The 131,798-nt window shown below is 42.7% G+C and overlaps 4 protein-coding genes and 1 long non-coding RNA gene across 7 annotated transcripts; 3 read left to right on the forward strand and 2 right to left on the reverse strand.

Annotated features, from left to right (window-relative positions):
- Positions 1 to 17,615: 17,615 nt before the first annotated feature.
- TACC3 (transforming acidic coiled-coil containing protein 3) lies at positions 17,616 to 38,978 on the reverse strand. Of its 2 annotated transcripts, XM_086746359.1 has the most exons (16): positions 38,899 to 38,977; positions 35,217 to 35,397; positions 34,933 to 35,078; positions 31,433 to 32,527; positions 30,175 to 30,253; positions 29,547 to 29,739; positions 28,505 to 28,557; positions 27,520 to 27,653; positions 27,318 to 27,429; positions 26,438 to 26,593; positions 23,164 to 23,240; positions 23,029 to 23,072; positions 20,748 to 20,908; positions 19,422 to 19,528; positions 19,093 to 19,213; positions 17,616 to 17,801 (listed from the first exon to the last, which is right to left on the reverse strand). In XM_086746359.1, the coding sequence occupies exons 2-16, from the start codon at positions 35,394 to 35,396 to the stop codon at positions 17,736 to 17,738; spliced, it is 2,724 nt and encodes a 907-aa protein (XP_086602485.1). In that variant the 5' UTR covers position 35,397; positions 38,899 to 38,977; the 3' UTR covers positions 17,616 to 17,735. The 2 variants fall into 2 exon arrangements, with proteins under 2 accessions (XP_086602485.1, XP_086602486.1); XM_086746360.1 differs by lacking the exons at positions 27,318 to 27,429; positions 27,520 to 27,653 and having other exon boundaries at positions 38,899 to 38,978.
- A 1,615-nt stretch (positions 38,979 to 40,593) lies between these two features.
- On the reverse strand, positions 40,594 to 41,498 carry LOC147601032 (uncharacterized). The gene is made up of 2 exons (XR_015258582.1): positions 41,373 to 41,498; positions 40,594 to 40,973 (listed from the first exon to the last, which is right to left on the reverse strand). It is a non-coding gene; the product is annotated as an uncharacterized LOC147601032 (long non-coding RNA).
- Positions 41,499 to 41,608: 110 nt separating this feature from the next.
- Positions 41,609 to 67,167, forward strand: TMEM129 (transmembrane protein 129, E3 ubiquitin ligase). The gene is made up of 5 exons (XM_086747891.1): positions 41,609 to 41,891; positions 42,753 to 43,227; positions 45,618 to 45,777; positions 59,970 to 60,229; positions 67,067 to 67,167. The coding sequence occupies exons 1-4, from the start codon at positions 41,687 to 41,689 to the stop codon at positions 60,216 to 60,218; spliced, it is 1,089 nt and encodes a 362-aa protein (XP_086604017.1). The 5' UTR covers positions 41,609 to 41,686; the 3' UTR covers positions 60,219 to 60,229; positions 67,067 to 67,167.
- Positions 65,289 to 77,391, forward strand: LOC104475345 (histone RNA hairpin-binding protein). 2 transcript variants are annotated; one of them, XM_086747889.1, is made up of 11 exons: positions 65,289 to 65,392; positions 67,067 to 67,183; positions 69,049 to 69,153; positions 69,867 to 69,998; positions 72,409 to 72,558; positions 73,378 to 73,515; positions 74,180 to 74,296; positions 75,363 to 75,470; positions 75,899 to 76,012; positions 76,313 to 76,426; positions 77,208 to 77,391. In XM_086747889.1, exons 1-10 carry the CDS (start codon positions 65,331 to 65,333, stop codon positions 76,416 to 76,418), a joined length of 1,149 nt encoding a protein of 382 aa, XP_086604015.1. In that variant the 5' UTR covers positions 65,289 to 65,330; the 3' UTR covers positions 76,419 to 76,426; positions 77,208 to 77,391. The 2 variants fall into 2 exon arrangements, with proteins under 2 accessions (XP_086604015.1, XP_086604016.1); XM_086747890.1 differs by having other exon boundaries at positions 73,381 to 73,515.
- Positions 77,392 to 84,792: 7,401 nt separating this feature from the next.
- Positions 84,793 to 93,159, forward strand: LOC104476604 (stem-loop histone mRNA binding protein). The gene is made up of 8 exons (XM_086746621.1): positions 84,793 to 85,038; positions 85,655 to 85,786; positions 88,248 to 88,352; positions 88,891 to 88,950; positions 89,216 to 89,347; positions 89,931 to 90,080; positions 91,407 to 91,491; positions 92,202 to 93,159. Exons 1-8 carry the CDS (start codon positions 84,995 to 84,997, stop codon positions 92,316 to 92,318), a joined length of 825 nt encoding a protein of 274 aa, XP_086602747.1. The 5' UTR covers positions 84,793 to 84,994; the 3' UTR covers positions 92,319 to 93,159.
- The last annotated feature ends 38,639 nt before the right edge of the window (positions 93,160 to 131,798 follow it).

Raw genomic sequence — 131,798 nt, forward strand, 5'->3', positions numbered from 1 at the left:
CCACTGCAAAAGGCTGAAGCACGTGTCACTCTTTCCAGCCAAGCATCAAGGAAATCACAAATTCTCAGCCTTTCAGTAACCTTTAAATGGTGTACAACTTATCTAAGTCGGGACAGATCCTGTCATTTTGCACCACTGCAAATCCATCTTAAAGCTGCCCAGATGGAACTGATGAGGAGCTGTCCCGTGCAGGCAGTTATTTGCTATATTTGTTTGTTATTTGAGTTATTGATCAGTTATAGAGCTGATTATTGCCGACTCCTGCAGAAGCATAAAGATATATATTTGTGGCATTAAGTTCAGAGTTTTTCACTCAAAAAAACTCTTGTCCCAGTTTGCCTGAGACACAGAGAGTGAGTGAAGACACCAGAGAGTCCAAGGATGCTTCTCAAAGTATGTGATTCCTCAGGACTGTAGGAATCAGGATTTCCAGTTGCAAAGTCCCCTCACAAGCTCTAGGAAAAAATGTCCAAAAGCACTTACAGGGACAACAGCAGCCTGAGCAACCCTGCCAGCTGACCCCAGCTTTAGGTACCTGCTGGTACCCAGTCGTGCAGAGAAGGGTACCATGTAAACTGACAGATCAGGTAAAAATCACTCTTGTGATCTGCTCCCTAACTATCTTCTTTCAACAGAATTCTACCTCTCACTTTTTTTACTCTCCCTGACTAATTTGTTATCTATACAGTTATCTCCTACTTCTGCTCCTAGACATTACCATAGCTTCTCTTCCAACACCCTTAAGTACTCTCTGTGATGCTCCATGCTAAAGGAATTCTTTCCCTGGAGTCCTAAATGACACTAGAAAAAATATTTCCTCATATTGTTTTTTGGGATTGCCCCACGATGTGCTGGCTGCACCATTGTAGGCAGGTTCAGCCTGAAAGGAGGAACATCTCATTTGCAGAAGTAGCACTGGGAAGCAAGAGCAGAAGAGATGGGGGAGGAATGGGGAGAAATGCTGCCCAATGGTTCAAGGTGGCACCAACACCTTGCAGCAGCAACTTCCACAGGTCAATGGCAGCATTCATAACAAGACTCCACTTCCCATCTATTTTTCACCTCTAAGATCAGGTATCACAGAATCACAGAATGGTTTGGGTTGGAAGGGACCTTTAAAGGCCATCCAGTCCAATCCTCCCTGCAAGGAGCAGGGACATCTCCAACCAGATCAGGTTGCTCAAAGCCCCGTCCAACCTGGCCTGGAATGTTTCCAGGGATGGGGCATCCACCACCTCTCTGGGCAACCTGTTCCAGTGTTCTACCACCCTCAGTGTAAAATTTTTTTTCTTATATTTAGCCTGAATCTACCTCCCTCTATTTTGATACCATTACCCCTTGTCCTATCGCAACAGGCCCTGCTGAAGAGTTTCTCCCCGTTGCTGGGAGATCCCCGTATGTTGGAGATAGCCACAGTGTTACCACTAAACAGAAGAGAACATTCTCCAATAACTGTAAAAGCAGAGCCCTTTGACTCAAATATCTTTTTATCTGTCATGTCTTTGCTCTCTCTGCAGCTTCAAAAATGAAAAAAAAATAAACTCCCAGTGCAGGCACAGAAGCACCAGAACTAATTTTCCGGCAGATGCAAGAGACCGTCAACTAATGTAGGAAATTAAATGTTTAAGGAAATTATAGAACGAAAATATAAACTCTTGAATGGGAGCCAAAAAATACAAATTCCATCATTTATCAAAAAAACTCCAAAATGAGCCTGAAACAGTGTGAGGATGGCTGAATGAAAGGCTATATTCAGGCAGCAGCACTGTTTAGCTTACTTTTTGGACCTTTTCCCTTTATTGATGCTGTTGGGAGGCCCTCATTCCAAAACCTCTAATGCCGTCGTGTTCTAGGATGAGTTACTAAAAGCAATCGTTCTTCTGCATATGAAAACATTCAATTATTTGCATGTTCGATGTCTTTAATGCCTCTTTTGTGCCTCTGGTTTTGGGGGGAGAGGCAGATGAGGGATCTTGAATTTCAGCAGTATTCTGATATAAGCTCTCTCTGAGAGAGGGAAGGCAAAGAAGAAAAAGTCTTCGCAAGGCTGAAACAGAGTAGAAGAGGACTGGCTTTCTTGATTTACTTGAAGAGACTGATGGAAGTGTTTATTCAGGATATGTGGAGTCCTCCTAGTCCTTCAATAAAGACTCAGCTTTGACGTTTCAGCATTACCTAGAGTTCCTTGAGCAATGTGACAAAAAAAAAGTGCCCAATCTGAACCATCCCAAATTGTTGCTGTAGTGGCATGAATACCAGTGTTGTGCACAGGACAGATGAAGGGCTCAGAAAGCTGCTCCATAAGCATCTCCACACAGAAAAGGGTGAAGATGTGCAGTGCTAGGCAAGTGTTTAGGGGCAGAAAACCTCCTGGCAGGTCACAACAGTCAAGTCCAAGTCTCCATGTGGTCATCTTGGCTCTCTCTTGCATGGTCTAGAAGGTTACAGGAAAGCTGAAGGCACCTGGCCAGGTGCAGAGACATTACCAGCATCAGGAAATACTTTAAATACTGTCCAACTGACCTGTGAAACTCCCTGCTGCAAGGCATCACTGAGACTCTGGGTGTAAGCAGATCATGGCTGGTTCCCTGGTGCACTGGAGGATGTTGAAGCAGTATCTGCTGCTGGAGGAGAGCCTACCCTTCTGGAAATGCAGGTTAAAGCTCAGTTAAAACTGCTGCTGAGCTCCACTGTGCAACTGGAAAGGGCTAAGAGCTCGCAAATGGCCAGTGGTCACAGCTCAGAGTAGAAGCCGTAATTCATTATGTCATGATAATTCAATTGCTTGTGTTTTTCTTCCCATAACCAATAAATCTAGCAGGAATCCGAAAGAGAATTGTTTGCATTTATGGCTAACAAGATTAGCTGGTCATAAGAGCCAACATTAAGCAAACAAAAAATAAGCGGTTTCAGAGAAAAAAAAATCCTCAGGGTTTAAACCAGTGAATGGGGATTAGGAAGAAATTTCTCTGAGGTTCAGTTATTCCTAATCTCTTGCAGCTCTCATGCCAGAGCCTCTAGCCTTTGCCCGAGAAGTACCGGCCTAGATAAAGCACCATCCTGCCAGCATGGCTCTGCAGAGGACAGCCGAAGGAGAATGTCTTGTCCCTATCCATCCCATGGTGGTCCTCCATCACTCAACACCATCTCTCTGCATCCCATTTTCGGTGCACCAGGGGTCGGAATTGACCCATCAAGCTGCTCCCACACCTCTGAGTTTCCCTGGTTTTCTCAGTCCCTCTGACTTGCTCGTAAAGCTGCTTTTACCGGAGCTTTTATCATCTGCGAATTGAGCCCAGCTGTGCTTTCCTGGGCCAGCAGCACCATCTACAGCCCGCTCCGACACGTGCGGTCTGCTCCCTCCTGCAGGAACGTACCTTTTCCCATTGGGACCTGGGGATTGGGGGGGGCGGAGAAAGAGAAAAATTATTTACACGTTTTAGGGTGGAAAAGAGAAGGTGGCAGACTGAAGAGCACCTCTGGGGCTAGAAAAGCTAATGCACAGTCATATGCTGCTGGTGTAGGGTACTAAAAGAAGGGAGGTAGGCTTTGTACAGTGAGATGTGAAAAGGATGCGATTTGTAGCTAAACATGTTGTCGGCTGTTATCTCATCCTCAAGTAGCACTGTAGGTATTGGGAGAAGAAAGATCTTCAGCCAGGGGGAATATGAGCCTTGCATATTGCTTCCCTGGTGTAAAACGGAGGAAACAGCTTGGCCAGAGTTATAAAAAAAAGCAGCTGGTGACAGAGCCAGGACCACAGCCTGTGGCTGCTGCTTACAATTTCCCAGCCATAGCAGGGTCGTTGCTACTTTTACAAAAGCAGCAGAAGAGGGTCACTGCCTTCAGTGTCCTAAAAACATCCATCCAGTTTAGAACAAGGGTCTATCACACAGTGTTTCCATGCATCTTGACTTGTGCTGGTGCTGTGCAGTGCTTCCAAGGGACATTCAAGGGGCAAACTTACAACCTACAGCAGAAAATCCTGTGAAATCAACAGTGAAATTACCGTGCCACTGGAAGAGAGCAGGAGAAACCCAGGGCATAGCCTCTTGCTGCTCTCTGCAACAGGAAGGATAAAGATAAGATAAAGAGGTCTGAGATAACACTGGCAAGCAGAGCATGTCCCATGCTCATGGAGGAGAGTAAAAGTGAAAAAACCCTACTTCCCTCTGTCTTCTGGTCTATAGAAAAACCCTTCCTCATGCCCCATCACTTTAAACGCACTAGGCTGGCCTTCCCCAAAACTATCTGGAAAAGTCATATCTTGAAAAATGAGTTAGCCAAAGCACTGAGGTTTGCACAGGAAAGGACGGTCCTGCACAGCCCCGGTGCTACACACCACCACTGAGGACATTACAGCAGCTGTGTACATCTGCAGCACGATGCACTCAGAAAGGCAGGAGAAAGAGCTGGATGCACAAAAAAAAAAAAAAAAGGAACAAAATGTCCTAATTCATCCCGTCTGGTTTTGCAACAGACCCATGTTTTGCTTTGCTGTTACAGAAGCCATGGACCAGCGAACCTGAGGGAACAGATAGATTTCTCCCTCGTCTCCTCTTCCTTCCTCTCCTCTGCAGAAGGCTGAATCTGCTGTACTGCCAATAGCTGGGCTAGGCCCGCCGGCACGCAGCAAAAGCTCTCTGGAGCACAGATTGTACCTCGTGGCTGCAGCCATACTAGTAACCTCGGTGGTTACTAGTGGGTGTCCGTGGCCTCCCACGTGATGCTCGGGCACAAGAAGGCAGCATGAGCCAGGAACTGCTTTCCCAGAGGATTAAACCCTCTTCCACTCCTGAGGAACTGCTTTGAACACTTTGGGGAAAGCTGCTGTATGCAGCGGGACACTGCAGTTTCGGGTACCCAGGAGTAGCAACAGCCAGGTCCCAGAGCCACAACTGCAAAGCAAAAGTTCTGGAAGGAGGGAGCAGCAATGTCCCAGGAGATGCTGAAGTGCCTGGACCAGGTGTCTTTGATCTCCTTCACTCTGTTTCTCTGTCTGAGTAACAAGGGACTGTATGGGAATAAATCAGCATAGTAACAGAGATGCTAATTGCTGCTGAATCTGGGCTGGACTTCTAGAGGAAAAAAAAAAAAACAAAAACAAAACAAAACACTTTCAGACCAGTGTGGAAGAAGTGTGGTGTATATAACGAGCTGATGATTGGATAAAGTGGAGGAAGCAAAAATGCAACCAGTTCAAAAGCATACTAATCAAGTGGGGCATTGGAGAATGATGTCCAAAGGAATGCAAAGGCTGAGGAGTCATTTGATGAGCAACTGGGACTCCAGCAACTGGAAGAATGAAAAGAAATATTATTGTTTGGGTTTGGGGGTTTGTTGGGGTTGTTTTTTTTTCACTTGAAACCAAGGAACAGAGGACAGAGTAGAGGCTTCTGCTCCATAGCTAAGAATTTTGGCATCTGCACACAAAGCAGGAAGCACAAATGCTTCCTGGCTCGAGAGTGAGCTCTTCACAGGACCCAAAATTTTCAGGAGGAATTACTGAGGGCAGCAGAGCTAAACCTCCAAACAAGGCCAGCAGAAATGTCCAGGGAGAGGATGCGATCGGCAACCACTCGAGCTGAGCAAGTACACAGCTTCAAGCAAAGAGAGGCTGGGAATCAGGACAGAGAGATGAATGGGGAAATCATTTATCACAGGGCAGTGCAGTGATGTACAACAGAAAAAAAGTTCTTAGATTTTGGACAACAGCACAAGGGGAAAGGGGATTACTTTGTGTCCCTAGCTAGTCCTCCCTTGGCAGAAGTCAGGCAAGAAAAAAGCAGCTTTGGTGTCTGAGGCTTTGGGGCTCTCCAGCCAGGTATCTGAGTAGGTCTCAAGGCTGGGTGGAATTAGATAGGATTCGAGGATTTTCCCCTCCAGTCCTCTCCCCTCCACACAAAGATATTTTTACTCCAGGACAAGAATAAGTCAAGGGAGAGGCAATCCTGAACTGCAGTCCTTAGCTGTGCTGCCTCCCTCATGAGAGAGAACAGAGCAGGATAGACTGACCCTGGTGCCTTGATGTCCCATCCCCAGCATCCTGTGCACTAAGGGAAGAGCCTCACCCTAAAGAAAATGTAAATGTGAAGAGTCTGAAGGCTGACAGCTGTCTCAACATATACTTACAGGTAACTCCCGAAGAGGCGTCACAGAAGCAGTCAGGAACCAGCAAAGAATGTCCTAAGCAAAAGCCCAGCCCTAAACTACTGCAACGGTGCAGAGCAACCAAGGACCAGAGTTGGGAAGAGGCATAAGGACAGCTCAGTGCACAGCCAGCAGCCCCCAGGGCCTCAGGCAAGGCTGGAGGACATCCCCATGGATGAATCCCTTGCTTTGCCTTCACGAATGTGGACCCATGTTAACTCCCCACCATGCCAAACATGAGATGTAAGCCTGGCTGACACAAATAGCCAAATGTCCCAGGTGCTGCTCCTCAGATACCCGCAGATAACCACCTAAGCAGCTGGTGCTGGTTCCCAGAGCTCAGGTAGCTGCCTCCTCTCCTTCTCAGACATACCTGCTCCAGAAGACCTCCCAAATCCCTGCATTCCATAGCTCACAGGGCCAAAATAGCAGGTGCCAATTTCCCTAGCATCCCATGCTAAATAGCATCACATGTCAGAGGAGCAGTAGCATTGCTGTGGTCATTCTAAAACAAGTGTGCGACCGAGCCCTTCACCCGTTTCCTCCTCATGGTACATCGGCTGTGGCACATCAGACCCGGGATGTCAGTCCCCAGCATTGCTCAGCCACTTGCTGGCAAATCTCAGGTAGCCCCATCCTTGAGTGGCAGGGAGCATTTTAAAGCATATTCAGCTTTGTCATTTGACAGCAGCTTGCTATGCACATTACGGTATAAAGGTTTTTATTTGTTCCTGTTGTTGCAATGTTTATTCCCCAAACTCTTTTTTTTTAATGGTGGGCTTTTGACAAAGTGTTTCCCCAGCAGTGGGAACTACACATACAGCACAAAGCAAATACATGCAAGATAAACATCCCTCACATCCCGTGCTGGTCCTAACCCCTCGGAGCTCGACATTACCTCCCTTGGAGCAATTCAGCACAACTTAATCAAAGTTAAAAATGATACTGTGTGATTTTATTTTTTGTACTTGCTCAGCAAGCTTTTATTGGCAGCTGCTGCCAGCATCTGGGACTCTGCCAAATTCCCTGGTTATATTGCTCCAGTGTGGACAAACAAAGCAAGCCTATTTAAAGTTTCTTGGACGCAAATAAGGTAAAAACATAACAAAATAAGTAACAATGTGTAATTATTTGTTTCCTTTATGAAGGGTCTCCTTTGGAGTCCTTTGAAATCCGTTCTGGTTTCCACCTACGGAAGTCACCCAAGTGTATTATTTAATATTAATAGACATTCCTGAACCAGAATGTTACCAGAGGCACAAAATCCAAGGGAAAAAGGCTGTCTACCATTGCTTTTCATACTACACCTCCTGAGCCAAAATAACCACTTTAGCTCCTTGCCTTTCTCACATCTGTTGCTTCAAACCATGACTCAAAACAATTTTGTGTTTAAACTATTTAAGCACAATTATATGAATGAAGGATTTTTATATTAATGAAGGATTTTTATATTAATTAAAGATTAAGACTCCCATCAGGCATGCCTGCCTTTAGGTGCACGCGTTGATCTCCTGACCCTTGCTGTTTCCTCATGAGGATGCCATTTTGCAGGCACTGAGGCCCTTGTCACCTTGTTGAGGTCGCCGCCATAGGCCTGGGCCCTTCAGCGTTGAAACATCAGAAATACAAATGGCATCCCTGAGTGCACAGTCTGAAATTCATCCCTTTGCACAGAGCAGCCCCTCGCCCCATCTCCCAGATGAGAGGACAGGAGAGAAGGAGAGGGAGAAATGGAGAGAGGGACATAGAGAAGGATAAGGGACAGGGAGAGGAAAATCTCTCCCTGTTGGACAAGGCTATTTGGCAGTATTTTGGAGCCAAAGTGCCTCCTGTCAACAACACACACGATGTGCTTTTGGAAAAGCAGAAGCATACATGCAGTTCCTTGGCGATTGGAAACAACAGTCGATATACAGACAAGTAGGTTTTGGGGCATATGTTTTTTGAACTCCCAAGAAACTGCAGCTTATCTCTTTTTTTTCAGGTCGCCTCCGATTTATTATGTAGAGTCAGTCACTTGCTGGTGTGCACAGTCCCGAGTCACAATAAGCATCAGAAAAAATCCCTACCGTCTCTCCCAGCAGAAAAGTCTGACAGCAAAAAAGGGCTAAAAAAAAAAAAAAAAGCTTCTTGTTTCCTCAACAGTGGCTGCAAAAAGGAGATTAGGGACGAAATAAAATTTCTGTTTTGCTTCTCCCTCTCACTCAGCAAGTTTTAGTCTGAAAGAGCCTCTTAGCCTTTAAGAAGCTTGAAAATTCCAAGTCTAAGTAGAATTCAGGTCATTTGTAAGGATTTATTGAGCTCGGGAAATGTCTGAATTCCCAGTTTTAAGAGAAAGTAGGAGCTGAGACGTCTGCCTTCCTTGCTAGGCCACCTTCCCCACCTGCACTGCACCCTGGCTCAGCAAGTCCAGCTGCATCGGGACTTGTGTCCCTGTCACCTGTGGAGAGCAGACACAGCCAGCCTGCCTGGGCTGGGAGTCCCCTGCCAAAACTGCCTTTGCCCGTGGATAGGCCATGTGGTTTGGGCAGCCACGGGCACACGGGCTGGAGACCACCACCTTAGTGCTGCAATTTGGCTTCCTCCGCTCTTGGAGAAAAAGATATCGTGGCATCTGCGGTGCCTCAGCAAGGGACATGTCCCAGGACACACAACCATCTTGTGGCCATAAAGAGGTCGTTATCTTATTCTAACAAGGTGGGTTTCTTACCTCCATTTATTTCTGTGCAAGGAAGTGTTGGCTCTTCATTGCTTTCATCAGGATGGATGTGACTTGGAATAGGATGGAGGGAGAGAATTGAGACTTCACCCCATGGAGCTCATCTGTCAGACGCTCAGTCAGGTAAGGCCATTTGGAATGGAAAAGTCCTGGGTGTGTTCCACAGACCTTTAACATGGACCCAGTCTGCCAGTCTTTGAAAGTCACAGTCCTTAAAACCTACCTATTCCTTCCTGCAATTTGTTCTCCGCTCCCGCTGTGACCCCTCAGCAGCTCTAATCCAGGAGGATTTTTTGTGTCGCCTCCTTGGTTCTCTTTGTAAAAGAGAGATCATCTCTCCACTGGCCTAAAAGGAAAGCTGAGAGTTGGACGTGGTCTATTGATCCATCTGCAGAGCTGTGAAGAGGGAGATGAAAAGGAAAGGCAATTTGCTGTGACACCAACCTCCCGCCATGGAGAAATGCTTTTTGTGCTGGGGGAGTTATCATTATTACGGAGATGATGCTGGTTTTCATTGATGCTAACCCAGTCCTACAAATTTTGTAGTGGGAACGAAGCAAGTTGAGAGAATACAGTTTTACAGTTAAGGCAAAAACCTCACTCATCCCCACACCTTGCTGCAGATGGTGTGGATATGCTGCCTTGCAGTTTGGTCTGTCTTGTCTTGATTGTTCCAAGTGAGGAGGAAGAGGCAATCTTGGTTTCACCTTTTCTTATTTGCAGGCCTCCACCAGCACACCAAAGCAGGCATGAACTGGTAACTGGAGAATCCAAAACATCTCACCTCTCACGGAGCCCCAGCCTTTTGCAAACCACAGGCTGGAAATCACGCTGCCTCCTTCTGCCCTGTGTCCAACAGACAGGATGCTGCCAATGGCCTTCCCTGAGCTCTGGGGTCTGCCACCATCATCTCCCATGAATTCACAGCTCAGATCCCTCTCAGCACGCTCATATAGACCTGGAGCCGAGCCATATCAGAAGACCTGGAACTCGAATCGGCCCATCCAGTTAATTTCTCCTACGGTCTCTGGCTTACTGTCCTTTCCTTTATATTTTACTAATTGTTAATCAAACTAAAACTCCAGCTGCCATTCATTTTACTTGCAAGAATGTAAATGTAAATCCCTTTTATCCATTTCTTTAACATCCTCTGGATTCCACCGCCACAAATCACAGCACAATCCAACTGAAAGCTGCAGTCTGAAGTAACTACTTTCTTGGTTGCCAGGAGGATAAATTTCCTGTAAATAATATTCCTTACAATGCTGTGAAACTGAACATCACTGTGAGCAAAGCAGGTAATTAAGTGCACAGCAGTTTCACACCTGCACGGGCAGCACAGGCAGCCTAATTCCTTGTCTACAGCGAAAAGGCTGTTCTGCTCCCTGTGCACCCATGCAAATCAGCTGAAAACCTGATGTTTTTCATGCAAAGTGCTTTCTTATCGGTGGATCGGGACTCTTGTTTACCTATGGCGGGACCTCTCCAAGCTGGTAAGTCCCAGGGGGGCTGAGAGGGGCACCCCACATCCCCAGTGCTGAAGGCACTGGTAGCTGAGACCAGGTTGCACGGCAGGACCACTCCTGTTTTGCAATGGGACCTCTGAGATAAACTTATCATCGCCTGCTCATGAACTACTCTCCTTTTCTCCATGGCATGCAGCTCAAGGCTGATGGCTTTTAGCACACAAATATTTTGGGATATCACCTCCAGGTTCAAGAAGCTTGGCCACCTGTATAAGCTCACAAGATAGTTGGACCCTGACTCTAATTACAAAGCAATAAAAGTTGCATGCCTATTTCTCACATATGACTTCGAAGATCTCTCTTTCATGTGAGTTAATCTTCTTGTGCAAGGGGAATAGTTAATTCTTTGCAGCCAGCCTCATCCTCAGAGATCTCCCAACAAGGACGCATGGGACCACCAGCTCCAGCTCTGCATAACACTTGCCACAACAAGCAGCAGCTTGCCCAGGTAGTGCTGGGGTAAGAACTAATAGATGGATATTAAAAACAACCCTTAGCTGTGCTTCCCAACAGACATATGCACACATCTTCTGCTGTTGATGTCCTAGGAAGCTTTGATCAGAAAGCAAGGAGTGAAACTTATAGAGATGTGGGTATACCTACAGACTCACGTATACCTATATATGTATACACAAACAGGTAAAGACAAACATGCTGCCAACATCCCCAAATGCAGTTCTTTTCCTGCTCAGGTTAGCATGGATGCTCAACTCACTGTTGGAGCAAGTCCAGAGGAGGTCACGAAGACAATCAGAGGGCTGGAGCACCTCTCTTATGAGGACAGGCTGAGACACTTGGGGCTGTTCAGCCTGGAGAAGAGAAGGCTCCAGGGAGACCTTATAGCGGCCTTCCAGTACCTAAAGGGGGGCCTACAGGAAAGCTGAAGAAGAATTTTTGACAAGGGCATGTACTGATAGGACAATGGCTTTAAACTGGAAGAGGGTAGATTTAGATTAGATATTAGGAAGAAACTATTTACTGTGATGGTGGTGAGGCACAGGAACAGGTTCCCCAGAGGAGCTGTGGATTCCCCATCCCTGGAAGTGTTCAAGGCCAGGTTGGATGGGGCTTTGAGCGACCTTGTCTAGTGGAAGGTAACCCTGCCCAGGGCAGGGAGTTGGAACTAGGTGATCTTTAAAGTCCCTTCCAACCCAAACCACTCTATGATTCTATGATTAGATCTAATCCTGGATATTAAGATTAGGTACCCCTAACTCCAAAGGGCGCTGGGAGACTCATTTCCTTCCAGAAGGGACTCTTTCCCTTTCAGGAGCCAGTCAAACACAACCAATGTTTACTTTAAAGTATACACAGATATTTTCTAACGTTTTTTTCCCATGTAGTCTGAAGGGACATAATATTCTCAGTCCATAGCAAGGACATTTCATGGTACGTTCACACCTAGTCCAGCTATTGATCAGTCACACACATTTCTCAGTTACCTTGTGCAACATCACCACCTGATGTCACCACCAGCATCCTCCTTCAGCCTCTGCTCTCTGCTATTACCTAAGCCAAATGCACAAGCACTTTCCCAGGGCTCCTCAGATGGGATTTATGGTAAAAGACGAAAGCAGCACTCAGAGGAATGAATCACAGATCCCCAGCAGACAAACTGACTCCAGGCTCCACCTTGCATAATTGTCACTGGAAGGACCTCGGGTACCAGAAAGAGGTTAATAACACTCAGTGCTTGTGTTGAGTCACTCAAGTATCGAAATGTCATGGGTTTGAGCAATGGATTTGTCCATGCCAGCCAAATAAACGGCATTCAATAAGGCACCAGCTGCTGCGGGCTCTGCAACCGCCAGTCCTTCGGGATGCCCGTGAGGTGCTTCTGCCTCATTCCTGGCTCTTACCACCCAGGGTCATAACAGCAGCCACCACTCACAGACTCCTTAAAAGCCCTCGTTTTACAGAAAACATGGGGCTGTTTCCATTTTTAGTTCAGAGCAGTGCATTTTCCTCATGATACAGGGGTGATGTTTGCTGCGCTGTCATTGCGCTATGGAGAGAGACAGCTCCTACATCGCTTGTTACAGCTTAGGCAAAAAGCACCACATCAGTTTAAACTGGGTTTCTATTTGGAAGGGAGAGTTCTTGTACATCATCTACATTAAAAGGTTAAACCTGCAGCAAATCCTCCAGCCCAAAAATCCCAGATTCCAGTGGGACTAGATCTTATCTGGAGACTTCAGATTTGGGACCCAGATATAAGTTCTATTGTCTGGAAACAACTGCTGATCAAAATACTGTTTTGGAAAGGATTTTATTTATTTACAGAAATCTCCATAGAAACTACAGCAGAGATTTTTCAACCAGATGTGATGCTTCACTGTTAATTAGTTCATTTATTGGAACAACAGCTTTTCTATCATGAGATCTGGGCAGCTAAAATTTGAAGTGCTAGCTCCGGGCTGCCCATCAGATGGAAGATATTAGTAACATACTTGGCTTTTGGAACTGAAAATCTCCAAATGCATTGTGTAAAAGCAGCAGACATTGTTAATCTCTAGCCACCACCATGGAAACAGAGGCACAGAGGACAAACGTGTTTTCGCCGAGAGCACATGACTACTTCAGCACTCAGATCCCAGTGCTCAAATTCAGCTCCCGTCACCTGGACCATTGTACCCTGCAATGGACTAAATCTCATCACTACTGCAAGATCCATTAAAGAACATTATTGCTTAATATTATGCATTAAATACAATGACATCTGCATCTAGGCTCTGGGAATCATAGTGAGCAGCAGCAATAAAGTCAGGGTAGCAGCAGATAATGCCATGATTGGGAAAACAAAGCAGCCGTCGCATCTCTATCTCCCCGGCTTTGCAGAGCACAGTTTAGGAGCTAGGCTGAGGATCTATTTTTAAGCTAGCATTTACCTCTCTTCCAACCCAAACATAGTTCTCCCTTGTGATACCAACGATGCTTTCAAACAGAATGCCGAATTGTGGCGCCACGATTATATATAAAATTATCAGCTGTCGGGCACGGGCTTCTGCACAACTCCTCAGTGCATGCCAGGGTAATGTCTGTCCCTTGCCTCCCAAAAACAGTTCTGTTGGATTTGCTAATGGAAAGAAAGGCAGAGGATGTTGCTTCAGGTGCCAAAAGACAGACAAGTGGTGGAACTTCTTGCATGACAGAACATTGCATAACTAATTTAAAAAAAAAAAAATGTTCTTTTTCCTCAGTCTGTCATCCAATGATTTTATTTTTTTTCCTTAATGGTACCTGTCCACTTAAACAGGGGACAAACCCCAGACAAGAAATTTGTGGAAAACATTTGGATTCCCTCACCACTTGGACCTCACTGGTACCCTCTGGGATGCACAGCCCATTCACACTGATTAATATGCTGCTTGGTTCCCAAAATCAGCATCATATTTCTGTTAGCTTTGTTCTCTTTTTGCTGGTGCATTCCCCAGGGGGAACAATAGAGAACTGCCTTGAAGAACTTGTACAAAATAAAACGGGTTGCCTGAATTTGAGAAGCACAACATTTACTTGTGTTGGCAGAATGTGATACTGGCTCTTGATTTGGCAAAAATAAAAATTAAAAAAAAAAAATGATATGGCACTGCAAGGAAACTACTTCTCTGAAGATCAAGTTAAATCAGACAATAGAAAGCAATCTTATTTTTAAGACATTACAAGAAATGAAAAAGCAAAAAGTAAAGCAGTTAACTGGGCTCCAGCATGCTATATTGCTCAGCAAGCTTGGAAGACAAGAGGAAAAAAGATTAAATGATTCATTAGACAGTTCCATCCTACTTCACTTCCTCCAGAAGAGTTTGAAGTCAACCCTGGCATTGTACGACAGGGCTAGACACCAGGCTTGGGACTAAGGCAATCCAGAGGTGAGCACTGGAAGGGTTTGAAGATCTTCCCCTCAAGTCTTGCACTTGACACCAATGTTGTTAGAACACGCAAGCAGGTTCAGTACCTTTGATCCACCTCCATCAGCTCTGAAACAAAATACATCCTCCCATATACTTGAACTGGGAACAGGCTGTCTGCAGCAAGAACTGTCATCCGCTGTACAGCACCCAGCAATTGTTCATATAAATAACAAATAAAACCAAGCCAGCAGAGGCATCAGGCAGTGTCAGTTTTCCCTCCTATTACCTGTTTGCTAAGTGGCCAATTCACATCAGATGAGGCTCAGTAAGTAAACTGTAACAAACCAGCCAGCTTGATTCTTGTCTCAGTACATGTAAACTAACTAATCCCACAGAAAGACAGGTATTTTGCATACAGCAGCTTACACAAGTTCATTAATGTGCATCTGGTCACCTATATTGTATTCTATAAAGGTGAATTCACCTGAACGGGGCTGTGCGGCATTAGAAGTATAGTAAGAAGAATGATTCTTTAAAATAAGGAAGGTAACATTTAAGCAATACTTTTCAGCTAGGAATTACAAAATACTGAATTCTTACAGATGGAGGTTCAGTTGGAGGTGCTGCACCTGTAGAGAAAAATAAATTGCCCCTTCCAAGAAGTTAAAAAATGCAGAGGCCTCTGACCTTTGGCAAACAAAGTACAGTTATCCAAGCTGAAAGCTAGGTAATGCTTTGAAGCTGAGCTTTGGGGAGGGACTCAAATGTTCAAAACCCGCTCACTCATCCTCTTCAGCACCCAGGCATTTACAGCAATCGCGATTCAAGCCGTGGTTTTCACATACTGGCAGCGGTAAGCACTGACACAACCAGCGAACAGGAGAGCCTCAGGCAGGTCTCACAGGCAGCGGTCACAGATGACAGGAGGAGTGTGGTGTGCTGCCCTTCCGCATTACACTGAAGGGCAATTCGCATTATCTAATATCAACAGTAACTAACAGGCCATAACAAGGTGTGTTTGGCACTACTCTTGATACCATTTATGATATCAGACCCAATAAGAATTGTCAGGCACCAGCATTATCATAGCACCTGTATTTGGTATGCTGGTCTCTACTGGACTTCTGTATCCACGTCCATCAGCAAACTGGGGACAGCGGTGTCTAAGGCTGCTATACTCAAGCAACAGAACAAAATATGTTGAAAGTCTCCCCTCCCTTCTCCACCTAGCAGCTCTCCTCCTTCCACCCAGCAAACTACTGGACCAGAGATATTCTGCATAAATAGCAGAAAGCCACTTTATCCTGAAGGAATAAAGGAAGGCAAGGAAGATCCCAGTGCTCCCTTACGCAGCAGGTGCCTAAAGGGACACGCAGTGGTAGAATACATCTGGCATCTGCAGCGCAAAAACTCCAGGGAGCATTGTCACTACATGGATGTAGTCTGTTGGCATATATCACTTTGCAGCGCTTTAGTCCAGTCTAGCACAGCAAATATTTCAAAGAGCAGCAGCTACACTTTGTGGTAAGATTTAGCATTGCAGGCTTGTCCCTGGTAACGAGTATAAATAACATTAATAAGGCAAGTTCAGCTTTGCATTAACCTAGCCAGGAATTCTGCTGAAATGCTCTGCCCTTTTCTACCTCTCTTTTTGCATAAGACGTACAAAGTGAACCTGCACAGCACACCGACCCACTGCAAAACAGCAGTTTCTTCCAGTCAACACCCTTTCCCCTCGGCCAGTTTGTCTGGCTCATCACACCACTGAGATGATCCAACACCAGGGAGTAAAGAGCTGGTCTAACCTTTGTGGCTGTGTGCTGAACCTTATCTAATCGTAGGCGAACATCAGCCTGTAACCTCAGTACTTTTTGAGGTTTTTAATAGAAATCAGCTTCCATAATTAAACACACATGGGCAAGACAGTTCACCAATTAGACCAAGTACAAGATTCCTCATTTGTATAGTCAAGTCTGTTACAAAGGAACATCCCAAGACACAGCCTGAAGTAATCGCTCTCTCTGAAGTTAAGGCAGGGAGTAAACTTTGGTTTTGCACACTCTGCTTTATAACAGATTTTTCCTCTGCTACCATCTGGCACTTTTCTAAGCAGTAAGTTAAGAGAAAATATACAGTCTAGCTTCTGGAGAAGCTAGACACTCAATATTGTTGCTACTTATACTGACACTGTCAGGTTAGGACAGAAATCACAAAGAAATCCCCACATACCGTGAATGTAAGTGTGTTAATGAAGGGAAGAGCTGCTCTGGAGGGTGCTCCTGCTACACACAGTTCCCAGCACAGGTAACAATACTGATCAGTAACTACCTAACCAAGGAGCAGACCCCAGACTCCTAAGCACTGCTATTCATTTCCACACTTGTCCTAGCAGATCACCCTTACATATAACAGAAGGGCTTCATGCACAGCTGAGTTGCTGTACCCAGCAGCAACAGCCCTTCTGAGAGGAAAATGCAGCTACTAGGCAGGCAAGTGAGGAAATGACCACCCAATAATATTAGAAATAAAAAGTTGTAGCTTGCAATGAGACAATCCTGTTAATGTCTGTTAGATAATAACAGCTTATCTGAGATGTCTGCTGTTGCCCTAATTAAAGCTGACTTCATCATAACCTGTGACCTGCAGGCTACAGCTCTCAGGGCTTTCCATACAACTTGCTGACCGGAAAGTGAATAGCATCAGATAAACTGTGACATGAAAAAATAACGGAGATAGAGTAGCAAGCAAGCTGTCCTGCTATTCAGTACGCTTAGGTTGTCTGGAGAGAGGAAAAAAAAAAAAAAAAAAAGGCAAAAAAAAAAGCAAAACACTGAAGTTCCACATTTTTTTAATAGCTAATTTTAAGACTCACCATGTCATCCCTTCTTCCACCTACTGTTTGAAAATAAACAAACTATGTAATATGTTTTTATTATACACTTTCAAGTTTAGTAATTGGTTTAGTTTACAGCAGATATTTAGTAAGTCCTCTACAGGTTCACAGCAACAGCAAGGAGGCACGTCAGGTGGCTGGTGACAGGACATGTACTTAAGCTTTCAGTTTTTACTTTATAGCATTTGTGACAGGTCAAGTTTTATTACAGTCTTGGAACTCTGGAGTGTTTTGATTTAAGTGAGAGAGCAGGAAGTACAAAATAGAGAGACATCACCCATGCCAACCCAGGTCATGAGTACAGAGGCTAGGTGTTCATACACAGAGAAAAGGAGTAAGATGACTCAAAGTTTTTCCTCTCAGTGACATGTGAAAATGTTGTGCAAGACATTGCTACCTACAGGAAGCAGCAACTGAATTAAGTATTCATGAACTAGTCAGTTTATTGACATTTCCTACAAAAGATACAGCCAACAGTATGCAAGACAACAGCAAATCAAGACTTTTATTTTTTCCTCACATACATAATTAAAAGAGTGAGTGAACACACAAGACAGGAAACCAGAAAGACTAAACATATTTACAAGACAGATAAGCTATCAAATTTTTTCCATCTTCAAGATCAAGTCGTCACAGATTTTTGTTAGTTCATCGTTTTCTTTAGTCTGTTGGAGACAGAAAAATAAAGCAGTAAGTTTCAGGTATGCCTAAACTACACTGCATCCATGTAGTGAGCCAAGTTGCAACAAGTCATGTTTGCCAACACGTGGAATAGAACATCCATTTTACACACTAGTGACTCATGCAAATTTACTCTAAAGCCGAGTCTATTTTGTAGAAGGTCACAAGGCACCCTTTAAGGGCCTCAGGAAACGAGCCAGAATCCACTATATTGTCTCTGCTTCCACAGACTTTCCCATAATATGTTGAGACCAACTGATGTCAGAAAGTAAGACTTTTCAGATTTAGCCTTTTTGTAAGATACACTGAAATTTAAGATGCTAGTGACAGTTTATAGATTTTAATCTCCACAAGACAGACAACTCTGTAGCACAATGCTTTGATGCTTTTACTGACATGTGGCAATAGTTTCTGGTTTGTGTAATTCCTTGTATGGTTAAACCATTTCAGTAAAAGTTCTTAACATAAAATGTTACTGTATTTATAACAGAAACAGAACTAGTTCTGTGTTAAATGCCTTGTCTCATCTCTCTAGTTACAGGACTACTGTTTCCTCAGCTATACAAATCTTAGCCTGAATGCTAAACACAAACATGGGACTCTTCCCTAACAACAGGAATGTGTCAGCATTTTTTTTAGTCTTCAGTGCTGGCAAAGATACAGCCATGATGCAGTAAAACTAATAGCACGCGTTTCCAGCAATATAACTTAACTCTCAAAGTTTTTTTCCTTTGAAGGATTCTAACAAAGGAAACCGATGTTGTTTTGAGACATTCTAAAACTTTATCTAAACAATATGAAATGCAGCAATCAAATACATGGATTAATGGCCTGAACAATACTAAGAGTTCAGTTAATACAAGAGAGTCTGTATTAGTGCTAATAGTTTACAAATATGTTTACGAACAAGCTGAAACAGACAGTCACTCAAGATTCATTCCCAGAATCTGCTCCAGGAGATGTTTAAGTTTTAGACTGCCATCTCCTTCGGTAGTTCAGATCACCTCCTGAACAGTAGCCTGGATTGATCACATTCATGACCCATCCACCTATGGGAACAAACCTTTTTCTCAAAAAAAATCTAAACATACAGATGAGCCTTGACATAACAGAGTTGTGCCTTAAGTTTCAATGTCTATTTCCCAAAGTCTGCCAGGACAGCAGCCATCAACACCAGCACAGTTAGCACAGCTATTTCTAACACTGGTAAAAGGCAGTTCTTGACCTAGTCTAAGGCAATAGCTTGAAGAGGCTCCTTGTGGCATTTGGACTAACCTTTTGTTCAAGGCTCCTCTCTAAAGACTGGATCCTCATTTGTTCTTTGCGGAGACTGGCTTGTAGTGCTGCAGTCTCTGATTTGGCTTTGCTTCGTACCTGGGCAATTTCCTCGTTTGCTCTAAAATGAAAGGAAAACAGTATTTACACCCCTTCAGACATCACAGCAAAACCATTCATAAAGTCACATGAAGTTCTTGTACTCTGGATTAATCACCAAACTGAAGAAGTTTTAAGTCAGGTTTTAGCATTAATGAACGCCATTTTGCAGCAACTGTGAGAACTATATATTTCACTCCTAGTACTTGGCTTCTTGACATGGTACTTACTGATGCAGTTTTTCTTCAGCGTGTGCCTTTAATGCCTGATATCTCTGCTCCTCTTTTTTAATTCTAGCCAGGTATTCTTCAGCACATTTTTTCAGAGCTTCTTCGTTCTGTCCCAAGAATGAGAAACTTTGTTAGTTTTTTACGTTCTAGCAGATGGAAGTGTCTCCACGTCACAAGTGGGCTATTTGACTACACCAAAGTGCCACTATTTGCTCATCAAAATAACTGGAACAACTGAAGTCCCACAGACCTACATAGGGACTAAGGTTCCTCCTAACTACAAGGGAAAGGTCACTGAAACTAAGGTCATAATAAGTCTTGTGCATTTTGTTTTTTAACATCAGCTTTGTCGTAGCTTGCAGTTGTCCTAAGAACAGCTAGAAATCCACAAAAGGATTCAGGCTTTGGACTCTGATGTAAGGGAATCCAATATTAACAGCAACAAAGTTACTTTGTTAGGCACCGACAGTATGACATCTCATTTTATTAACTATTATAGCAAGCTGGAATAAGTGCTAAGACTCCCTACTAATTCCAGCTCTTGAATTTAGCAACTCTGTTTCCAAACGATGCTTTACCTTTGTGCCAAGGAAAGGGCTTCTGAATTTAGGGTGGAGAGATGGGACACAAGATGAAGGAAGCCTGATGTGTTAGTAAAGCAGAAACTTAAGCTGTTACACAGACATTATGAATCTAGACTACCATGAACCTTGTAACAGGCTAGTTCTAAGGTTGAGTAAACTGAGGACACTGAAGAGATAACTGAGGGAAAAAATCTGAAGGCTCTTTTTTTAAACACCAGCTGAATCAATTTTTACGCATTTCATGCTGTAAGAAACCAGAGCTTATGCTCTTCATTAGTTTCATTCCTCCAGTTGCTGAAAATGCTACAGAAGTGAGGCCTGATTTTACCAAGTTGGGCTTTTTTTAAGCTGAAAAACCACTTAAACTATTGTAATAGCAAACCCTCTTCAGCATCCATTCAACATGACCTAGAGGAAACAAGCTGTCCTTACGCAGCAGTTGCTACATAAGAATCTGTCTCTGATTAACAGAAAAATGATACACACGCAGCAGGAAAGTTCCTTTTTCTGTTTGAAGAAACTTTGGCTTCTAATAGAGAAATTATTATGATACTTTAAGCCAGCCACTAAATACAATAAATCAGTAGTTTTAAAAATCTTTAAATAAACAACTTAACACCTGGTTTTACAGGTAGTGCCTATGCCAGCTAATTAATGGCTGCTCTAGAAATTAATCATTTCCTCTCCACTAATATCCTTCCATTTATCGTGGAAGGATACTATTTGCATTATAGCATCTTACTTTGCGGTAACCCTCTAGCACTTCTTTCTGTTTTTCAAATCGTTTGAAGAGTTCAGAGAAAGATTTCTCCATAGAGTTCAGATCTGAAATAACTTGTTGCTTCTCTTCCACCATCCTCTGCATTTCTTTCTTCGCAAATTCCTTCTGCTTCTGAGCATCCTCTAAAGAAAGCACAGTAACAGGGTTATGCTCATGATTGTTATTGCATCAACATAAAACTAGTTCCATAGTATGGACAGATAACTCCCACACCTTCAATTCTTCCTTCTAAGCAAAAAAGGGTTTAATGATGTAGCTTCTCCTCTGACAGGATACCATACTCTCTTCATCTGCTATACCAACCCTAAGGTCACTGAAGGCTGATAAGGTGCTTGCACAAAGCACTGTTTCTCCTGCAGTGTAGCCAAAATACTACAACCAGCTACACCCAAACTTACCATAACAGAAGCCTCAAGTGTTGTGATAGAAGCAATGAAACAAAAAATATTCGTTTCCATTAAATACATACAATAGCTGGAAGATCTGGAGGAGACTGGGATAACAAGCCAAACTAGCATTGCAAAGTCTTTCAGAACAAGTTTTTGTTAGCACATCTAAGCTATGTTCCCCACAGGCTTAAAGAAGCACAACACAGCTGATGTAATATTCAGTCTTCTTAAAGAACTAAATTTAGGCAAGGCACAGATTTGGCAATTCAGCTTTGAACTAGGAAAGTGTACCTACATAATAAGAGTTTCATTCAATGTCTTCCTAGCTTTGAAGCCATAAACTTGATTAAAGAAAAGACTTGATCTGTCCAGCAAGAATTCCTACTGATATCTTATCATTTAAATGAGGTCAGATAATAAACAGTTAAACACAAGGTGCCAACAACTGGATCTGCCAGTTTTAGTAAACCAACAGCTCACACTCCACTGGAGAATAAGTTAAATGTGTTCACACCTTATACAGGAAGTCATCACTACCTACCAAGTGATATGACATTTGTATGAATACACATAAAAAAGTTTAACTACCTTGTCTGAAACCTTATACTTGAAACTAATGCCATCAGAAATGAAGAGTACCAATTTCAGTTAGTAACCTCAGCCTAACCATGTGTTGTGGTTTTATTTAGTGAAGGGGGGCCTAAGGTGGCAGCTTCTGTATGAAACTGCTAGAAGTTGCTCCCCTTTGTTCAGTGGACTTGTCAGGGCCTAGGGCAGACCCACTGCTGGCCAAGGCTGATTCATAGCAGAAAGTTCTGTGATAATGCCTCTACAATAACATATTTAAGAAGGGGAAAACAGGAAAAAAAAAAGAGAAGATGTGAAGCAGCTGAGCGGGGCAAAGGCGCAGAGGGGAAGGCGCAGGCCTTGTAGGCCTCACCCTCTGGCCTCTCGCCAGGCAGCCGACTGGGCCCGACTCAGCCCAGCCCGGCTCCAAGAAGTGGAGAGGAGAGGAGATGGGTGATGTGAAGAGATCCTGAGAGGCATCTGCCTGCCTGTTGTGAACAGCTTTTCTTGTGAGAGAAACAGCTGCAGACGCCAAGGTCAGTGAAGAAGGAGGGGGAAAGGAGTAAAGTTTCTCCTGGCCAAGATTCCCCTGCAGCCTATGGTGATGACCATGGTGGAGCAGGTTGTCCCCCTGCAGCCCATGGAGGTCCACAGAGGGGCAGAGATGCACGTGGAGCCCATGAAGGACCCCACACTGGCGGAGGTGGATGCCTGAAGGAGGCTGTGGCCAATGGAGGGCCCGCTGGAGCAGCTGTTCTGGAAGGACTGCACCCCGTGGAAGAGATGACCCACACCGGAGCAGTTTCACAAAGGACTGTGGCGTATGGGTGGGACCCCACAATGGAGCAGGGGAGGAATGTGAGGAGTTCTTCCCCTGACTATGAAGCAGTGGCGTAAAACAACACATGATGAACTGACCGCAACCCCCATTCCCTCTTCCCTCCTGTGCCACTCCTGGGGGGAGCAGGGGGGGGAAGGTGATAGAGAATGTTAAGCTCGGGAAGAGGGAGGGGTGGGGGGAGGTTATTTTGTTTTCTCTGTCTCATTATCCTGCTAGTTTTAGTAATAAATGAATAGTTTTCCCCAAGTCGAGTCTGTTTTGCCCATAACGGTAACTTCAAGGATTTCTCCCTGCCCTTATCTCAAACCTCAAGCCATTTTCTTAGATCATCTCCCCCTATTCTCTTGGGAGGCGGGAGAGACTGTGTAGTCTGGTCCCGATCCGTGCTGAACTACGACACCATGTCAACCCCCCAAGCCATTCAAAGTGTAAATACAGAACTTACCCATCATTTGTGTTATTGTACTTTCAAACTCAGCAACTATTTTTCTAAAAAACATGAAAAAAAAAACATTGAATGTAAGTTAGAAAAAGCAGCTGGAGTAAATATGTAGATACAGAAATCAAGACAGATTCATACCCCATTTCCTTGTATTCCATATGAAGCTTATCATACTTCTTTTTCCATTCCTGAGTCTCCAACTGTTTCTCTTGAACCTTTGAGAGAAAAAGTAAGCCTTTATTCTTGCATAGGAAGACATACAAGAGTCAACACTCAGAACAGTCTGAAGGGCAGCTTAGGTAGACTTACAACTTGACATAGAGATAAGTTGTAACTCCTTAACACTCAAAATGAAATGTTTCATTACAAATTTGAGTCAAATAAGATGTAGATTGATATGTAGATTTCACATAACTGGTAACATTGAGTTGGAATCATGTATCTCCCAGATGGCAATATCAGAGCCAACTCAGCTAATCTCCTGGCTGCTCTAATTCATCCTATATGTAGATCATTGTTCCTCGGCCAGTCATATTCTCTCAAGTGATATGTATGGCCCTTTTATTTACAAGGCAGAAAAAAAATAAGCCACACAAGTCTGCTAATCTTAATACAGGAAAGAGCAAATACCAGAATCAAATTGCTGTTTGGAGTCATTTGTATTCAATACTCAATGCTCCCCCTACCACGTTTCCAAGTGTAAACACACCTCAGTTCATTTAAGAAAACCATACATATTTCACATCCACAGAGCTCACAGTAACAATATTAAGTATAAGCACTCTTTGTTAAATGATTTCTGCAAACTCCATGAACTTAATTTTGTCATTGAGTTTCTACTAAGAACTAGAAAACTGGTAGTTGACTGCACTGTGGGAGATCTTCAGTGACAACAGAGGCCCAAAATATATAAAACCACCTGGAATTTTAAACATGAAAAACGGATAGCACATGATTACTGCTGATTTCCCCTCGAAGTTGCAGTACACTGTAGTACATTTTTTATTTATTTTAGAGTAAACTCATTTTAAATGTAATATTTCAGATGACAGGAAGTGAAAAAATAATGTATCAAGAGAGAATTAACAATAGTTAGGCTAGAAATAAGTGTTACAAAAGCAAAAATGGAGATGTAAATTAAAATGGAATCCAGTTTAAAAAAAAATTCATTTGCAAAGTCAACAGAAATGCTTTGGTAGACCTAAAAAAGCATGCTTTCATGAAATCCTGTATCTGTCCAGAAGGAACACAGGTTTGGTTTTTTCCTCTCCTCTCACTCTTCAGTTGTTTCACCAAAAAAAGTAATCTTAAGATTTAGTGTGTCTTCCTTTCAGGTTAATACAGTAATTCCAAGCATTTTTATTTACATGATACACAGCTAGAGTCATCCAGTCACACCTGTCTTGCTGCAGCTATGTCTACATGTTTAAAATAGTTGTTTGAAACAAGCGATTAGAGCACCAATTTTAAGATATTACAAGCTTTACCCCCTGTTATTATATAAATTCTTCGTTTTAGATCAATGCACTGTCAAAGTACATTTAGATCAGTGCACTGTCAAAGTCGCACTTGTTTACCTGGACTAGACAATACGCTGGGTAAGAGAGTCCTCCTAAATGACAGAAAGCAAGACTTACTCCTAGAAAAGCTAGTATCTTTGTACTCCAGAGGAAAAGAGTAACTTCAGCAGCAAATAATCACAGGTCATCTTCATTTGGTGTCCTTAGTGTAACTCACTGCCTGCAGTATAGCCAGTCAGGAATTCTGAATGCTCCATTTTCTTGTTAAGTTAATTTTGAAGTGACATAATTAGCTTCAGGGACATTTATGCTTAAGTACTCCTCTTAATATTATTTAGTATTTGTAAGCTTACATAGCCCAGAAGCCATAATTGAATCAAGTACTCAGATTTTTGAGGTGGGTGGATACATAACTCTTCTTGCATCAGTAAGAAGATTGGGGTTCAAAAGCAATTTCTGTAGTGACATAATTACAGAATATGCTTGAAGTCCCACCAACTATTTCCTTTCTCCTCCAGAGTGAGCCTCCATATCTCACTTTTTTTTTTTCAGTTGAACATACTGTTGTGCCTCCTGTGTTAGCTTTATTTAGTGAGTGGGGGGGCTACAGTTGCAGCTTCTGTAAGAAGCTGATAGAAGTTGTTTCCTTTTTGTCCAGTGGAGACTTCTAGGCTGTAAGAAATGGAGAGATGTGAAGAGAATCTGAAAAGCATCTGCCTGAGCTGATTGTAAAGTTTTTTTTTTTGTAAGAGAAACAGCTTCAGACGCCAAGGTCAGTGAAGAAGGAGGGGGAGGAGTAATGCTGCTCCTGGCCAAGATTCCCCTGCAGCCTGTGGTGATGACCATGGTGAGGCAGGCTGTCCCCCTGCAGCCCATGGAGGCCCACAGAGGAGCAGAGATCCACCTGCAGCCTGTGGAGGACCCCACATCTCAGCAGGCAGATGCCTGAGGGAGGCTGTGGCCCATGGAGGGCCTATGCTGGGGCAGCCATTCCTGAGGGACTGCACCCCACAGAAAAGATGACCCACGCTGGAGCAGTTCACACACAATGGATCCCACACTGGAGCAGGGGAGGAATACGAGGAGTTCTTCCCCCAGCAAGGAAGGAGCGGCTGCAATGTGCAGTGTATTGACCTTAACTCCCATTCCCTCCTCCCCCATGCCGCTCAGAGGGGAAGAAGGTAGAGATAATGTTAAGCCTGGGAAGGGGAGGGGTGGGGGGAGGGGGGAAGTTATTTGTTCTCTCTCATTATCCTGCTTTGGTTTTAATAATAAACAAATACTTTTCCCCAAGTTGAACCTGTTTTGCCCATAATGGTAACTAAGAATCTCTCCCTATCCTTATCTCAAACCTCAAGCCTTTTTCTTATATTATCTCTCCCTATTCTCTCAGAAGGTGAGAGGAGTGAGAGACTGTGTAGCTAGATCCTGAGTGGGGCTAAACTACAACAGCCTCTTCATCCCTCAAAAAAAAAAAAAAAAGAGATCACTGCATTGAATTGCCATTACTGTTGTATCTTGTTCTAAGGAAATTGTATTAGAAGTCACCAGTCCATCCCATTGGCAAGAACACGTATTTCCTGCCTAGTTTAATAAAGAATAGTCAGGTCACTGATATTAAGCCTAACCATTCTACCTGATAACAGATGCTTTTTATTACTGACCAGTTCTAAGGCAGAACCTGACTAACAGTGAAGTTTACCATATTTCCTTAGATATTAGCTCTGACAAGTTCTATACCTACCACTCTTATCAAGTCCATGGAAAGTTTTTCAGGATGAGATGCTTACATTAAGTATGATGAAAAGAATTACCAAGTACAATACCAGACAATCTAAACAAAATAGATTCTCAAGGCTATGCAAAGCATGGCTTTGGAAGGGTCACCATACCTCTCTCTTAACCAGTTCAACAGCTGCATCCATGTCTTTTTGGCTATATTTTAGCACATCTATAATAGCATCCACTTCAGTGTTTGCAGAAGCAGCCAAAGGGAGTGGAGGAACATCACCACCACTCATGGAGTCTGGAATTAGGGGAGCTGTGTCCTGTGAGAAGAAAAAGGGTAGAGTTTCAACAGATTCCTAATTTTCATGCCACTGATTAGATGCATGCAGATTATTCAATGCTAAGTCAACATATTTCACTTAAGCATCCAGAATATCTCCATAACTGTTACTGTAACTTTCTTACTTCATGATATCTTTCATAACTATGTAGTTATCTTTAAGGTATAACAGAAACTGCTATCCACCAATTACAGCTATCAGAAACACAGATGACACCACGCTATCCCCACCAGTAAAAACAGCACCATTTCAGGACAAACTGTTGTGTGCACATCTCTTCATAAAAGGCTGTTCAAGCTATAACCCTTAGACTATAGAGCATCAAGTTTAATCAAATAAGTGCTTTTCACCCTAGCAGTGCAATTAAAATAGAAGCTTGTCTTATTTTTGTGGCTTCAGTTGCATGAAAGAGATTGCTTTAATCAAGCACTCTTAATGCCAGCTCAAATTCTCCTAGGCCGTGTGCAATGCCACCAGTTTCCACCAAAAAGACCTTTAATACTTAAGAAAATGAAGTCCATCTAAAAGTTTAACTTTCATATCAGTGAGCATCCAATCTGTTGGTTTTTTTTTAAGATGTTTAAATAAGCATTAAGTACTCTGCAATCCTCAGAATATCTGCATAAGTCTTAAGTCCAGAACCTAGCCAATCCCCTTCCCAAAGTATCAACATGAAACCCGATACCATTCCAGACACCCTTACAGGAGTTGTAAATGTTCCCAGAAGATCTAGTCCTTTTGGTTTTTCTTCTTTTTGAAGACTCAGTGCAGGCTTTTCAGCTTCCTCAAGCAATTTACTTAACTCAGCAACAGGACTAAAAATGAACAAATACACACTATCATATTCAAGCTCTGCCTATCTTGGTAAAGCTACATACTACAGTCTAGACTAAGTCAATACCTACCCAGGCTGAAGCGGAGCTGTCATGATATTCATATTTGTTCCAATAGTACCAGAAACTGGTTTTCTTGGACTGTCCCTCAACAGAGGGTCAAACTTCAAATACAGCGACTGTTTCCTCAAGGCAGACTCTTTGAACTGAGGGGAAGAGGCATAAATTGGCAGATATGCTGCTTCATGGCTTAACACACACATCCCACACATGTACATAAATAATTCTCTAGAGAGAGGGTGAGCCTATTCCTCAGTGGCCAGAGCACTGTTCTCAGGAGAAAAATTACATAAGAGAACTCAGTGCCCACATGCTTAAGTCCTTATGTAATAACAAGTTAACTCAATCTGTTCAGACAGAACCAAAAGGGCAAATTTATGAACTATTCAAAACCAGCAGAAGACACTGGAAGGGGAGGATAGTACTGTTAGTTGAACGAGCAGTGCATGTCCTTCTCTGTCTTTGCTTATACAACAAAGGACAAACACAGCATCATCAAAAAACAACTTCAAGAGTTGCTACTACTCTGGACCAAAGTAGGAGAAAGAATAACTAAGCTGAACTGATTAAAACATGACATGCCCAATTTAGAGACAGATTTCCTGGAACTGCCCATAAAACAAAAGAGCTTAGAAAAAAAAATACTCTCAACACAATGAGCCTGCAGTTCTAAAGCATTATGTTCTTGCAGTTTTGGCAAGCAGAGGTGAAACGTCACCCATCTCTGCTTCACCACTATTAAAGAAAAATAGCACCTTTGCTAACTGAAAGCATAAGACCACTGATCTTTAGCAGAATTGCTTATAATTACATTTCCTTCCACCACCAACCCCTGCCCAGCCTTGTAGACACATTCCTTTGGAATACAACCTATATTTCTGTAGGCAAGTTCAAATGTAAGCTATTTCATGAAAACATTTAAGGCTTGACAGTTTCATTTTCCTTTCCTCTCCCCTCTACCAGGGTGGCAAACAAAACATTTCAGTGTTATACTTACTGATGAAGTCCCAAATTGTTCCAGATAGTCTATTTCTATGCCCATTCCTAAAACTGGAAAAGAAGGAAATGATACAGTGAAGATGCAATATTGTCATATTGTCTTACAGTGCAGCACCCACAGACAGAAACAAATAAGTATGTGGATAAAGCAAACAAATCCCTGCTCCCATCTCATGAGCTCTAGTTTTTCATCTGCTCAAAATATTGTATTTCTACCTGGACCAGAAAAAATAAAATTTTTAAATCACACAGATTTCTAAGCTAAATGAACTTACAGCTTCCATTTGTCCCCACATACCTATAAGAATATGTAGAATTTGACACAGTTAAAGTGTCAAGCACACTCACGATATTCTATTTTATACAATGCCCCACAAAACAAAGATTGGCAATCTCACCATTAAAATTAGCACACAGCTCAGATTTAACAATGAAATTATTGCCATTTCTCAATACCTTAATACTTGAGTGGAACTGATGTAAGTGACAGACTGCACTGCAGTCAAGACATTTGATCATCCTTCCACAGTGCCCCTGCAAGGAATAACCCTTCCAGGTGGTTAAGTCAGTTATTTATATGGTAGGTTTTCAGGACAGGCATGCAAGTGCAGAAAGACTATCCACACCACAATATGAAATCAGCATTCAAGTAGTGCTAAGGCCTGCAATAATCTACAGTTGCATAGCTCTACTGCTTTCAATTTAGGAAGTCCTTCATACTGGAAGTTATTTTAAGTGAGCATTTTTTCAGCACAGAAAGCTGCCACTGAAAGTCTAAAAAGATTGTTTCTGTACCAGTCTAAATGTCATCCTTCCAGGCAGTTGAATGCTAATAGTCAGCTTTTTTGAATTTAGCTTAATCCAGAGAAAGCTAGAAATATGCTTAGTTACTGCTAGTCATTGTAGGTTTTACAGTCCTTTCAGAAGGGCAAAGTGAGAGAAAGAAAAACTAGAATCAACTTCAAAACTGAAGTAGAGATATATACACAGAGGTTATTGTAGCAATATCTTTTCAGTCTGTTCTAAAGAAATATCATTACCTTCTGATGACGGTCTGAAGAGCTCTTCAGGTTCAGTGGTAGCTGCCTCCTCATCTGCTGTTATGTCAGTTCTGTGGGAACCAGATTTAATTTCTTCTGCAGACATTGACTTTTTTCCACTGTCAGCGGAAAACAACTTATCTTGAGAAGTGACATTAGCTGGAGACACTTTAGATGGGCTCATTTGCTTCTCCTGATGAAAAAAAACACACTCCTTTTTACTGTTAAAATAATTATTTAAATGCAATGAAAATCACAATAACGATCAAATTGTTTTATCATAGACTAGCTGGGCAGACAGCATAATAAATGAAGAGTTCACAGGCATAGAAACTAAACTACCAACACCAAGTACAGCTCATATTATACAGGAGTCACTTTAAAGTCCACACCCTTATGTTTGTCCTTATATGTGACTCGATCAAAAAAGATACTAAATACCAAGGTTCCAATTTGAAGGTAACATTAGAGGCAGCCAAAAGACAAGCCTGCATCTAGAGTTGCTGAAGATGCACAAAAATACTAGCTCTCAGACAAAATATCACAGATGGGTTTGACAAGGTTAAATCAAAGAACTCTGTTTCACGGAACAACTTGGTAAGAACTGGCTATCTTTCCTATACCTTACCATGGCTATCTCTCCTGGAAGTTTAGCTTCTGCTCCAACTCCTGGCTTGTCTTCTACCATACTCTGTTTGCTGTCTTCCCTAAAGGAAAAAAAAAAAAGAAAAAAGAAAAATTGTGTCATAAAGACAGTTCTGAATTCTGTATTATCACATATAATGAAGTACTGGACAAAGTAAGCCTCTGAAGAGTTTCTACTGCCACAGTACAGGAAACTTCAAGGACGGTAGGGACGTAAAAGCCACTGTCTTGCCTGGTGACAACTTTAACAACAGAAAGCTCTCCCTCCATCAGAAGTAGTGTTATCTGGGAAGCAGAAAGTCACAGCAGCATCACTTATTACTATTTACTTAACACTGTTCTCTTCTTTCCATTTTAGCTCATTATTATTTTAAAGATACACTTATTGTTTAATTAATTCTTAAACAGAATTAGAGGCAGCCTGCTACTCTTTCCAAAGTAATGCAGTGATTATTGGTGTAAAGCACAGAACTTCGTTAGAGAAGTCCAATACTTTCAATACTGCTGACAGCACAAATTTAACATTTCACCTCAGTAAACAGTAGCTGATCACATTACACACAGAGCAGGAGAACAAACTGTCAAATGAACATCTTGTGCCAGTCTAGTTCTGGCAAGCATCTGGCTATCTATAGTAACACTGACACTTTAATAGCTACTTTTTTGGAAGGACAACACAACATTTCTTATTCTCAAATATGAAGTTTTACATGGTGGAAAAAAAATGCCACTTTAGTGACAGGCATTTTCATTGTAGATAGCATTCAGATACCAAGAATATGCAAGGAAGAAACAGCACCTCAGAGCTCAGCCAGGACATTAAGCATAGAACAGAATTGCCTAGTGCCTTCACACGCTGCATGTGCAACACTGCTGCCTACTTACCTGTTTCCTGAAAGACAGCAGCAGTCACTCGATTCTCCGCATCCTACTTTAATCTTGGAGGAGTGGGGAAAGAGCCTCTTGATCAAGCTACTCTTCCCATATAAATCTGTTGCCTCCCATTCCTCTAGATTTAAGCATACCTTTTGCCCAGAGCTAGCCATCTCAGGATGGTTTCCCCAAGGAGATCTTTTCTATTGCAACATATTGTGTTAAAGGTTACAACGTGCAACAGACTTGGCCAACTTTGGAGGGAGGCAGTCAAGGAGGCAGGAATCAGCTCCTTAGAGATACCATTTAACTATCTTTTCCTCACATGAATTCAAGGTGCTTCTACATTCAGCTACATATTTACTTACCAACTTTTGGGTTCTCTTTTCTCAAGGGTTTCACAGGTACTTGGTCTGTTACCCTGCTCCACTAGGAGAGGCTCCCTTCTTGAGGGCATGCTATCCTGTTTCTCTTGCAGGTGAACTTTCTGAGGGCTGGGTTCAGAACACTTGGGTGAGCTGGAAACTTTAGAGCCTCCTCCAAACGGATTAAAGTTTGGATCATCAAGTTTGTCCCAGTCAAACTTATAAGATGCTTTGGGAACAGGGATTTCATCTTCCACATTACTTTTATTTTGTACTTCAGAATTCTCTGTTTTCATTTTGGTAATAGGATTTTTTTTTGAAGGTGGCTTAATTCCAGTTCTTTTACCTAGTTTCTTAGGAGGTGGCTTTCTAGCAGTGGTATTATTGAAGTCAAATTCCAGTTTTACTGGTCCAGCCTTGGTGACATCAGGCTTTTCTGTAGGTTCCCCTTTGGAGACAGACAGCTCTTCCACAGGCTTTGACTCTTCTACAGAGGCTTTTGCTGCTACTGAAATATTCTGAAGCTTTGATTCTCCAGTTTCAGAAGAACTACTTACATCAGAACCCCCGAGACCTAAGTCACCAGATAACTGTACAGGAGGTGTAAGTACTTCTGCTGATCCCACTGAGTTACCAATTTGGCTCACATCTGTGGAAGCAGACTTCACATCCTGCACAGAGTCACTGATGGCTTGCTTAGGGGGCAGCTTGGATTTATTAGACTCCAGCTCTCTCAATATAGATTCTTTTCCAGAGAAAAGAGTCTTCTCCTCTTCACTCGTGTACTCTATACTTGCTGTGGTTGAAGCAAAAGAAGCTGCATCATCCCGAAGAGAATCATTACTTTTTTCAGACGTTTTCTCAGGGCTGCTAGATGCTCTTACTGGAGACTTGTGCAGATTTCCAGGAGAATGCTGCAACTGCGCTGAACTTTGAAAGGGATTGATGTCATTTAAGTTATCAAAATCAAGATTGTAGGAACCTCGACTCTTCACTGGCATCTCATCATCTGGGTAAGGAGCCGCACTGACCTTCTCTGGCATTTGTGTATTTATCACTGTATTATCTGCTTCAGGTTCAGTCTTTTGTTGACATGTGCTGCATTAAAAAAAAAAAGTCAGGTCACACACACTATAGCTATTTTTTAAGAGATTATTTTAAATCATCTTTAGAAAGACATTTGCACAAGTGGCTTTATATGCTCAGAGTAATCTGATTTTTTCTGACACAGGTGGCTGGCAGTAAAATAATATCACAACAGCAAGAATTCAATTGCCATCTAGAGTCAGAAGTTATGAGCTCTGGTATACATAAACTACAGGGAGATCAATCCTTTAGACTAGTCAGTATTCTTAGGTCATCCGTTCTACACAGCTATGTTGCCTTATAACAGTCATCACTGGAGACTACCCTACTCACTGGAGCATACAGACATTTTCATGTCACTACACAGTGAAAGATACATTGCTTAGGAGGAGTTATTCACAATAAGCAGCTCAAACACAGGCACAACTAGTAGTACATCTACATCTTCATGTAGATTCATCTACAAGTCATGACAGACTCACAACTCTAGAACCAAACTGATTCAGGTTGTCCCATTCCAGTAGTTACTTTGTCTGGTCAATTCAGCCAATATTTTTCCCCCAGAAGTATGCACATCATTTCATCTATGAGGGCTAGCACATCAAAACAGAACCTGGACTTCAGGCACTCTAAACTCCAGCAACAGCAAATCTGAAGAGCAAAGCGGTAGACAAGAAAATACTCCTCCAGTAAGAGAAATATAAGATTCTCTAGAAGAAGAAACAGGTTAAAGAGTTTGTGTACTCAGTACTGCTGGGTGTTCTACAAGTTATTGCTACCCACTTTTTTTCCCCAAACTCTACTCAACTTTTGAGGCTTAGCCTCAGACTACAGAGAGTTAAGCCATTACTTCCTGGAACAGGATTTCCTCCCATTGTTTTGTCCCTTCATAAAGTTATTATTTCTATGTGCCATCCATATCTGCTATAGAACAGAACACGATTAAAAGACACTCACTGAAAACACCACTTTGATAAACCCGAAAGCAAAGGCGGGAGATAAGAGTTCAGGAAGTCCTTCTCACCCGGTTTGAGTGCCTCTTCCCCGCAACAGTTCAGCCCCAGGCTTGTTCAACTACTCAGGCCCCTCCCATTCTCCTTCAGTGCTTAACCTAATAAATGCCAGTCAAGAGCGAGACACCGTCTTGAAACTTGAATTACTTGGGTGTGACTTTTGACTAGTCTCTTCAGCAACACCCAGTCCTTTAGCTTATTTGCTATAAACAGGTGCTTAGATTTTAAAAGTAGAAAGGACATATATAGAAAAAGTAATGTTTTAGTTAGGGCATAATTGCATATCAAGACCAATTTGGTGCTAGCCCTTTTAATTCACTTGAGCCTTATATGTACCAAATCTCTACTTAATCAGGCAAGCAATAAGTTTGGGACATAACTGCAGTTAAGTAGTTTAAAAATTGTGGTAGCTAGCTCAGAAGTGCTTTTCTAAACAACAGCATACATGCAAGTTAACAAGTGAAGCAAATCTACACATTTAAAGAACATGTAGTTATTCCCACCTTTCTCCCTTCTCTCCTTCCCAAAAAGAAGGATAGGGGTTAAATAAAGTACTGGGTAGTTAAAAACAAGCAAAACAGTGTATTTCCTTGCAGAAGACAAAAGCTAAGATCTGAGATTCTTATCACTGGGAATTACAGATGTGAGATGTTTATACAAGTTTAAAAAGGGGCTGAAATAGTCAGTAACACAAATATACATTGAGGCTTATTAAATAACACTGTTATACCATCATAACAATATTTCTAGTAAAGGAGAGTTGTAAACCCCCAAACTGGAACACCGCAAACTCTGTGCTCTTCTGTAGGCAGCTACCATAAGCCACTTTGAGACCCAGGCTGCTAGACTATAAAGGCACACAAACTTGTTTGTACTTGGGATTGATGATATATTCACTTTGGGTTGCCACATTTTCTTTACTCTTAATACTCATTGACTCACGGTGTCAATTCAAGCTAACCCTTCAGAAGATTTTTCTCAAGGAGAAAATCTAAAACTGTATTTAACATATAAGAGAAGAAATTTCAAGGCTTAGCCGTAAGGATTAGCTTCAGAATAGCTGTAGTCTCACATGAAAACCTTACTACAGGAAGCAGTTCTGTATTCTGTGCCTAGTGTGACTCTTCTTCTAAAAAATTTATCCATATCAAATCATTTATATTACAGTATTCAATCAGTATTCAATACTACAACCAAAATAAAATTTTCTTAAAAGTAATGACATTATCTTTGAAAGAGTTCATGCAAAGTCAGCATTAATTTTGGTCCTTTTGTGCAGTTTACATCCTGTTATAAAAGACAAAGTTACATTTTCACTATGCAGGTTTATAATTGGGGAAAAAAAAAAATCAACTTGAGTCTGTCCCACATTGTAATACTACTAGTAGTGAATACATTACTTACTCAGCATGGACAAGTGTAGATAAAAAATCATCTGCCAAGACTTCGCTGCAATCATCAAGTGTGAAAGTAGTCTCAAGTTTGTCAGTCATAGTAGGACTTAAGATTTTTCGAGTCTGAGGATCTCTTAGAGGAGTTTGAAAGGTTACCTTTAAGAAGGGCAGGGAGGGAGGAAAAAGGAAGAACATGAACACCACAATATTTTCTAACCCCAAACAGCATATGCATTCAGTAGCAGAGATCATAAAAGGCAAAAGAATGTAATCAATACAAAAATAAAAGTTTACCTTCATAGCTTTTGACAGACTTTTTGGTGGCAAGTTTTCTTTCTGGGACAGGCGTAGAATAGAAGGTCTCCCTGTAGGTTCTGGTGGTGCGAAGAAAAAGCTACAGTCTTCCACTGTCAGATCATCACTGACGTTTCCTCCGTTTTCTCCATTTTCTGCATTTAAAATCTGCAGACTCATTCTACAACATCAACACATACAACATCGCAGCATGAATGAGAGGGCGTGGTCAGCCAGATGCGCTTTCAGATAATCAAATAAGTTGGAAGTCTGGCACTGGCTAGCAAATACTAACAGCTTCAGAAGTTTTAAAAGTATTGAAAATCTTCATATGAAAACTTAGATTTCAGAAGACTAAAAGCACTGCACAGCCCCTCCGCTTTTGTTAGGGGTCTAGGAGGTTAACTGTTGATATTACACTTTCCACATTTAACATTATAACCTTACTAATTAAACTGCCTATTCTCCAAAGGGAGCTCTGTCATTTGCAAGTTTCTTCATTCCCAACCCCTTAAAGTCAGCAGTGACTTACAGTCATGTCTCTTGTAATAGGGCATTTAGCTAAGCAAAATTACAGCTTTTGCAAGGGGCTGATGACAATTTCATTTATTCACATGGTTTCATTACTACATTGTACAGCAGCAAACAGCAAAACCAAATTCAGTTAGTTGGGGTGTGTTTAGGATCAGAGTCCTGAAAAACATTATTCAGCTTCTCCCTGCACTGTCTGAGCACATGCTGCTCTTGTAAGACATGTAGTACTTAAGAATCCTCCACAGCATAGATGTTATTGGTATACAAATGTGAAAAAATGTAATTAAAAAGGTATTTCTTAAATATTGCAGACCATATAGGCTGATCTTACCAGTATTTCAACTGTGAAGGACTTGAAACTAAAGCTTGCATCACATCTAAGATTAAGTATGAAAATACATCTGAAATGGAGAAAGGACACATTTCAAGTATCCCAGGCAAGCCAGTACATTATGGGTACTTGAACTCTGCCTACCTTTTATTCCCATTGAAGCCTCCACTGTTCTTAAAGGTTTAACATTAATACTTAGTGATGCTACTGCTGTTTCTCTAAAACAGAAACAGACAAAAAAAAAAAAGGACCAGAACAAAGAAGGTATGTTAAGCAAGATCTAGGCATAACCACTGTCCATGAAGGCTGAACCCTGAGAAGAGCAGTTAATCGGTATCATCAAGTGGAGATGTTGGCTTTCTGCAATGGATAACCATTCCAAATGATCTTGACCAAACAGCTAATCCTTCTCTTATTCCTCCATTCTCCATCATGCAGTCAAGATTAATCCTGAAAATCAGCTGAGGAAGACTCTAAATGATTGTCTCCATTGTCACAGAGGTAACAAGAGCACTCCTACTGAAAATTTAAAATTATGTTTTCAACTTTATTTCCCTTATGCATTTAAATTTATGTATTTAAGTCCCTACACACATTTCATACTCTCCGCTGAACTCAGCTGCTTTGTCTGCAAGCCCAACAATAGCACTTTTAATCAGCAATGGAATGCAAACAATGGCTACAGAAGCCACGGCAAGCAAAGCATGCCTGTGTTAGCCATCTTCATTCCTTCTTTATTCTTCATTATATTCATACTTTAGCTCAAGTTATTTTACACATAAAGTATTTTTACATTAACAACTTGTAGAACTTGAAGTAAACGTCATTGCTTTCCTTCATTCCAAACTGAAAGTGAGACAACAGATCAAGTGGATCTTTACAGACTGTAGCCATTTACTGTAATTACTTTAAAAACGAAGCCTAGGACATAAACAAGTTGGCAACACCTTCTAAAAGAAGCCTCATAAGCAAGGGAGGTTTGTTTGAAGACTTCCCCAGGTTTGTCATGGAGCTACTCATGCACCATGGCTAAACCACATTCAGATCATCAAAATACCCAATAAATTGACACTACATACGCCACATTTGATCAGTATTTTAGACATTAAATCTAAAAATCAAACTCTTTTCTAGGATTAAATCATTAAAAGCAATTCAGCATCTATTTAAAATATTTGCAACCAAGATTTGATCTAAATTATATTTCACAAGTTCATTAGCTAGTAGCTGTGATAAGGTGAAAGGGAGGCTTTATTAAACACATCTTTTTGTTTAAGTTGGTCAGTGTCCAATGCACGCAAGCAGGTAGGGTGAAAGGCACCAAGTTTTCCCCACTATGGACAGAGTTTACAAAAATGAAACTAATCCACATTTTAGAAGAATATTTATCCAGGCACAAGCAGTAATCTGACATTCTGTATTTGAGAATGAACATAAGATCAGCTATATCAGATAATTAAACCTCTGGTACCTATCACTTGTAAATTAAGGGCTTCACGGCAACGACCTGTTGTTTAATGATCACCAGCGCACAGCATCCAAAACACCAATGTGGTCTCAAACGCTGAAAAAAGCCACTGAACATGCAGGGCAAAGATGGAATGTTTCTACTTAATTATCCTTCTGAACTCCTCCAGCAGCTAAGCTTGCTCACAGACAGAGTAACTTACTATGTGCTCTGAATATTCCCATACAAACTGACACAGAGCTAACTGCTATATGTATTTTTAGTGCGAATATCTCCATTCAGAACAAATAAACACTTTTCAGCTTAATCGACTCCTTCATAATCACGACCTTCCCCTGACTACAGAAGTCACCCAGCTCTCAGCAGACCATTGGAGGAAGGCAAATTCTTCGCAGTAGTTTCAGCCAAAAAAAACCAAACAAACAAAAACCCCAAAACCAAGCTTGGGAGGGGGCAGATGCCGAGGCAGGGCCCTTCCACTCCCGGAGCAGCCGCCGGGGCGGGAACCGGTGGTGGGGGCTGTGCTGGGCTGGGGAGAAGAGGACCAGCAAGGCCGGGAAGAAAAAAAAAAAAATAATAAAAAAAAAAAACAAACGCCAACCTTCCCACCTCTCAACCCGCACCCCGCCCCCCCAATTCACGCGGGTGGGCCCCCTCACTCCTGAGTCACCCTAGGCCACACGAGCGCCACATCACCCACCTCAAAGGCAGCGGGGGGCCCTCCACTGGCCCCACGTATATTCTGTGTGTGTGTGTGTGTGTGTCCCGAGAGGCGACCCCGTGTCCCTGCCAGCCCCATATCGCCCTCAAAACGCATAGAGATGCTCCCAACGTCCTCTCGAGTCCCGTCTCATCCCCGAACTCATGAAAGTGGGGGGGTGGGGGGGGCTGAGCTCCAGCCTCATCACCCCCGAGCCTACCCCCCGCTACCCCGAAGTTCGCAGCTCCGCTTCGTCCCCAAACTCACAGAAGCTCCCGCCGAGTTGTTCAGTCCTAAACTCACAAAAGTGCCCCGAAACCCCTCGAGAGGGCCTCCCCCCAGCCCCACACCACCCCCAAGCCTGTCCCCTCAAGCTCCCAGAGAGGAACCCCGAGCTTGTTCGCCCTCCCCCCCCAACCCCACACCACCCCCAAGCTCACACAGGGGTCCCCAAGCCTGCTCTCCCCCCCAGCCCCACACCATCCCAAGCTCACATGGGGGTCCCCGACTTTGTTCGCTTCGCTCCCCCCCACTCCCCGCACCCCACCCCAAGCTCACAAGGGGGTCCCCAAACCCCTCCTCAGCCCTCCCCCACCCACCCTCAGCGGGGCAGCCCGCAGACGATCCCCAGCACCCCCATGCCCCTCACCTGCCGACGGGGCCCAGGTGCGAGCCCGCAGGGCGCTCGGATGAGGCGGTGTGCGGGACCCGACAGGCACAAGCTCCCCCGCAGCTACAACCACCACCCGGCAGCGCCGTCGTCGTTGCCGCCGCCACAGGATTTCAAATTCCAACGGCAGCCCCGGCCTGCGAATGAGGAAGCGGCATTCGGAAGGCGTCCACCAATCAGAAAGGCGCCCTACGGGGGGGCGGGGACAGCCACCGCCCGTGGCCGATGAGCCCCCGCGGGAGCGCGCTGCCGCGCGAGGCGTGCTGGGAAGTGTAGTGCGCGCGATGGGGGGGGGTGTTACGTCATGGCGCCGCGCAGGGGCGGGCAGGAGTTGAACGGCTGAGGCCAGGCCCCTCAGGATTTGGTTGCCTTTAGGGGCACGGACTTGGGTCTGCAAATCCCGAGGTAAATAACTCCACCCTTGTGGCATGAAACTTTAGAAAAGCAGCTTCTCATTACCCAAAGCTCTTTTGCAGTGGAAGGAGCGAAGTAAGAGTGCAGGGACAAAGTGCTGAAGACCTCTGCGGATTTTTGCAGACCCCCGTGTACCTCCTGGGTGAAGACTAACTCTGAAACTTCGCTAACGTTAATTTAGTCAGGATGTTCTTTGTATATGGGAAGCTGACATATAGAGGACAATCATCTCTAATTCAAAGAACAAACATTCAGTATCCTTTACCCAAGGACGTCGGAGCAATTAAACCTTGAGGAGGACATTTAATCAGGACGGTTTAAGAACGCTTTGTGCACGTTGCCAAACTATTGAAGAAACGAGGGGAAAGGTAATTCCGGCGGGGGCCACCACGACCACCGGCTCACCCAAATCGTATCACTGACTCAACAGAAGTAGGCGCAGTACCAGGACTGAGCATGTGTACTAATTCACGTGCTAGGTGAGGAGACTCTGACCAATCATTTAATGGAATAACAATGCGTATCTATTAGAAAGTTGAATATGTTAATATTTTATGTATAAATGTACTGCAGAGAGTCCCGCTTGGGGTGCTTTATTTGTGGGAAACCAGCGAACACCCAGGCTTGTGCAAACCTGAAGTAAATGAGCAGTGTTTCTCCTGAGTGTGTGATCATTGACTCGTTGCACACCAGGCAATGAATCCATTTTTTTTCGGACAACACCTCCATCACATTGCTTCGTGGCCGGGGGAAAGCCAGGCTGGCACTTGCTCATTCGCGCTGTGTGCTGCACGCACGCAGATTTCCACGCAAAGCAAAACTGGGCCAGAATTTGAGATGTAGCCTCCAATGTTCTCCTTGTAGGTGCCTGCTCTGGAGGAATAAGTATAAGTAAACCTGGAGCATCCCCTAAGACTCAGTCGTGGGGTGGGTTCATGACACACTCTTGATAGCATTAGGACTCTGTGAAGGAAATGAAGGTCGCTGATACAGAAATAAATGCAGGATCAGCTCAGAAGCTGGAAAACTTTTGGAAGAAGGTCCACATTTAAATTTTGGTTCCATTCAGAGACCCATTATGATAAATAAATCCATATGAACTTCCATAATCCTCAGGACTTTTGCACAACTGTCCCGTATAGCTGTTAGAGCACATTACCTCTCTTCCTGCCTTGCAACATAAACCCCCATAGCGCTGAGCACATCCACAACATCGCAGTTATTCTGCTTCAACAATCTTCTGAATAAAACCACAGAGAGGAAACTTGCTGCTTCACAGCCCGATTTTTATTATTGAGCCCCATAGTCCATTCCGCAAGTTAAAACAGTCCTTACTGTTGAGTCATTAGATGCTAACAGTGAAACTATTTTTAAAACAATTAACTTGCTAACAGTGATGTCTTTTAGAATGAAATAAGCATAATTTTACTGACGCAACTGCCTTATCCAAGAGTCGCTAAAGCACCGTGAATTCCCGATCTCCATCACCAGCAGAAACACACCCGCCATCTGCCAGCGTAAGATTTCACATTCCGCGGATGGTTTTTCCTATTGACTCAGTTCCCCAGCAGCAGCAGCAGCGTGTAACGTCGCCTGTTGCTCTCTCTGCTGTGCTTCTCCAATTACGCAATTTCCCATTTCTCGAAAAGAGACACAACACGTTAGTTTATGGTTATTACAGGTGCAAGCAGGGGTTTTGTTGCATTCTGAGAGATGTGGCGGTTCTTGTGGCTATTAGTTATTATTTGTGCTTCAACAGTAACCAGAGATCCCAGTCAGGCCTCTCCCTTTACTGTACTCAAAGGTATGTTACAGTCCATCTCTCTTTAAGGCCTTTTAAGGTCTTACGTCCCTGTTTTGATCATTCTGAAGAAAATACTATATAAAATACATCAGGAAAAAAACAAAGCCTTTTCAGACCCTTAGGTAAAACAGGCCATTTGCCTGCTTCAGAGGGATGCTGCCCTCATCCAACAGAGCTCTTTTAAGTTTTAAACCGGAATTCGTTTCTTTTGCCAGGACCGTGAAGCAAACCTTACAAGTTTGTAACGCGTCGGTTACCGGGAGACCGGGCTCCCGGCCCGCTGCGGGGAGCCGGGGGCTGAGCGAGATGGCCGGTGCCCTGCACGGGGGAGGCCGGGCTGGAGGGGCCCGCCCGCGGCCCGCCCCCGCCCCACAGCGCCGTTCCCGGAGCCCCGCGTCCACGGCTCCGCCCCCGCGCAACCGGCAGCGCCCGCGCCGCGCCGTCCATCCGGGGCCGCGGCGGGAACTACCGCTCCCAGGGAGCCGCGGGGCCGGGCAGGGCCGGGCCGGGCGGCGGGAGCGGGCTGTGCCGTGCCCGGCGGGGCGCACCATGGAGAGCCCGGCGGTCACCTTCACGCTGGCTTACCTGGTGTTCGTCGTCTGCTTCGTCTTCCCGCCCGACGAGGTGCGCTCGGCGGGGCTGACGGTGCAGAGCCTGCTGGCCGCCTGGCTGGGCAGCGAGGACGCGGCCTTCGTGCAGTACCACCTGCGGCGGAGCACCGGCACGCTGCTGGCCCACTCCCTCCTGCCCCTCGGTGAGCCCCGGCCGGCGGCAGGGAGGGCCCGGGGTGGTGGTATTGGGGGGGGTCCCCACGGGCAAGGGGTGAGGGGGTTGAGCCTGCGCTCGGGAACCCCACCAGTGTCCGTGTGGCGGGTGCACGCAGGTGTGGGTGATGTAGATCACAGCATTCATCGTGGAAATAGTGTTGTAGGAGCGCTCAAGCCTCTCTGTAGCGCGCACCTTCAGCTCTTTGTAAGTAGTTAGCTGCGTCGGAGTACACGCAGTTACAAAGGAACAGCGTTTTGTTTAAGCGAATTTCAATCGGCTTCTTTTAGCCATATAATTCTGCTAAAACTAAGAGTCACCTTACAAGTCATTTTATTTAACCTGCAAATTTAATAGCTTTAAACTGGAAGAAGGTCGGTTTAGATTAGACATAAGGAATAAATTCTTCATTGTTATAGTGGTGAGGCACTGGAACAGGTTGCCCAGAGAAGCTGTGGATGCCCCATCCCTGGAGATGTTCAAAGCCAGGCTGGATGGGGCTTTGAGCAACTTGGTCTGGTGGAAGGTGTCCCTGCTCAGGGCAGGGGGGTTGGAACAAGATGATCTTGTGATCTTTAGGGTCACTTCCAACCCAAACCATTCTATGCTTCATATGATTCTATTAAATTTAAATCAGCTTCATTTAGCTACATATTTCTGGTAAAAATCAGTGACAGGTAAGAATTTACCTCAAAGTGCTTAGGACAAGAGGCTTGAATTTGAGTTGTCATCCAGAAGTACAATACCTCTCCTGGAGGTGAGATCACTGGTTAGATAACTATATGTGTCAGGGGTATGTGTTTATGCCTGTACTTAATCATTTTCTGAAATTAAATCTTTTTCCTTGCAGGTTATTACCTTGGTATGTGCTTTGCTGCACCTGAAAAACATCTTTGCTTTTTCTACTTGGCTTCGAAAGGATGGAAAACTTTCTTCTTCTTCGCTGTTCTCTTTCCAGCAGTCGCCGGTGCCCTGGCGTATTACTGGTCACGGAAAGGTTGGAATAATCATCCGTTAGCCCGAACACTTGCTGTTTATGCTCTCCCGCAGTCGGGTTGGAGGGCAGTAGCTTCTTCCATCAATACAGAATTTAGGAGAATCGACAAATTTGCTACTGGAGCCCCAGGAGCAAGGGTGATTGTTACGGACACATGGGTGATTAAAGTGACCACCTACTGTTTACACGTTGCCCAGCAGCAGGACATTCATTTGACGGTGACAGACTCCAGACAGCATGAACTCACCCCAGACTCAAATATACCTGTGCAGTTCCTCACCATCCGTGTTGCCAGTGTTAATCCTTATGTGAAGGCATTTGATATCCGGTAAAACAACTACCCTGTTATATCTGTGCTATTTGATAGTTCTTATGGAGTGCCTCTGTGTCACATCTGAAGACTCCCTCGGTCTCTTCCTTTCCTTTCTGCTCCCTGCCTGGTGTTCGGAGATGCTGTACGCACAGTTCTGCCACACAGTGCAGGGAGAAAGGTTTAGAAAGATTTGTACACCTGCAGTATTGAATGCGCAGTGATTAAACAGAGGGAATGCCCTGTTTGATCCATTTCTAGGAAGAGGATTGCACTGGATGCAGAAAGAAGTAACTGGAAAAAACTTAGGTGGAAGAGAACAGGAAGAAAAGGGAGAATCTTTGGTCTTCCAAATTTTGGGGAAGAATAAGCAGTCATTTGTCTAAAACTGGCTGTTGTTCACTTTTTTTTTTTTTCCTCCTCCTTCTGCTTAAGGCTCATAATTTTGTTACTGCTCAGAAGTGTTCTCGCTGAGCTACTGCAAGCTAACTGCCCTTGAGGCAAGGAAGTAATTTTGGTACATTTCTGATTTATGTGTTGTTGTAGCAGTAAATCATAGCAAACGTGCTGTGAACTGTTAGGGCTTGTTTTCCAAGGGCCCACGCTGTTTTTCTCAGCAATCTCTGTGTATCCAGGCAAAAGTACAAATTCTGCAGAAACCTGTGACACTGACTAGAATGGTGCTAAAGTCTTTGTTGTCGTTGTGTCATTAGAAGTACACAAAGCCATGCTGGTGCTTCTGCAGCTGTGTATTTGAAAAGGCATTTGGGTGTCTGTTTGCTGTAAATTCCTACGTCAGCAGCTTTTATTTACTAGGTAATTAAAAGCAGGCAGATCGCAGGACTTGTAGGTGAGCAGAAGGGTCTTGGCAAGCATCAGGAAGGGAAAGAGGTGATTGTGTTAGATATCCAGGTGGACAGAGCTCAGAATGAGAGGTTAGTTAAGGTAAGTATGACAATCTTCAGAAAAGAGGAGGCTTTTATAGACCTGTGAGAGTGGTGACCAAATAAGTATTAAACAACTAATGATTTTCTTTTGTAAGTGCTTCAGTGCCAGCGTGATAAAACTACATCCCCAGCTGAGAAAATCATCATGGTTTCTTTGGCAATTCCTTTTAGGGAAAAAAAAATCCAAACCCCAAGATTTTATTTTGTAGCTAAACAGAACAGCACTGAGAAGAGCATTTAAAAAGTTCTTGTAATAAGATATGTCAGAAATAGAAAATCTCTGCTACAATGCAGTCATATAGGATTTAAGAATAGTGCCACAGAACAAAATTCCCCTATTAAGGATATAGGATCATTGTGTATATATGCAGAATCAGAAGATAGAGTGGGATATTTCTGGAAGAAAAATGCTTTTGTGTAGGCAGACCACATTGCCCTGGGTGTTCAAGGTGAATTTTTCCTCTTGATACAAAGGTCTCTGTTATTTGCACAGATAGTATCTGTTAACAGACAACGTTATCCTGTAATAGTTAAAACAATGGAGACCACTGACAACTAAAGCTAAGCCAGCGTTGCATTGTACTGGGCTCTGGGAACTCAGCGAACGGTAGGAAAAATGAGGAATTTCAGGGCAATGTTCGCAGGGCTTCTCCATGAAAGCTGTTTAATGAGCAGAAACATCCAGCTGGGGAGTTCTGAATCTGTTACATTAAAAAGGGGTAACAACAGTAATGTGTCACTACAGGATCTGCACGAGGTCTCATGTGCCACTTGCAATCTGTGAGCCTGACTTAGAGAGACTCACTTTAGCAGAAGCAACGTAGTGTGAAACGCAGCTTGTTACAGCCTTAAATCAAAATGTAAGTCACGTTCAAAGGTTTGTAACCGTTGTGAAATTTCAGGTTTTATCTGAAATTGTTACATGAAATCACAGAAACTGATACTGATTGACATTCTTCCGATACTTACGTGTACTATATCACCATTGTGATACGTGCCACGTGATATAACTCTGATTTCTGTCCTCAGGAGTTTATAAACTAGAATTTAGATATGGTAGAAGTAAATAGGCATTTAAAAAGTGGACGGAAATTGTTCATGCAGTACTTTACAGTTAATGCATGACTTACGTACCCTTACTGGTTTTGTTCATGCTGATTACTTCAGAAGCCTTCCTTTATTTATGTATTATGTTTTAGCTACTCTGTGGCATATCCTGTTGGGTATTGGACACAGATATGAAGGAAGACAGCACGTTCTGTTGTCTAAGTTGTTTTCTTTTGCTGTTTAGTTGTTGTTTTTGACACAAAATGCTCACTGTCTGTTTATTCTGACTAGAATGTACCAACTTAACTAGCTTTTCTGTGGATTCACTTTTCTTATGTTAACCTCTGCAATGTACTATTGAGGTATTTGAATGGATAAGCAAGGTAACATTTTGTTCCATCTTTTCTTCTTCAGGTTGAATTCCACAGAGTACGGGGAGCTCCGAGAAAAGCTCCATGCTCCCATAAGCAATGCAGCTAATGTTGTGATCCATCAAAGCCTTAGTGATTTATTTCTAGAAACCTTTACATCTCTGGTGGAAATTAACCAGACATACACTGTTCCACGCACTCAGGTGAGACTTTCTGTTTACTGTAATGATTATACTTTTCAATAGAGGTAAGCCTGTGTTCACCATGTAATTGATAACCATCTACTTACGGCTGTCACCGGCAAATTATTAAGAGAAGTCATCACTGTGGGGTTAACCAAAAGGTTTTATTAAATACTGATTAAACAATGATTGAATGATGATTAAATGATAATTATTAAATGATAATTAATCCGTAATCAAATGGTAATTAAACAATAATTGAACGGCAGTCAAACACTCTACTACTTAATGCCCTTCTAATAATTAAGCCAGCTTGTACACAGTATGCTTTAGATCTAATATAAAATGTCGCTTACCTCTCTGTAGATAACAGATGCCGAGTAAGGGATCTCTCAGCCTCGAGGAGTAACCTTGAGAGGCATCCTGCCCAAGGGGAGATCACCGCCATGTAGCCCGCTGCCGTGCAGGAGAGCTCAATGGGCTCGGGGGGCTACAGATATTTACAGCGTAAAGTGACTGACTCGTAGCCAAACTTCTCTTTGTGAGGGTGTGCAGCTGTAGCAATTTTAGTTTTGTTTAGTTCCAGCTCAGGCTGCCACCATTAGCTCCTGAGAAGCCATGCCCCAGCTTCCTTAGTTCCTGAGAAGATACGGCCCAGTGCAATTTCTCAAGGTTTGCAAAGCAGGGCTGACTTCAGGCAAGCCTCCTGGTCGGTGATGCCTGAACCAAAGTGCTGTTCACACAGTCAGGGTGGGTGCACCCGTCACACTCCACCCCGTGACTACAGTCAATTCACTTTGCTTCACAGAGCGGTGGTACGGTCACCTCTTGCCTCTGTGCTATAAATATGAGGCGGTAATAGCATCATGTTGTCTACTGGAGGATTAACTGATAAATACAAAATTAATTAATGTTAATTATAAGATAGTTCCATACAATCAGTAGCAAGATGTTCTGTATGTTTTACAATGAGATATACTGATCAGGCCAAAAATCAGACTAAAATATATAAAAGACAGTAATACCAATACAAACTACTAGAAGGGCAAACATTACTACTACAGGATATAACATGGTGTTCAGTACACCCATTGCCGTTGGAGACCATCCCAGTAGTTTTCCACCAGTGGTGTTCCCCATCCTTCTTCACTCTTCCTAGCATACGGTGTATTTCTTCTTCTTTGTGATGTCCAGTTATTAATGTGGTTTTGCTTTGTTGCTGTATTTCTTGTAATAATGCCTGTAAGTCTCTGTTTCAATAGCTTGTGAAACAGCATCAAGTTCATTCAGCTGGGGGAAGGTACAAAGGTTTGAAATAACGTGTAGTTTTTCTTTAACAGTGCCTATGAGGTCCCTGGGGCTGTGTAAAGTCACATCCAGTAATGTTTACAAAGTTACAAACACCTACATTTGATTGATTTGACAAATTATGGGTAAAATTTTTATCAACAACTAAGTCTTCACAAAGTGTTCTTATACACTTAAACACATTAGTACATATGGACAGTTCTGCCCTTTTCAGGGACCACAGTGGGTTAAATAGGACTTGTTGCTGTGCTATACGTTTAATAGCATAGGGTCCAATTGCAGAAGTTCGTAGATTTGTAGCTTGGTCAGTTGTGGGAGTAATAGCAAAGGGAGTAGGTTGATAGGTAGTAGGGGTAGTTGTTGGTGTAGTGTGAGGTCTGGGAGTAGACGTTAGCATGACCTTTAAGGACAGTTCATTTTCACAATTTCTCCCTTTATCTGTCTGCAGGCACACTGCTTCTATAGTTGTGTCATTAGAGAGGAAACTAATTATACAATTAGGGCATGAGGGACAGCCTACTCTCCTTGATTAAGTTTGATTTATCTTCCTGACGATCATGTAGGTGTTTGCCTTTGAATAATTTGCCACATTACATTCAGTAGAGATTCTGTCACCTGGTGTAACAGAAATAAGGTGACTCTTACTTGCTTTTACAATTGTGTGATTACTAGTGATTGGAGTTGTTAGCTTTTTGTTGGTTCTCCCAATATTCCTGTACTTCTATCAATTTTAAACATGCATGATGCAGAATGTACTAGTTACTATATTGATTAGCACAAATAAAAGAAGTGAGGGCCTCCGCCCCATATGATGGGCTTGTGGAGGGATCTGGACCATATTGATGCCGATTAGTCCTGTGAGAAGGATCGGTATTCCTCCGATGATCAATCTGATCCCGAAGGGAGGCATTCCAGTATCATTCCCGGTACCGTACCTGGAAAGAGAAAATAACACAAGTCTCGGCGGGGTCACTCCGGACTGGTTACCCCTTTTAGTTAGTAGCCAGGGGTATATACTAATAATGTCAAGGCCACATATCTTGTATTGCTTGACCTTTTTGCTTCAGAGACCAGCTTCAAGCAGGTAAAACTGCACTGAGGAAGGAAACTGAAGTGAAGAAAAGCGACCAGAAAAGCTCTTTTTTTAGAGTTTTTTTTGGAGCCAGCAGCAGTGCTGTGCCTGGGCTAGCAGCTGGCAGCTTGTGGGAGGGCTCCTGACCAGGGGCAGAGCTGACACTGCCTGCTCTTTATTTCTGGTAATTGACCTTGACCCATTTGCTTTGTGGATAAAGAGAGACCTGGGACAAGGCAACACAGAAGGTGTGGAAAGCCTTTCTGAGCACCTAGGGTGGAGGTAGTCAGTATCTGAGGGCTGCCTGCACTGCCCATTCAATTAGGTGGCAGTGGGAGTGGAGGCTGTGTCTTGTATCAGCACGAGTGAGTGCTCTTGTCTTTTCTCAGGTAACTTGCTCTCCGGTTGACAGGCCCCGACACCAACACTTCAAACATGGTCCTCACCAGGAAACAGGCTTCCCACGTGAAGACTGTGGCAACCCAGACAGAGGGTCTGCTCCATAATGTGGCAGTTCAGATTTCTGGCTGCCGGGAGTGCCTCAGACTGCTGCTGCCAGGGGAGGATGGGAAGGATGTGACTTGCGTGCGGTGTGAGCAGCTAGACGAGGTGCTCAGCCTTGTGGTGGAGCTTAGGGAGGAGGTAGATAGACTGTGGACCTTCTGAGAATGCGAGTGGGAGATTGACTGGTGGAGTGACTCTCTGCAAGAAAGGCGCAGAGATTGCACTTCCTAGACTGAGGGAGTATTGGGAGTAATGGCCCCTCTCTCTCACCATAGTCAAGCAGGGAGAGACAGCTCGAGAGGAGAGGAGGAATGGCAGCAGGTCTCAGTCCGGCGTCGCAGGCAACCCCCATCCCGACCTACCTCGGTTCCCCTGGTCCTTCTCTGTAACAGGTATGAAGCCCTGAAACCAGAGGGAGAGGTGAGTGATGATGACATGGGAGCGCTGCCGCCAAGCTTGCCCAAGGTGAGGCAGACGGCTCCACGTTTGAAGACTGCCTCCTCCAAGAAAGAAAGGAGGGTGATAGTTGTGGGCGACTCTCTTCTGAGAGGAACAGAGGGTCCAATATGTCGGCCTGACCCTACCCATAGGGAGGTGTGCTGCCTTCCTGCGGCCCGGGTCAGGGATATTTCTAGAAAACTCCCCAGCCTTATCCGCCCCTCTGATTATTACCCTTTATTGATAGTTCAGGCTGGCAGCGATGGGATTGCTGATAGAAGCCTGAGGATTATAAAACGTGATTTTAGGAGGCTGGTGAAGTTAGTTGATGGAGCAGGCATACAAGTAGTGTTTGCCAGTATTCCTTTGGTGGCAGGGACAAACACTGAGATAAGCAGAAAAAGCCATCTTATAAATGCATGGCTGAGAGGCTGGTGCAAATGCAAAAATTTTGGATTCTTTGATCACGGGGCAGTCTACTCAGCACCTGGCCTGAGGTCGGCTGATGGGAATTGCCTGTCTCCAAAAGGGAAACGGATACTTGCCCAGGAGCTGGTGGGACTTATAGAGAGAGCTTTAAACTAGATAGGAAGGGGGAAGGGGATAAAGCCAGGCCTGCTAGAGATCGGCCTGGGGAAGTGGTATTGGGATTAGGAGAGAGGCGAGGGGCTCAGCTGAGGTGCGTCTACACTAATGCATGCAGCATGGGGAACAAGCAAGAAGAGTTGGAAGCCATAGTGCGGCAGGCAAACTATGACCTAGTTGCCATAACAGAAACGTGGTGGGATTGCTCCCATGACTGGAGTGCTGCAATGGATGGCTACAAACTCTTCAGGAGGGACAGGCAAGGAAGGAGGGGTGGTGGTGTGGCTCTCTACGTTAGGGAATCCTTTTCTGCTACTGAGATTGTGACTGGGGATGATAACATTGAATCCCTATGGGTAAAGATCAGAGGAAGGGCTGACAAGGCAGACATCCTGGTGGGCGTCTGTTATAGACCGCCAAACCAGGATGAAGAGACAGATGAGGTATTCTACAAGCAGCTGGCACGAGCTGCACGGTTGTCAGCCCTTGTCCTCATGGGGGACTTCAACTTCCCTGACATATGCTGGGAGTACAGCACAGCACAGAAGAAGCAGTCTAGGAGGTTTTTGGAGTACATAGAGGATGCCTTCCTAATGCAGTTGGTCAGAGAGCCCACGAGAGGAACTGCCCCACTAGACCTGCTGTTCGCAAACAGGGAAGGTCTGGTGGGAGATGTGGAGGTTGGGGGCTGCCTTGGACAGAGTGACCATGAAATGATAAATTTCTCAATTCATGGTGGAGCTTGGAGGGGGAATAGTAAAACTGCTACCTTGGACTTCCGGAGGGCGGACTTTGAATTGTTCAAGAGACTAGTAGGGGGAGTCCCCTGGCATTCAGTCTTAGCGAACAAAGGGGTCCAAGAGAGCTGGTTGCTCTTCAAGAAGGGAGTCTTAAGGGCGCAGGAGCAGGTGGTCCCCCTGAGCTGCAGAATGAGCCGGCGGGGAAGAAGACCGGCGTGGATGAATAGGGAGCTATTCTTGAGGCTCCGGGAGAAAAAGAGAATCTACCGCCTGTGGAAGGAGGGACAGGCAACTGAGAATGAATACAAGGAAGTCGTTAGGATGTGTAGAGGTGAAATCAGAAAGGCAAAAGCCCAGCTTGAATTTAACCTGGCCACTGGGGTGAAAAGGAATAAGAAACTCTTTATAAATACATTAACAGTAAGAGGAGGACAAAGGAGAATATCCACTCTTTGCTGGATGAGGCTGGGAATGTGACCACTGAGGATAAGGAAAAGGCGGAGGTTCTGAATGCCTTCTTTACGTCTGTCTTTAAAGGTCAGACCAGTTATCCTCAGGGTACTCCTCTCTCTGACCTGGTAGTCTCGGCTGGGGAGCACGCTAACCCCCCTGTGATTCTGGAAGAAATGGTCAGAGACTTAGTACTCCAACTGGACTGCCACAAGTCCATGGGGCCGGATGAGATCCACCCAAGAGTGTTGAGGGAGCTGGCGGAGGTGATAGCCGAGCCGCTTTCCATCATCTATCAGCGCTCCTTGTTGACTGGTGAGGTCCCGGAAGACTGGAGGATTGCCAACGTGACTCCCATTTACAAGAAAGGTTGTAAGGAGGATCCGGGGAACTACAGGCCTGTTAGCCTGACCTCGGTTACAGGGAAGGTTATGGAACAGATAGTCTTGAGGGAGATCATGCGGCATGTGCGGGATGGCCGGGGGATCATGCCTAGCCAGCATGGGTTCATGAAGGGCAGGTCCTGTTTGACCAACCTGATCTCCTTTTATGATCAAGTGACCCATCTGCTGGATGAGGGAGAGGCTGTTGATGTGGTCTACCTAGACTTCAGCAAAGCCTTTGACACTGTCTCCCACGGTATTCTCCTGCAGAAGCTGGCAGCCCATGGCTTGGATGGGTACACTCTTGGCTGGGTAAGGAGCTGGCTGGAGGGCCGGGCTCAGAGAGTGGTGGTGAATGGAGTTAAATCCAACTGGCTACCGGTCACAAGTGGTGTTCCCCAGGGGTCGGTGCTGGGGCCTGTCCTCTTCAATATCTTTATTGATGATCTGGATGAGGGCATTGAGTGCACCCTCAGTAAGTTCGCAGATGACACCAAATTGGCTGGGAGTGTGGGGTAGCGAGGCTCTACAGAGGGATCTGGACAGGCTGGAGAGCTGGGCTGAAGCCAATGGGATGAGGTTCATCAAGACCAAATGCCGAGTCCTGCACTTCGGCCACAACAACCCCATGCAGCACTATAGGCTTGGGGCGGAGTGGCTGGAGGACTGTGTGGAGGAAACGGACCTGGGGGTACTGATTGATGCTCGGCTGAGCATGAGCCGACAGTGTGTCCGGGTGGCCAAGAAGGCCAACGGCATCCTGGCTTGCATCAAAAACAGTGTTACTAGCAGGAACAGGGAGGTAATTGTCCCCCTGTACTCGGCACTGGTGAGGCCGCACCTCGAGTACTGTGTTCAGTTTTGGGCCCCTCACTGCAAGAAAGACATTGAGGCCCTGGAACGCGTTCAGAGGAGGGCTACGAAGCTGGTGAGGGGTCTGGAGCACAGGCCTTATGAGGAGCGGCTGAGGGAGCTGGGATTGTTCAGTCTGGAGAAGAGGAGGCTCAAGGGAGACCTTATAGCTCTCTGTAACTTCCTGAAGGGAGGTTGTAGTGAGCTAGGGGTCGGCCTTTTCTCTCGTGTAGACAGTGATAGAACTAGAGGCAATGGTTTCAAGCTGCGCCAGGGGAGATTCAGGCTGGACATTAGGAAATATTACTTCTCGGAAAGGGTAGTCAGGCACTGGAATGCACTGCCCAGGGAGGTGGTGGAGTCACCGACCATGGGGGTGTTCAAGAAACGTTTGGATGTTGTGTTGAGGGATATGATTTAGCTGAGAAGTATTGGTGATGGTTGGACTGGATGATCTTTTAGGTCTTTTCCAATCTTGATAATAATTCTGTGATCTGTAATTCTGTGACCTGACTATACGAACCATGGTCAAAAAATGGCTACATCTACCAGCCAGTACTCGTGACGCCATACTCTGTTCCAGCACTCGAGATGGCGGATTAGGTATTACAAGACTTGTGGGCTCGATCCCTAGTGTTCAAGCCCAAAGACTGCATAGAATTGCGCAGTCATCAGACGAATTAATTCGATCAGTCGTCCAGGAAGAGGGCGTAGAGCGAGAAATTATGGGTTACAGCTGGAGGGAAGGTGGATAAAATTCCATCAATTTGGGACTCTAGCATGGTCATGGTAATATCGGAGGGAGTTGGTGGTGAGGAACCAGCCTCAGAATGGGAAATAGCTGCCCTGAAAGTCATCTTTCCGAGACCTTGTGACTGGAGAAAACAAGAATTTGTGAACTGGACCAAACTCTTATCCCAGGGCCGTAGAATTTCCAACTTTGAAAAAGATAAAATTAGTAACAGCTGGTTAGAATTTTACAGGGGCATTCCTCACAGAAAACTGATCACCGCATTATAGCTGAGAGCAAATGTCTGCCCTACAAGGGAATTTCTAGCAGGAGGCAGACAAGAGGCTCAAATTAAATCATGCCAACATTGTTTGGCAGACAATGAATCTTGTCCCCATGTTATAGGTTATTGTCCCACGGTCCAAGATGCGAGGATAAAAAGACATAATCAATTATGTGAATCATTGGCAAATGAGGACAAAAAGAAAGATTGGATTATATTTAATGAATGCCTATTGAAAAGTGGCCAAAATGAATTGTATAAACCAGATCTAATATTTGTCAAAGACAATCAGGCCTTGGTGGTGGATATAATAATAAGATATGAAAGTAAAATTGCCTCCCTTGTAGATGCAGCAAATGAAAAAGTTAAAAAGTATGAACACTTAAAAATACAAATTCAAGAATTAACCAATTGTGAGAATATTAAATTTTATGGTTTTCCTATTGGTGCACGTGGAAAATGGCATCAGGACAACTATGAATTACTAACTGAATTGGTATTCTCCTCTTCCCGACGGGAAAAGGTAGCTCGACAAATGTCAAATCGAGCATTGTTTACATCTGTAGATATCATGCATATATTTATGAGTAAACCTAGAAGCGTTGTGAGATCGTGATTGTAATGGCACTTAATGAATTGGGAATAAAGTTATTTATTGTCTATTTATTAATGGGAATGAGGCCGCGGGGAAAAGGCCCCGGAGGCGACTTCAACACAATGTTAACATCCTGGTACGATGGTCTAAAATGCCATCTATTACTGGGTGAACTGAAAAATACATATATATATATATATAATTATATTGCAAATTTTTTAACATCAAAGATAGTATGTGGGGATACTCCTGGAACTCAGATCATGACGTGTCACTTAACATCAATTGGACACTGGTTTGACTTTATACTGAATGAGACACCAAATTACTGGTTTTGTCCAAGGTGGACGGGCCACCTATACTTAACCCGGAAAAGGAACGTGTATAAATTATATATGTTTGATAAATAACCAGGATATATCCACCTAGCAGCCTTGCAGACAACTTGGTCCTATTGAGCGAATCTTGGGACAGAAGGCAGAAAAGACAGTGATCTTATTAAAACAGATCTGCATTATACTCAGTTAATGGAACTTTTCAATCTATGGTTGGTAACTAGCGCCATACAGGATGTGATGAGAGAATGCCAGGCTGTGTTAATATGGAGTACTGTGTCCAGTTCTGGAGCCCCCAACATAAGAAGGACATGGACCAGTTGGAGAAGGTCCAGAGGAGGGCCACAAAGATGATAAAAGGGCTGGAGCACCTCTCTTATGAGGACAGGCTGAGAGAGTTGGGGCTGTTCAGCCTGGAGAAGAGGAGGCTCCGAGGAGACCTGATAGCGGTCTTCCAGTACCTCAAGGGGGCCTGCAAGAAAGATGGGGAGAGGCTGTTCAGTAGGGCCTGTTGCGATAGGACAAGGAGTAATGGTTTTAAAATAGAGGGGGGTAGATTGGATATTAGGAAAAATTTTTTTTACAATGAGAGTTGTAGAACACTGGAACAGGTTGCCCAGAAAGGTGGTGGTGGCCCCATCCCTGGAAACGTTCAAGGCCAGGTTGGATGGGGCTCTAAGCAACCTGATCTGGTTGGAGATGTCCCTACTTCTTGCAGGGGGGTTGGACTAGATGACCTTTGAAAGTCCCTTCCAACCCCAACGATTCTATGATTCTATGAACAACCAAACATACCACACATTGGCGGAAGTGTAAGGAGAAAAAAAAAAAAAAGTAGTATTCAACAGTGAAGGAAAAAGAAGATTGAAAAAAGCCAAGGACACCTTCACAGTACAAGCAAAAAAAACAGAAAGAACATCATAACCATTACGGTATTTACCTTGTTATTTCTATTCCATGTTGCACTGTCATTACTGCGTCATTTTCACCAAAGGCTTCCCACTCTGAGCACGGCGCAAAAGCCTCCTCGTGTGCCGATTCATTAAGACTAGAAAGAAAGGGAAAAGGTCTGAAACCATGGACCCGTGTATCACAGTTCCTCTCAATTCTTCTGAAGGTAAGGGGGCTAAGCAGAGAGAAAAAACCCCACACCTGTATGAACATTTTGACTAAGGTTAGTATGAAAAGTCTACTAAATCCCAAAGTCATTGTGCCAGTTTTCCTGTGGTTCTGACAAAACCGTACACAGAGTTAAACCACGGCATGCTCTCCTCTACGGAGCCTGTCGTTTCCCATTTATAGGATGACTTCTTATGCAGCAGCTAGGAAAGGGAAAAAGGAAATATGGTTGAGACCAATCACTAGAGGAGCAGTTTAATTCCCAAACAACTTAGAAGAAAGAAGGTGTTAGCTTGAAAAAAAATCTACCCTTCTGTTATCCATTTTTGAATATTAACCTCACTCTGTCCCAGTTCCAGGCTGAGTTGTTGTTGTTTCAGAAGCGTTTTCTTCCGTACTATCTTTCATAAGGCAGGGAAAAGCTTAACCAAAGTACACAAAGCTTCTTTTCTATCCCTTCAAGAATACATGTTCTCTACAATACCTGTAGGAAACGTGGCCATGGAGGTGGCCAGGACAGTGGCCATGAGAGGGCTGGTGTTTGCATTTAACTTTTTATAGTCTATAGTAAGGTGCCAAGTCCTGTCTGGTTTTTAACTGGCCACACTGGAGAATTATATGGGGGGTGCTTTTGGGAAATAATGTGTCTTTTTCCTAGGTCATATATGACCTCCACAATACTCGTCTGGGCTGTGGCAGAGCTGCGATACTGAGGGACATTCGTTATTTTTGAGTCAGGCAGCGTGAGTGCAGCTCGCAGTAAGCAAACTACGCCAGTTCACTGGCGCCCACGCTGAGCTGCTAATTTTTGCTCAGCTAACCAAGGATACCCAGGCAGCTAAAAGAGCAAACCCTCACTGCCATCTGGCAATTTCCAAACTTGTTCTTGTAATACATCAAAGCCTAACACATGTTCTTTCCCTGAAAATACTGTTAATTGGTGCCTTGATAGCTTTTTCTGCCCAGGCAATAACAAGTTTAGCTTGTGCTGGTAAATTCTGTTATTTTAACCCTCCATTAACCAGGCTTAACTTAAGTTCTTTGGGCATCTAAACTGGAGATTATTGAAATCTAAGGTCCTGTGTCAATTTAAAAAATGTACAAGCTGTCTTTGGGGGCCGAGTGGGAGGTAAATGTGAGGGCTGTCTGTGTTATTCCATTGATAAGTTTTGATCTTCTGGACTGGTGTGCCAACTTGCCGTCTGGGTCTTACCCTTTTTTTTTGCTTCAAGGTTTGCAGTTTGTCCCTAAGAGGTCTAAAAGGGTTATTCACAGGGTCTTTGGGGGCAGACGGTTGTTTGCTTTGTTCTGTATTCCCTAATACTCCTTGTTTTTTGAAAGCCTTGATCAGACTAAGTATAGTCCCCATATGCCTAGTGCTAAGGCTGTTCTCCATAGTTCATTATGCCTTTTTTGCAGGTCCATAACCTCACCAGGGAGTTTATGAGGTCAGGGAAGGCCTCAGGGGTTCTCGGGATTCTGTTTTACTTGCCAGATCCATCTGCTGGCTGCTTCAGCACGGGATTGCCCAGTTGGTGTCGGTACGCCCCATCCCGTCTCTCAGCTGTGATTGACAATGCCATGCAACTGTTCTGCCAGGTCGGGATGGATCGGAGGCAGACTTGGCTGTCCTGACCCTCCTGAGTCTTATGCTCTATGTTTTGTCTTACTTGATCCCTTTTTGCAATAAGGCATGGTTTTAAGATAGCAGGGGCTCCCCTCATCAGTGGTTTCATAGCCTCAGGGTCTGCAGGGGCAGCAATCGGGTAATTACCATCTGCATTCTTGTCATTCATAGCTTGAAGGCAGGCTGCATATACGTCAGTTTTAATATCAGGGGCTACCTTAAATTCTGATTCATCTAATTATCCTCACTAAGTTTTTGATTGGGGTCCCCCCAAATATCTCCATCTCAGTCTTGAGAGATATGATTAGTTTACAGATTTTTACAGGATCTGGGGGGTTGGGGGCCCAAGTAATCAAGAGTTCTAGTTTTTCCTCTACCTTCATTTTTCTTTTTCGTCCCCTAGTTATTTCAGCAATTGGTCTATTTGCAGAGATAATAGCATTTCTTGCAGCTTTTTTTTGTTCAACCTTATCTTGCAACATTTGTATTTCCCTTTCCTTGCATTCCTTATACTGACAGGCTGCTTCCAAACACATTACCACATTTTGCATATTATTCCCTTTTCTTTACTGTCTTGGTGCAGGTGAATTATTAAGAGAAGTTACGAGGTTAACCAAAAGGTTTTATTAAGTAATGATTAAACAATAATTAATTGATGATTAAATAGTAATTATTAAACATTTCTTATTAAATAGTGATCAAATTGTAATTAAATGGGAGTCAAACACTCTACTACTTAATGCCCTTCTAATAATTAAGCCAGCTTGTACACAGTATGCTTTAGATCTAATATAAAATGTCGCTTACCTCTCTGTAGATAACAGATGCCGAGTAAGGGATCTCTCAGCCTCGAGGAGTAACCTTGAGAGGCATCCTGCCCAAGGGGAGATCACTGCCGTGCAGCCCGCTGCCGTGCAGGAGAGCTCAATGGGCTTGGGGGGCTACAGATATTTATAGTGTAAAGTGATGGACTCGTAGCCAAACTTCTCTTTGTGAGGGTGTGCAGCTGTCGCAGTTTTAGTTTTGTCTAGTTCCAGCTCAGGCTGGCACCATTAGCTCCTGATAAGACGTAGCCTAAATTCCTTAACTTCCTGAGAAGATATGGCCCAGCGCAATTTCTCAAGGTCTGCACAGCAGGGCTGATTTCAGTCAGGTGATGCCTGAACCAAAGCGCTGTTCAGGCAGTCGGGGGGGTGCACCCATCACAAGGGCTCAGCTTCCCCTTCAGTAAACGTGTAATAGAAGTAGTTCTGGCTGCTTCTTCTGTTCCTTCTATGAGGAGACAAACTGTGTTGTGAACATTACATTTTTGAGACATAAGAAATAGCAGAGTGGAAGAAAGTTCCTTATAATAATTTCCATAAAAATTTTACTTGGAAACATTTAGAAATGATTAGGGTACATTTCCATGAAGTTTATGAGGAGCTAGAATGACAGCTGTTGTTACTGTTCTTTAGGTATTTTGCTCCATTACAGCATGCTTTTCTAGACAGCCAAGTTTTGCTAGATCTTCTGCTGAAGTATATTAATTATTCTGAACCGAGGCTTGTTTTAATTGTAAATAGTGCCGCGGCGTCCTTCCTTTAGGAATATTCATGGAGACCTGGTCATTATTATACTTGTCCAGCAATTGGAAGTGTGACTAAAGCACTGTTCAGCGTACCAGAGGGAACTCATTAAACTAGTTCTGGTGACACTGCAGTGAGTCTGTGTCAAATGTTCCAGCTGATGGAGTGAGGACTTAATATCTTTAGTAGTGTCATACAGCTTATATGGTGTCTTCACTGTGTGGTTACATGAACTAGCTAAAGTAAAACTGGATCAGATGTGTCTGCACACAGTGTGATCGTGCGTTCCGATTGCAGGGCCAGCATATAGTGAAATGACATGTTCAACATAAAGAGAAGATACTGTTCATTTGGGAGAGTTGCTTTCTTGCAGGGTTTTTCATTTGTGGCACATTTAAGTGTCAGCTGAGCTACTGAATTTTGGTGATAAATAACATCAGAGATTATGATACGGACATGTAAAGGTACAACATGAGATTTTCCCTATTCTGAAGATCCATGCAAAAATTGAAAGAGTTAGTTAACCTTTCTACACTAGAGTTTTTCCTGCCTAAAAACTAAAGTGAGCCCTAATTTCACAAGCTAAAAGCAGATTCAGCTTCTGAAAGAAGCAGTCCCACTTCTTGCACTCTCCTCATCCCCATGTCGACGCAAGATTTTGTCTGTGGGAAACCTGGCTGGAGGAAATGATTGAGGTGAAAACAGGCAAAGATGATCTGCTCCACAGACAAGCTGCCAGTGTTGTTGAACAGACACTTGAGCCAACAAGGGAAGAGACACTGGAGGTACAAATTAGAGACCACAAAGCAGAGCTGCTTTTTGTTACACTGGTAGCAGTGTGAATAGGATTCAGGTCTCCATGCCTTTTTAGAGTGCTGTCTTTTGAACTTTGTGAAGTCCTTGGAGAGCTTTGGCTGGAACACACATGGGAAATGCTAATTATTGTTTATTAGGTATAAAACATTTCATAGCATGATGATCTCCCTCTATGCAACTGTGAGTTCATGTGGCATAACTGACAGTGGGGAAACAGCAATTATTCCAATATCATCCAAGAAAAAATAAGTAAATTTCTAGTCCTTCAAGATAAGTGCCCACTGTGTTCAGGAGAGCCCAGATTTTCTCCGTTATTTACGTCTCTTACTTACAAAGGTGGAAGATAGGAGCAACCATTTGCTGTAATAAGTGGCGAGAACTGTTCACTTTGTTTATTTTCCTTACTTTATATTGGTATGTTTTTTGAAAAATGTTGTCTGAATGTTAAAGATGGCTGCTTGCTTACCTTGCCCTGGCTGCCGTGTTCTGCAAACAGCTGAAGCTCCTCAGAAAGAGAAAGCATGTTTACTTTCAGTCATTTTTGTTTAATCAGTCTCATACAGCAGTTTTGGGTTTTCTGTTTAAAGAGATACTTTGTTCTCATTCATTAGAGTGTGTTCTAATAAAACACAGCACTGCAGATAGAAACCATTTGGTATCTTCTGGTGGGGCAGTTCTGCCTTGAAGCTCTGCCCCGACTCAGGTTCCTGCTCTGCTTCTGAGCAGGTAATTTTCTAAAAGCCTTGAAGAGCAATAACAGAAACCATTCTGTGCCATTCATAATTTTGACATTTTTCTCCTCCTTTAGGAGCTGGAGCCATGCATAGGGTGTATGCAGACTATTGCTAACATCAAGCTCATCAAGAATTGCCAGGAGCCAAACGAAGGAGAATGCCAGCAATGCTACTGTCGTCCCATGTGGTGCCTCACCTGCATGGGCAAATGGTTTGCCAGCCGACAGGATCAGCAGCACCCAGAGACCTGGCTGTCGAGCCAAGTGCCTTGTCCAACTTGCCGAGCCAAATTTTGCATTTTAGATGTTTGCATAATACGATGAATAATACTTGGGTATGTTTTAACTTTTTAAATTTGAATGTCTTTCATAATGGATTTGGTTAAAAGGCCTGTGAGATTTTTTTGAGACTTCATGTTCTACAGGGTTGCAAACTCTGAAGCTTTCTTTTACAGTGTTGAAAACAGATGTAAATCTTTTCAGTTCCTCTCCACTTTTAGTGGTATCTTTGGGGTTTTTTTTCACCAGATGTCAGTTTCCGGAATTATTTTTTTTAACCCATATTTTGGTTTTTTATGTCTTGGATGGAATAAGGGTATCCCTCTATATTTGCAGTACTATTCTAAGGTTTTAACGTAGGTTAAATTCTTTAAATTTTTAAATTTAGCTTGGGTTTTGACTCTTTAGTAAAGGGCTAACTGAGAAACTTACTTTGATTAGACTTCATTGATACTTTTGCTCTTCTTTAATCAATTCGTAAAGAAGTTCTTAATCTTTGCAAGTGTTCACCAAGCAAGTGTACAAACTGTGTTCCTTCTTGTGTTCCCCTCCACTTATAAAGGGGATTGGTTTCTGTAGGCTAAGGAATTTTATCCCTGAAGATGTACAAGTCCCGTAGGAACCTTTTATTCCATTAATCTAGATTATTTTTTGATGGATGTATTTATTTCAAACAACAGAAGGATTCAGAAGCATACCCCATTTGCCTACGCTGCTAATGCTATGCGTCGTTAAATCTGTTGGTTTCCAGGAGCTACATTGCTTAGGGTTTTGATGCTCTATAGGTGATAGGTTTTTTAAAATACATTTGAAAGGAGTGCAGCAGACATCTGAATGTCTAAATACTCTGAAAGAATGCTCAGTTATTTCAAAGCCTGTGAGCTTTTTCTGTGGGGTAACCTTACCGCTGAAGAAGATGCCACGATCACAAAGGTGTAAGTTGCCATGGTAGATGCCCCAAGAATGACCATCATTAAGAAAAGTTTTTTAGGCTTGCAATTCAAAGACTGATCATAAGCAGTAGTCACCATTTTAATCTTCACAGGGTACTGACGCACACTTCTTGATCTGATCTGCATCAGAATAATCTGTAAATTAAAATCAAAGCATTTTCCACACATGTAAGAGAGCCCTACTCCTACAGCTAAGTGCAGTGTTCCAGCTGTCCATCGCACCCTTCAGTGAACGATGATTTGGCATATTGCTTGCTGGAAAGCATCAAGCTGCTGAAGAACGTGTGTTTGAGTTCTTGCACTGACCTGTGCTTTGCAGGGGCTGAGATGCAGGTATTTGCTTGCTTGGATTGTCTGTCATGGAGGGGTAGTAACCTCAGGCAGACAAGTGGCTCAAATAATGAGAGAAAGGAATATTTTAATGCTTTGGTTGAGGAGAACGAAAGCCCTAATACCTCCCACCCGTATAATCAGAAGGATCTTATCAGTAAATCATTTCCATAGATGACATGTCAGTGATTACACGAAAACGTCTTGATTACCGTGACAGGCAACTGCTTGAGAGCAGGAATAGGTGGCAGGATGTTAAAAACAGTACAAGTACTGGAAGCACAACCATAGAATATTTCATTACAATCTCAGCCTGGCTACAGTCTGTGTGGCAAAGGCACCAAACTGCACTTAGAGCCAGCCAGCCAGGAAATGGTTATGAATGTGGCTGCAAGCCCTATATTGGAGAGGAATAAGGAATTGAGAGAGGGATAAGGAACTGAGAACAGATTTGACTCCATCACTTGAGAACTAACATATATGTCATCTTGTTGATTTTGGGTTCGTTGTTTGGGTTTTTTTTTTAATGATATGCACTTATAAAAGTCTGAACTGTTTGGATTTAGGGACACTAATTGCTTGAGCATATCTCAGTTGTTACATATACAACATCTACTATGCAATTATCTCTACTACCTATTAATAAGAGTGATTTTTCTTTTTTTCATTACCTGTTGTTTTGGATTGTACAGAGTGAAAATTTGACACTGAGACTGATAGTATGGATTTGTTTCTTTTTTTTTCAAAGACTTAAGCGGCATATCCCTCTTCATCTGAATAGAATTAAATTGAGTCATTGAGTTTCAGACAGATTTGTTGACAAGTTTGAAAATTAAAAAAAAAATCAAGGAGCTGATCAGTGATTAAATTTAAAATATTTTCCAGTAATTCTGTGGGAAAGTTCTTTGGAAGTTTGAAATGGTCTCTGCGGGACTTTTTAATCTTTGGAAGATTTTTACAGGGCCAGGTTGTGTCATCTGACATGCACCTGCTCACTACACAGCAGCCTTTACAAATAAGCATTTTGTACCATTTACTTCTGGAAAGTTTACATAATCGGCACAGATAGAAGAGATGTGGTCCTTGAAATAGCTGCAGAAGAGAGCGTAGGATTTTGGAGTTGTGGTTTTGCCACTAACAGTCATTCAACTCCTACAGCTCTTTTCCTGTTTGGAATAAAAATATTTATTGTAAAGATATGTGAAGTTAAAATCATTAAGGCCTTGAGAAACGTAGATAATAGATAGACGTAGTTGCAGATGGTCTTATACAAGAAAAACAGGTCGGTTGCCAATAGTATCCCATGTAATAAGAGCTTTAGGCTCCTCATTGCTTGAGCAGTGGAGTTGTTTTTTACAGAAATCTACTTTGAATTGATTGGAAGTTTTCATTTCAGTGGAACTTTGCTTTTATTCATTTTACTTCTTTTGCCAATAAAACAATATGACAAAGTAACACTCACAAATGTATAATACTCTTGCGTCTTTTAATGGTAGTGCTCTATCCACAGAAGTGCCTCTTAGAAAACCTAGTAATAATTACCAAAATAAAATTATGATTTATGTTAATAATAGTGCCTGGCTTAAATTCCTTAAAACAAGCATTTTTTATAAGTTTAAATTCTCAAAGTAATCTGGCATGACTCCAAAGTTTGTGAGTTTCTTAATGGCTGTGTTAGAGAACCAACTTGTTAAAAATCCATTCTTAGAGACAGCAGAAGGAGAAACTGTGACCTCTCCCTGGACAGTCATGTGATATCTTACTTAATAGAGTAGAAAAATAGGCATTTGTCTTAGTGACGGCTTCAGGTCATCATCCAAAGAACCACATGCACGTATAGGGCTGTTTTTAGAGAAGATCTCTGTTTGCAGTAAAAAGAAATAAGTTACCTCCCACCCAGTCTTGATGCGTTTCTTTAACATAAGGGTAGGGTTTAGAATCAATCTTTTCACAGCACTTTTCTAAGAAAAAAAAATGAACCAAGTAATGTGATGGGCTAAAATATTTCCTTAAAGAATTTTCTTGAATTATTAGTGATTTAGTGTTGCTTTTTCAATTATGTGTATGCTTTTCCACATCACTGACTTGTGGGTAGGCAATGTTAGTAATCTGAAGTACATTAGATAAATGTCATGGCATTACTGTAAAACAATCTGTATGTGGGTGGGCGCACAGTCAGTGTAAATACCCTGTGTGTGTGTATACATGTATAGCCCAAATTTTCCTATGTGTTGCAGCTGAACAGGTGTTTCTGAAAACATGGGCTGTGGCTATATTATTTATTTCCACAGTTGTGTTATTTCTATAATTGTAGCATTCCAGAAGATACTGGCAAAATATGTTATCTGTTGATTTTTTAGGTTCACACAGTTTGCTAACCCCCCAAAAAAGGCATGTGGTCCAAGCAGGGTATGTTTAGAATCCATTATATGAATGCAGTTGTTTACCACGAGGCTTGCCAGAACTTGAAACCAAAATACCAGGTTATTATGTGATCTCCTCAGTATAAGTTTTTTTTTTTATTGTGTTGAAACTTGGTAGACTGCAGCTGTGTACCATTCCAGTCAGACTAAACCTCAGTAAGACATAACTGACTGAGTGCCATTTCTTAAGAAATGTTGACTTTGAGATATTTAAGGAGTTGAAATATAAGTATTCAAGCTCTTACATGCATTACAAGACATTTTCTTCCAAAGATATAACACAGGGTTTGTTATTTGTGGTTGTTTTTTTTTACCTAGATAGCTTACCTATTTTAAAATTAACAGTATTATTTGGATAACCTTTAAGGAAAAAGCTTAATGAATACATGTAGTTAATCTTAAAACTATCTGAAGAGCTGAATAAAAATGCAGTTGATTTTATGCAAGACTTCTGGTTTTCATTTTAAAGTTATGTTTACCCATTAAACCTTTATAGGGGTGGAAATCAGTTTGACTTACCTGTATACAATGTTTTACCTGAGAACATGTGAATACAAAGAGGGTTTAAATTCTTCTGAAGGTGCACCTGCTAATTCCTTCTTTGATGAATTTTCCTACTATAACCTGAATGCAGAGGGTTGCATACATGAAAGAAGGTGTGTGAAATCTATGTATGTATCTCAGGAAAAAAGAAACAGCAGGGGGGAAGGAATGAGACAGGACGCCACGAGATCAGCAGGGACAATGACTACAAATTTGTCTTTCCAGGCAAGCACTGGCATATAGCAATGATGTGTCCTGTGTGAAACAGATTTTTTATTGTGGCATTGCTCAGGTACGTTAAGAAGCACAGGAAGAATGTAGTGCATTTCTTCACCGGTATTTTATGGGGGACACTTTCCTAGAGTGGACGTTGCGGTGCTTACCAACCCCCTTTCCTGGGCAGATTTAGCTCACCGCATCTAGCAGAAGAGTAACCTGACCAAAACGGAATCCTTGGCTCAGGAGTGAGGTAATGCAGCGATGTCGGGGCTGGGTCTTTGCCGGATTAGCGAGCAGAGCAGGCCTGAGGGTCCAGTGGCCTCCTGCACTGGGTGCGGGCAAGGGAGAGGCCATGAGGCAAACGGTGCCTTTGCCGTGAGGGAAGCTGAACCTTTCTTCTGCCCGCCCTCCCTCTTTTACACCTGATCGGCTTTTTAGCAGGAGCAACGTATTTTTGCCGCTACCTTTAATTCTCTCCGCCAGCTCTTTCCAGGCTCTCCGCCTGCAACGCACCGGCGTTTCTACGCATGCGCAGTGGTCTCCTCCGCGCACCCCGCTCGTCCGTAACGCCGCGCATGCGCGCTGCGCACCGCTGCCTCCCCTCAGGAGGAAGGGCCGCGCCTGCGCACTGCTCCGCGCCGCGGGCGCAGCCATGTTCCGCGGCGGCCGTGGCGCCGCTCGCCTCAGCCATGTTCCGCGGGCAGCGGGGCCCGGCGCGCCATGGCGGCGGGGAGCCGGCCGGGCTGCGCAGGTGGGAGAGACCGCGGAGGGCCGGGGCGGCTGAGGCGTGGCGGGTATTGCTCGTCCCCTTCGGTACCCGCGAGGGGCAGCGGGGAGAGGCAGCTGCTGGCAGCTTGCCGCGCTCCGCCAGACCCCTCCTCCTCCTCCGGCGCCCTCGGTGAGGGGGTCTCCTTGCTGAGGTTGCTTCGGTCTCTTCTGGCAGCGGAGAGAGATTTGAGCTCGGAGTGGAAGATTTCGCCGCAGTCCGGGCGGAAAGTGGGTGGGCTCGGGTCCGGCTGGGGTCACCGGGGCTGGGCTTAAGGCTGGCGCTGAAGTGGGCGGGGAGTGCAGAACCCTGGAGATAAAGAAATACAGTTAGCGTCTTCCCCTGGATTTTCAAATAGTATTGTGCCTATGGCACGCTGGGTGTTGTATGTTTGGGGTTTTTTTTCTGTTTGTTTCGAGTCTTTCAATTGAGTGATTGTTGTTGAGGGTGGTTAGAGAAAGGTTTTATCCATTTTCTGCCTTTGCAAAAAGCAAATATGTTGAAAGCGTCCTTTTGCCTAGGTCCGTGATTAGGAGCAAGCTGTTTGTGCTGTGCGTTAGTAACTTTGAGCCTTCAGGGAGCGGGAAACTCCCAAAGCCAGTCAGGGTGGAGGAGGAAGGGAAAGAAAACAGGTTGTTAATCCAGGGTTAAAATAACAAAAACCTTCCTTCCCTTTGACTTAAAAAATGCAGAGACCTTGCATATACAGAACAGCATGTTTGCTCACACATACAGGACAACAGTACCTTTACTGTGTGGAGTCTGCGATACAGTCTGTTCTCTCGGGCAGGTGGTGGCTGATCTGTAAGTGTGGTCCTTAGCCCAGAAGCCAGGTCTGATCTTAATAGATGCGGTGACAGTGTTTTGTTTACTAACTCAGAAGCCCAGCATCACCAGTGTCTACAGGGTGATACTTGTAACAGCGATAATCTGTAACTTCTTGTTTATTGACCTATCATTTAAGATGTCATAAAGCCATCAGAACTGAGGAGGAAAATGTGGATAATTCTTAATCCTTAAGCAGTCTCTGGCTATCCTTTCAGCATGTTGCAAGCACCTTACTCTAGCTCCTTGTCCCATACTCACAGGCCCTCCCTTATGAGGACTCTGCAGCAATGTCTGGTAAATAATTTCCTGTGTAAAAGTGTTTCCACATAAACGTTTGACCTGCTTCTCCTTAGACATGCTGTTTTCCTGTGTTGAAGTGATGTTTCTGTATTTGCCTCTTCCACGAGTTTAGTGCTGGAGAGATTGGTATATTAATGTCAAGAAGTGCATTGCTGGCAGGATCTATGAAGGTTGCCAAGTTTCAGCAGTTCCATAAACGCTGGTGACAGTCCTTAGTAGTTTTTTTCCTCTCTTTGTTTGCAAATAGAGAAGGGATATACTTTGGGTTATCTAAATATTAGCAGTTTATTTTTAAATTCTGATGTCTTCATTGCATTAGTCAGAGACCTTTTCTCAGCAATTGCATTGTCTAACACCTTTGTTAAGTTACTGTTGCCCGTATGAGTAAGGTGATGCGAATCACGCATCTGTGCCAAATCAGCATTTTGTAACTCTAAGTGATGATACTCAGATTGTCTGTATTTGTATTGCATAGGCAATATTCAGTCACTACCAGTGACTTGATTTCTGATGAAAGTTCTTATTTTCTAGTTCTGTGCGACATCCACACTGCTGGCGTCAAGAACAGGAATGTAGAAGCTGGAATGATTCAGATTCTTTGGTGTTTGATGAATATCAATGTAGACATTTAGACCAATGGCTGGAGAGGTAAGCAATAAACGTGAAGTTTGTTTAAATCTTCACTTTGCTGCACTCTTGTCTTTAGGAATTCAACAAAACCTTGGATGTGATTAAACTCAATGTTTTCTAATAATACAGTAGCACAGAGTTAGCAAATGATACCTGCATTATACAAGAGCAGAACATTCAGTTTGGCTAATTGAAATACATGCCATAATATTAGCATTCCATATGAATGGAGCATCCCGTATGAATTCCAAGTATTCCATATGAAGGCAACAGTATATACTGAGGCAGTGGTTTAAGACCCTTACTCTTGAAGTCTTCAATATTAGTGCAAAATTCCCATTGAAGCAATATCCTGTTACTTTTTATACTTTGCTTACGCATCTTTATGTTTAAGTGTGGGTAAACTGTGATGTTTGTCTCTTCACTGGACAGTGCGCTTGGTATATTCAACTGTACTACAGTTTTTAGTAAATACCTACGGGGGTCTTCTTGTAGTCCAGCACCGAGGACAATTTGAGATGAGACTAAATTTTATAGGTAGGTAGTTCTGGGAGTATTTTGCTTTGCTTTTGGGTATTCTAGACTAAAGACTTCAGGTGAAGGAAGTAGCTGAGGTTGGTATGTTAATGTCTGACAGAAAGTATGGGGAGTGGTGAGTCCTTGGATACATGCAGCAAACTGAGTAGAATGTAAGTTAGGAGAGATGAGAGATTTCACTGAGGGCACATGAAAAGTTTGTTTTTTTTTTTTTTTTATATGATTCATACATTTCTGAGTATTATATGAAGGGGATTGTAATTTCTGACGGCGTGGTGTGTTTAATATTAATTCAGTTAATAAATGAATCTTTTTAAGAGCTTAGGAAAGATCTTGTATTCAGGAGTGTTTTCTATGACTTTGATGCTATCATTAAAATAGTAACAGTATGTTAATGATTGTGAGTCAGACTGGATGTGCTAGCACCATTTTGTGTTTCTCTTTTGCTGAGTAGATGTGTTCCTTCTTAGCATAGAATCTGTCATCTGTTAAAATGATACTGGAAGCATGGATGGTAATTTAATCTGTGAATGTAAAATTGTTTAGGGAAAGTAAGGCTGTAAGCTAAATCTGCTTCTATATTACTTATATTAAATGTGGAGGCATTAACATTGAAGGAAGTGGACAAACTGAAAGGAGAAGTTTTCAGCACTTCAGAATGTTGCAGCATTATACAGTTGTTGGTTTTGTTTGGGTTGGTTTTTTTTTTTTTTAAGTTAATGAGGAATTTGGTAAGTGTTTCTTCATTTGGAAAACTTCAATGATCCAACTGATGATTTAAGTAAGAGCTTCCTGGCTCCCTCTTTGGCTTTACACAGCAGAGTTTACATTCTTGAAATGGTATGTTGGGATATGATGGTGTGTGACAAAATGTTAGTTCTGCTCAAGTGATGGGCATTTTTCTTAGGCATCCTCTCTGTCCTTTACATAGTTCTTAGCTGATAACAGAGAGCAGTGACTAGACCGATGGTTTTGACCTCAAGTAATTTCATGAATTGTGCTCTTTGATGGAACGGCAGTATTGAGAAGGTCCTGAAGTAGTAGAGAGAAGCATTTGCATTGGCTGAGCTGGGAGTATTTTAAGAGATGGTCAGGTCTGTGTTCTGACATGAAATTTGCTTCATGGCCATTTTCTTTCCCTGCAAAGTAAAACTGTGATAATCTTACATCCCTGCTGAAGGTGACTTGAGCTGAAATGTTTTAATTTGTTTGACTTTGAACTGAAATAGAGTAGGGGCATGCCCATGGTGTTACAGTTGAATAGCTGCTTTTGTCCACGATTGAAGTTTCTGTTCATTAAATACATTATGAGCATCAAATGTTCCTGAGTTCTCATTATTTTCCAGCTCTACAACACCAGAAGATTCTAGGCCTCTTTCTAGTTGCCCTGACTGGGAAGGTAGAATTGAAGAAGGCAAAACAATGAGGACATCAAATAAAAAAATTACGAAGTAGGTATTGAATAATTCTTAACTATTGTTGCACTGGTTTTAGCAACAGCCATCTGATGATCTCCAGCTACTTTACATGCGTTAATGAAGATTTGAAACACAGGCAGGCTGTTTCATGTCAAGCCTGAAGGAAGCCTTAAAGAGAGAGTAGTGCTGAGGAGTCTTATCTCAAAAGCTGTTTGTATGATCATTTTAGATTATCTTCTTTTTCAGCTTAAATAGCATATTCAACTTTCCATAAGAGGAAATAGTGGATAGTGAAAGGAAAAATGAAAACCAGCCATGCTGAGGCTTGGAGAGGGAAATAGCTGTTAGGTCATTCAAGCTGGCCTCCTTTATATTATCCATCTTCATTTTATTGAATTTAAGCTTTTTCGTATTGGAGGTTGTAACACATATATGCAGTAATCATGTATCATTTGATTTGCTTGTTGTAGGACTAGCTACAAGCTTCTAGTAAGGCAGCTCTAGCGCCAGTACCCTGAGGTGTATGTTGACTCGTTACAAACCTGAGCAATTGCATGAACTTGCAAAACCTACTCTTGTAGTGATTCATTTGGTTAGCACAACTTTCACTTCTGTAAGCTAGTGAAGGAAGAGTTGTGCTTACAGTCTATCAGAGTGAGAATACATGCAGTTCTAGAATATGTGTTTATATAACTTGTAAAACTATTAAGGTTCTTTTCAACTTAATTCTAATTTTTATTTTTTAGTTCTGTTTCAAGTGATTCTGCTAATCCAGCTGAAAGGGAAACAGATGAAGTAGTTCTGAGGAGAAGACAAAAACAGATCAATTTTGGAAAGAATACCCTTGCATACGACAGATACATTAAAGAAGTTCCAAAGTAAGTTGCACTGTGTTGCACATCTCCAACTAAAATCTGATTTGTTCCTAATTTGTGTAGATCAGCATACAGCTTTAGTTCTCTTGAAATTGTATGAACAGTAAGTGAAGGAAAATGGAATCAATTGATTTTTATCAAAGAGAAGCCAGGTATTTTCTGCATATGAGCAGATTTAGTTAGAGAAAACTTAGAGCTAAATTTTCCCTTTGTGTATTGCTGTTGCTAGTAGCAAACATACATTAAATAAATCCTGTATTAATCAGCTCCCTGTGACGCTTTGCTCCCTGGTGACTGCGTTGCTAGGCCAGTGTGAAGTTAATTGATACCAGGAAATGACAGCCTTGAAAGAGAACTGAATAAAGCCTTGCATTTAAGTATTGGTGAGGGAAACCAGCCTTCAATGATTCATCAGTAACTAACAAATCAACGCCTGTATTTCTTGCTTTCCGTGTCATTCCACTTTGGGCTTCAGAGTCTGTGAACTGTGGCACTTAGATCAATATTTCTTAGCCAGCCCCTTCTGCTTACTGCAGGATTCATATTCAGAAGCTAGTCTGTGGTAATGTGTGGGTGTGCATCTGTGTTCTTATTTTTTGTTATTTGAGGGTTATTTTTCAGAGGTGTCTTTTAAAATTAAGGCGTGCTACTTACAGTTGCCAGTTTTCTCTGGATTCTACCTGTAAGAGTCTGTTGTGACAACTGCCAGCCAAGTGCAGTGGACACTGCAAGCTTGTTGTTGAGCAACACCTGAAAGATTAGAGTAGGTAACTAAAAAGCAGGTGCCATAAACAATCACAGATATCCCACAATATGGTCACATCTTCAATAACACATTTTTGTCAAAGAGTCTTGGATTGCCTTGTGAATTGTAATTTTGCTTGTTGCTGTGTCATCAGTTGTAGGACTGCAGCTAGTCTTACGGTGATGCCTGACATTTGTATAGCTGTGCTGTGATTAGTTAAATAGTAGGTAGAGAATAGGAAAGAGGGAGAACGACTTTCAGAAAAAAAAAACGTGGAATACACTTTAAAAAAAAAAAAACAAAAAGGTGTTCTGGGTGGCATTTAACAGGATAGTGTATAATACTGTTCCTTAGCAGGGATCTGTTTATCTTAGGAAAAGTGTTACGGCTACGTACATTGATCTGTGAAGCTGGTAGGGGGAACCACTTGAGACCAAGGTACTTGATGTGATTTAAAAGATTGTAATGTGGTTCCCCTCAGGCATAAAGCTGACTCCAGTATGGTAGGCTTATAAACAAGGTTATTTTGTACTGGAGATACAGTTTGAGTGAGCTCTCCTGTAATGTTTGGTGGGCAGGATCTGGGTTTGGAGTACCATCTGAGAAATAGCACTTTCAGCCATGCGGTGATCCCAGACAGTTTTGTTACAGTGTCTGCCTGGTGTAGACTCAGTGGAAAGGCATATCATTTACATTTTACCCAGAGAGTGGGGATCCTGTGTTTTCTATACTCCCAAACGACAAATGCTGTTTAGAATTATAGCAATCCCCATTGTAAGGACAAAGGTGGAAGAAAAGTTCACTGAAGATACCTGTGGGCTAACAGGCCCACCGGGGTGGGGAAAGAACAGGAAGAGCAAAAGTGAGAAAACTGATGAATGGGCAGCTTAACAGGTGAAGGAAAGAAAGGGGTTAAAAAGCAAATGATGCAAATGCAATTACTCACTACCTCCCACAAGCAGACTGGTGCCCTAGCAGTCTGTGAGCAGTGACTACTCTGGAAGACACCTCTCCTTCTTCCTCTGCCTTGTTTTTTATTGCTGAGCATGGCATTATGTGTGGAATATCTCTTTGGGTAATTCAAGTCAGCTGTCTCAGTGGTTTCCCCTCTCAACTTAGTGGTTGTGGGAGCAAGTGGGAAAAATAGAAGACCTTGAAGCTGTGCAAGGTTCAGCAGCAGCCAGAAATTAGTGTGTTATCGGTGCTGTTTTAGCATCCAAAACCCAGCAGTACAGGGACTGCTGTGAAGGAAGTTAGCTCCATCCCAGCCAGAATCAGTACAATAGTAAATACAAAGAAACTGTACCTGACTCGGGCAAAATGAGATAGAAGTAGAGGAGGCTAGGTTACTATTGAAGGGATATGAAGGGTTCTTCTGTGTTGTATTTATTTGTCCAAGGGCAGTAAGGATCTGCTTTTGGCAGCTGTCAGAGTGCTGGACTTGATGAATCCCTGGTCTGACTCAGCATGTTATTGTTAGTTGTTGCTTGTGTGGTCTGGTTTTGACAGTGTTTTAGAATATATGCATTTCAGTAAAGTGTTCAAAAATATGAAAATTGTATTTATTAGGCCACTAATGCTTGTGTGATCCAATGGACTGAGGATTCTTTTTTTTTTTTTTTTTTAAGAAGGAAAATCATGTTCTGAAATGTTACTGTGTATTTACAGGAATCAGCGAATACCAGGAGTTCATCCTAGAACTCCGAACAAATTTAAGAAGTACAGCCGTAGATCCTGGGATCAGCAGATCAGGCTGTGGAAGATAGCACTGCATGCCTGGGATCCTCCTGCTGAAGAAACCTGGGATCTGCAGCCAGTGTATGTATCGGTGAATTAAATCAGCATGTCTTGCTTCACAGGAGGACTGTGTTTCCTTTAGAGTGTTCCTGACTGGAAGCAAGAGATCAGGTTCAGAAATTAGTCTCGTTGAACACCTTGTTTTCCTTTTGAATTCTGATATTCTCATTATTTAGTCTAAATTCATATCCCTTAAGGCACTTTAGGGAGGAAGGCTTTTGGTCTGTCTACAGTAGTACACTCCCTTCCTCTGTCTGTTTACGCTGATGAGCACAAGGTAAAACTATTTTTCTAGAAAGGGATAGGCATAAGTAGAAATTCAGTGATAACTGTTCCTTGACCTTGATAAACTTTCCATCTTTCCCTTTTCTGAAGTCAGTAGAACCACTGTTCTCCTGCAATAACAATATGTTAAAGGATTTGAGAAATGTAAGATTAAAGAGACATGTCTCTGCTTTCTGCTGGAGAGTGCCAGCTGTGTTCAAGATGGAATTTTTTTTTTTTATCTTTTCAGAACTTTGAATTTCTGTAACAAGGCTAGCTCCACTAAATGCCTCCACCTAATACTTTACAAGGTTTGGACTAGTAAATTGTGAGAAAAAGAGTGTAAATCTCTTAGCTCTGTAACTGCATTGTGTAAATAATTTTAGCTGTGTTGTAATTGACCTGTGGTGGAAGTTGCAGTTGTTTGCACCATTTGGATGTCATAAAAGATGAATTGTTAATTATTGCTGCAGCTGAACTGTCTTCTGCTTGAAGTGGTATGCTAGATGGGTAGTATTTTAAATTCCTTTTTTTTTCTTTCTTTTTTTTTTTTTTTTTTTTTCTTTCTTTTTTCAGTAGTACAGAACCCTCAGGCAGTTCCCAAGAATGGTTTTGCGAAGATCAGGATGATTCTGGCTCCCTTCTATTTGACGAAAAGCAGAAGAGAAATGAGTGTGAAGATGAATGCAGACAGACTGACTTCACACTGGAGAGGTATGAGATAAAACTTTTGTAGTTAACTTACTGAAATAATTCAATACCTGTTGATGCTGTCAGCTTTTTTTTAGGAAATGTTTAATGAAGGAGTTCAGTTAATGCTCAGAGTTTGGCGCTTTTGCTGTTGAATGTAATCCATCACTGGTACAAAGCACTGAATGTGGACAAATTATAGACACTACAGAATTTCATGATTAACAAGAGAAAAAAGCAGTGTGTTTTCAGCTTCTCTGTTTATACAGTGCAGTAGTGAGGTTTCTTTGACCACTGTTGGCAAATGCTGAAAATAGGATGCCTTTTTCAGAATCGAGAGTGACCATCCTTAATTAGCAGTGTTATGTCTGTCTGCAGAACAGCAGGGAGACTGTAAAGCACCTCATGTACTTCCCTGTTTACTGAGATATCTCGATCTGAGGGTATGCGTGTGGAGCCAAAAATGGTTCTGCTTCTAGATTTCTTGTGCAATTGTGACTGGGTTCACTTTTCAAAATACAGTGGCATTCTTACCAAAATTTGAGGTGTTTTCCTCTGTTATGACTGAAGAATCATACCTCAAAAAGTCTTCTGTGTAGCATATGCCATTACTTTATGGAACTCTGAGAAGCATTTAAGCACAGATGAAAAATGATATGTGTGTAAAATCTGTGCCTTCATTTTGTAGTTCCTGTTCTCCTGATTCTTCTCCAGTATGGAAACGCAGAAAAAGAAACAATTCTGACTCCTCTGTGGTTTCAAAAGGCAAAAGCCATTATGTGCATATGTACCACACACTGGAAAGGTATGAAATGATTCTCCATATCAGATTTATTCATATTGTGAACCAGGTTTTGGAATGTGACTGATATTTATTCTTCTGTTTATTAATAGCTTTAATTTTATCTAAATGTGTGTGCAATTTAATGAGGAAAGGAAATCATGCCTGAATAATTGTGTTGTATGATAGCAAATATTTAGTGGTCCATTGCAGAAGTGAAGAAACTTCAGTGTCAGAAGACACAACATGAGTTATTTTTTGTATGTAGAATTAGGCACGACTAATGTGGTGGTCTTGATTTCTCATGGAATCTGGTTTCTGCTTCAGAGGTTATAATTCTGAAATTGCTAGGCATTTGCCATAGTAATTTCCTATGTCTCTTACATGCACTGCATTCTGCTTTTTGGCATGGAGAGTGTACAGGTTGATGAATGTTACGGTAAAGGAACGGAGCCCAATCTGCACTCATAAGTCTGTCAGGGAATACTGAAACCCGCTGCCTGTTCAGTTATTGCCATGTTACATTTGCTACGGGTATTATAGAGAACATTTATTCTTGAAGGGATAGAAAAGAAGCTTTGTGTACTTTGGTTAAGCTTTTCCCTGCCTTATGAAAGATAGTACGGAAGAAAACGCTTCTGAAACAACAACAACTCAGCCTGGAACTGGGACAGAGTCAGGTTAATATTCAAAAATGGATAACAGAAGGGTAGATTTTTTTTCGAGCTAACGCCTTCTTTCTTCTAAGTTGTTTGGGAATTAAACTGCTCCTCTAGTGATTGGTCTCAACCATATTTCCTTTTTCGCCTTTCCTAGCTGCTGCATAAGAAGTCATCCTATAAATGGGAAACGACAGGCTCTGTAGAGGAGAGCATGCCGTGGTTTAACTCTGTGTACGGTTTTGTCAGAACCACAGGAAAACTGGCACAATGACTTTGGGATTTAGTAGACTTTTCATACTAACCTTAGTCAAAATGTTCATACAGGTGTGGGTTTTTTTCTCTCTGCTTAGCCCCCTTACCTTCAGAAGAATTGAGAGGAACTGTGATACACGGGGCCATGGTTTCAGACCTTTTCCCTTTCTTTCTAGTCTTAATGAATCGGCACACGAGGAGGCTTTTGCGCCGTGCTCAGAGTGGGAAGCCTTTGGTGAAAATGACGCAGTAATGACAGTGCAACATGGAATAGAAATAACAAGGTAAATACCGTAATGGTTATGATGTTCTTTCTGGTTTTTTTGCTTGTGCTGTGAAGGTGTCCTTGGCTTTTTTCAATCTTCTTTTTCCTTCACTGTTGAATACTACCTTTTTTTTTTTTCTCCTTACACTTCCGCCAATGTGTGGTATGTTTGGTTGTTGTTCTTGTTTTTTGAGTTTACTTGGCTTTTTGCAGTCTAACTCTGCATCTGTTGCTTTCTGCTGCTTCTGCCATTAATGCTGGAAGATGCTGAGGCCCTTTCACCCTCTTTGTCTTAGGGAAAGCAATGGCATTTTACTGAATTGGTCCCCCTGGTTGTTACTAGACTCTCACTTGCTAAGCCGAGGAGCTGAAAGCTGCTTCTCTATCTGCGGGGAAAATAAACTGTTTTGTAGCTGACAACAATTATTGTTATTTGTTTTTATGCAGTGACCCAATTCCAGCCAGTTGTTCTTCAGGATGGAACAATCAGAAACAGAAAAAGAACAACTTCTTTCTGCCTGACAGCAGAACTTGCAGAGATACAGACTGCAGGCTGGAGAGGTATAAAATGCAGATCATCTATCAGGGGCTCTTTGTTGTTTATTAAATTAGAAGCATAGCTGCCTGATTGCTGCAGTTCAATCCAGATTTTTAGTATAAACATGAGTTTTCAAATTTTTTTACACTTCTTCTTAGGGATGTGTTGGCCAATACTTCTATATTGTGTGGTACAGTTCTGTCCTAATGTTCTCATGTTCTAGTCTGTATTAGAGTAAATAGCAGGTTGTAGCTGTATTTAGTATAAAAAGCTTACCAAAAGCTACTTAGTCTTTGGATTTTTTTTTTTTTTTTTATCTGTAGGCTTAAACTTTGTAGCAGTTTATTGGAAGGACATCAGTCAGAATACTCTGAAAGAAGATGGGGAAGTGCAAGTGCTGAAGATAGAATAATGAGGAAAAAAATTTAAATACCAAGGTGAGTTCATGCTGACTACTTATTTTTTCTATTCTATTTCAGTAGTCCATGTGCAGTATCGTTCTGCAGAATCCAACTGTTCAGTTCAAGCAGATCAGTTTCTCTTTTTATTCCTTTATTGTATTAGTATTTTATCCCATCCTTGTGTATTTAATGAAAAGATCTAATTCTTCAGACTAAATAAATTGAAATATTTATCTGTTCAGCCAGAAGGCATAATGTATTCCATATTGCTACTCAAATGAAAAGTGCCAGTTTTTAAAATTATTTCAGTAGCACCTTTTCTGCCTGTTAATATTTTTGCGATGAAGTCACAACCTCACATTTACAGCAATGGATTTCAATTAAAATTTTCTTTTGGACTGTATATTCTTGTGGTGCATTAAAAGGATGGGTAGTATCTTGAGGCAAACAGCTTATTTTTTTTAACTGATAGTGTGTTGTGTAATGTGATTGCCTTTGATCTACACTTGATGCAGGCTCTGAAACATTATGGACTAGGATATAAATGTATGTTTAACAGTGATCTTGGAATATTTTGCATAATAAAACTTATTAAGAATATGATATTAAGAATATAGCACACATTTATTTTTATACTACTTTGGTTTTGAATTCTAGCAATATGAGGAAAAGGCAAGTAGAGCTTTTAAAAAATTGTGCTAATGGCATTTTTTCTATTGACTTTATTGATTTTTTTATTTAATTTCTTTGAGCATGAATAAGACTTAATACAGATTCACTTTTCTGAAGTACTAATTCAATATTTGAAAATATCTAGTCTCTCTTTGTATATAGAAGTATCGAAGAAGGACTTTCTCTTGTGACAATGATTTGAAGAATAGGGGTATAGTCTGAGATCAGCAGATCAAGTAATGGAAAACTGATGCAGTTGCATAAAATCTGCACTGAAAGAGGAAGAGATTTACAGTCAGCGTATGTGCAATCCAAGTAAGGTGGAACGTGCAGGTAAAAGAAATATGCCTTTATACATCACAGTTAAGAGAGCCTTTCTGCATAGTCAGTTGCTATTTAGCTGATTTGCAGTTGTCTTTGTCTTAAATAAAGCTTTAATAAGGAGCGTATATACTCAGTGGGTTCATAATCACTCATTCTAATTGAAAAACTATCTTTGTGCCACATAAAATGTGGAATTTGAATTAAATAGCTTCTCTATGAAGCAATACATTGGTTTCCTGCATGCAAAGATCAGTATTTGAGAGAGATGCTGCCTTTAACCATGTTTTTTAGGTGTGATGAGCTCTAACTCTCAGATGGCAGGAACTTCATCTGTGGAAAACAATCTTGTTTGAAAACTAGAGAGTGGGTTACATGGTAGAGCTCCACACCACCCAGCATTTGGCTAAAAGTAAATTTCTGTCTTAAACAGGAAAAATCAATGTGGCTGTTTGGAGCTCAGTTAAATATCTACAAATTTGAATGTATCTGGTTGCTTTCTAAAGGAAAAAAAACCTTAGTCAGTAGGAAACGTTAAGATACGACAGGAATGTGTTAATTGAGAGAAAAATGTATTTTATGAATTAATAATGACATTTAAGTGAAAATTATGCAAGGGGTTGGGACAGATATGCTCGACTACTTCATTTTCTCTTTGACAAATAATTTAGCAGTATAGGGTGTGTAGCACTCTCTTTGCTTTTCCAATAACTGAAGTTCTCAAAGTGTTCATACCATCTGTAACACTTCTAGTAGGGCCAGTATGGCTTTGTCTTTTATGCTGTGCTTTAAGCTCACCAAACACAATGCTGTGTTCCATTTACTACTACTCTAACACTACATCTTAAGAGACTAAATGTTTTGTTGTTAATTACTAGATATATCATATTTATAAACCACTGTTATCTACCTTTTCTTTTAGGTTTTTCCAGATCTTCAAGGATAGATTGTTTTCTGCAAGCTCTGCCTCAAGTGTAAAACTTCAGTTTTCGTTAAGCCTGTGCTACAATGATGATGGATGTTCCTTAAAGCTTTTGTGAGAATGTTTCTACTTTACCTGCATTGACAGATGACACGAGCATCGTATTGTAAAGGCTACTTCCGCTGGTGGATCCTGCTGTTACCATTTGGAGATCATGCTACTTAGAGTGCACTAATGTTATGCTGGTGAATTGGTCCAATATTGAGTCAGACTGAAGAATGCCACCCCTTAAACCAAGGACTTAAACCCTGTTTCTTCTACTGGACCAGAATTGTACATCCAACTTGAACTGCTTCGGAAAAGTATAGATAATTCTAACCTTTCTCCAGTTGTTAAACTGTTCTTAGCTTTTGGATTGGGTGATCGTCCATTTGGCTTATTTACTCTTCTCTGAGATAAGATATATTAAGCTAGCATTTGCCTAAGCCTAGTGAGAGAAGAGAAAGGTAGATGGTTTATCAAAACCGGCTCCCTCTATTTAAGGGGAAGAGTGACTGAATAGCACACAGCCTAAATACCTGGCTTTTGCTTTTATGTATGTTGCAGCCTGACTCTCTACTGAGAGTATAAGGGGATGAGTTCAGTGTCTGCTGTTCCTACAGGAATTGCAGGAGTGCAGATTTGGAGCTGCTCTTGGGCGTGAGGTGTCCAGGCTAAAGGTTGTGACGGTGTTAAGATAAGTTCTCCTTTGTTTTACTCCTCTAGTACTGTGCTCAGAAGGTCAAAGTGAGGGCTGAGGCTATAGTGGAGTTTAGAACAGATTCATGTGCCAGGTATGAGACTTTTTTTTTACGGTCCTTGTGGCATTTTATGTAGTGTGTACTGGGATACAAATGTTTGTTAGAGCTGTGAATTGTCTCTTCGCAGTAGTTCAGTGTGGCTCTTTGCAAGGCCACTGCAAAACTGCAGAGTACTAGAGATGACACATGGCAGCCTTGCTGTGGGGACTGGCAGTGTACCCGAGGGCCAAAAGCCCATTTTGCTGCTAAACTGGAAGCAAACTGCTTCCCAGAAACTACTCCCAGTCCCTTCCGAAATGTTTTTTCCAGGCATGGGGTTTGGTAGTGTCCCAGCACAAGGGTGGCTCAGTCACACACCACAGAGCACAGAGTTGTATATACAAGGAACACATTTGTACAGCACTTTTTTAAGAAGTAATATTTAGAACCTTGTTGTTCCAGTGTGCATGCTTTCATATGATTTATGATGATTGTAAATAAGGGAATGTCTAACTTTTTTGGCATTTTGTCTTTATGAGGAAGAATTAAATACTTCAAAAATCACCGTCAGTCTGCTTTTGCTGTTATGTTGTCAGAGTTTCATTATAAAAGGAGCATGTGGGGTCAGTAGTCTTTTTGTTTGTTTGTTTTAGGGTGTTTTGTTTGTTTCAGGGGTTTTTTTGTGGGTGTTTTTTTTTTTGTTTGTTTGGGTTGGTTTTTTTTGTTTTTAAGACCTTGGTAAAAGCAGGCAGGAGGACTCTTCAGAGATCAAACTCTTGAAGGTTCAAGTTTACAACTTGGATTGTGTCCAACCCCTCAGTTTGTATTTTGACATCTTGTGTCCAACTGCTCAGTTTGTATTTTGACATTTTGTGTATTTAGTGCATTGTAACCTAGTGGAAGGGAGCAGCTGAAGCCCCAGCACCCATTCTGCCATGAGAAAGGGCTCCTTCTGGAGAGGATGGAGCTGTTAGGTGAGAGTAATAAGCTCAGTTGTCAGAGCCCTTAAGCTTTTGCTTATGATTGACAAGGTCTGCAGCAGATTTATGGACACAAATATATGGGATTTGTAGTTCAGCAGTCCTTAAAAGACCTTGTATTTCTCAGTTGAAGATAATTAGACTAGAAATAGAATAACCAATCTGCCTGTGGCAGTTAAATTCTGGGCAGATTTATTCTCCGATCTAAGTTCTGTATGCTTGGACAAGCTGTGCTAGCACAAAGAAAGGAGTGATACTGAGCAGATGAGGCTTGAGGTCTGCTAAAGTTATTTCATGCAGTGCTGCCACTGAATGTAGATCTATTGTAATGTCTTCTGATTAGTAACAGCACCCCCGTCAGTCTAAACAGAGCTGTTAAAATTGGAATGCAATCTATCTGTCCAAGGCTATTTGACATAACAGCTTATAACTGAGACAAGCAAGGCTGAAGGCTGGCCTCAGTTTGTATTTGATAGCCTTCCATAAATCCAGTTTGCTTAAATCTGTGCTCAGTTCCTAATTAAGCCAAAATAAACTCTGAACTTTACCAGCTTTAAATTTCTTCTGAGATCTGATGTGTACCTTCTATTGGCATGCTTCCACTGACAGAATCTCCTTACAGGTGATAAATTATCACTGCTTGTAGAAACAGTCCTTCACTAGCAGTTCTGAAATGTCATTGTTTTTGTGTACTTTGTTTTGTTTTTAAAACTGCTTCTTTGAGGACACAGTGATGAGGATATGTCCTCCTCCCCTTGAAATTCCCACTGTGCTTGGAAGTGTTGTTTTTTTTTTTCTGTCAAGGACAGAAAGATGCAAGGCAGCTGTAATCCCAAAGCTATGTTAGTTCTGCTTGATAAACTGTATTTAACTTGTACGTAATGTTTTGCTAGAAGTACTGTATGGCTTCCAAGCGGGAGCTGTTCTCTGGCTTGCTTTGGATGCGTTCAGATAAACATGCTGTTCAGGTCCTCTTATCTGAGACCAAGGCTGGAGGAAACGAACTTTGTTTGTACGTGTTTTGAACCTATGCTGTACTTCAAGCATGTCCTTGGTTCAGGAACATGGTTCTGTTTTTCCATAGCAGTGAGTGGGAAAGGAGAGGTGCTAGCATAGCAGATTTTCCTGCAGAAGCATGGATGTTCGTGCAGATGCCACACAGAAGATGTGTGAGTTTGCACAACTGCAGTAAGGCCAGACAAAGGAAACGGAACTCTCAAGTTAAATCCTTTACATTGTACTATTTTCAGATCTTAGTGTTTCACTGAATGTAGAGCCAGCCTGACTGTTAAAATCCAGAGGCAGGCATCCTACACAGATCTCAGAGAGGAGAAAAGTACAGGACCTGTGTACAACCTTTGAGGAGAAACCCATGAAGTGATGGAAAGTGAGCACAGTTCTCCTTTACCTCTTTTCAAAATACTACTGATTTCAGCCAGGAGCACTAGGTATGTAGATATTCCACTCAAAAAGCATTCTTAACCAGCTAAAACACCATTTCCAAATACATACGTAGCAGGAGTCTTTGAGATACATATCATGAGAATGCAGATGCAATTTGTAGAAGTGAAACAACTTAATTTGGTGCATTCACAAATGGAAAAAACAGTGTAAAACCATTGAAAAGTCAAGCAAAATAATGCAAAAAAACGCCACCAAAAAAACAAACAACAAACCACCCCACCTAAAAAAAAAAAAAAACCAACAACAAAAAACACCAAACAAAAAAAAAAAAACCAAAACAAAGCAAGTTAGCTGCTGAGATTTCAAACTGTTTAATTTCTAAAAGCCATTGCAAATTATTGGCTGAAGACTCGGTCTGGCCTAGCGCGGTTGCCAAGGCAGGCTGGCAGTGAGCAGTCGTCTTTCCATTTCTGACGCTGTTAGTTTTGCTGGGAAGTTGGTGTGTCTGTATTAATCCATCCATCGTCTGGCATAGCGTTGCAAAAAAATATTCAGCGAAGTGGTTGAATAGTATTTGTGCCTTTTTAGGAAAAATAGTGTGAACTTCTCCCACTTTTAACAAGACAACATGCAGTGAGCTTTGTGAATTCACCATGCAGAGGATCTTGAGCAACTCTGAGCAATCCTGGGCTTCACTGAGCAGGTGCTCTTGGCCTTCAAGACCACAGATATAATACTTCAGTGATCTCTGGTAGAAGAAAATTCAGCAGTTTTTACTCTGCTGATCTGGGACCCTTATCTGACTACCTTCTTCTCCTTGCTTTTATGCACAGGGTTAAAAGCAGCTGCAGATACTGTGCTGTATGGTTTTGCACAGCCTTGAAGAAAGCCTTTTTTATATCTGCAAACCGAGAAAGAGGTAAGAAGGGCTGCCTGGTTATTTAGCAGACTTCAGCTGGGGTGTCCCTGTAGGCCATTCTGTTCAACTCTTCAAAAAATATTAATGAGGAAACAAGAAAGAAATGTGTTCCTGGAACTACTCAAGATTTGAGTCTAGAGACCTGGAATTAATGGGAGCGTGTGGTGAAGAAGAGGCAGAAAGACTAAGACAGGTATTGCATATTGCAGGTGCTCTTCCTCTGACGACTGTCTTAATTACTTTAAATAATATGGATCCAAAGCAACATACTTGTTTCAGCTGCAGTTAAGCTGTTTGGACAATTCCTTCTTCCTGGCACACGAAGGTGTGTGCTGCCACCCACTGTGCCTGCTATGTTCTTTCTGCTCAACTTGTGAAGAGCTCCCATTCGATGTAAATGATGACCTGAAACAAGCTGGAGCAGCAGGCATCTTTCACTTTCATTTCTGTAAATAATTACATGAGAAAATTGTAGTTTGTGAGGCCATGCTTCATTTGTGCAGTCGAGATGCAAATTCCTCCTCTCAACATACTTCATGCATAGCAAGGTTGAAGTGTATCTTCATAAGAAACCAGACCAAAACAAAACACCACCTGTTAATATGTACTCAGAAAGTCCCTCCAAAAAATGTTGCTGGACTTTGGTAGTTGCTTTTGGGTTAAGCTGCTCAAACTAAAGAACAACTTTTGTTGCTACTTCTGCCATGCATCAAGCACATTTCATTGCTGATCTTGCAAGTGTTACTCAAGTACAGCCTGTCATAGTGATGAACATGAGGTTCACTTCACCCATGTTCACCAGAAAACATGTTTATGCTCTTTTATCCGTCATTTTATATTGTTTCCAGAGCTCGGTAACCTACTTACACTGACTCCATACAGTTATGAGCTGGATTTGGTATGAATGTGTAACTGCATTTCTGTTAGGTAACCAGAGCCAAGGCTTTCTGCTGTGAGAGAAAGAAGAGGCTGATCCAGTAAAAATATAGACTGACATGCAAACAGCGTGTGATCCAGAAGAAACCTTGCTAAAACTGAGCTTAAAATCCTATTTACTGTATCCTGATTCCATGATTATAATTCTGCTCTTGTTTTTTTTTTGAACTTTTATTATCGTAACTGTTGCACAGTGCTTTTTTTTTTTTTTTTTTTTAAGGAGAGGCAATTGAAAATATGGGCAGTGAAAAAAAGTTAATTGTATGATTCTATGCCTCAGGCAGAAACCAAATGCCGGTCATGGAGAGGCCAACTGGGCCAGTGCAACAGATGACTTGGTTCATGACACAGCCGTGAGACACGGTTAGAAGAAACTGCATTCTTAGAATTAATGCAGAATTGTGCCAGCTGCTATGGCAAGTGAGGGCTACTGTGGCCATAAGTGACAACAGCTCTTGCAAAGCCTGTAATTCTTGAGAACTTCTCTTTTGACAGCAGAAAATTCATGACCAGAAAGTATAGGATGAATGTTACCTAAGTGTGCTGGGAAGACGTAGATTCAATGAAATCAGGGGCTCTTGTTAGACAAAAAAAAAAAGGATGAATACCGTGACTGTGGGCTTTCTCCTCTTTAATGTTGTTTCTGTGAACTGAAGCAGGAGGAGACGCTTCTTCCTCATTTTTAAGGTTTCAGTTAAGGCATCATGACAGTGATTTCTTTTTTTTTGCAGTCTGCTGAAAACAGATTTACTTCCTGTGGAGCTGAATGAGAATATGCAAAGACCGCATCTGAACAAGCAGAAATACAACACCTAATGAAACACCCCCGGGGGTAACTGCTACCTTAGAAACTGAATGCGAGAACAAACAAAAAGTGACTTTGAAAACAGTGTTATTTCCTTTGCTTCATAGCTTACTGATGTCGGCACGTTTTACTAAATTAACAATATAATATCTCTTTGCTGATTGTTTTAACCTTAATCTGACAATGCTTGATACGTTTGCTGGTCTGAGAAGCAAGAAAAAAATGAATAAAGGAGGAAAACTAATTTGGTTCCACAACGGGGGAAATGTCCCACTCGTGTCATTTTATGGAATATAAGTTTGTGTCGGAACAGCCGGCGTGGGGTGTGAACTGGCCGGAGAAAGGCCGTGTGCTCTTCATGGCTTTAGGCGCCGTGCCGGTGGCTGCAATCCGTCATCTTTAAACCTCGGGAATCCGTAATTTTCCTTTTGTTTCGGCTGCTTTTTGCCGGTTTGCAGCGGCAGCGCCGGTCGGCCGCCTTGGGGGGCCCGGCCCCGCCCCACAGCCAGCGGGCGCCAAAACCGCGCGCCGTCGCGCTCGATTCTCCCGCCAACACGCCCCGGGGCGGGGCGGGCTGGGCTAAACCATTACACCGGCCGCGGAGGGGGGTGTAAGTGTCCTCGAGAACGCGGGTTGGCGGCTGCGCTTTCCCCCTTCTCCCACCGCCACTCCCCCGTACCTGTCGCCATGGAGGGGCTGGCTGGGAGGCGGGGCGGGCGGTGTCAGTCAGCGCCGGCGGGAGATGCGAAGGGGCTGGGCGGGAAGGCAGGCTGATCCCTCTCGCCACCCGCCGCTCTCTCACCGCCCGCTCCGGTCCCCTCGCCGTCCGACTCTCCCTCCAGCCCTTCCCGAGGACCCCTGCCGCCATGTCCTTCCGCCAGAGGAGCCCGCACGGCGGCACGAAGAGCAGGTAGGGCCGAGGCGATGCCGGTGCTCGTCCCTTCCCCTCGGTGGCGGCCCTGGCTCCCCGTCCCTTCCCCCTCGGTGGCGGCCCTGTGGCTCCCCGTCCCTTCTCCTCGGTGCGGGCCCTGTGGCTCCCCCTTCCCTCGGGCGGGCCCCGCGCCGGGGCCGGGGCGGGGGCGGGGGCGGTGAGGGGAAACGGCGGCCCGCGCGCACCTGCGCGTGCCCTTCCCGCTCCCCAGTGGGGCGTTGGGCGGGCGCCCGCCGGGGTCCGCCATGTTCCCCCCCTCGCTGAGGTGTGCGGGTCCCCTGGGGAAAGCGAAGCGGGGCCGAGGGTCCCGCCGCGGGGAAAAGGGGTGTAAATGGCCGGGTCATCCTGTGCCCGCCAGTTGCCCGCTGGGGCGGGTTGTGCGGCCGTTAATAGCGGAGTTCCCTTAGGTGGGAGAGCCTCCCTCGGAGCGGCTCAAGGCCAGCACCTTCTCGAGTCCCTCAGCTCGGTTTGTTGAAGTAAAAAAAAAAAAAATCAGTAAATAAGCTACGATGTCTGCGCGGGATGATGTTTCAAAGAGCTTCATAAAATAAAACCACCTACCGTGCTCACGTTGTCTTGGCTTGTCTGCTGCCAGCCCACAGCCCCCGCCTCGCTGGTCGCAGGGAAGGAAACGTGGCGCAGATGGAAAGCGGAGGAAGCAGAACGAGTCCGATTCATCCGTTTTTGATGAAAACGAGTGCAGGCCTTCTGACAACAGGCTGGACAGGTAGGCAATGCTTGCGATAGAAACAGCTCGCTGCTCTTTTGTTCAGCAGGAGCTGTTGGATTGACTGCTGTACTCATTTTTTTTCAATCATTTATCGACCATAAATAGCTGGTCTTAAAGGAGGGAAAAGAATCTAGTGCAGTGTTCTTATCTTGCAGTCGCTTCATAAGAATAAACACTTTTCATTTTTATGTCTTAAATTATATTCTTCATCATTTTCTGTCCTATTTCATGCTTATATACTGCTATTTATCGTGAAGGAATAACTGCACAAGCCAGTTATGTTTGTTTGTGGATATAGGCTGTACATACTGTTGTGTTAAAATTAAACAAGATGACAAAGTAAAAATGTGAGTCTTAAAAGTCATCTGTCTTTATATTTCTGAAAGGAGTATAGACCATCTCAAAAAGTTGTGTCTGAATGTATCAGCACATGTGGTGGGCTCCACTTCTGAGGTGGTGCACTCTGTTTATACTACTGCTTGCTGCCTTCCTTATCGTTTCCCAGCAGGGGTAAACTTCAGTTTAGTGAAACTAACTTATTGTAGATCACTGTCTACATCTGAGCTATTCATGCTATGATCCCTTTAGTCTCTTTTATCAGTGGATGGGAGTTGTGGCCTGCAGCCCAGTTGATTGAATCTGGATTTCTAATCTAGAATGAGATGGGTTGAACCCTGTAACTACCTCTTTTTCTTTACTGATAATAAGCAGGGAAGGTATTGGTCAGTGGCTCAAACTACAATATCTAGAGTAAATGAAATTAATTTCAGGAAGAGAATAGGAGTACAAAGATGACACTTTACAGATTGCTTCATCAGTTTCAACCTAAATAAGCAATGCTTTTCCGTGTCTTTCAATATTGAACTGAATAGGTGTACTTTGGACTTTAGTTTGGATTAATCTCTGATTTAAGTTCTTCCTTCCTGCCCTAAAACTACTTTTTGTTTATGCCAATTCAACATTGTCAAAATAAAAATTTAAAATGGGAAGAGGATTGGGATGGAGGCTAGGTCACACAACAGGTTCAGTCGGAGGTGGGTCTGCAGCGTTGTACAGTCCTAGAACAGCACCAGAGCTTCTCAACAAGTGTAAAATGGCATGTGGGGAATGAGGGTTTGAAAAAAGATGACTCTGCTTAGTATGTCTGTCACAGAGCAAACAAATGGAGAGAAAAAGCTGTAGACCATCACACATTCTCCCTGATTTTCTGTATACACAGCACAGGTACAGAAATAAGTAAGTGTACAAAGAGGTATGACAGTGTTGAGGAAAAAGCTCAGATGGTGCTGACTGTGTGCTTCTGGGATTGTGCTGTTCTCTGCCATGGGAGAGCAATAATTCAACGTGGCCTGTGTTTTCAGCAAAGTTAAAGATCAATGTAAACAAATTATAAAAATCCTTGGAGGCTGAACTGATATTTGCAGAGACTTGCACTGTTTACTATGGATTTTTATTTTTTCCAAGTTGGTAACTGGTTTTTATTTAAAAAGAACTTCTACTTTGAAGTTTTAGTTAAATTCAAACTAGCGCAAGCCAATTTCTGAGCTGGGAGCAGGAAGGGAATTGGAACTGGTTTTAGCGCAGATGGATCTAATTCCCTGACTTCAAGGGACTTCTTTGCACAAGAAGCTTAAGTCTCCAGAGCGTTTCCAGTTCTTCTGAAAAAGCTCTGCTCTGTAGGATATGGTTTTGCATTTGTGCTTTAGGAAAATCCGTCATCAGGAGGACAGACACTAGAAAACATTCAATAATCTGAACATAGGCAACTGTTGCTGGCTGGGAAGGGATGTAAGCTGATTCCCCTGCAACAGTCTGAATCTGCTCATGATGCTAATGGGCTACAATAAAGTTGTTAAATACCGGTTTGCAAAGTCATAGCGAATCTCAGTTTACTGGCTAAAAATTGGCTGCTTTTTTTTGTGCCTTTGCCTTCTCTACTAGGTATGTTTTCACACGGAGAAACTCTTGGGGCTGTCGTGTCATTTTAATTAATTAGCTGTACAACTTAATTCTGTGTTCTAACTTGTGTCTCTTATATAGTTAATGAATCTGCAATCATGAAAGAATATTTATTTGTTAACTCATTTAGTGGAATGAAAATTTGTCAGTAAATGAGTAAAGTCAGTACTTCACATACCATTTTCTGAAGCACACCGGCTTAAAGTTATTGAAAGGGTAGGCTAGGTTACATGCTACGGTGATAGGTGTCTATAGATAACCACATAAACTTTATAAGGAAACAAAAAAAAAAAGCACCCAAACCACACTACCTCAAGGTAGAACTCTCAACTTATGCTTAATTTTACAGTGATGACATTTTAATAGAACAATCTAAGATTTTCACAGCCATTGTGAGCACTATAAAAGAATATGTTAAATAGCTATCAAGCTGTGAATGGGGAAGATGCTTGGGGTGAGAAATACAATTTTTTTTTTTTTTTTTCTTTCCCCTTTCTAGTTTTACAACACCAGAAGGCCCTGGACCCCTTTCACGGTGTTCAGACTGGGGAACTGCAGTGGAAGAAGATGAAATGAGGACCAGTGTTACCAAAGAAATGGCAAGGTACCCATGGGTGTCTTAAGGTGAAGTGGGGAAAGGAGGGGGAATGATAGTTGTCTTAAAGAATCTGTATTGACTTTTATTTTTAACTTCGCCGTTGTAGTAAAATCAGACCAACCTTAGCTTCCTGTCTGCTGCTTTTAGGTCAGCTTTGGCTTAAGTCCTGCAGGAATGACATAGCATACTCTGGGGAGCTGATGCGTATCACTAAGTATCTTCCTTTTGGAATAAACCTTTCCTGGATCTCTTAGGTTGAATTACTTTGAATGTCCTTTTACTAATTACTGGTTTTGCTTATCATTGCTATTAAAAGACATTTAGGGAAAGACTTAGTAAAAGAAAGTCCTCAGATTTTTTTTTTTTTCCAGGGGAAAACTGAAACATTAATTCTGTAGTGGAAAGATGTTTACAGTGTCTGGGTTGAGTTTTTCAATACTGCTGCTTAGCTGAGAAGTAAAATCAACTGAGAGCTGTGACAGTGCAGCCTTACGTGTTCTCTTTCTGTATGTGTATTCTTAATACTGATTTGAACTCTTAACAGATACAGAAGAAAACTCCTGATAAATGAATTTTCAAGAGAAAGAAAGTCCTCCTCTGGAAGGTAGGTTAAATTTCTAGCTTAGCTGAGGAAAATCCAAACAATAGGTCTGAATTTTCACATGTACCGTGTTGCTTCTGAAAACATTCAGTTCGAAGTAGTTCATCTGAAGTCTGCTCTAACATAGTAATTCAGTAAGATCCCAAGCATTCCTTTGAAAAGTTTTGCCATGTTTCTCTATAATCTTCTACATGTGGGTTTGTTTTTTGAGTATTATTTGTTTTCTAGTAGTCACAAATCTACAATGTGTGGTGTTTTTGTTTTTTAGTTCTGATTCAAAGGAGTCCACTGTAACAGTAGAACTTGAGACGGATGAAGTGGTTTTGATGAGAAGACAAAAACAGATAAACTATGGAAAAAACACAATTGCATATGATAGATACATTAAAGAAGTTCCTAGGTAAGCTGCTTGAGTTTCTGGAAAACCTGATGTTTGACTGCAAGTCATACCTGTTCTTTATAAGCATATGAACATACTAGCTATCTGAGGCATTCAAATAGAGGGCATCTACAAATGAAACCACCTGAGACATTTTTTTAACAATTGAGGTGTGGAATTTTTTTTTTTTTTTCTCACTAGTTGGTACATGAGGAATATCCCTTCAGACTTGCTCATGCAGCAGAAATGGAAGTGAAAGTCCTTTCGGTTATGCTTGTCAGCTAGAAGAAATGAAACTGCTTTTTGCAGTCAGCAGTAAACAAAAAAGACAAAATGGACAACAGTTGCTTTTAAGTTTGGAATATGTTATATGCAGAGATTTCATGCTTAAGTTTTCAGACCTAAGATTGATAATCCATTTTTTTTTCATTTGACTTGGAGACAGAAAACCAAAAATGTTCATATGGAGATGACAGCTTTTCACTTGAGTGCTGGAATTGCAACCCATCAAATTCTGTGTAGCAGGCAATCAGTCTTAACAAAGCTATGTGATAGGTCTGTGTGAAAAACACTAATGAATTTTTCACATCTAATATCTGAACAGATGCCATCGTATACCAGGAGTTCATCCCAGAACTCCAAATAAGTTTAAGAAGTACAGCCGTAGGTCATGGGACCAGCAAATTAAACTATGGAAAGTTGCATTGCATTCCTGGGATCCACCTACTGAAGAAGGATGTGATCTACAAGAGATGTATGTATACAGTATTCAAGATACCTTTCTATAAAGTAATACATAAAATCTCACGTTAAAAAAAGCCAACAACAACAAAAGCATAGCCCTTTTTTGAGACAAGTCAGGAATTGCTGAATATTTTCATTAGTTACTTGTCCACACTTAGTGCTCTTCAGTTCCTTCTTGGTCAAAATATGTAATAGCGTTCTGGACGTAGTTGGTGGGACTAGAAATACCTGGTGTCCTTGGAGGGCATACATTAAATCCCTCACTTTAATGTATGTCTACTGGGTGAAGTCAGACCTCGTTCTGCGGTGCTCTATAAAAGAAAATACCCCACCATAGAGGCAGGCTGTGATTCTTTCAGAGCAGTCTGCAGATTAATCTGTGGTAGAAGCAGTGCTGGAGAGTTCTGATTGACAGATCTCATGAATATTGAGCTTGGACCCATACAATGTACGAGAACCTGCCTCGTAGCCTTCTCACTTGCTAGTTCAAGAACAGTGGGATAAATTCTTGTTTCTGAGCAGAGAGGAGGAAAGAAGTATTTGTAAACATCATCTCAAGGCACCGTTAAATTAAAACCATGGCCGCTGGCATTCATAGTCCAAGCTGTTGTGGTCTTCTGTTCTAGAAGATGTAGAATAATGCAACTAGTTATTCTCCTGTATAGAAAGCAATAAAGCTGATCAGGCAACATCCAAAATAAAACTGTGAGACTACAGAATGAAGGGACACAAATGTAACTAATTCCTCAGGAAACAGTTTTGTCGTAATAAACTACAGGTTTTCCCTAACAGTGATGCTGATTTTAAAACCAATATGCAGCAATGGGATCTAAAAGCAGAGGCTTACTTTTAGCTTCCTTTTACCTGTAATCACTGTGAGAGGAGTTGATGTTTCAGCTTCAAGCCTACCGTATACATTGGTGTTGAGATACTAAGTCTATCTCCAGGTGCTGGGGTATACTTCTGTGTATAGTTGATATTAAATCTTACGTTGCAAAACAAATTGATGAAAACCTTGTCTGGAAAAAAAAAAAAATTCCTTGCTCTTCCATAACACTTGTCCTTACTTATATTCAATATTGTTTGAGCGTTGGGTATTTGTCTTTGAATATGCCAGCTTGTCAATCTCAAGACTTTAATTTAGTCCTTGGCCATTCTAGCTGTGGAGCTGACCTGATACTCTGTTCTCCGCAGTTTGCCACCACTGTCCCTATAACCTCTGCCAGTCTCTTTGCTCTTGTTTGGCCATGATTTTCAGAACTGCACCTACAAAGTGCAACTTACTACTACTAAATGGAATTTGTTTTAAGCTGTATGCTTTTTAATTATTTTACAGTAGTCCTGTTGACCTTGGTGAAATGGAGACAGAATCTGTCGGAAGCAATTCTACTGAATCTCAGACGAGCTGTCAAGATAACGATGTAAGCATATCTGCCATTTGCATAAATACTAGTTAATGGTCCATTACAGTTATATACAGAGTAGCCTGAATACATGAGAAACTCCATAATCTGCTGTGTTTAGAGACTGTTTATAAAGCTGAGCGATCTTTAACTTCAGACATTTTCCCAGCTATAGCCAATATCTGTCTGTAGTCTGAGTTCAAAAGTTAGAACTTTAATGACCATCTCAAATGAGAGATATCATGTTTCATAGCTTGCAAAAGAAAATTTCTGTTGAGAGCATGTCAGTTATGAACTGTGGTGCAGAGTGGAAATACTACTTTAGATTGCAGTATCTAATGTTAAAATAGGATGTAATTTCCTTGGCACACTCAGACTTTTTTAATTAGGCTCTTTCTATTTAGTACAGCTAAGCAGTAACCTTTGATAAAGATCTAGTGATGTTTTTCTTACTGGATTTCTTTCTCTGGTGAATATTGAATCTGTGTAAAGTTTTAATGTATGCATACAGAGATCCTTAAAACATTTGCCAGAAGTCTTAGAATGTGGTTGAATAAGCAGAAGCCTTACTGTAAATCTCTTCAATGTTTAAGACTGGCCTTGGGTTTTTGTATGGCCTTTAAACTGTTTGTAAGCCTCTGTTATAAATGAATTGCAGAAGTGAAATGAATTGCTGCATAACTAAACCTGTATTTAACTGCTAATTATTAACTGACTTTGTATTCCAGGATACCTGTTCTGGCACTCCCACCAAAGTTAGACATGTTGACTATCAAGCAGAAGGTGAATTTGACTTGGAAGTCTGTTTGAGTGAACCACTTAAAGATTTTGATACTGTGAGCTAAATAGTCTAATGCAAACTGTTTTAAAGGAAGTTTCTTTTAAATGTGAGAGGTTAGCTTGATTCATAAATTGTTAGTTGTAAGAAAGCTTAAGCAAAGTTGAAGACTGTTCTTTAAATTTTGGTTGGTCTACATATTCTATGGACCAAACTTATGTAAAAATACAACTAAGTTGTGTGACTTCTTTTTAACTTTTAATTTATGTATATCAGATTTTTTTTTTTTATAAAACCTTTTGATAGAAAAAATAGCTAAAGGTAATTGTAAGTAGTGCAGCAAGACCTTACTGATTCCTTCCCCCCCCGTTGTGTCCATGAGTTCAGTTGTCCACCTGCAGATCAAGAGCAGAGTAGGGAGATATTTTTGAGCATCTGTCTGTTGTCTTGCTTTTCCATCTTTTACAAAGATCTGACTGGGAGGAATACAGGTGGTAGCTGAACCACACTGCTGATTAGTACTCGTAAATACAAATACTGCAGTTATTTACTGTAAGATTAAACTGCCTTACCTTTAAAAAAAATATTCATTTTATTTGCAAAAATGTTTCTGAAACAATTGGTAATTAAATACTCTCAATAAATTGGAGGTCAGTATGGTAAAGCCCAGGCAATAATGCTTTAAGAAGCAGTAGCCTGAACTTGAAATTGTACATAGTCATGAGTCATTTGTTAATACAGTCAAGAAAACAACGTCTAGGGGAAGTGTTTGATTCTTTTTAATTTGCTGATTTTAAATGTAAAATTGTTGTAAATGATAACACTGTACAGACTTTCTGCTGAAAGCAGTTAATGTTTCTATTGCTTTTCTATGGGATGTTGCTGGAAAATAAATGGAATTGCATTTACTTCTGACTCTTCATTTCCTACTAGTGATGTTCTGTGGATAACAAAATGCAGAAAAATACTGAAAGCCATGCATCTGAGACTGATACTGGGCAAGGAGATGTGTGTGTTAGCACCATCCTCTGACTTTGAGGGAGACCTTAAAAATTCCTTGTTTGTGTGCAGGCCACTGGAGTGAATTTAAGACTTAGTTATAGTGGGCAGGCCCCTTGTTGACCTCTTGCAGACTCCTTAAAGCAGTTTACTTTAGTAGATGTCCCCCAGCTGGTTACCAAGTTGTATTCTCTAGAACAGCTTCTAGAAGACCTAGGTGAATGCTTCAATCTTGTTTACTGTACAGGACCTTCTGTTAAAGTCATCTCACCTGGTTGTATCTCTAAAATTGAGGTTTTTTCCAGAAAAGGCAGCAAAGTGATAGTTAGTCTTGCTTACTACCTGGAGTAAGCCCTCTCTGCCCTCCCCGGATTGTTTTCCTTATGTCACATTTTCTGGCTGCACTGTCCCTGGTTGTTAGATGTTTTTGTTGTGTAATACCTAATTGTAGCTTAAGCCACAATTTGCCTTGTAACTTTTTTCCTATATCCCCTTCAATAAAAGTGGTCTCGAGGTCAAGCCCCTCTTCCATGTCTAACTAAAATCATTTATGTCTTTTACTTAAGGCTTCTACATAATGGCCAAAAGAGGTTTAAACTAGACTTCCCAGGTAGCACAGTAGCTGTTCAGAGTGTTTTGGTTTTTAACTTTGATGATAGGCCGCACAGACAATTGCATATGAACCTACTTGGGATCACTATTTCAAGTCATGGCTACTTACTATTAGTTTTTTTTAATGATTACTGTAATTTCAGTCAGCCACTTAACAGCATTCTGTCTCTGTGCAACTTTACTGTCAGTAACTGAGGATATTAAACTATTTTCATATGAGTGGTTTTTAAAGAATACCTGTGTTACTTCTGAATATTTTAAAGTTTAGTTATGAGTAACATGAAGCAAAGAACAAAACTGTTAATGTCTTAAGCTACAAATAGTTCACACATCTGAACATCAGTCTAGAATAAAGTATTAATGTTACATGATGTGGTGTTTTTACCCAGCGTGAAATGAGTAAGGTGAAACTTCTGTAGAAAACTACATCTTGCATACCTGGAAACTAGTATTTTGTGTCAACTTGATACTGTCTTCATAACCTTGAAGCGCAGGTTTAGTAGTTGACATTTGGATGTGTCACAGCTTGCGTGTTATTGAGAGACACCAGGTGCTGGTACTGCTTACACACTTGCTGTAGCGAGTAGTCATGCTGGAGCTCTCGTTTAGTGGTGTTACACTGGAGTGGCTGTGCAGTGAATCAGGTGATCAGTGAAGTGGTTTCTGTCCATGCTATTCTTAACCTCAGACTGTATCTACATTTTGTACAAATAAAGCAGCAGAGCTTTTCAAGGGTACACCCAGGCTGCTCATGGTTTCTTAAATGAACTTGTGTCTTGAGGTACTAACAGATAGATGTAATGTGCTCTCCTGAGTAACGTGACCCATAAAATATCCCCTTAAATAATCCTGGAGTGAATTGGTAACTTTAATACTTTAGGTGGAGAACCAGAATGAGGCAGTACTGGGGTGTCTATGCTAAAAGAGAAACAATTACATGAGATCTGTGAGGGGGGCAAGGGGTGGTGGCATGTTAGTCTATACCTGAGTATCAGAACAGCGAGTAGAATGATTTATTTTTTTTTTTTTTCTTTTTAAAATAAGCTTTTCTACACTGCTGTAGGTAGCCAAACAGGCTGGATCGGTGGAATATTCAGAAGATGGTTTATAGGCTTCCAAAGGGTAAGGTTACTTACACCTGGTTGCTTAATAAGAATATTGAACCCAATAAATATCCACTGAGATACATACCTAAAGGAGATGCATACATTTCAGAGCTTATTGTACAATAATTTGTTACTCTACTACTACGAAAAATATCTGTGTCTCTGAAAAACAACTTTAAGTTTTTTTCCTTCACAAAAAATACTAATTCCAGAAAGCATCTAGGTATGATACCTGAGACTGTTAATATGGTTCTTAGTGAGAAAACCATAATACCTAAGCAGCGTAGAAAGATATTAGGCAAACAAGTGAGACTGGTACTGTTCTGTTACAATGGAATGTAAGCAAATACTTCTACTTTGGAAAATGAGATCGTTTTAAATTTCTGGAGAGTAACTTCTCAGTGGTTAGTCCATAAACTTAAACATAATTTGAGACAAAGCCAGCTAACCTACTCCTCAGCCAAGACTTTCAGCGTTGTCCTTGGGGTATGATCATCTTGCTGTCGGTGTTGCAATGCACCCTGCCCTCTGAGCACCGGCATACACAACTGCCTGCCCTGTTGAGATTAGTGTTGCTTTTCACTGTGCTGCGCTCAGTTCCATTTGTGTTCCATCCTGTTCAGCTCTTCAGGTCTGTGCTGTTCAGCATACATCCTCACCAAAGAACTGGTTATGCGCTGGGGAAACATTTCACCCTAGAAATGGAGCTGGTCCATGTTCAGTAGCTGTTTGTGAAACAGGCTTAGTGTTTGGAATTAATCCTGAAACAGCTGAGCATCCATAATAGCATCTTTGATCCTATGAATTATTCCCCTTTGCTTCAGTTACTTAGAGAACTTAGTTTTTATGGATTGCGTTTAAAGAGAGCACTCGTGTTTTCTGAGTTTGGATGTTTTTTCAAAGGTGCTGAACGCTGCATTGGAAAAGAGGGGGTTTTTTGCACTGGAATAAAGCCCTCTAGTGGTTAAATGTGAGATAACCCCAGCCGTTTAGGGTAACGTCTGGTAATAGGCGACTTTTATGGAAAAATAACATCCATATGTTCAGCTGTGCATAGTTGCATACAGTGGGGTTTGCTTCAGATTTGGCAAGTACCGCTGTCAAACTTTTGGCTTATTAGGTTAAATTCCTTTAAAAGTAAAAATGAACAGGTTGTTACGTAGGCAGCAGAACCTGTCAACTCTGCTTTTTATAGATTTGTGCCTTCTGTTTTATGTTTCTCTTACTCCCTTCACACCAAGTCTTGTCCTCTTTCAGCACCCTTCACACCATGCCTGGCTAACTGACAGTGCTCTCAGCTACGGCTAATTTAAAGCTCCATCTGTTTTGACTGGATAGTTGGTGTACGTGTGCTGATAGGATGGCAAGCAGAACCTTTCAGAGCTCAGTTGTCCCAGCTTTTCCTTCACCTGGGCATTAATTGGGTCTTCCCTCATGACTTAGCTGCTGTCACATAAAGCTTAAAGGAACATATCTACCCTGTTGTTAAATACCTGGAACGCTAGTTCAAAAGTCAGAAAGGGCAGGACAGATGTTTTGAAAAAGACTTGACAGTACAATAATTTAAGCCTCTCTGAGGAAGCCAAGCTTTGTTCCGTGAATCCGTTTCTAAGTCAAAAGTATCATTCAAACAACATTTTGTTCATGCATATATTTACTAAGTTTATTTTCAGGATTATCTGCTTTGTCATGTTGCTAATGCAGATAAAACCCCTGGTATAGAGGCAGGAAATCCATTGAGCAGCTATGTATGCATGAGTGTGGATCTATGTGGAAGTCTGCTGGGGCATCAGGCATTTCTTTATCAAAACTGGACTGGTGAAAGAGCCCTTTTGAAAGAATTTTGAACTTACTGGAAGTTCTTACTCTTCTGTGTTTTGTTCCTCTATCTGGTTTCTCAAAATGTGAGAAGACTGGCTAATAACTGTTTAAGAATAACTCTTTGAGTGCTTCCTGAGAAATAGGGATAATTTTGGCAAAATATTATATAAATAGTTACGAGAATGAAGTTACTCTGGGAAGTGTCAAGAATCCATTTGATGTATATACGTAAATTGGTTAGGAGTGAAAGTGGTATTGCTGGGCGGAATTTATTTTGTACACGTAGGATTTTGTTTTGTGGCATCTGGGTAGTACCTAAATACAAAACACGCAAGGCAGCAAGATCTAGCATCTGTCATTTCTGGCCCCCGCTGTATTTTTGGGTTTCCAGGGCTATTCATTCTTTAAGCTTGCCGCTTACCTCCCTTGAATTGTGTTTAAGCACAAAAGCAAACTAATTTATCCAAAAAGTGCTGATTCATGCACTTGAGAAATAACTGAGATTTAAGTGGAAAGTTGGAACTTGCTTTGTGGGTTAAACTGGGGGTCTGTTGTCTGTGCTGGGACCTTTCTGTCTATTCAAGTTTCTATTGAGAAAGTTCCTGGGAGGTACTGAAATGGCTCTAATTATTAGCAAAAACAACGCTCCCTTTTGTGTTTCTTTAGAAAGGGGCTACTCCATTTCTTCTGAAAAATGCTTCGTTTTCAGAAATATGAGTGCAATATAGAGATGAAGATTTGCACCCGCTCTTTCAATCAGCTTTCATGCGCTAGAATCAAAGTCACTTTGCAGTACTGCAGAGGGCAGCAAAAGTGCATGTTTAATTACATGCACACAAAAGAGATCTCAGAGTTGCTTTACATTTGTTGTAAATGCCAGGAATCTAATTATACTTACTGATTCTGACCTTAGGAGCAACCCATAGTTCCAATAAAATCCCTTCAAGTCTGTCATCTCTCACTGTTCTTTCCATTTCCAGTCTCACTTGATCTTAAGCCCATTATTACAGGGAGTGGAAGATAATAGTAACTTAACAGCAGACAGAGAAAAAAAAATGGACTTCAGGCGGGGAAAAAGTCCTCCTAACAGATAGTCCTGGCCTGCTTGCATTTAAAATCCTTGGTGCTATACAGTGGAAGTATCTGAAAATGCTTATTTAAATTGCTTGATGAAGATGCTTCTTTTTTTCTTTTGCAAAGAATAGACAAAACTGATTTTTTTCCTGACAGTTTTGAGATTTCCCAGGGCAAATTAATTTCAAGATTTTATCCACACTTAATTATTTTCAGAATATTCCCAAACATTGAATCCATGTTCTTTTACATTTGTTAGAATGTGACTACTAAATTGTCAGTGTTCTAAAAGCATTATCCTATGAATTAAAACTATACATTGTGGTTGGAGTGTTGGATATGAAATCAAAGCAGAGAAGTGGCAGCAACTGAGAAGAATATGTTGGTAATATTACCACAAACAGTGCGCAGAGGAAAGGATGCTAGAAAAAGTAATCGAAAGAGAGTCAGTCCCGTCTAGAGACTGCTCATAGCCTGAGCAGCTCAACGCTGTATGCAAGGATATGGCAAACCTACAATTAATATATGGATAAGGAACAAAGCGACATTCTGATGGTCCACTGCACTTTAGCACTTACCTGAAATTTAAAGAAGAAGAAATTTTAAGCCGGGCAGGCTTATCTGGAAGCAGACTCATGCCTCAATATGCTGCTAGAATTTCTGGAACAATGTGCTCCAAAGATAAGTCTAGTAAGAAAATATACAGTGCCTGACTAACAAAGACTGGTCTGAAGATGGTAAATGCATTCAGCACTAAGTCTATCAAACTGACAGTTTACCAAAATAATCAATTACAATTTTTGTCTGACACTTGAACATAAAGCTCTTTCCCCTCATTCTCACTGGACAAACTTAAACTGGCAGGAACAACTTTTATGCTGGACCAAGTATGGCATGAAGTATAAAGCACAGATGTAAGGCTTTACCTGACCCTTAACCTATTTTTAACGGTGTGCTGACCATTCTTTAGAGTGTGCATAAAGAAGCATTCTGACTTGGTCCATTTCTCCTCCCAATAGTAAACACGGGGATATTAATTATTGGTATGAAAATATTTTTCATATATGATACTTTAAAAAAATCTACTGAAATGATGACATAAGTGCTTCCAGTATTAGTGGATTCCATTATTTATCTGGATAATAATCATACCATAGATTAAGTGAGACCTAATGCAGTTTTATTACTGGGAACCAAATAAAGTATGGCTGGATTTGCAAAAAATTGCAAAAATTTTTTGTAATTTTTGCAAAAAATTACAAGTTTTGCAAATCATAATCTGAGCTGGTTGAAATAGTTGTATTCAGGCAGGTGGTGAGCTCTTCAGAGAGTGGCAGGGAGAGTCTTCTCATGTGTCAAAAATTTCTGTACACCGAACATTTGTTTTAGATTGAAAAAGCAAATATGTCACTCTGGGGAACTCAGATCCCGGTCCTTGCTGTGGAGATGGCAGATAAACCAAGGGCTCGCATCCCTGCAGACTCCTAACTCTTCTTCAGGGAGGGACCAGGCAATCTTTGTGATCAGAAACTATTCCTGAAGAACCTTCCTGTGAAAATGTCAGTGAAGTCAATGTTTTTATATTATTAAAGATATTAATTTTGGATGGTGCTAAATGTTCCCTCAAAAAAATCCCAAACAAATCTAACATTAATTTTCAAGCTATAATTCTTAGAGGTGAAGTGGATTTGGGTAGCATGGAGTAAAATGTACTTTGTCTTCCAGTACCAGTCTGTTTCACTGGAACCACAAGCAGAATTTAAGCTCTTGGCTTGGATTCAGCATGAAGTCATGGTTTTTTTTTTACGTTAGTGCAGTATTTTTTAAAGTTATGAAAACTCAGTGTAGGTGTCTAAGAACAGAGAGACCTGAAAGTGTGACTTCTTTCAATGAAGAATGCTGTTTTTCTTGCTTTCGTAGCCTCTCTTGATTTGGTTTTGATGCCGTCATAAAGAAAAACAAATGAACTTTGTAAAGATGTGTTCTACAAACTAAAATGGGTATTGCTGGGGGAAAAAACACATTCTTGCAGGTGGAGTAAGTCTGTCTGACTATGAACACCAAAGTAAACCCCCTGTGAGAACTCTGTTGTAAATCAACTGACAAGATATTAAAGCTAAGACCAGTATTTTGCTTTCAGAGTCTGATTGCCGTGAGTTCTACTTTTCACAAGGATGCAGATGAAAAAGGGATGACCCCTTTAAGAGCTCGATAGGTTAAGTTGGGAAATTCATATCTCACACACCAGGCAAAAAATATGCTAGCAACTGCTGGGAAAATGACAACTGCAGTGTCTGATCGCTTGTCAAATCAATGAGGCTTTTCTCTCCTTTTGGTGAGAATTTATTTGCAGGGGTTGGTGAGCTGAGAAAATAAGATTCCTGACCTAATGGTCACCCCCATTGGTATCTCATTGTGGAAAATACTCTCTGCTGCAGTCCATTCAAGTGATTGGCAATGACAGCTTGGATGGATATTGTCAGTTGACAGGGCTTTGCACTCTCTCTGTTTTAAAAATGATGCGAAAGATCCCTTCCCCAGTGTGCAGTGCCACAAGTTGAGTTTATGAATGAATGGATGAATGCTTGCTTCTCTCCTGTCATCTGCAACAAAAAAAAAATATCCCAATCCTATCCCTGAAATGATATGCTAAGTAAATTCACACACATGCATTTAACACTCAAACGGTGCCTGAAGGCAAGCTGAGCGAGTCCTTCCAAACACCGTGGCTGTGTTTTCTGTTGTAGTCATTTGGAATTTCATGGAAAATGTAAAACTGCCCATTCGATATGGAAAATCTCCATGAAAAATGTGAAATTCCAGTGTTTCCAGCAAGGTTTTGCTGACAGCTCATGCATGGAGAATAGCCTGAAAGACATGCATGCAATTAAGGGATCCATATAGCCGAGCTGGAGAGAACAACGCAGGCAGTGGGGGATGTGGCCTTTGCTGGGGCCAGCTGGTGTCTGCTCCTGGACTCTCTGAGGGCACCAGACCATTGAGAGAAGTGGGGCGAAAGGGGGAAAAAAAGAAAACACAGAAGCTTCAGAGAAAATGAACCAAGTCTATCGGAGAAAATCCTGAAGCTCCTAGGTAACACATTCCCTCCCCATGCCTCCCCCTTTCTAGATGCTATTAGATGCAGTTTAGAGGGCAACAGAAGTTTCTTGTTTTCACAGACCTGATAGGAATGATGCAAACACCAAGCGCGCAGAGGTAGCGGGGAGCTTAGCCAGGGAGCCAGGTGCTGGGCTATGAAGATGAGAATGAATGGTTTGGGAGGAAGGGCATTTAAATTTTACTCTGTAATCACGGCAGGCATGTCACACCACTGCTTCTTGGAGACGCTAGCAGTTGAGGAGATACTTTTGTCTGTCGTTTCTTTGCCTCATTTCTGAATGGTTTAGCCCTACCAGGAAAGGCTCAACTACTGTATTTATTCTATACAGTAGTTCTGTACAACAGCTTGAAAAACCTTCATGTTTGTTATTGAATACAGAGGGTAAAACTGAAAAGAGGAGCGCAAAACCTCCCTGCCTGTCCCCCCCTCCATCTCCATTGCAATAAAGCGGCGTAATACTGCAGGCAGCTGATTCCTCGCTTTGCCTGTGGTCATTTATTTGAGAAACTGCAGTCTGCTGACACCAGCCTGGCCCCGTAGCACTCTTGTATTTGTCACCTCAGCTACTGATTTAACCAACGTTACAGGGAAAGAATTGAACAGGTTGTGAGCTAGGGCGTGCAGGCTCGCCGAAGTGAATGTTGAAGCACAGAGAATGCCTTGCAGCGCGTTTTGTTCTGAAAACATCCTCTGTAAAGTCACTTACTGCCATCGTTCCTGTTTAGCAGGGCAGGTATTTCTGTCCTATTTGATAGGGCAGGTGGGGAGATACCTGCTCTGTGCAGAAGCGTGGTGTACGCATGTGGAAGCTGGCAGTGATCTAGGTTCTTGGGCGAGTCGTTCCGCACAGCACCGTGCACACAATCGCCTGGATCGGGAGCAGTGCGGCTGCGTTACCCAGCCATACTACCGCAATTCCTCACGCTGCTGGATTGCCCTTCGCAGCGGCATCTCTGCTCTGCGGAGACCAGGATGAACTGGTGCACGCATCAGGCGCGATGTAAAGGAGCGCACAGGCACGTAAAGGAATTAGGAATGAACAAGGAAGCAGATTGCCCGATTCCTCCAGCTTAATTTTTCTCATTTGGGGGCTATTCTGCAGTTTTCTCACACATCAGACAGGGCTCATTCACACTTTTTTTGTTTGCAGTGTTTAGGAAATACCTCCTGTATGCAAAGTTTGGGACAGAAGGTGGGAAACAGATGGGGTCACAAGAAGGGGGGAAAATGAAGCATCGGCTGGCGTTTTGTGTGAGTGTAGACCAGAGGTCTGCTCTGCAGCCAGGAGAGATGACTTGAGGAGAGGCCATGGAAACGTGATTTCTATGCTGCTTCCGAAGCACATTTAATAAAGGACAGCAAAGCCATGCAGCCTCTGGAATATCATAGCAAAATAGTCTCAGATAGTTGCCCTCTCACAGCTGCACCATCAAAGGAACTACATTTAAATGTTTTGTTTGGACTCTTCCCCCTTCCCCCTCCCTTCCCAAATCCCTGAGCACTTACTCCCACACACACGGAATATATAAACCATGCAGCAAGGGCGTAAGGGTCCTGTCGCGTGAGCTTTGCAATTGCAAAGAAAGGAGGTAAGAAGCTTTCACTGTGCTCCAAGTCACTTTCGTTGCAATCTGAACAAAACCGTTTACTCATTGACTTAACCAACTTTTTCCAGAAAAGCCTGGGCATCCCGTGAAGCAGCGGTGCTTTGTTTGTAGAGGTCTGTTTGCTTTATCAGGCTCCCTGCAGCACAGGGAAAATGGAAGCAGAGAAGACCCCTTGTTAGACCCCGTTGGCAAAGGCTGCAGTACAGCAGAAATCCTTGTTCTATTTTTTTGTGGAGTCATTTACTTCCACCTCTTCTGGTTTTCAGCTCCGCTGCTGTTTGTGTTCTTTTTAAAGAGGGTATCGCGCGTGGCCTGAGAACGACAATCAGCGATGCGAGAATGCGGAGCGCGGAAGGAGAGAGCACTTTGCAACATTAGGACGGAAATCACACCGCCTACCAGGTATTTCTATAAAAGAGAATACATGACAGGTATTTAAGGAGAAGATGCTGGTTGCTGGAGAGGTCCTTGGGGAAGAAAGTAAATCCAGACTCACAGCCCCGACTCCAGTGCGCAGCAGCATCTGTTAATGTGCTCGCCCTGTGCTGCTGCTAGTTTGCAAGTGATATAATGTGGCGCGTCGGCTCGGTTAGTATACTGCCTAGCAGGGAGCAGCATGCCTTTAGTAATGTCAAAATCCTCACATTTTGGAAGGTGATCATTTTTTTGACCGCCATGGATATGCAGGACTGTGGTTAACCATAGAAATTGGCTCAAATTTTAAGCATTGTCAAGGATTTGAGTGCATTCACATAGAAAACCCATGGAGTAAGGTGGTGGCTTACAGAGGAGTCAGCAGGGCCATTATCAGGGTTTGGCTGTGGATTAGTGCATCTCATCAGCTGAGTGCTTTATACTGATAAACAAGTCTATTTTGTGGGGTTTTTCTCATTTTGCCTGCAGAAGACAAACAGCTTCAAAAGGCAAAATTCACTGTGCTTAAAGAAAACAGCAGCTCCATAGTTCTGTAGTATTAATATCTCTTAAATACCTGATTCCTCTTCTTCCATGGGGAAAAGGCAGAATTGTACCAACTAGGGCCAAATAATGAGAACAGGCGTGCTTCCCTTCATCATTTACACATAGATGACTGGAGTAGCTCCACACAGGACTAGTCTGGAGTAAAGGTTCTTTCACTCTGCAGACAAAAATAATTGTTCTCAGAATAAGTCACTTATATTCTAGGACAGAGCCTGGATTCTTCTATAAAAAAGGCGTTTTTGCTGTTGCTGCAACAGCAACAGCCACAAATAGATCTATCCAGAACCAGTTGCACCAGCCAAGCCTTCTTGCCTTGATCAGTGGGCAGAATGTGGGTGAAATGATAAGGAGCACATGGCAAATTGAAAATAAAAATGATGCATTGTTCTGTAATTCAGAGGCTTCACTTTCTGCATATGTGCCCTTCGTGCTGTTGTCTTTTCAGGGGAAAAATATTCTCATTCTCTTAAAACGCTGGTGGACACTTAACCATAGTGAATGTACTTGAATCTTAAGATTTATGATCACAATCCTGTTATCTGCAGTGTCAGGATGATTATCCCAGCAGTCCTACGGGATCAACCTAAAAATCGTTGGACGAGGAAATTATTTGTCAGGAATTACAGCAAGAAGATGATTTGTTCTGAATTTGAAACAGGCATAGTTATTTGCAGCTGCTCTGGCTGTCGATCCCATCTTTTCCATGCTGCCCAAACGAGATACAGGTTCTTGTTTCTTCTCTCAGCACGTGTAGGCTGACTGGAAGAAACTGTTTATATTCTCATTTATTTTCTTTATTTTACAGCTGTGAGTATGCAAAAACTGCACCATGTGTTAGATACAATTGAAATATCTTTTCTCTTCCGTATCCAAGGAATTAATCTCTTGTATTGGGGTGGGTATATTTAATGGAGCAGACATAAAATACTGAGAGGTCTCTTTTGTGTAGAAATCTGAAAAAAAAGTGTCTTTTTACCATCAAAATCTTACCACTGCCTGAGCTCTACTCTCTTTAACCAAACAAAAGACAAGCCCAGTGACAACTACGCTGCCTGTTTCAGTACAATTTCTTAAAGCCTCTGTCAACTTTCTGCAACGCTTTCTGAGCAAACAGAAACTGGCCTTCAGACCAATGGAGTATGAAGAATCATGACGTTTCCCTGGCAATAGGAGGATCACTTTTATACTTTTAAAAATAATTTCATTCATATTCCTTCTTTAAGCACCCTCTCCCCTCAGCTATGCCTAGACCTCATACTAGAAAATAACTTCAGCACTTGTTGGGTCTGAGCTGGTAGCTAGTTCAATGGGCTTTGGGGCTGAAAGATACTCCTGTCTAAATGCTTTATGGATAACTTGTCTGATACAAGATCTGCTGCAGTATATGCAAACCTCCCACTGACTTCAAATGGCTCCCAGATTAGGTGTTTGGGAAGGCCACAAACACCATCTGGGTGTTCAGATTGGAATTTTTGCATCTACAGCTGTAATTTGATTGTCTTTAGCATCTTCCATGAACAGCTACGGGGAAGATGAGAGTGTCTGTGAGGCATCTCACAGCAATTACCAAAAGACTTGGAAAAGCTCTATGAGATCTCTGTGACCTTGCTCCTCCATCCTTTGCAGTTGTATTGTCAAAGAAACGCAGCAGAGCAGTCTGATTTTCTTTCCATGTTGCACAGCCACTGAGGACTGTGTTTGCTGAAGGTCACAGCCACTTGAAAATTGTTTACATAAGTCACAACCCAACAGAGTTTAAAATCTGATTGCATTCTTACAAACCCTCTAATCTGGCTATAATTTATAACCACATCTGTTTTGTGGAGTGGGATGTAAGAGAGGAGTCAAATTTAACAGCTGAAACAAGGTCTAGGAAATGCCCAATATCATTTAAGGCTGGAAGAGACCTCAAGACGATGCCCTTGCTGGAGGCAGAATCAGCTTAACCCATCATGTTGCCAGACCTCTTCCTAACCCCAGATGCACCACTGAGGTTCTGAAGCCTCTCCACGGAATAATTTCCAGCGCTTCAGTTTCCTTTCTATTAAAAAAACTCTTCCTAAAGATGCTCTTCCTTCTTGCAGTACTTTAACCAAATTACATCTCCTTCAATCCCCCATGGGCATGGGACATTGGGAAACACTGTAAGCACCTTATCATGTGGGAGTTGTACCGAGACCACCAGCTCATCTAACGGGTGCACCAAACAGATGACTTTGCACGTTAAGTCTGCAACCTGTTTATTAATAACCTACCTCTGGTGCTTTGCCCCTTGGAATCTCTGTGCAGTAAACATTTTACAAGGAAATGTATTTCTTCTTTTCTTGCCAGAGCCACGGTTGAAGTTCTTGCAAGTGTAGCAGTTCAAGAGTTAAAACTTGCCAATGCTGCTATGACTTAATGTCCATTTGTGATGCACCAGCCCCTCCCTGGTGCATCTCATCTCTTTCGTGGCACAGGCTCCTTCATCCTGACCAAACGAGAAAGTGTTAAATGGTACTCCAACCAGCTTTGTGCCTGGAGGAACTACATGTGGCCTCTGTTCTCCAGCTTGTGTGAGGAATCTTCAAGCCTGGAAGATTTGATGCAGTTTTGCATAAATATTGGTGCTGCTTTGTTAATGGCAAGTGATTTTGGGGTTTTCTGCTAAGATCCTGGTCCTTGCAAAAGGGAAAATACTCAAAAGATGGATGGAGATGAAGTTACGTGTGAGCAGTTTAATAATTCATGGCTGCTGTAAGGGAGGACCTTGTTTTCTCCTACTCTTCCCTCTCTCCTTTATCTCCAGCCCACTACATGGTTCTGCTACTTACTTTGTACCATCTCTTGTAGGTGTCAGACCCCTTTGAAAGCCAAATAACTGGCAGATCAGTCAGTTGGTTTACCTCAGTGAAAGTCACAAAAAGAGCCAGAGCCAGTGCAAGAATGGAGAAGGACCAGAAGGCTGAGAGAGTGCCCTGGAGATGCACTGAAGATCTTCAGGTCGGGTGGACCTGTGCCCAAAGGCAGAAGTTCTGTTATGGCAAAAGCAAATTTAACAGCTTGTCACGGTGAGGGAAAACCTTGCTCTTCTTCCTTCTGCTTCCAGCTGTGCTTTCCCTTCCTCTGCCTTGGGCCAGCTCCAGCACACATTGAATCAACTCGTTAAGCAGGCAGAAAACCACACACGGAGTAAAAAAGAGTTTGCACCTCTAAGGGACCTGAAAAAGCCCAGCAAAGGGTCAGTGTGAGGGAAGGGTGGGGACAAAGGGGAGGTTGTACCCACTTTCTGTGAGTTGAAGGTGCTGCAGTATGGCCAAACTGCAACAGTCCATCCCTAGGATGAGTGAAATCGAGGGAGTATCCATCATCTCCTTCCTCTGACCAAAGATGTAAGGAGCTGGTTAAGAAGGTGAAGATGGCACGTAGCCTGTACCCTGTCTCTGCTGGATGCTAGCAAAGAAGGTAAGAACAGAAGCACGTTCCAAGATTCCTCTGTATGCTCTCCTAGCTTCCAGCTATCTGTGGATTAAAGGCTTCCTGAGTCAGAGACCATGCTTTTGTGTTTCAGGGCCCTTGGCATGCCTTCCTCCTGCAAATTTATTTCATCGTGTCTTTGAATTCATGAAAAATTTGTCATGATAATTTGAGATCCTTGGATGAAAAGAACCATAGTAATATAAAAACAGATCTAGCAGAAAACACCAGGATTTCTCCAGTAAATTTTGTGTAAAAAACACTTTAAGTGTTTTTCCTGAAATATCTATATCTCAAAACAAAACCAAAAAAGGTAAAAATATTCCCATATTGGTAAAATCTATATACCTTTTGCAAAAACTTCCCTCCTTTTTTTCTCTTCTTCTCCTTAAATAATGACAATCTTGTTATATTTTCACTGTCTCTACACATCCTAAGGGGGTTTGCCCATAGTAACAGTGACTGTTTCCTTTCCTGCCTTGAATATTTGCACTGGTGGACATTTGGGACTGGTAACTGCTGCTAGATGTCTACGCACCGTGGTGTAGTGCTGCTCAGAGCATCTCTCACTGATGTAGCTTTGAAGTGGCAGAACCAGCCGGCAGCCACCTGCACCCAGACTCCCAGTGCCTACCAACGCGGGTGAAAGCCAACTGATATTATCAACAGCAGCATTTTAACAACTTCCCTAGCCTAGACGGGGCCCCCGGAGCCAAGACATCTCAGTGCGACCCACTCACCAGGTCACTGGCTGCTGGGGAGCTTTCACTGTAGGCTTCCACTTTCCCATTTGCACCTTCCTGATGGAAAATCTTCTGTGTTACTTTAGGGAATTGCACTGCAGTGACTGACACCATTTTGCAGATACCTGCGTCTCTTACTTTTCTTTTTGCCTTCTTTCTTCAGAAAAAGTAAATACCTGGGTAACAGGTGTGTGACAGCCCCAGTCTTTGGAACATGGGAGAAGCTGGCTTCAGATAATAAATTTCTGTCTTGTTTTCCTTCAATAAAATGGAATAATTTAGGTCATCACGGACTTAAGAACACCATCAGGTCAAACCTCCTCTGCCGTAGTTCAGCCCCGATCAGGACCAGACTACGCAGTCTCTCTCTCACTCCCCCCACCCTCCGAGAGAATAGGGGAAGATGATACAAGGAAAAACGGCTCGAGGTTTGAGATAAGGACAGGGAGAAAATCCTGAAAGTTACCGTTACGGGCAAAACAGACTTTACTTGGGGAAAACTATTCATTTATTACTAAAATTAGCAGAATAATGAGACAGAGAAAACAAGATAACCTCCCCCCACCCCTCCCTCTTCTCGAGCTTAACATTCTCTACCACCTTTCCCCCCCAAGCGGCACAGGGGGGAAGAGGGAATGGGGGTCGCGGTCAGTTCATCACGCATTGTTTTATGCCGCTGCGTCATTGTCGGGGGAAGAACTCCTCGCATTCCTCCTCTGCTCCATCGTGGGGTCCCTCCCATGGGCCACAGTCCTTCGTGGAACTGCTCTGGTGTGGGTCATCTCTTCCACGGGTGCAGTCCCTCCAGAACAGCTGCCCCAGAGGGCCCTCCACAGGCCACAGCCTCCTTCAGGCATCCACCTCCCCCAGCGTGGGGTCCTCCATGGGCTCCAGGTGCATCTCTGCTCTTCCGTGGACCTCCACGGGCTGCAGGGGGACAACCTGCTCCACCATGGTCTTCACCACGAGTTGCAGAGGAATCTTGGCCAGGAGCCGCGTTACTCCTCCCCCTCCTTCTGAACTGACCTTGGCGTCCGCAGCCGTTCCTCACAACAGGCTGGCAGACGCCTCTCAGGATCCTTTTTACATCTCATTCACTTCTCATCTCCTCTCCACTTCTTGCAGCCAGGCCGGGCCGAGTTGGGCCCAGTCGGCTGCCTGGCGGGAGGCCAGAGGGTGAGGCCTGCAAGGCCCACAAGGCTCGCGCCTCCCCCTCTCTGCCCCCGCTCTGCTGCTTCACATCTTCTTTTTTTTTTCTGTTTTTCCCTTCTTAAATACGTTATTGCAGAGGCGTTATCATGGGACATTCTGCTACCAATTGGCTCGGCCTTGGCCAGCAGCGGGTCCACCCTAGGCCTGGCTGAGTCCACTGAAGAAAGGGGAGCAACTTCTAGCAGTTTCCTACAGAAGCTGCCACCTTAGGCCCCCCCCCACTAAACAAAACCAGAACACTCCTCCCCACTCAAAAGACGGATAGCTTCAACCTTAGATCAGGTTGCTCAGGGTCTTGTCCACCTTAATTCTGAGTATCTCCACTATCTCTCTGTCCCTCTGTTTAACCACTCGCATCGTGAAGTATTTTTTTCTGAATATCCACTGGAATTTTATTGTTGCAGCTTGGATCTATCGCCTCTCATCCTCTCACTAGGCACCTGTGAGAAGAGTCTGGCTTCATGTTCTCTTTCATCCTCATTATATACTGACAAGTGATTTAGTCCTTTCCAACCACTGAAAAGATGGCAGAGCTGTACAGCAGAAATGCTCCAGTCCCATCCCTCCCCTGTTTCCTTTTCAGGATTATTTTCAGTGAATAGTGAATCTGCTTGGGACTTTGGGGTGGTGTTCTTTGTGCTTCTTTCCTTTTTTTGGTTCTCACTGACATCACATTTTTTCAGATAAGCCATACTCTACCTGGCTTCTTATTTAGCACCCATTACTGCGGTGTGGAAACACTGTTATGACTTTATTACCATCTGCAGGGACACTAGCTACGGAGTATAGACCTGAAACAGAGCCCCTGGGTTGGGTAAGAGGTACAAGACCTCCACAACGCACTCCAGAGGCTTACAGCAGCCAGGTGTATGTTGAAGGCTCCTGGCCACGTTTTTGGTGGTTCCAGGTCTCCGTCGAATGGCTGAGCTTGAGGCCAGGATCAAGGGAATGGACAGATAAGCTCTGGTGAACTTTGTTGTGGTGGGACAAGAAGATTCTGCTCCCTGCTTTTCTGCTTCCCGTTGTGCGGAAGGTCTCGGCACATCCAGCAAGGGTTGTGTGCCGACTGTCCAACCAACTGGCAAAACCTGCAGCCTCCATTCCCACCCTGTCCTTGGCAGTTTGTGTGGAGGTGCTGGGCTGTGATCTGAGCAGCCTGGGACACGTTCCTCCCTGCCTGTTCTCCACCAGCTGTGCTGCCTGCCAAGAGCGGATGGAGCAGGCAGTGGAGAGCAGCAGCATCTTGATCTGCTGGAGCTTCTCTGCTGAAGTGGGTTTATCCAAATGCCTCGAAAAGTCCTTTCTAAAGCGTTACGATGGAGACAGACTGCTTCTCTGCTGCAAGAAAGGAAAGCAAAGTCTCGCACCAGAGACAGCTGGGTTGGAGTGGAAGGCGTTCGTTTCAAGTCATGACTTGGTCCCTGCGGGCAAATGAGCAGCAGAGCTCTGCCGAGCAAGAACTCCCCGGCGGGATTTGCATTGCTCTTTTCCATGTGTTCAGTAAAACCAGAGCAGACCTGTCCATGGGCGCTCCTTACTTTGGTTTAGTTTCTCACCAGATTAAAGCAAACCCATAGGAGTCTGGTTTTCATATGGTGCAGGAGCATCCATCCCTCCGCTTGCTCCAGGGTTTGTGTTAGTTTAATGAATTAGTTTAAATTATCATCTAGTTGAATGCATGCAACTCTTTCATGTAGATGAGGCCTGAGGCTACCAGATAAACAAGAGATGAGATGAGAGGACCTTTAAATTCTTCACAGCCCAACAGAAACCTATATGAATGAATGGAGATCTATTTTTGTCTTTATTCTTCTACTTTTAAAAGAAACCGTGAAATATCAGGAACAACTTTTAGCAGAAAGACAGAGCCAGGGAATGTGTGGAGAAGAACGCTGGGAGGTTACGGGTGCAACTTCTGGAGCTCGTACCTGGGAGTGCTTCATCCCAAAGCTGAGGGAGCCACCAGAAAGCTCTAAATGTGCAGTACATGAACGAGTGAAAAGAGGAAACACAGGGGAAGGCTGCAGGGCTAAATCCCAATCCCATTTAAAGTTGGTGGCAAAGCTCCACTGACTAAGGTTGGCCCTGAATTCATTTGTTCTGAGGGTTGGCTTGTGCAATTGTTAGTCTGTGCTGATGAGCAATAATTGCTACAGGAAGGGAAAAGTGAAGAGGAGGCAGCGGCAGCAGCTCAAGAGCCATGGAATCCATCCCAACCGTGCCTGGGCTCAGCATTTCACTGCATGATTTCATTCTGTGCATTGCTGGAGGGGAGCATCCTCCTTGTGCCAATGCCACATCAAAGCGCAGCGTGTGGTGCAAGATTTCAGCATCCCAGGGTAGCAGACAGCAACAGCCTGAGCTGCCTGTGAAATGAGCTGGGATGTGGGATTGCAGCCGGACAAAAGGCTCGTGTTCCTTTTGAAGATGTTTGGGGAAACGTAAAATCTCATCAGTCATACAGAGTGATTCAGGAAACTGTTACCATACAGAGAAAATGCACGTGACAGTCATACATGGTTTTACATGCCGGTGCTTCCGCAAGAAAGTGGTGAACATCAGCCCCAATTACAGATGGGGAAGCTGAAGCGCAGAAGAGAAACAGCTTGCCCGATGTCACACGGGAGGTTAGAGGCATGGCAGGGAGTGCTTCCCTTGTTGTTCTTCTGCCTTGTACTTTATCTATAAAACAAAACTGACTTTCTGCTTTAGGCAGTAAATATTTAACTAATACAGATGCTTCTTTTTAATACCACAATATAAATAAAAAAGAATTTTAGCTTGCACCACAGACCAAGTTTTCTTTTCTCTGCCAGGTGTGAACAACGTGGTTCTGGGCTGGTCAGAGCATTGTTGTTTTTTTTTTCCTTGCCATTCATGTTGCAATGGGGCATTTATAATGCCTCTTCCTAATACATCTGTTTCCATGAATCCAGTCATCTGGGAAGTATTTCAGATAACATTTCTTTCAAAGACAGTTGAAGAAACTGAAGATGAAGCATCAGTTGTCCACAGCCATGTTAAATAACATCAGGATGTAAGGGGTTTTTTTTTAGAGCTCTTTTGAGCTCTAGCCAGTACTGCAATTGAAACTCTTATTTAAAAAAGGAAATCAAGCAAGGCTGGTTATGAACGCTCTGGGGAGGTTAATACTGTCTCATTTTGCTGCTCTCAGTGGCTCATATCCTCAGTTTAAAGGAGATATAAATCTCATGTTTGTAAATGAACAAACATCTCCTGTGGTTGTGTTACGCTGATCCTCCTTGGTTTCTCGCCTCTTGTTCTGAAGCACCTAACGCTTGCAGCTGTCAGGGGATGAGTCACGAGAAAAATTCAGCACGGACCTTCAGTCTGCAAGTCAACATCCATGCCAAGGCATGGGGATGTCTGTGGCAACAGAACGGAGTATCTGGAGGGTCCATCGGACAGGAGGTGCTATCTCAACCTCACACCTTCTCCAGCCTTATGAGCTGCTCTCCTTTCACTCTCTTGGGCAAGCCTTGTATGAATTACTCCCATCAACAAGTAATGCATCATTCGGTATTAATACGGGGCTTGAAAGACAGACACTTAGCTCTTCAGTGAATACTTTAACAATTTTATTGGCAAATGACAGCAATTTTTTTGTCAGCGGAGTCAAAATATTCAAAGCCTCTCAATGTCTCCATTGTTCCACATAAGACTATCCTTCCTTTCCTGTTACGTCTCCTGAGCTCTCAGTCAGTCGTCCAAGAAAGTGTTGAATCCATCAGTCTTCTGGCTGACCTATCCAAACTACAAACACTTTTTTTCAGTTTTCCCTCTGTCTTGTGTAACATGAATTATAACTGAAAAAGGATACAACTAAGGCAGCTGCAAAAATGACAGCGGTGACCAGTGGCTGCAGAAACACCCCCCTCTTTCTTCAGTCCAGAGATCCTCCTGACTTGACTTTAACTGTAAGTTGCCTTTCTGCTGTACCTCCTTCTTGTGGTCCACAATGCCCTGAAAAGGTGTTTATTTCAGAGCTTCCTCAATCACATATTGGTCCCTATAGCCGGGTGATATGAAGCCTGAATCAGCAGATTAAAATTAAGGCACAGACTGTTTATTTCTTTGGTTTGGGGCGCTGAATTCAACAGTCCACTATGGAAGAAGTGTAAGTGAGCCTCCAGGGCAGGCAGTCCAGTTTCTCCTACAGAGAGGGAAGCCCCGCAGAGTTTCTTGGTACCTGCAGTTTGCTTCTTAGCAGGCTTTGAGCATAGCACTGGGGCCCCACCAACGTTTGATGGGGAGCACCACCTCTCCAGCACTGGTTCTGTGTGCTCTGCCCAGTGTAAGTGACTTTTCCATCACTGCTGTGTTCTTAAGGCTGTTTCCCAAAGTTTCTAACTCCATGACTTGCTCTTTGCCCCAGGTGAGAGATGTGGCTGTGACAGCTCAGCTGTCATTGTCCCGGGTCAGTTGTAGGCTGGTAGTCAGTGCTGTTTCTCCTGGATGAGATGATGAGATTCTCCTGTGTCACCTCTAACTCCACCAGCTAGCTGGGACTTCCTGTTGAGGATCCTTCTCCATCTCTAGCTGTGGTGGGCCAGTGGTGTAACCTCCTCTGGGAGGTAGCACAGGACAACAGCAGCTGGTTTCCTCTTTCAAACCTCCATCCCGTATGCGGAAGAGCTGGCGAGCTCCAATCTTTTATGAACGCCTGAGAACTGCATAACTTCTAATCTTGGATATCTGGTTCATTTTTCTTGTGCATATCTTCCCTTCCTCCCTCCAGCCAGCCAGACTTAACATCTGGAGTTGGGCTGGGAAAATTACCCAAGTGCAAAGGCTTAAGATTGCTCTAAACAAGGCAAGTGAGCAGGCTCTGCCTTACCGGTGCTTCCCCTTTTCCCTGAGAAATATCCCATCTAGTGTTTGCTGCAAATAGTAGGCAGTTACTTTTGGTCTCTAGTGTGATTCCTCATCCAGCCTTTATTTCCAAACTGGAATGAAAATATCAGCATTGCTGTAATTTGCACCAATAATCTTAGAAAGCAGAAAAAAAAGGACTGGGCAGAACTTCTGCAATTGTTTTTTCAGTGTGTTTTCAGACTTCTAGTTCTTCAGAGTAAACACCCTGAACAAATTTTTCTCATGTTCTCTCTCACTCCCATTTCAAGCATTGAAAACACAATTAATATATAACGAATAAAACAAAAAATAAAATTAAACACTAACTCCTTATTAAACCTACAGCCTTCTGGTTTGCTCAGAAGACATCTGTGTAAAGCAAGCGTACCTACATAGGATGTATCACACAGATTGGCAATTATACACTGTGCCGAAGTGTACATGAGGTTAAAAACATCAGTTTTTAATGTAAGATGAATTACTTAAAATCTTTACAGTCTGCTCTTTCCTATTTTGCTTCTTGTGCTGGTTATACACAGAGTAAACATCTACTAGATCAAGAGATTACGAGGAACATCGAGTGAGGGTTCAACACTTCACCTATGAGTCTCTAGGTTAAGTCCAGCCCAGGTGATCGAAGTCTTAATGGGCACTTTAAAATATCGAATGCCCTCACCTCTTACTGTTTGCAGTAGGGATCACGCGTCACCTCGCAGAGCTAGGACCTGTCATTTTTGCCTGCTTTCAATGAAGCTCAGGGATTTCAGTCTGGCTGGTGGGGAGGCAAAGCGGACCGGACAAAAAGCCCAGCTTCTTAGTGCCAGTTCAACCCTTAGGGCTCGCTGCCCTGGGAAAGGGCATGAGAAGATGGAAGCTGAGTTAGATTCCTACTGCCACAACAACGTACGACTGTGTGGGATATCTGCTCTACTCTGATGCGGGGTAACTGTAACACTTCATACTCCCATGCTTGGTGTTTCCTAGCTTCCATCAATGAGGATGCTGCAGTTGGTTTATTTGGTTTACTTGACAGTAATGTTAAGGATTTAGAGGAGTGGAGAAAAGATCTGCTTATGATATTTCTGGGTAAAACGAAAGGGTGGGGCAGCAGGGATATTTGTAAGGGTAGAAAAATGAGACTGAATGGGCTTCCAACAGCCACAGAGAGTGGGATAAGGGGGACGGTGACAGTTATTTGGAAAACTACAAGCTGGAGAAACAGTGTGGTGCTGGGAATTCTTGCAGAGGCTGCCAGCCTTTTAAAAAATGGGAAAATAGTGGTCCCTCTTTTACCAAACACTTTATCTTCTCTGGAAAGAGAATTTTGGTTTATAAATATCCAGGAAAAGACCAAGGGGCCTATCCTGTCACTGCCATCCAGCACAGTGACTCCAGCGGAGGACAGCCATGCCATTGTGTCTCAGCAGCACACAGTGCCTTCCAAGTACCCCTTCCCTCTGTCACTGTGAGACCTGCTACGGCAAAACTCCTGCTGAACATCCTCACTGCTCCCCTCTCATCCCAATTCCTGCAGGCCAGCTTCTGAGGGCAGCATTCTTTTCTTTCCTGCGTGAATCTAGCAATATTAAGGATGGAGCTGGAAGTTCCAGAGGCTGCAGAGAAATGCTCATCTACTGAACACTTATATGCAATTTTGAAATGCTCTTTCCTCATTGTTTGACTGCCTTTCACTCCCACCTCCTCCTGCTTTTGTGCAATCGGCATTGTTTTTCATCAAAGCCACTGACCAAAAATAACCACTTTTCTTAGATGCCATGTTTTAAAACTTGTTATCCCAATGTGACTTGGGTTCTTTTTGTTCTTAGAGTATGTAACATAGTAAGGTTGACCCATGCAGTTATTGAACTATTCCTTTTATTATATACAACAGAACAATCCCACAGCAATTTCAACAATTCCTAGTTACAAGCAAAAAAAAAAAAAAACCCAGCCCTAGAACTCAAGATGCCAAGGTGTGCTTAGCTTCTGTTTGCTCTCCAATGTGTTGTCTCCCTCTTTGTGCACCTCTTTCAAACCTTAGCTAATTCATCAAAGGGCCATCTGCCTCTGTGCAATCAAATATTTCAGGGGACAGCACTGTCTTTGGTCAAATGATAGAGCATTTTCAAGGTCCTCTGCAGTAGCTGGAAAGTGCAAATCAAAACGTGAGGACCTATAGCTCCTGTGGCAGCTTGCTTTGCACTGAAGTCAGAGTGGTTTTGCAGCTTCTATTCCTTCGCACACATCTTTCCTTAGTTACAGCCGAGGGGCAAAATCAATGCAATGCCCAACTACATACAAAGGAAGCTGCTGTGATTAGAGACAGAGAAAGGTTACGATCCATCTCTAGATGGATCCATCTCTGGATGGATGAAGATCCTCAATCACATAGTAAGTATGCGATGCATTTGTATATTAATGGCTCTCTGTCATTTAGTAACAACATTACAAACTATTTTTTATTTACTTTTATATTCATCCTAAACTCTTTTTCTGGCATCAGTAATTCCCTGTTGTCTTCTAACCTCCCAGTTCTCATTCTCACTGCCTAAACAAACAGAAGAGACCGAGTCGTCCATGGTGTTTTTCAGTGTTTCAGAGTCGGGGTTAAACTCACAACAGAGATTATAGTCTAAGTCTTTGCCACCTAGTAAGTGCTAGGAGGTGAAAATGTTCCTTTTCTTGGTGATATTTGTGTTGCTAAATAAAACAGGAGAAGGTGTTATTTGCTGGCCCAAAGAAAAGTGGCACAGTCTGGCTACATCTAGTATGTCTATGGTGCTGCGGTCTTCTCTGGCCCCATGTGGTGGCCACATCATACTTCTGAGGTTCAAAGTGTCCAAAGCAATGCAACGGCTGAGCTGTATCCCATCGACATGGCGTTTTCAAAATACGAAACTAAGGGTGTGTATGTTTGGTGAGCCCTGGGGTGCAGCGTGAGGAGGGGCCATACATCCTTCAGGATGCAAAGCCTGTCGAGATGATGCTGGAAGACCACGGAGGGAGCCAGAACTGGCTCTGGACTATCCATACTGCCTTCTAGGAATGCCTGCTATCCCCAAAGCCATGCCAGGCATTCCCTGGGAAGGTACCTATGGGCAGAGGCCACAGCTATAGGAGGAAAGGTACTGACCATTTAGCAAGGTCCACTATTAATAGTCCTGAGCCTGAGTTCGATTCAGCTCTGGAATTAAAGAGACACGATCTATCTTCAGTATCTCTATCTTTTCATCAGTCAGGCAGACTTTGTGTCCCTCCACATGTTCATCTGGGCTGCTGCACTGGTTATTTTCTGTGTTGTGGCTTTGGGTTGTTTTCATCACATGGAATATTTTTTTTTAGTGGCACAGAGTGACCCAGAGCATGCAGCAAAACTGCTGGTCTCAGGTATTATGACATTTCTGTGGTCAGCGTGTGTTGAACGAGACGTTTGACGGAGGGGATTTTTTTCAGGGTTGCTAAATATCCCCAGGTGCTCTAAAAATCGCTGGGGTTGTGGGCAATGGCAGTTCTGAGGACTGGGTCTGAAGAAATTATTGTTAAGCATTCTGCTTTGCAAGGGAAGAAAAAGGGAGGGGATGGGAAAAGTGAGATAAGGTTTGTCATTTAAACCTAAACAGAATAGTCTCACCTTATATCTTTGAATCTGCATCAATTATAAGGCCTTGTTCACTTGCAAATTTCACTTCAAGATAAAGAATCAAGCCTGGTTTGTTTGCCATTCCTACAGCCAAAGACAAGCTTCGCTTACTCCCCTTTTATTTTCAATGACTAAGACTGAAAGAGCTAAATTACATTTCCTCCCCCCCTATGGAAACCTGATGAACCAGTGTGAACCTGCACCTGAGAACCCCCGGGAACGCCGAGGATTTGGCCACACAGATCGGACAGTTGGATGCTTAATTGCGTTCTGGGCACAAAGCCTGCTTGAATGTGCGTCTTTTATTAAGTGCGTGGGAGGCCAGCACAAAAAATTAGACCCCATGAAGGTGCCAGAAGGAGGAGAGCGGTGCAAAGGCTCCGCAGTGCCTGTCTCCGCTGCGCTGGAGAGCATCAAGCTGCCCATGGCAGAAGCCCTCTGAAAAATGTACCCTGAGCGCCAACCTGGAACTCGTAAGCAAGACGTGAAGATCTGCTGGGGTGTGCTGGTAGAGACCTGAAGGAAAAGTTATTTATGGAGCTGAGGAATAAGGGCAGTGGCAGGAGCAAAAGCAGAAGCAGAGCTAAGGGAAAGAGAACTGGAGAGGACGTGAGGGGACGAGCAGAGCTTGGGCAGAGCAGCAGGAACAGCTGAGGTGTGCTGGGAGCACATAAGCCCTGCAAGGGATGTATTTTGGTAAAGGGTTCAGACAGAGATGAGGGTGAAAAGAGGATTTCAGTCAAGACAGGGAAGCGATGAAGAACAAGGACCCACTGGTGTAATGGGATGAGTCGGGGCAGTGAGAGTTCTTTTTAGATAAAAGGGTGATGATTTTTCAGTTTACTAAAAGATTAAATTAGTGGCGTGGCATTCACTCCAGATCTGCGTTTGAACTTTCTCGGGGTCTGCAAAGTAGGTGATTTGGAGCCTTTTTCTGGATGGGGGTCTCTTTACTATTCTATGAATCTTTGCATGAGTTGCTCCGGATGATGAAAAATCATCCTTGTAGAGGGAGTCAGATCTGGGCCTCCACTGGAAGTAAAGCAGCCACTTATGTTTTCCCCCTCCCATCATCTTGGTCACCCAGCAAAGAAGCATTGCAGTGCTGGCACACAAACGCTTGCAGCTTACGTCGGTCATGAAAAAACACAGTGTGCTATGAACATGACATTTTAATATTTTGAGTATCAAGACCTTTTCAATCACCTCCTCATTATATTTTGCAGTTGCAGTCCAACCGAAGCACAATAAGCCGGTATAGTTAGTGTCCAATATATCTTACGGTATTCACTTAGGATTTGTAAGTGGGGTCTGTCCTTGGGCTCTAAATCAGAACATCAGTGAAATGCATTGAATGATCCCATTAATATAAACAGCACTAAAGTTAAAAGCAGGGCTCCCTGAAAGGACTTTTGATACACTGGCTACTGTCGCCCTCGAGTCAGCAGGTGGCATTATAGAACAATCAGAAATCTCCAAACCTTCCCCGCTTCCCACTCGCAGCCCCAGACCTGAGCCTACCAGGGAATGAGCATGAAACCCGCCTGTTCGGCACACATGGGAATGCACAATGAGCGGTTCCCAATTAGGGTCGGGGCTATTGTCTGCTAAAGGTCAAGTGTTGGCCTTGCCGAAATCTTTCAACACCGGCTCCAGTGAGAGTGGAATTTAATGTATTTTATACAGCTGAAAAGTTGCTTGGCCCTACGCAGGGCAGAGCCAGCCTTTCCTCTCTCCTTCCCCCATATTCCCTAGGCCGGCGATACGTGCTGGGAAACCTTGGGGAGGGAGGAACCTGCCTTTTTAATCTGCTACCACCTCCCTCCCTGTGGGTATTGTGGAAGAATTGAGTTGTTGGCAGGGCGGTAGAAAAGGAGGTGGTTTGGCAATGTGGGCAAGGGGAGGGTGTTTGGGACTGGGTTTGTTTTACCGTCTCCCAAGAGATTTTCTTTATAACTCCGGTGGTACATGTTTTTACAGCTTACTACTTTTAGTATCTGTCACTTGAAAAGAATAGATGGTCTAGATACAGGGGAAAAAAACATGTGCAAGCAGCAACACGTAACCAGCAAAAAGAAAACTTTCCCATGAAATACTCTAGTGATACAGATGTTGCAGGGTGCTTAACGAATTGCAGGTTAGGGAAAGACTCAAGACCTGGCTAGCTTCTGGATCCGGAGGCTGCAGATGAGAGCCTCCAAGCTTCCTCGGCTCTGGTGCCAGACGATCCACCAGTCTAATGACCATGCCAAGACACTGTACCTTCCAGCAGTTGAAGCTGGCAAGGATCTCTTCCCAGACTCCGAACAAGAAATCAGAAGTCCATGTTTGTCTATAGTCCCCACGCTGTAATTGCTGCTGCACACCAGAGTATTGCCTGGTGGGGCTCTTGGTGATGCAATTGGTTTTGACTTGCACAAAGAGAAAGGTGAATCCCCTCCCTCAATTCCCAGTATACGATAACCTACTCCTTTTGCCCCTCCATTTGGATTTACTAAATGGGATGGTGACTTTGCTTCCCAGGCCACAGTGATTAGGGACTGCGATGTCCCTCAGGGCTTTGGGCTACAGCATCCCCTTGGGAGTGCAAGTTAAACCTTTAAATACCTGCACAAGGGCTGACCTTTGTTTTCACCAGTGCACAGTTAGGATGAGCTCAGGGTGGTCCTGGAGAGGACCTCAACCACCCTTCAATTGCTGGTGATAACAGCCACAGGCTGGCACTGGGCACTGCCCACATACTTGTGAAGTCACCAATGCGAATTTGTGAGGATGTTTTCCCATGGGCATTGGTATGGAGCTGGGCCACGGCCCAAGTTACTGGTTAAACCCAGGGTTTTAACGTGCTAATCCCCGAGTCTGAACTACCTGTACTCTGCGCGTGTGTGTGGTCTTGAAAACTTAACAGTCTACTGGGAAAAAAAAAAACAATTATAATATTTGCCCATGTGTTGCCACGGTGATAAAGGAGTGTGGGACAAAACAAAGATATTCCAGTTGCCCCAGGCCTGTGAACAAGCAGAATCAGAGAGAGCTGGTGAGAATGTGCTGTTAATTGTAACTAGAAACACAGTAGTCAGCCACCATCACTGCAAAGTGTTCTTCAAACCCCCTTTCATGTCTTGCCATTGCAAAATGACATCCTCTAAAAGCCGGGTGACAACACTGACAGCTGGACTTCCATTGCACCAGGCTAGACTTGACCCATGAAGGAAGCAAACTGAAAATCTAGCCTTGCTCCCTCAAGGTATCCGCTTTCCTAACTTTATCGATAACCTGGCATGAGCAGATCTTAACAAAACATTATCTCGGCACTGCCAGGACTTGTAGGGAAGCTGGAGGGGGAAGGCAGTGCTGCTGACTCCCAGAGATAACAGGTGGAGTGCAACAGTCACCACTTTTGTCTGATGGTAACTTTTGGTTAAAGCTCTCAAATGCTGCCAAACCCTTTGCTGTGCCAGTCTGTAAACCTTGCTAGACAGAGCATCTTCTTGCCAGCCTGGACAAAGGCATGCGAAAGAAATTTGAAGCATTTCACAATTTCTAGGTTCTAAGAGCATTGAAAAAAAAATGCATAAAACCCCTATAAATACCCTTCCCCCATGCATTTGTGGTGATAAGGAGGCATGTTGCTGCTTCCTGGGTACAGAGTACAGGCTCAGAAATTAATTGTAATTGTTGGTTCTCATTCTATACATGCACAGCATTTGGCATGAAAAGTGTCTGCATCTTCTGTAAATCCCTCTTCAATTATGTGGAAGTGACAGGTTTAATTTAAACCATGGCTGCTGCTAGCTAGCTTAAAAATAAAATAACATAAAAATAGAACCACTCAAATCAGTCATAGTATCTTGGCCCTGTTTGTGTTACATACACGTTTTTAAATTTGCTGCTATACAGAGGGAAATGTGAAGCCCACTGTCTGAGCTACCTAGTCTGTAAGGTTTCAGGAGGCTGTTGGATCCATGTGGGGTTGGCTCTTCTGAAAAACTATTTTTCTTGTCCCAACTTATATTCTTCTATTTGCAAGAACCCAGAAGATGATGCAACCTTCAGAGCAAGTCCATAATAATGAAAAAGCTAGTACACTCAGTTCATGGCCGTAAGGATGCCTAAGCACAGAATTTCTGAAGCAGTCTTATATAGTTCTTGCTAGGTAAAATGGATTTTTCCAGAAGTGAAAGCTCAGTGGGTTAAAAATGCGCGCAAATTAAATGCAGTCTTATTGATGTAGTTTTAAATACAAAGCTGGTCAATATCAAGATCATAGGACCTGGCTTATAGCCATCAGAGATGGAAAAATACTTATCAGCTAAAGCTCTGCACGGGCAGAATATAGTCCCTCCTAACAGAGGGCTGGCTCTCATCTTTCGTTGTTCTTTCTTCCATTAACTTGATCTTTGATCTCAGTTCCTGTTAGAAACAACTGTAAACAGTGATGATGTTCTAGGCCATTAACCAGATGTACAGCATAGCAAGATCTTTGCCACTAACAGACCATCTGAAAAACAGACACATACAAGAGTAATGCTTAAGAATAATAATAATAATAATTTTCAGGACAGAAGACAGCATTTTCATTGCCTGCAGGATCTGTCACGTCTAAAGCAAATCAGGCTGCTGGAAACGTGATTCAGAGCAGAATCAATCAAACGTGATTCTTTCAGAATCATCAGAATCCACAACCAAGCTAATGTTTTTAGTTTTACAAATATAGATGTTCAGTTCACCTATATTAATAATTTGGTGCCCATTCCACCAGCAAGTTCTTGACAGAAAAGATACCTGAATAACAGATATTATGGAAACCGACCTTATAACAGGGCGTTGTCATGATTTTAGTTTAGCCCCAATCTATGTAGAGTTTGAATCCTTAAAGCTCCCAGCCCCATACAGGTGATTCGCTGGGTAGCTCCTGGACCATGGCTAGTGCTGTGGAAAGACTGCACTGGAAATCCTTCCCAGGAAAGATCAGTCTGAGCCCAGGCTGATGGTGTTCAGATAAAACTGCAAAGCACACCTGTTAATTCATACAGTCTGCCACTGATCTAACTGATAAATAAACCCACAGAGGTAGTATTCTTCATTGAGGAAGGAACATCAGAAAAAAAAAGTCCAGTTTTACTTTAAGCTTTTATAACCTAGTAATTTTGTACAGCATGATAGGCAGTATATAAAGGGAAGATGCGTGGAACAATCAGGTTAGAGACTTAAATTGTACGCATTACGTATCCATTATTTATAGGCTTTTGCGAAAGCATTAGTTAGCCCCATTCACAATCCTGAGTATTTGAAAGTTGAATGTAAAGCCTGTCACTGGAAAAATGATGGAGAGAAGGAGATCTGCTTTAAATGTACTCCTAAGTACTGCCAGAGAGCTTTTATGAATAACAGACTGTAGCATTTCCTATTGTATTATTTTTGTCCTGTTTCAGAGACTTAAGAGTGATGTCATAACAGAGGGAAACCTGTCAAGGACATACATTAAAATCTGAGCACAAGGAGAAGACCTTTGATAACAGATATTTGGATACATAGATGGGTAATCCAATAAGGGGCAAACATTTTTAGAGTTACTTATATGCATGTCTCAGTAATTCAACCTCTATTCAGAGAGGCACAAGCTGAACTGCAATCAAATTACTACGTCCAGCTCTGAAATTTCAATCATTCATCCCATTTATAGGGGTCTTTTTGTCTTGAATTAGGCAAAATGTGAGCCCAACAGGAAATTAAGCAACCAAGCAAAATCAGGAAATTCACTCAATTGGCTTAGCCAGTGGAATGCCATTGCTATCTTCAAACTAAAACTCCAAAGAGAAGAGGTTGAACTGCAGTCAGATTTATTTTCAAAGTGGCTAATGTGCTTTTAATTTGTACAAGGTTCGTAGCCAGGAAAAAAAACAGGCAGAGCCCTACATTGCTGCTGTGAAGTTTGCTTCTAATTTTTTTTTCATATAAGGTCTTAGCATACAGACTTACATCTATACAAAATGAGTTTTAAAATGCACCACTTGTAAAAAAATTAGTACAGCTATCTTAATGTCAAAGTTGGAGATGCTCATTAAAAATAAAGTACCCACCAGCTTTAGAACATTAAAAAAGAACTGAAACAGGAAACATATACTCAAAAATTGCACTTCTTCCTCAAAAAACATACCTGATGATAGCTCTGGGGGCAATGGGGAGGGAAATTCTTTTAGTTGTTTACAGTGGCCTCTCTGCGTTTGTGATCTGTAGATCTGTATGTGCAATATTTTAACAGATTTTTTGAGGGGCAAGCTACAATATTTGATTTCCAGAAAATAGTGCCCCTCAAACCCTCAAAGCAAATTCCTCTAGTGATGATCCAGGTCCCTGTTATGCTGGGCACTGCACCAACACAGAATAAGAAGACAGCCCTTGCCTGAAGAATTGCCAAGGTAAGGATGAGGCAAGAGGAGAGAAGCAGGCAGCCACCCAAGTTAAGGGAAAAGGGTACGTGTGTGATGATCAGCCTGGTTGGCAGCATCTTCAGCTCACCACTGGCAGGCTTTGTCAAGCTTCTGTAGATCTCAGAGCAAAGTCAGAGCTTGCAAGGGGATTGAGAAGAGGTAATGATATAACCTTGCAGATAGCTAGAGGGAGTTTCTCCAAAGCCTGGAGACTGGCGCAGGAGAAAACCAAAAGGTATCCATTGGTAGTTAAATAAGAAGACAGAGGTTCCATGACTGAACTTTATTATGGATTCTGGTGACCCTCATTGTGTTAGATATATTGCAGTTTAAAATCACACACTTTTTTTTTTAATTGTGATTGTAAATACACATTGCTGCTTACTTAGCAATGTAGAATCACAGAATCATAGAATGGTTTGGGTTGGAAGGGACCTTTAAAGGCCATCCAGTCCAACCCCCCTGCAAGGAGCAGGGACATTTTCATCCAGATCAGGTTGATTGCACTGCACTTGCCGTTGATTTAAACTAAACCATGAGATGCTTCATTAGCTTAAAGAATCATAGAATCATAGAAGGGTTTGGGTTGGAAGGGACCTTTAAAGGCCACCCAGTCCAACTCCCCTGCAAGAAGCAGGGACATCTCCAACCAGATCAGGTTGCTCAGAGCCTCATCCAACATGGCCTTGAATGCTTCCAGGGATGGAGCATCCACGAAACTATGGAGCCTCTGTGTGTGCTAGGTTTTGGGCTGGAGGGTCTTACTGGTTCTTCCTAAACCCCGTACCTGTATCATAGTCTTCCTGCTCAGTTATTTCTTTCTAGGGGTAAGGCTTTCTGCACAGCTTTCAAAATACTTGTAGCAATCCCAGTTCAGTATTAAAAAACCAGCTATAATAAAATCTCTTGTCTTTAGCAAATAGTTTCAGAGATGAGGCAGAAATTGCTCCCCCACTTTTCCTCTCCCAACACAGAGCCACCGATGTGTGCCATCTGTGTCTGTCCATGCATATCTGTATACACTGTAATACATTAAAACCCCTTGGAAAACCTCAACTGAATTTGGTAAAGGTTTAGAGGCCTTTTGGAGGCTGCACACAATTTATGGAAGCTAACTGAACAGAAGACACCCTACAAGTGTTCCCGCTGAAGACAAAGCCACATAATTAGCTCCTGCAGTTTCAGACAACAACGAACACAGAAAAAAAAAACAAACCAAAAACCCAAACTTGTGAGGCTTTGCACCTACCCCAACTGCAGAAAAGGATTCAGCCAGAAAAGGATTCAGTTAGGACTTGCATCTTAGTCAGTCAGTCTTGAAACACATTCAAGAGACACCAAGTTTCATTGAAATAGATTTTTTAAATTTAGTAGCTCAACTATTATCTCCTCCCTTCTTCAGAGGCATCCTAGATGTCTCATAACTTGAAACAAAGCACAGTTTAAGTGGGTGCTTTGAAGTGATGAGGAAACTCTTCTTTCTACAGGACTGATGGATGTCTCTTGCTCCTTTGCACAGGGCTGATTGAGGGTCAGGAAGCCATTTCCCTCCCAGTCAGGGGATCAGGGACACGAAGGTTTATTTGTCTTTTTGTATCCCCTTCCTCTACAGCCAATGGCCTGGCTGACCTCCTGAATAATTCGGGCCATTGTAAAAGCCTCAGGCAATGGTGACCGCTCTTGTTTTCTGCTTGTGAAACACAGGCTAGTCTCCAGAGAACTAAAATGCTTTAGTTTAATTGAAACCTCTGGGTTTAATATATGAGCATCTCTGTTAAATGTAAAGGCCTGAGGTGAGCAGAGGTCACAATAGGTGATCTTATGGTGCAGTTCATAGTGTCTGGGGGGCTTGAGAGGCAGAAGCTGCCTTTGCTTTAGTGAAAGGTAGACAGAGGTGGAAGAGGCTATGAAAGACTTTGAATGGAAAGACAGGGAGCGTGCGATTCATGTAACAAAAATAAAGCCAGTGGAGAGTTAGAAGGAGAGGCTAGCGTGGCTAAAGGACATGGCTAGGCAACCATGGCAGCAGCAGTTTGAATGGATACAAATGAGGTGAGATTGTATTAGTCTAGGAGGAAAGTGAGGGAAAATTAAAAGTTCTATTTGAGTCACAATGGGCTCAGTCTGTCAGTTACATATCTGGGATGGGATTTCTGAGAGACAGGCTGCAATTTTAGTTTGAGCGGAGGAAGCAGGTCTGGAAGCACGAGTAGAAACACGGCATTTGGATTGCCTTTTGCAGGGGAAATTATCCATAAGATGTAAAAGAAAACCCCTCAGTACAAGAAGATACCTGATGATTAGTATGCACAAATCTATGTGAAGAATTCGTGTTTAAAATCTTGGGTATATCTCACTCTGCTTGGCTGAAATGCAAAAAAATATTAATCCTTTAATCCCTATTTTGATTTGATGATTAAAACAGTTCCTTCTTTATCTAACCACAGTCGATTTAGGAATGAGATGAAGGGAAATACAGATATTACTGGTTTGCAACCACTTTGTCTTCCAGTAAAGTTTCATGTTTGAAAGATCTTTGTTTCCCGGAAACTGGTAAAAGATGTTTAAGCCTGACACAATGCCTCTGCCCACTGCACATCTTTCACCACTTCTTGGCAGATTTTGAGGTAGAATCAAAGAAAATAATATCGGTGCAGGTATAAACAATTCTTACACTAAGAAAGTTCTTATCCAGTGTGTTTCCACAGGAAAATTAATTTGTTTCTTACTCCATCAGATTTCTGCATAACAGAAAAGTACCAGAACAGCGCTAACTACTATCTCCTTAAAACGACAAAGCAAAATAAAACGAAACAGAACCAACAACAAACAAACAAGACAAACCAACTAAAAAAAAAAAAGAGAAGCAGATGAAACAGCTCATACAGAAATTCTGTATTAAGGATGGTGAAACATAACAAGTGGGATATGTTGTGCAGAGCATGCTTTAAGTAACACTGCTTATTAATCAAATTTATTTGTTACTGATCTGTCTTCCCTATGCTTTGCATTGGAAATTATAGAGAAGTCTGCAAGAGCTCTTTAAGCAGAAAAAAAATGGGAACTTGAGGACTCAAGCAGCCCTCCTGGCTGCACCAGGATGCAGGTAACTGATGCGCCTTCGCTGTCCCTGACTTTTTTTCAAGGAAAGACAAGTTGGGGAAAAGTTCTGGGCTGAGAAAAGGCTCACTCAGGAGGTGAGAAAGCCTTTTGGTAAAGCAGGCATGCGTAGGGAAGGTCTAGGAAGGAAGTGCTGTATACTGCAAAAAGAACAAGGCACTTGGAAACGTATGTAGGAAGGACTAGAAACTTGAGTAGGCAGAAGATGCTTTGGCTGAACTCTTAGCAATTCAGAGTTCTCATGAGTGGGCCTGTTCCTAGGCGATTGCAGCGAAAAGCAGAACAATGCTGTATTGGATCAGCACTTGGAGCTTGATTTGCCCTTTTTGAAATCCTACGGCTAATTCATGCCCTGAAAATGAAGTATATTCTGGCCAGATGGCTCAATTTAAGAACAAGCAGGCAACGCTGTAGCTGGAATGGCAGGTAATGGAGGTGAAAGGCTGGGTGTAGGAAAAGTCAGCTGTGTACAGGGGGCACAGGATGGAGTCACCCTTCCATGAAATCCAATAAAACCTGATCTGGTCATGATTAACTCAACATTTTCAAAATCCTTTTAAGAGTTCACAAAGAACATAATGTCTAGCCAATTCATAGTGGTATATGAGAGACCTCTGGCTCTAATATCCCAGGATGTCAGCTCTCCGCTTGTTTCAGATTTTGATGCTGAACACTGCTTTGCTTCTCAATTACAGCTTATTTATCTAGCGTTCTTATTGCTTTATCTCATTTATAACAAACCCTTTAACGTAAAGAAAAGTACCCTATACAGAAAATTCATCTTTTTGAGCAGTCTGAGCAAAGTTTACATTAAAACCACTAACTGACACATACAATTAGTGCCAGAACTTCCTCTTGTGCCCAGAACTTGTATGCTCAGCTGTGAAACTGCTAAACAGAGAATGGAGAAGTGTGAAAAGCATCTTTGATAAGGCTCAGCAAACATCCCCTCAAAACACGCAGGATGTCACAGGACCCCTCAATACCTAGCAGTGTCTCCTGTACCTGCTCTGCATCGGAGTCCAAAGTCATTCCAGTTTCCTTCTTTACCCCATTTTGTGAGGACTCCCTGGGTTGCAAGATGGAACCCACATTGTCCCCTTGCTCCTGAGGGTGAGTGCGAAGTGACCCTGGGGGAAACAGGATCAGAGAAGGATTTTATTGGATCTGGAATCTTTCTGACAGGCCTTCATAAATTTGTCGTTTAAAACAGAGGCCCCTTTTCCATTACACATATTTTATTGGGAAGCAGATGAATGACTAACAGTGACGCCTCAAGAAGAGAAATGACATTATTTGGGGTAATGTTACCTGAGACTTGCTATCCCAACTCACTTATTTGTCTTGCTTCTATAACTCATTGTAAGAGGACCACTGTATGTAGTAAATACACTAACTTCTGGCTTACTAATGCCATGCTAAGTAAAAAGTGACCAGTGTACACAGCAAAATATCTTTCAGCCAATTTGAAATAGTATTGGAAACCCTCATCTGAACCTTATGAGCAGCCGTGCGTGTTTCGGAGTGTCTGAACTATTTTTGCACTTCATTTCTTTAACTATGTCAAATAGCTGCTGGGCTCCTTATCTACAAACAGCACAAAAATAATAATAAAGAACTGAGTTGCACAGTCTCCCCTGTTTCCCTTCTTGATCTTAGGTGGTAATTTGCCTAGACTGGCAGCGGCTTAGTAGTAACACACACGTAGCGTTAAGGTCTATCTGTTGTTTTTGCGTGAGACACAAAGGCAGCGTGTCACTCGTGCCTACCTACCACGTTCTGACTAAGGAGGGGAAAACATTCCCTTTCTTGACTAACTGGATCTAGGAGCTAGGTGTTGAGATGGGATGGATTTCCTTTATGGAAAATAGGCGTCAAAATAGACCAAACTGAACATATCATCTGTATATGTAGTGAAGACCTCTATATGCTTACTCCAGTAGTTTAGGTGCATAAAATAACCCCCAGAAGGGCATCTTAGGGCAATCATGCCATGCATCAGTTACCCAGGTGAAAACTTTTTCCTCAGGTTCATTATGATGGCAAAGACAGCTTTGTGTATCTCTTTAGGGCTTTTTTTTTTTCCTCTTCTTTTTTTTTTTTTAATTTAGAAACCTGTCTACATTCGTGTCTCACTGTTTTGTTGGAAACAGATGGCCCTTCCTGGAGACACACAGTTGAGTGAACAGACACCGACTGCTTTAACATGTGGTAGCATGTTTGTAATTAGATATTTAAAGTGCTAGACAATTACTATCGAACCTTGTCATGAGGGAAATTTAGGTCTGTGTTTACCAAGATCTGAATTATAAACTGGATCCCCGCCAGAGCTTTACTCTTGGGTATAAAATAAGACTACGCTTGAATACTGAATGACATTGATTAAAGCTGCCACCTGCCCTGTCTCAGATATGATCGCTCACTCCTATCTCCCACCCCAGTCCTTTAGTTTCGGTTGACCGTTGTATGTGATTTGCCCATGTGGTAAGTTTTGGGATGCAACCAGCTGATCATAGGAGGTACCAGCTCTGTAACATCACTAGCTTAGGGCTCAGCTTCACACCTGGTTTTGGACTACAGGCACGTAAAAGCAGCTCCACCCCAAAAGAAGAGAGTATCAGCCATTGTAGCAACGGAAAAAAGGCTGATAAAGTTGGAGAAAAGAATGCAAAGTGATAAAAGAAATCAGGGGAGAAATCACAGAGGAGCATTACAGAAGAAGAGAAAGATTTAAGAGTTATCTAATCCATAAGATAATTTAACTAACTACTGCAAAGTTTTTACCCTAGTTGGAAATATCCAGCCTGTGGAAGTTGAGAGCAGAAGCAGTGACTGCTGGGGGAGTGCGGCTGCAGCTCCTCCACATGCCTCCCCCATCGCTGCAGCCATGGCTGGAAGCAAACAGCTGCAATCGAGTCAGCTCAGTTGCAGAAGCACAAAGTTCCCTCTGGTTTTACCTTACTTGCAGCAGAAATAGTGCAGAAGACCGGAGGAGAGTATTGTGGCTTAACTGCGAGAAACATGAATGCTTCAAAACTATGAAAATGGTTGAACTTGTAGGTGAGGGAAAACCAGTTTTACATCAAAATCTCATGCCTGAGCTGCTAAACTCCAGTGGAATACTTAGATATAATGGTTGTGAAAGATAATATTATATTATGACTTCATTTTTTAAAATAAATTGTTAATTCTAAGTTTGGATAAGGATTTAGCAATGAAATGCTTCAGGGATAACTTGTTTTCAGTGCGGAATTCTGTGTACAAAGCTGATTACAGGATGGAGCCAAGTCCCTGCCAAAGATATGGGTAGGATCACGAAAGCAGATGAACTACAATTTCCCATGCACTAGAATTCACAAGGCCAGGAGCAAAATGAGCACAACCAGAAAGTATTTCAAGAGCCAAGACTGAGATATGGGAGAAAGCTATGTACTTTTCTCTGCGTACCTTTAATCACTTGCAAGATCTTTCTAAAGATAGGTAGGTGTTGATCTTACAGAAAACTCGAACACTAATTTAAATATTCATTGTATAATTTGGGAAAGGTATCTTGGAAAACTATTTGAAAAGATTTCAGCGTAAGGTTTATCAAAACAAAATGAACACGCAAACTTTTTCAAGAAACTGAGTACTGCAGGGATTACATAGGGTATAAAAGATGAAGGACAGTGATGCAGAACAAGCAGCAAAACCTGGTAATACTATCTGAAGTACAATTGGTTTTAAGTTATTGGTCTCTTAAGGTTAAAATCTGAAAGTCTGGAAAATAAGCAATCTTCCTTCAATAAGGACGTCCCAGGTACAGAGTTTTGATTTGGACTCTGCATTGCAACATTAACTCAAGTATCTACTGCAGCAGTGTCTTGTAATTTGGTAAAACCTTACAGGATAATAAGGTAAAGCCAGCAGAAAAACTTCTGAGTCAATGGAAAGGTGAGGGAGTGAAATACAATTCCATGTGCAAACACTGAAGAACAGGTTGCAGAACGCTGAAATAACAGATGTCTGTTAAAGGGATGAGAATTGCTTGCTAGTAGTTACCACTAATAAAAACTACCTGTACCTCTGTAATGTTAGGCCTGTAGGCAACAGTAAACCAGGGTTTGGTTTCTCATGATGTTAAGGACTATGCACCCACATAAAGCAGTCTCTGCCCTGACAAGTGTACAATGTAATTGCTGTCCAAACACATCCCACTTCCTCACTACAGTTGACTCATAACTGCTTTTGAAAAACTCCCATAGGAACGTTTCTCTCAGCGTAAGAAGCAGGTTTTTTGTTGGCTTCCCCCCCCCCCCTCCGCCGGCCTCCATTTTGAGAGACAAGAGAAGATGGCACCAGTCCGGGTCTAGGCCGGACCCCAGTGGGAGATGAAGCGGAGGCATTTCCAGCAGCTCGGTGTGGAAGCTGCCAGCTGAGGGAAGCACTGCGCAGGCAAGCAGAGGGCAGTCTAACCACACCGTGAAACAGCGCCCAGCGCGGAACAGACGCGCTGTCTGCGCAGGAACCAGCCCTCAGAGCTGGCCAGGGCAAGCCACGGCGATGGCTTCTGGAAGAAGCCTCGGGTGCCGTCCCCGCTCCCCCGGGACTGCCACAGCCCGGATGCCCGCACCTCAGCCGGTTTGTGGAGGGGCTCTGCCAGCGCTGCCAGGCTGCGTGCAACACGCTGGGCCAGGCCAGGCCAAGCCTTGGCGGAGGTCGCCCACAGCCTGTCAAAGCCCAAACCCTTGACGGGCGTGTTCGAGC

This window comes from Chlamydotis macqueenii, chromosome 4, assembly GCF_036417535.1.
Source record: "Chlamydotis macqueenii isolate bChlMac1 chromosome 4, bChlMac1.mat, whole genome shotgun sequence".
Lineage (NCBI taxonomy): Eukaryota > Metazoa > Chordata > Aves > Otidiformes > Otididae > Chlamydotis > Chlamydotis macqueenii.

Coding starts and splice junctions, on each gene's coding strand:
- TACC3 (XM_086746359.1), bottom strand. CDS start 35,396: ATGAGTCTGCAGATTTTAAATGCAGAAAATGGAGAAAACGGAGGAAAC. Junction 27,654..28,504: donor AACAATTTGGGACTTCATCA/GTAAGTATAACA, acceptor TCTTCCCCTCAG/TTCAAAGAGTCTGCCTTGAG. Junction 17,802..19,092: donor AGAGGAGCCTTGAACAAAAG/GTTAGTCCAAAT, acceptor TGTCTCCAACAG/ACTAAAGAAAACGATGAACT.
- TMEM129 (XM_086747891.1), top strand. CDS start 41,687: ATGGAGAGCCCGGCGGTCACCTTCACGCTGGCTTACCTGGTGTTCGTC. Junction 43,228..45,617: donor GTGAAGGCATTTGATATCCG/GTAAAACAACTA, acceptor TTTCTTCTTCAG/GTTGAATTCCACAGAGTACG. Junction 45,778..59,969: donor ACACTGTTCCACGCACTCAG/GTGAGACTTTCT, acceptor CTCCTCCTTTAG/GAGCTGGAGCCATGCATAGG.
- LOC104475345 (XM_086747889.1), top strand. CDS start 65,331: ATGTTCCGCGGGCAGCGGGGCCCGGCGCGCCATGGCGGCGGGGAGCCG. Junction 67,184..69,048: donor TTAGACCAATGGCTGGAGAG/GTAAGCAATAAA, acceptor ATTATTTTCCAG/CTCTACAACACCAGAAGATT. Junction 69,154..69,866: donor TCAAATAAAAAAATTACGAA/GTAGGTATTGAA, acceptor TTTATTTTTTAG/TTCTGTTTCAAGTGATTCTG.
- LOC104476604 (XM_086746621.1), top strand. CDS start 84,995: ATGTCCTTCCGCCAGAGGAGCCCGCACGGCGGCACGAAGAGCAG. Junction 85,039..85,654: donor CACGGCGGCACGAAGAGCAG/GTAGGGCCGAGG, acceptor GTCTGCTGCCAG/CCCACAGCCCCCGCCTCGCT. Junction 85,787..88,247: donor TCTGACAACAGGCTGGACAG/GTAGGCAATGCT, acceptor TCCCCTTTCTAG/TTTTACAACACCAGAAGGCC.